The sequence below is a fragment of the Phascolarctos cinereus genome, unplaced genomic scaffold, assembly GCF_003287225.1.
Source record: "Phascolarctos cinereus isolate Bilbo 61053 unplaced genomic scaffold, phaCin_HiC Scaffold_3;HRSCAF=262, whole genome shotgun sequence".
NCBI classification, from domain to species: Eukaryota; Metazoa; Chordata; class Mammalia; order Diprotodontia; family Phascolarctidae; genus Phascolarctos; species Phascolarctos cinereus.
The window spans coordinates 82,591,661-82,735,839 of NW_027555736.1; the positions used below are offsets into that span (position 1 = coordinate 82,591,661).

At 39.8% G+C, this 144,179-nt stretch overlaps 1 protein-coding gene and 1 pseudogene across 4 annotated transcripts; both read left to right on the plus strand.

Moving 5' to 3' along the window:
* The first annotated feature begins 989 nt into the window (after positions 1–989).
* Positions 990–1,799, plus strand: LOC110192793 (riboflavin kinase pseudogene; annotated as a pseudogene).
* Positions 1,800–22,248: 20,449 nt separating this feature from the next.
* On the plus strand, positions 22,249–96,161 carry PANK1 (pantothenate kinase 1). 4 transcript variants are annotated; one of them, XM_020964130.2, is made up of 7 exons: positions 22,249–22,369; positions 61,551–61,903; positions 77,673–77,926; positions 82,122–82,298; positions 83,033–83,156; positions 88,937–89,062; positions 94,106–96,161. In XM_020964130.2, the coding sequence occupies exons 1-7, from the start codon at positions 22,300–22,302 to the stop codon at positions 94,166–94,168; spliced, it is 1,167 nt and encodes a 388-aa protein (XP_020819789.1). In that variant the 5' UTR covers positions 22,249–22,299; the 3' UTR covers positions 94,169–96,161. The 4 variants fall into 4 exon arrangements, with proteins under 4 accessions (XP_020819789.1, XP_020819785.1, XP_020819786.1 ...); XM_020964126.2 differs by lacking the exon at positions 22,249–22,369 and adding an exon at positions 28,968–29,434; XM_020964131.2 differs by lacking the exon at positions 22,249–22,369 and adding an exon at positions 30,036–30,243.
* The last annotated feature ends 48,018 nt before the right edge of the window (positions 96,162–144,179 follow it).

A 144,179-nucleotide genomic window follows, 5' to 3' on the forward strand; every position in this document is an offset into this window, starting at 1 on the left:
ATCTTAGGGTAGAGATTCCTTCTAAGGTTGGTGGGGTTGGATAGAGGAAGTTAGTGCAAACTTCAGAGACTGAGGTATTGAAATGAAGATAGAAAAAGGGGGAATCTCCCCAAATTATTAGTTATTAATAATCATTTCTTTCACAAAGAAAGGCAAAAACAATTCCTGCCCTCAAGGAACTTACATACTAATGGGGAAGACGACATGTAAATAAGTATGTATATATTATATATAATAGAATATTATTGTGTATTATATATATCATATATTATATTATGTATAATGTAATTGTATTATATTATTATGGTATATACATACCTATTTATTTACACTGTATTTGTATATATTTGTATGTGTATACATATGTATACATACATGCATATGTATATATCCATATGCAGAATAGAAGTGAAGTAACCTTGGAGGGGAAGGTTCAAAGGCCACCTGCAGAAGGTGGGATTTCAGCTAAGATGTGAAAGAAGCCAGGGATGTCAAGATGCAGTGATGAAAATGGAGAGCCTTCCAGACATGGGGGACATTCAGTACAAAAGCACAGAGATGGAGGTTGGATGGTCATGGGCAGGAACAGCAAGTTAGCCAATGCAGCTGGACTGAAGAATGTGTCAAGGGGAGGTGTAAGGTGCAAGAAGGCTCTAAAGGTAGGAAGGGGCTAGGTTATAAAGAGCTTTAAATGCTAAACAAGACTTTCATATTTGATTCTGTAGGTAATAGGGACTTACTTGAGCTCTTTGAGCAAGGAGGTGATATGGTCAGACCTACACTTCAGAAAAAAACAGCTTGAAAGCCAAGTGGAGGATGGGTTGGTGTGGGGAGAAAATTGAGGCAGAGATACTAGTTAGAAGACTCTGGCAGTGGTCCAAGGGAGAAGTGATGAGGGTCCGACTAGGGTTGTGGCTATATGAGCGTAAAGAAAAAGATATGTGGGGCCCGGGGGGACCGTTGCCCTGAGTTCCACGGCGGCTCCTCCGGACTCTTCGCCCGGGCCGTCTCCCGAGCCCGAAGCCGGCGGCATGATGAAGCACCTGCCTTATTTCTGCCGGGGTAAAGTAGTGAGGGGCTTCGGACGCGGCTCCAAGCAGCTCGGCATCCCCACAGCTGACTTTCCTGAGCAAGTAGTAGATGATCTCCCATGTGATTTCTCTACCAGAATTTACTATGGTTTGGGCCTCTGTTGGAAATGGATATGGATGGAACCCATACTACAAGAATACTAAAAAATCTGTGGAGACTCACATTATACATACCTTCAAAGAGGACTTCTATGGGGAAATCCTTAGTATAGTCATCACTGGCTACATCAGACCAGAGAGCAACTTTAGTTCAATTGATGCCCTCATTTCAGCAATTCAGGATGATATTGAAGAAGCTAAGTGACAACTGGATTTACCAGAACATTTGAAACTCAAAGAAGATAATTTCTTCCATATGCCAGAAAGCAAAATAATGAATGGCCACTGATCAAAAATCATTTTATTTACTTGTTTATTTTTTCCCTTGTATTCCACTACTCTTTATCATTGCTGCAGCTTTGTATTTGCTTAGATTAAGAAGTTTTCTGATAGCTGTGAATTAGTTTATACAATACAAAGTAGTTGCCATTTTATGCTTAATGTTACATTAAACCCATCATGTAGCGGTACCAAAAAGGTTCTTTTAAAAATCAAGATTTTTTTTAATGTTGAACTATACAAAAGCTTCATGAAACACACTACAGTAAAAGCAGAGAGCATAACAGGATCTTAAGGCTTTTTTTATGATGGAAATATATGTTTACAAGTAAAAACTGACTGGTTTAAGTTCTAAGTCATTTGCTGCAGGCGAGACTAGAGGTCATTCTAGTGGCTATGAATTCTCTGTAACACTTCTGACTTCCAACTAACTGCTGTTAGACCTGGATGCCCTGGAGAAGTAAAATGTGTATTGTGTGAAGCTTTGGCAGTCTAATGCCCTAAAAGGAAGAAATGGTAGAATTTGTGTTTTGACATGTGTAGCGTAATATGTTTTGTTAAAGATGAGATTTTGTGAAACTTCATTTTATTTGGAATTATTTATTAAAAGGAAGTTTCTGATTAGGGTCATTGTTGCACTGTTGTCCATTTTATATTTATTTTCATGCCCTGAATTCTAAGGGTTTTTGAATTTTAAATAGTTCAGAACTACACCTCTCAAATTTCCATGTTTTTCTGTTTCATCATAGATGGTATTGTTTGTATTCAAAATTATTTGAACCTTCTTTTATTCCTTAAACTTTGATTTCTTTCTGTTCATAATATTTCCAGTTTATGATATTTATAGTGAAGTATGCAGTCCTTTCCCTCCACAACCATTAACTCTGAACAATAATAGATATGCAAAGATTATTGGATTCCACTTCAGAAAAACAAAACTTTTGAATATTGCCACAACTCTAGTTTTTAAAGTAACTCATTAAAGGGGGGCAGGGGGAGATACTCAGAATTAACCACTTGGATAGAAAAAGCCTAAGTTCAGCTGATGTTTCCCAAAGGGAAAACATTTAAAGGCCAATTAAATTATAGAATATATTTTTAAAGTTATTTAACTTATTTTAAATGTAATTATGTATGTTAAGCATGTGTAAGCTCTGCTGTAATTGTGTAATTACAATGTTAATGCCAGTCTTACTGACACTTGTAACTTGAAAAAGGATTTGGAAGGTTTGTAGGTTAAAATTTTCTTTAAATCTTCCCCTTTTAATCCCATGTACTTTTCCACTTTCTAAATAAACACCTGAATTTTTTGACATTAAAAAAAAAGATATGTGCAAGAGATGTTTTGAAGGTAGAAAAAAAGAATAGCTGTGTGGGATGAGAGAGTGAGGAATTAAGGATGAGACTCAATGATGGGAAGCTGGAAGGATAAGATAGGAATTCTGGCCAGCCATCTGACTTGTAAATACTGGTGATCTAGCACTGGTTCCTTAGGTTTGTATCAAGATGGTGGGAGATGAGGTACAACCAGAAGGTACCCCACTCCTGGAGCAGGTACTTAGAGGCTCATGGTCTCTGATGTATGTGATTCCTCTTTAGTGTAGGCACACCTCAAACTCAATCCATCCAAAACTGAACTCATCTTGCCCCAAAAACCTTTTCCTCCCCTAACTTTCCTAATTCTGCCATCCTTCCTGTTACTCAGGTTCATTACCTTGAGTAATCATTTTTTGACTCCTCCCTCTCTCTCACCCACACATGGAATTATTTGTCCGGTCTTTTTGATTATACTTAGGCAATATCTTTCCAATCTACTTCTCTTCACTCCCACTGACACCACCCTACTTCAGGCTTTCATTACCTCTCACCTGGATTATCTTGATAACTGGTCTTTATCTGCTCTTCCAATTCATCTTTCACAAACAACTTTTCTAAATTGCATGTTTGATACTGTGATTCCTTCCTCTATTCAAAGCATCCCCATTGCCCACAAAAAAAAAGTATAAATGCCTGATTCTGACATGCAAGATCATCTATCATGTGGTTTCAACTTCCTTTTCAACTTTAGCTCATAATTCTCTTATACGTATAATCTATATTCTAGCCAAATAGATCTATTCTATGTGCTTCTTAGTTCTCCCTTGTAACATCTCTGCATTTATGTATTCAAATTTTTGTACATACAAGACCTGTGTATAAGTCCTACCCTCTACTCTCTCTATTCTTTTCCTCAAGTTGTCCACTGTTGCTGAAATGGATTCCCTATCACCCTGTGCATTTATCTTGAAGTTCTATTCCTTCAAAGCACAACCAGGTCACTACCATTCTAGGAAGACTTCTCTGACTAAGCCCCTCCCCCTCAACTGAAAATGATCTCTTCATCTTCTATCTCATAGCACTTTGCCCTCACCCTGGAAGTTCACTTCACCCCTGGACTTTTCACTTTGAAAGAATCCTTTTGGCTTCTTCTTATTACCTAGTTCCTCTTAGAACCTCCATTTTAAGGCTGATGCCCAGGCAATGCATATCTTCATACTTCTCCATATTCTTAATTCTATATACTTCCTCTTTCATCTTCCCCACCCCACCTTCAAAAACACCACCTCTCCCTTCTTCCCCACTCCTAATTTCAGCTTCCGTTTGTGGGTTGTGTTCCTCCATTAAAAGTAAATTCCTTAAGGGCAGGGATTATCTTTTTGTTGCTCCCTGTGTTTAGCCTATTCTCTAGTACAAATTTAGTGCAATGTTTGTTGACTGCTTTCTTTACAATCCTCACAAGTACCTTGTACTTGGGTACATCTTGTTTTCCTCCTAAGACAAATCTACTTAGCTACACTCAGACCCAGTCCTGCTCTAAGGCTCTGCGCTCTTGACTGCTGAAAGTTCACCCACCGTCATTCCCAGATCTGAAACTGAGCCCTTGAGGACTTAAGCTCATTGGCTACATTTGGTAGTGCCTAGGCTTGGAGTCAGAAAGATCCAAGTTCAGATCCTGCTTCAGACAGTTACTAGTTGTGTGACCCTGGGCAACTCACTTAACTGCACTGACCTCAAGTTGCCTCATATGTAAAATGGGGAGGTAGGAGTTGAGAGATGATAAATTAATTCCCTACTAAGTCCAAATCTATGATTCTCTGAACCTTTTATGCCCAGAACTCCTGCCCTGGAGAGTGATGGCTGAATGGTGGTTGCCTCAGTCACGAGCAGGTCTGGCCACATTTTACTTCACACCCTGTCACATAGAACACATTCTTGCACTGCCCTGCCCTGCCCTCCCCTCCCCTTTTTTCCAATTCTAGAACCAAAATATCTCTTCAAGGCCACCCTTAACTCTTTGAGGGCAAGGATTGTCTTTGCTTTTACATTTCTATCCCCAGTGCTCTGCAAATAGTAAACATTGGAGAAATGCTTTTTCCTTCATTCATTGTCTCCCTCCCCAATCCCCATTATCTTTCTTCCTCTACTTCTAGGGATAACAAATCAGTGCTACACCATTCCTGCAAAGTATTGACAATTTATACACCTCTATGACTGCTCAGAATCCCTATAACTTAGCAAACCAGAACACCTCTCCCTAGCCACCACCCCCATGTGTTGTCTTCCTCTATTAAAATGTAAGTCGGAAGACAGGAACTATATTGCTTTTTTTTTTAAGGCAACTATATTGCTTTTTGTATTTGTATCCTCACATCATCTATCCTGGCCTCAAAACCAGGAAGCCCTGACTTCTAACCCCTCTCTTGATAGCATACTGATTGTGTGATCCTGAGCAAGGCTCTAAACCTTCAATGCTCTAGGTGATGCTCTAAGACTGTAAGGTGTAGAAAAGATGCCTACCTGCATTGGTAGAGTGAGTTTCCTCCTTCAGGAGTTTCATTTATCAATGAAATCACCATTGCAGTCCCTATCTTTGTCCCCAAACCCCAACACTTAGGACAATGTCAGAGAAATCGTAAGGGCTTAATAAGTGTTCACGCAGTCATTCACTATTAGACTGTAAGTTTCTAAGAGTGAATCTATTTTTTTTTACCTCTTTTAGCATATTAGCAGTACTATCTAGTGGCTAGGGGTTTTCCTTGGAGTCAAGAAGACATAGATTGACAGAATCATTGACTCATAGAATTTGAGATTTGGATGGAATTTTAGAGGTCATCCAGAGAGTCCAAGTCATTGATGAAAGGAATTAACATTATAACATATTCTAATAGTTAATCTGGACTAGTCCTGCCTCTGATGCATATTGGCTATGCAACTCTAACCATTAGGCAACTCTCTAAGACTAAGTGACAGAATTCTAAATTACCAATCTGAGTCAGAGAAGTGAGTTTCCACACCAGGAGATAGATTAGATAGATAGATAGATAGATAGATAGATAGATAGATAGATAGATAGATAGATAGTTAGATATAAATAGATGTAGAGATATACACATATGTATGATGTTCATATATAATCCTACCTAGACATGTATGTATGTATGTGTATATGTATATGTATATGTATATGTATATGTATATGTATATGTATATGTATATGTATATGTATATGTATATGTATATGTATATGTATATGTATATGTATATGTATATGTATATGTATATGTATATGTATATGTATATATATCTTTATGAAATCACAAGTCTTAATAGGGGAAAAAATGTGCCCTGCACATAACTGCAGCATAATAAATGTTTTTTGAATTGAAGTTGAGTAAATAGGAATACATACCAAAGTGTGACATAAGCTGATCAGTTTTTTGGCAGGTGAAACCTGAAATTTAAGGAAATAAAGGTTTGAGCTTCCAAGCATACTGATTTATTAAGCCATGCATGTCAATGGCATAACAAATCCGGACCAGGCCTCTACAGCTTGGCACTGGATTTCAAATACAGGGGGAAACAGTTTTATATATTTAGATAAAACAATGAACAAGACATAAACCAGAATATAAAATTAGGTCATCTGATTTCTAATTGGAGGAAAGATTAGGGGCTTTCTGAGTTGAGAGGGAGATGAGTGAATTTTGAGAGTTGAGAGAGTGGAAAGCAAACAGGTACAATTCCCTGAAATCAGAAGAGATATGCTACTCACCTGCCTCCTCCACCCATGTGTCTGTATTCAGTCAAAGGAACAGGGAAACAGTAACTGATTGACCAGTACAGGGCCATTTCAATAAGACATATGGGTTGTTATGCCTATTATGAATATGTTTTGCATGACTGCATGTACATAATCGATATCGAATTGTTTGCCTTCTCAATGGGGGGAGGGAGAGGGGGAGGAAGGGAGAGAATTTAGAACTCAATGTTTTAAAAATAAATGCTTTACGTATAACAGGGGAAAAATAAAATACTAAATAAAAACAATCCTCTGACAAAAAAAAAAAGACGTATGGGTTGCTTGAGATGTGTAATTGTGAGAAAACTCCTTGCATCAATCCTCAGATCTGACTGGGTTTCTGGTCAGCAGAACCTAAGTCCATCGTTAAGGGTCTCTAAGCAGCAGGTCGACGTGGTTTGGCTTCCCAGCCACACAGAGCTAGGTTCAAACAATGCAAGAACGTTTTCTCACAATTCCCACAACTGAATAAAGTTTTCTCACAAGACAGAAACTGGACTAGAACCATAACTGAACAGAAAGGGAACTGAGCTAGCTCCAGAATCGAGTCACAAGATGGAGTCAGTGTGGTTCACTCCATTCCCACAATTTGACCAGTACCCCCCACTCACTTCAGAACCTCTGGAGACAGCCCTTGTTCGGTGTCTATGCGCCTCAGTTTCTGGTTCCTTCTCTCTATTGTTCTCTCTTTTTTCCCATTTCTCTGTCTCTCATACCCATCAACTTTTCCTTTCTCCCACCTCTTTCCGTATCTCTGCCTCTTTCATTAATTGGACATAATACAGACTTTTTTCATTGTTTTACTTTCTTTAAAAAAAAGCCTTCATATTATCTGTAACTTTAACAGTGGGTGACTGAACTGCTACATTATATTCTCAAAAGAAATCCTGAGACTCTTCACCTGTTTTGAACTTGGTTATTACCTTCAACTGAAGGGAAATATGGGGAGATGGGAAAGGTTCATTCACTGAGAAGTGTTTCAGTTGAAATTCCTTTTTTTTATTCTAAATTTTATTAGAAAAAAAATTAAACCTGTGTACTTGAATTTGAGGAATCCCAAACTATCTTTCAGAGGAAGATGTGAGTGCCAGAGAAGGTTTGTGGCTATGAGTTTCTATGATTATACTTGGCTAGGCAATTATTCTGAATCCTACAGGCAATTGGACTAGATAAATCATTCGGAACCAACAAGTCTAAGCTTCTGTAATTATGAATCTGGCTTTAACTTTTCCAGTTTCTGATGATGATTCACAACCTAGGCTCACCCGGCAAGGGCCTCAGGGACTGACTGAGTCCGTCAGAACCAAAAGCCTCGTTGCTGTACATTAAAAATATACTCCTTACTATCAGCTTCCCAGATCGTTGAAAACATGTTATGGATGCAGATTGACCATATTTCAGATGACCTAGCATAGGAGTAGGAGAGTGGAAGGGGACATATCAAGCTAGTCATCCCATTCTCACAATCATTCATTCATTCAGTATTTTTAAATGTCTAGTGGTTCAAAGTCCTATCAGTTTTTTCACCCACTGCCTCCCTCCTTTCTTCCCCCTGCCATGAAATTCCCGGAAAAACATGCAGAATCATGTCCAAATCAGCTTTCAGTACCTCTGTAGATGTGTCCTACTTTTGCCCCGGTTTTATCCCAGAAGTTACCAACCCACCAATCTCTGCCCACCCACATCATGTCAGTTACACTGTAGTTTCAGGTGCTCTTTCTGCTAACTGAATAATAAAAGCTCACTCAGGCCCTACATCAGGCTGGGGGTACCAAGGGAAAGAAGGCAACTGTAAATGGGATCCATTCTGGTAGACTTACACTTTATACCATATCACTAGGAAGAGTGGACTTTATATAGAAATAGCACACAGGAGTCTCAGGCATAGAAAACTTGTATCCAGGGCCCATGTACATAGGGAATATGGTTGACTAAAGCACAGATATGGAAGGGTGTTACATGCCTTTGATGTTACAGGGTCACTGATATATTCTGAAAATGTCATTGTGCACTGCTTTCTCTGGGCTTGCTCCCCAATGGACACTGAGGCCTACTACATCTCTTCTGCCTCCTGCCTCTGTGGGTACCACATCTCTGCTGCTGCTCTCTGTGTCTGTCTCTGTCTCTCTCTTCCTCTTTCCCTCCTATGGCTGCCTTCCAGGTCTCTCTCTCTCCTGGGCTATACTCAGTGCAACTATCTACTAGGCCTCCGGCAACTGTGGTGGTATTTCTTCCCCATAAGAGAAGATTGGTTAAGGAGACATTGGGGCAAATAGTCTTTTTGTGCCCCTTAAATCATAACATGTAGATGTCTGCCTTTATAATTTGTATGTGATTAGACCTCACCAAAATATCCAGATAACTTTTCCTAAACATGAACTACCTACTCAAAATCAGGGACTCAAGTCAGAAGACCATCACATCCAATGTATAACCCAGTCTGCAAGATACACAAGAATGTCTTCTAGAATATACCCCACAACTGGCCATTCAGCCTTCACTTGAAGACCTCTAGTGAGGATAAACCCACTAACCACTGGAGCAGAGAACAGAGTATTGGACTTGGGCTCAGGATGATCTGAATTCAAATCCTGCCTCTAACAGTTACTAGCTAGGTGATCCTCGGCAAATCACTTAACCTCTATCTGCCTCAGTTTCCTCATCTGTAAAACAGAGATAATAGCACCAAACAAGATAACATACACAAAGTGCTTTGCAAACCATGGAGTACTATATAAGTTCTATTATCGTTACTAATGTTGCTGCTGTTGTTATCCACTGAAAACACTTTTATATATCTCTAATTGCTAGAACAGTTATACTACATCAAAGCTGAATTTGTCTCTTTGTGACTTCTGTCATTGCTCCTGGTTCTGCCCTGGGGCCCAACAGAACAAATACAACTACCTGACAGCTATGTGGCAGCTGTCATGTCTCCTTAAGGTATCCCTTTTCCAGGATAAACATTTCCTCCAACTGATTCTCATACAGCATGATCTTGAAATCTTTCACGATCTTGATCGCCTTTTTCTAGATATGTTCACAGCTTGTCAAAGTCCTTCCTAAAATGTGGTGCCCAAAAGTAAATAATAACAACAATAATAATGATGAATAATATTGATAAATAATAATGATTATTATTATATAGCACTTTAAGATTTGTATTATCTACTACCCATGTTATCTCATTTGATCCTCACAGCAACCCTGGAATGTAGGTACTATTATTATCCATATTTTATTGATGAAGAAACTGAGACTGAGAAGTTACTTGACTTGTCCAGGATCACACAGCCATTAAGTGTCTGAGGAAGATTTGAACTTTCTGACTCCAAGTCTAATGTTCTATCTATTGAGCCACCTAGCTGTCTCCAAATGTGGTTAAGACAGGGCTCTCCTAAGTATTTTTTGTAATATCCAGCCTTCCCTGACCTCAGGTCCTATTCACAGCTCCTGTGCTGGGTCCTGAAATTCTATGGTGCCCCAACAAGAAAATAAAGTCAGTATTGGACTTTATTCCAGTTACTTGAATTTGGGAGCCTATGGGTGGTGAGGGGCACCCATGAAGAGTGGCAGTAGCAGCTGCAGATTATGGATCCTATCCAGCAAATCTGACATGTGACTTCATGTGGAGATGTCTTCTCATACTTTCCTGGGTTAGCACCTTTGACATCATCAGTCTACTCAGAACCAGTAATCCAAACCTGACATGGTCCCCTGACAACAGGACGCCTGACCATCTGACACCAGACAGAGATGCACAGTATATTCCATTAGCAAAGGACAGAATCCAAGCCATTCTTGTCCCTGAGGGATTGTAGAGCCTATTCCTAGGCAGGCCAGTACTCACTAGATACAGAATGATGAGAAGATTAAAGAGAATTTAAACAGGACTGATTCCAGCACCCTAGCAAGTGTAGCACACGCGTGACCTAACAGAGAGGACATGAATGACATGAACTTTTGGGATGGTTGCTACTCACTGCTTTCCAAGAGATTCCTGAATCCTTTCCATGGGTGTGTGTTTCCATTTAGAGGACTCTAATTTAATACTGTTTTAATTAGTAAGAATGCATGAAGCAGCTAGATAGCACAGCAAGTAGAGCGTGGAACTCAGGAAGAACTGAGCTCTGAATCGAGCCTCAGTTACTTCTAGCTGTGGGACCCAGGACAAGACATTTAACTTCATTGTGTCTCAATTCCCTTACCTGTAAAACGAGGATAATCATGGCACCTGCCTCACAGGGTTATAGGATCAAATCTAAGGAGCTCAATGCATGACATAAATGCTAGCTATTATTATTAATTTTTTTTCATTCTTGAATAATCACTTTTCCTAGGGGCAGCTAGGTGGCCCAGTGGATAGAGCACCTCCTGGAATCAGGAGGACCTGAGTTCAAATCTAGCCTCAGATACTTGACACTCACTAGCTGTGTGACCCTGGGCAGGTCACTTAACCCCATTGCCTAGCAAAATAAAAATAATAATAATCATAATCATAATAATCACTTTCCCCCTACATAACAAGGAGAAAGAGAACTTGTTACTCTGTAACTCCACACATGAGACAAATCAGACTTTGATTCAAGGCCTACATTATGATGGTTCTCTTGGTTTCAGTAGCAAATATGTTATTATTTTGAAAAACCTATGGATCTGAAAAAAAATCAGTTGCTTTACTGCCTTGATAATCCACACCTCCACATTTCAGTTTAAAAGGCTTAGGTTTAGCATTTTAGCAGTATATTCCAACCATACAAGAAGCACAAGGACCAGGTATATATATATATTTTCTTGGAGGAGAAGTTTCTTTTATTTTAATATGTGTTAATATAACTTAACATATGATGAGTGTTAATATAACTTCAGTCATACTAACTTATAATGAGTCAATTAACTTATAAGTTGCATGCCTTAATATAAATTAAGTTAGATTAAATTATAATGTTGATTAACTTATAAGTGTTAATTTAAATTAATATGTAAGTGTTACTATAACTTAATATATGTTTTAATATAAGGCTTCATTTTAATATGTGTTTAATAACAGTGTTCCTTGCCTAGGTTTTTGGTTTGAAGACTGGCATAGCTACTTACCATTCATGTAATTGTAGGCAAGGCATTAGGTGTCTTTGACTTCCATATTCTCATCTGTAGACTGAAGGAGCTGGATTAAGTGTCCTTTAAGGTCTCTTACAATGCTGTGATATGATTTAGTCTGGCTAAACTTCAGAAGTGAAATTTATTAAGGCTGCAAATGCAAGTAGCTGTCCTCCCTTCTTCCCCTCCCCCCATCTGCTTTAGTATTATTTGTATAACTCTGATGTTGTGGCTCCTGTATCAGAGGGTATGCCTATGGAGAGGAGAATCCCAAGCAGACCCTATTCTAGAGTTCACTTGTGTGGTGACATCTTTTGGACTTGGCTTCCAGGAAAGAGAAACCTGAAGAAGAGGGTTGGCTCTTTATCATGTGCTACTCAGGTGGGTAAAGTTGAGTGACATGTCTAAAATCTGGATGCCTATTCCCCTTCTCTCTCCTAGCTCTAGTTATACTACTAGGCAGGTTTGTCACCTTGGGTAACTTCCCTTCACTGGGTCTCAGTTTTTTTGATCTGTAAAATGGGGATGCTAAACTGGATGAACCACTAATGTTCATGATTTTATAATTTAAAGCTTTGTAATTAATTTTCTCACCTTGGGAGGGGAGGGTAATAGCTACTGGATAGAGGAAGGCACATTGACAATAGCAAGAGATAGATGACAGAAAGGCAGGAGACTTAAAATAAAAGTTAAAAAAACTTTTTAAAAGATTTTTTGAAAAAATCTCAAAAAAGTGTGAGCACTCTAGCCATTTAGTTGGGACAAATAGCTCAAACAGCAATAATAAATGTTAGAATGATTGCCATGAAAACTCAGAAAAAGCTAAATTTTTGTTGGTTCTCGGGTTGGCCTCACAATACAGTTACACACCAGCTGAAGGCTTTGGCTAAAATTGGGAATTGTTATCTATTCAAAACACCATGCTGAACCCTGGCATAGCCAAGTGGAGTGCTACTGTTCAAAGTCACCTACTGGGATAGAGTTAGTCTGAGTAATAACTCCTCCCTCCCAAGTTTTTACCTTGCTTAACCTTTGGGTAAAGTGATCAGCCAGCCCGCAGGAGAGGGGTTTGGTCCCCTTAGGACTACTCCCATCACCTGAGGGCTAATCCCATCTCCCAATGATGCTGTAATGGGGAGGAGCTGTTCAGTCATTTATCAGTCATGTCTGACTCTTCCCATTTGGGGTTTTCTTGACAAAGATACTGGAGTAGTTTGCCATATCTTCCTCCAGTTCATTTTACAGAAGAGGAAACTGAAGCAAATAGGGTTAAGTGATTTGCCCAGGGTCACACGGCTAGTGTCTGAGGCCAGATTTTAACTCATGTTGATAAGTCTTCTGACTCCAGGCCCAGGACTCCATCTACTATGCCATCTAGCTGCTAAGGAGACATTAATCCCACCTCCTCACTGAAAGGTCCACCAATTAGGATTGTCTTACCCTCATATGTAAGTTGTTTTACTCTCATCTAATAAAAGCAGTTAGAATTCATACCTGTTCCCACATCCCACTACAACTATCTGATCCTTTGTAGGCCAGCACCACTCCTGCTACTTGATGCCTGGGAGTGCTAGTAAACTCCTTTTGTCTTATTTCTTGACTTTGCTTTTAACTGATCTGGGCTAAACCCAAACCTAGATCATCTTTTAACACTACAATTCAAATTTGGAAGGGCTGTTGAATAGAGGAGATGTAAGAGGTGTTATAACATGCTCCAAGTGCTTTTAGAAATCTTTTTTTTTAGTCAATTTAGGTAAAGTGATGAGTAAATGCATCCAAATGGCTTTGATTATCACAGCTTCAAATATTGTTCATTGACTTCCTCTGTCTCCTACTTGCAGCTCTACTATTATTAGAGAAAATGGCAAGGCCACCCTCTTCTTTATCTGTCAGCTAAGAGGTTTCAGAAAGTTGATCTGTCACCCCATAAGTGTACCTACTGACCTAGCTTCCTCTGTAAGACACAAGAGCTTTGAGATTTAAGGAATCTTGAGAGATAGATCCCCCAAATCATAGTACCCTCTTGTTGAAAAACGGTTATTGAGTATATCATGCTACCTTTCTACTTGGCTCATGTTTACCTGTAGAATACTGTCCAGAGCAAGTGAGAGCCAAGGAGAGAGAGGGCACCAGTTACTTCTCCCCAACCTATATCTTCCTCGGACCTTTTGGAAATATTACCCACATAATCTATATTTACAGTGGTCTTGGAGATTCCCTTGTTTTACAGTTAGCAGAGGGTTAGAAGATTCTTTCTAGAGACCTCTTATAGATATTTAGCTGTCTTTAAATCACCAGCCTTTCCTATTCTCCACTCTGTCCCTATTTCTACTTTTCTCTCCAACAATTTCATTTGAAAAGGCTTATGGCAACAATTACTGGGTTTCTGTTGTTGTTGTCATTGTTGTTGTTTGGTTGTTTCAATCATGTCCAACTCTTTGTAGCCCCATTTGGGGTTTTCCTAGCAAAGATACTACTAGAGCGGTTTGCCATTTCCTTTTCCAATTCATTTTACAGATGAGGAAACTGAGGCAAACAGGATTAAGTGACTTGCCTAGGGTCACACAGCTAGTAAGCATCTGAGGCCAGATTTGAACTCAGATCTTCTGACTCCAGGCATGGTGCTTTATCCACTGTGCCACCTAGCTGCCCTGTTTACTGTATTTAGAGGTGCTCAATGTAATTGAAGTTTAGAAAGGAAAGATATTTCTCCTATTGCATATTCTAACTTATAGAGAGCTTTTCTTTTCTGCATGCCAAACAATCCAGATAAAGTCCAAAAGCCGTTCTGCTCTGAATGTGATCCCATGGCCCATTGCTAGCAAGGCTAATCAAAATCTTTTTATGGGAAGTAGGGCCTTACTTCATTTTACTCTAATTGGTCCCCATCCATTATCTGCAGCCATTCACTCCATGAGTATTTGGCATACAGCAGGCACTTAATGAAACCCTATTGAGTTGAATGATTATTATTTTAATGAAGAAGACTAACTACAAACTTTCAAACCTAGTATTCATTCAATAAAGGATATACTAAAGAAAAATGTGTCATTCTCAGAGAGAAACTAGAAATGTGGAAAATTTAAACCTTCTGCTTCAAGCAACTCAGGAGTAATCAGAAGAGCCTTATGTATCACAGATGTTCTAGACCTATTAAATGCATTATTTCAGCCATATGTATGTTGAAACCAGTTTCAGGATGCCAACTAGCATTTACACAGCACTTTAAGGTTTGCAAAGTGGTTTCTTGTTTTATCCTCACTACAATTCTCAGAGGTAGGTAGGTGCTATTATTATCCTTAATTTGTAGATAATCTAACTGAGACAGCTAGAAGTTAAATGACTTGCCCAGGGTCTTGTTGTTCAGTGGTGTCCAACTCTTTGTGACCCCATTTGAAGTTTTCTTGGCAAAGATACTGGAGTAGTTTGCCATTTCCTTCTCCAACTCATTTTACAGATGAGGAAACTGAGGCAAACAGGGTTGAGTGACTTGTCCAGGATCACATAGCTAGTAAGAGACTGGATTTGAACTCAGGTCTTCCTAATTCCAAGTCTGGCACTCTATCCATTGTGCCACCTAGATGCCCAAGGTCACACAGTTAAATATCTGAGGACACATTTGAACTCAGGTCTTCCTGAGTCCAAGTCCAATACCGCACCACCTAGTTGCCTCCAGTAGAGATCCTTTTTCAGTGGTTCAATGGATCTACAATTTCACTGAAGTATGTATAAGCCTCCAACAGTGTATACTGCAACCCATCCATGCATTCTTATGCTATGTAGCTGTTGTCCATAGCCTCCCATAAACCCTACACATATGTCTGCTGGTAGTCTGCCCATTTGATCTTTTGATATTACATGGATACCAATATCACTTGAGCTGTCCGTGTGTAGATCTTTCCTCTGGATCCACAATAGCCTCACCTAATTTACATATTCAAACATTTCTAATACTATTTCCTATACTTCTTTATGTACCTACTTTGTAATTTTTAATAACTTGTATCCTATTTATACCCCCCCTTGTGTCTCTCCACTGCTCTTTGGATGAACTATAATTTTGATGACAAAGTAAACTGTCAAAAATCTTCCAAACTATTTCCAGGCACCACTGAGGTCTCAATCATTGCAAATAAAATGGAACATTTTTGTAGAACTTGTTAAAAACTCATTGGATGTTTCCTTCTGTGGCAAATAAAGTCAAAGCTCTGATGTTAGGCTTAAAAGAGTGTTAACATCAGAGGTAATAGTCCATCAAAGCCCATTGGAGATGATAGCCCAGAATGTTGTTTCTTTCTTTTTTTAAGTAAGCCTGTAATACTTATCTTGATTTGAGGGCAGAGTGTCTTATCTTCACTCTAGATCCTTTAAGAGACTTCTGTGAGAGAAATTTCTATTTTGAGAGTTAAATATGGTATCTATACACTGCCTTCTAAAGTAAACCTGACAGAACATTTGAAAATGAACATGTATAACTGCCCTACCTGAAATATTTGTATTTCTTCAAATCTGTCTCCATGAGGTCCTTCACCCTCTTAATTTTGTCCTTGAGAGTCAAATACTGAAGGAGAGAGAGAAGGAAAAGGAGATAGAAGTGGGGGAGGGAGCAAACAGGGGAAGAGGGGGGAGGGAGGAAAAGAATGGAGAGGGGAGAGAGACAGACAGACAGACAGACAGAGACAGAGCGACAGAGAGAGAGACAGAGACAGAGACAGAGAGACAAACAGAGAGGGTAGGAGGGAGAGACAGACAAAGACACAGAGAGACAAAGACAGAATAAATATAGAATTTTTTTTAAGTTTCCAAAGACAGCTTGGAAGCAGTAAGGGAATTGAGAAACACATTAAAATGAGCTGCCCAGATTTTGAATTGGGGAACTTGGATTTGAGTCCTTCCCTTTTTTACATATTCCTTCTGTGATCTTGAGAAAGGCATCTAACTTCTCTGATCTTCTGTTTTTTCTTCTGTAAAATAAAGGAGTTGAACTAGATTATCTTTAAAGTCTCTTACAATTAAAAATGCTATGATACTATGACAACTTTTTAAAAATTGCTTTTTATTGATATCTTCTGCTTTTTACATTGCCCAGATTTCCCTCTCTATCTTCCCCTTCTCCCTCCCAAGGAGCCATCCCTTATCACTAAGAAATGTTGAAAAGAAATAAAAAAAAGGAAGGAAAGACCCTATTACTGCCACCCATCTACTCAATAAATTCTAGGGGTTCCCTGTCACCTCCAGTATCAAATATCAAATCCTCTGATGTTCAAAGTGCTGTATAACCTGTCCCCAACACACCTTGTTACACCTTATACCTTCCCTGGATTATCCCCAGCTACACACCTCCACCTCCATCTAGTGACACTGAATGGACTTCTGTTCCTGCTTAAATAAGACCCTCTTTCTCTAGACTCCCAGGCATTTTCCCTGGCTGTTCTCCACACTTAGAATGCCCTCCTTCCTCATCTCTATCCTCTAGCTTCCCTGGTCTCCTTCCAGTCCCAGTCAAAATTCCACCTTCCAGAAGTCTTTCCTAATCTGCTTCAATATTAGTGCCTTCACTCTGTCGATTATTTCCAATTTATCCTGTATATAGCTTGTATATAAATAGTTTTTTGCATGTTTTCTCTCATGAGTTCCTTGAGGGCGAGGTTTGTCTTTTACCTGCTTTTGACTCCCCAGCATTTTGGCATAATACCTGACACATAATAGGTGATTGTTTGTTGACTACCAGTCCCCAGGATAGACAATAAACAATGTATAACTGAAATAAAAAGAAATGGATAGAAGCTACCTTGGAATCCAGGAGAAAAGATAGGCCATGATGTAACAGGAGGTTGGTGAACATGTGCAGTGGACTGATGCAGGCTCCATGTGGACTTGGGAGCATGTGCAGACATTCTGTAACTGGTTCCATCCCCAAATCCCTTGGGGATGAGTAGCCTTTGGATTGACTGTGGAGCTTTGGGTTCATTCAAAAGTTAAGAAACAGCCAAAGAGAATGTCTTACTCTGGTTCTTTCTGGCCAGGCTGGCACTGGAGTCAGGCAAATTTCTGTGAGCCTCTAGGTGGTGGAGGGACCTGGCACCCTTTCTCAATCAGAGCCAGATCGATTGGACATGGTTAAAATCTTGTGAGCTTCCAAAGTTCAGAATATCATTCCAGTCAATCAGTTAATATTTATCAAGCACCTACTATGTGCCAGGCACTATGCTAAGTGCTCTGGGAGTCTATGCCAGGATTTGCTGGAAGCCAGATGGAAAAGAATGAAATTCCAAGGGACTTGTTTATCCAGCCGAGAGTAGTGCAGATATAGACATCCATCCTCCATGATACATTTGGAAGTGAAGTGGTTGGAGTGAATACTATGCAGAAAATGTATTATGTCTGAACCCACTCTCCCTAGGTCCCCCACACTTTACTCCGCCTGCCTGGGACACTTTAAATGGTAAAGAACAGTGAGAACTAAGATGAACCAGAGTCTGCTGGAGGCAGATGTTGGCTGAGGTTGAATATCTGGGACAGTTTGAGCTATTTGCTCTTCTGTTTGCTAGACTGATACAGGATCTTAGCTTAAAGTTCCCTAGCACAAATGTGGAGTGATTATTCTCTGTTTCCTTTTTGTGTAGTAAGGTAAAGAGGACAAAGAGGGAAAAAAATAATTGGTTTGTTCTTTCCAGGCTACTAGGCAAAAAAAGGTGTCCAGTATCTACATTTTGGGGCAGCTAAGTGGAGCAGTGGATAGAATGCCAAGCCTGGAGTCAGGAAGACCTGAGTTCAAATTTTGCCTCAGATACTTACTAGCTGTGTGACCCTGGGCCAGTTACTTAACCTTGTTTGCCCTAGTCCCCTCTTCAGTAAAATGAGCTGGAGAAGGAAATGGCAAACCACTCCAGTATCTCTGCCAAGAAAACCCCAAATGGGGTCACAAAGAGTCAGAAGTAACTGAACAACAACATTTATATACATATATAAATAATAATAACTATACTTGTATATGTAGATAAGTATTATATTTATATATGTATACATACATACCTGGTGTGTTTATATATATATATATATGTATATATATATATACACATATATATATACATATGTATATATATATATATACACACATATATATACATATGTATACACACACATATATAGAATATATGCATATATATAATCTCATTTGTTCTTCACTATATTATAAATAATGTATGTATACATATATAAAGCATTCTGCACACCGTGAAGCACTATAGTTTATTTATAAAAGCTGGCATTTGTCAACTTTTCTTAATATTATTGCAGTGAGTGGGATTTACTTCTCAGTGATAAGCTAGCACTTATATAGTGCCATAAGGTTTGCAAAGCATTATCCATATATTATCTCATCTGAACCTCACAACAATTCTGTGAAGTCAGTGCTATTTTTGTTCCCATTTTTCAGGTGAGGAAATTGCAGCTGAGCCAAACTCAGTAGCTTGCTCGGGTGACTCAGCTAGTCAGTGAATGAGATGAGATTTAAATTCAGGCCTTCTTAACTGCAAGTCTCATGCTCTTATCTACTGTGCCACTTCATTTCCACAAATATAAAGAAGTATACAGATTGGTGATCAATTTTTATTTCACTTATTTTTAAATAACAAAAACAATAAACATGTGCACTTCATATTTGCATCTTGGTAATTCTTGAAAATCAGTAGATCATTTCTAAAAAAAAAATTGTTACTACAGGTCAATGCCCCACTCTCAGGTAAAAGTTGATTATGGACAGATGAAGTATCTCTGGTAAAGACCACATGTAAATACCCATTTAAAAAAATCCAAAAGGGATCTATGTGTAAGAAGAAAAGGTACAAACTTAGAGCTTACTTTTGGATTTAGGCTGTAACTGGACTCTCTGTTTTCCAATGTCTTCCCTTTCCATGTCAGACTAATTTTATTGAAATATCTTTTGCTTGTTTGGATGTTTATGTACTGAAATCTATAGTATAAATATATTCATTTGTTTAAGATCTTCCACTAATTATTTAATCACTCATTGCAACTATTATGAACAGTATGAATTTTGCATCCCTAAAATACTGGTGCCTAGCATTTTGATTACAGCACACTGTGCTGACTGATAAATGGTCCTTTTTTTTCCCTCCCGTTTTTAAGTAGACCTATTTAAATTCCTTTTCTTATTGTGAGATCCTTGTGGATACAGGCCGATAGGTTAAGATTTGCTTGTTGGCCTAGAAACCTTTGGTAACCAATCCCAAGTGTTTAATTCCTTTTGAGAGCTCCACATGTGTTCAGGGCTTACCTGACCCAGTTTTCTTTTTTCTTTTTGATCTGGGTCTGTTTGTCATAGTGAGGGATGAGTTCAGGCTTCCAGCTGAAACTCCTAATGTGTTGCAAAGATCCCTAGAGATATCCTGGGGGCCCTATGTTGTTTCAGGAACACAGAGGATTTGGGTGTTCACCATGTATGATTTGACAGCTAGAGATGTGCCTGGATCTCCAGCTGAATTCTCTGTATCTTCCAGAGATCCCTAGAGAAATCTTGGTTGCCTTTATAGTGTTGCAGGAACCAAGAGGCATTTTATGTGATTAAATCAGGTATGTGATTTTGGGTCTAGACTTTAGAGCATGAGGGGGCCTCTTAGTAGAAAAGGGAGAGGAAAAGTACCCCAGCCCTTCCCTGGACCCAGTGCCAATAATCTATAGCACTTGCTACCCAACTAAGTTCAGGGACTTTCCCAATGGGTCATTGGCATCCTGCTACATAAGTACCAGACCAAATCAGTCTGGTTTCTCACCTGAAAGGTGAGAGGATGACTTCTAGCTGGTCCCAGGTCCTTAATCCCCGGAGGAGAGCCTCATATGTTCTGGGAGCTCTGTAGGGACAGAGTATTTAGGGAGCTTGATTTTCTTTTCCTTTTTCTTTTCTTTTTACCTTTGGGTCAGGTCTTTGCAAATGCCAAGACAGGGATTTCGTAAGTATTGGAAAAGCAGTTTAACCTCTGATTTATAAAATGTTCATTTTGGGTTAAATCTGCATAACTTTGTGTTTGAGAGCAAATTGTGATTTTTGCCAGTAGGAGTAAGATTTGTGCCAATGAAAAGGCATTAAAAAAAAAAAGATAATGATTGTGCCTCCCTGGGATTCCAGAGAACTGTCCTTTATTAAGGAGATGCAAAATGTGTTTCAATAGATTTCATGAAAACAGCAACATTTTAAAATGGGGATAAGGGTGGGGAGAGGTAGCGTAATAGGGAGGCCTGGCCAGTTAAGTCCCAGTCCTTAAAGCATGTGCAGATATACCTGACTGGTTTCAGACCTTAGCTCATGCACAGGCATCTTTGCCTGCTTGTAAGCCTATTTCTGGCCCTAGTGCTTAGGCTCCCTAATGGAAAAAAAATTATCTTCTAATTGGCTGAATGAACTAATGACTCAGGAGTTGTTCATCCAGAAACGAGTATGCATACAAAAGGGGTGATCTGTCCACCTGTTATTCTCTTTCCTTGGTGACTTTGAGTGATGAGGGTTACTTTGAGCTGTCTGACGGAGGAGGGGTAGCTGGAGAAATTCCCCTACCTGACTACCATATGTCCAGGAATGCATAGCACCTCTGGGTTTTTTGCATGCTTAATCCTTCCTGAGGGGAAGCTAGGTGGCAAAGTGGACAGAGCTGATTTGGAATGAAGAAGATTAATTTTCCTGAGTTCAAATCTGGCCTCTGATACTTATTAGCTGTGTGACCCTGGGCAAGTCACTTAACCCTGTTTACCTTGTTTTGTCATCTGTAAAACAAGCTAGAAAAGGAAATAGCAAACCATTCCAGTATCTTTGCCAAGAAAACCCCAACTGGGGTCATGAAATGGACAGCACTGGACAACAACAATAACAACAAATTTCTTCCTAATCTTACGCAAACAAGTATTCTGAGTGTGAGTATCTAGGTGGCCTGATGAGTTTGGGAGATGTAGAGGATCCGTCAGAGATCCCATCAGTGACTGGACATGAGACCATAGTCTAGTGGCATCAAACTCAAAGAGGAGAGGGTCCCTGGGGACTTTATATTGTCCAGAAAACAACACATTAACATTATCTATATTGTAGCAAGAGAATCCCACATGGGGTCACGAAGAATCAGAACAACTGAACAACAACAACATTGTTTCATGTGGTTATTTATTTTGTTAAACATTTCCCAATTACACTTTAATCTGGTTCTGGCCACACTTGGAAGTTTTACAGGCCATAGTCCTCCAGAGCCCGGAACTGCAGCCACGAGAGTCTGAAGGTGATTGGACAGAAACTTCAACTTGGATGGGCCTAGATTGACCTTTCCCAGCTGAGACACCATGCCCTGAGCGGAGCAAACTCAACTGAGCTACTTGCTCATGGAGACGGCACTCTCTTCTTTATGGCTTCGAGCATGGATGGATGTGGTTCTCTGAGCTGTTTAGAGGTTTAAGCATTAGGCAATCTTCTCCCCACCTGGCCACAAGATGTGACCAATGTGTGGCCTAGGCAAGCAGATGCCTGAGAGAGCAGCCTCCTTTTCCTGTCTTCAATTCTTTGTAGAGGTTCTTATGGTTTCTTAAACTGCCTGGAGACCTGCTCTAAGAATGACAACCTCTCCCACCAGCAAGAAAGCAGCTGTGGTGTCCTCTGGAGCAACAGTGGCTGATGGGAGGGGTGAGTATCTGCTTCTTTAGAAGGCTCCTTCATTGCTTGGAGAGAATGCCTCATTGTCCAGCCCCCTCTACTTGTATCTGCTATTTATAGTGTTAGAGACTTTACTGGGGTAATGAATGTGACTTGTGCAGTCACAAAGTCAGTATAAGTCAAAGGTAGACCTTACTGAATTGGAAGTCAATTCTCTCCTCCATGAAATACCTTTCCTTCATAAAGGTTTCATGAAACCCTGCTCCACCTTCCCCTCACCCCCCACCTAGAAATGGGCTTTGTGTAACACTTTATTTACAAATCTCTTGTATACTATGTTCTATATTGTAGCCCTTATTTATAGATCTCACCCTCTTATTAGAACATAAACTCTTTGAGGTTAGGGAGTATACTATGCCATCCTGTAGTAAGGTGTTTTTAAAATAGGAAGTGCTTATTAAATGGTTGTTTGAATTTGAATGTAAAGATATGGCTATGACCTTAAGATTGTTTCTCTTTGTGTCTTCAGGATTTCATTCTTGAAGGCATCTCTTTCCTCCTGGGTTTACATGCCTTATAGAAGTTTAGGACACGAACTTTCATTGTAGAATCATGGAGTCAGGGCTAGAAAGGATCTCAGAGCCCATCTTGTTAACATTTTCATTTTACAAAGAAAACTGAGCCCCAGGAAGGTAAAGTGAATTGCTCCAGGTCATACAGCTTAGTGGATGGAGCAAATGGAGACAGAAAGACCTGAGTTCAAATTCTGATTCAGATACTTACTAGCAGTGTAAGCTTGAGCAAGTTATTTAAACTTAATCTGCTTCAGTTTCCTCATCTGGAAAATCAGGAAAATTATAGTGCCTACCTTCCAAGGTTGTTGTAAGGATCCAATACCATTTATAAAAGTGCTTTATAAATCTGAAATGCTAGCAATTATCAAGGTGGTGATAGAGAGTCACACATCAGATATATTAGGTATGGAGAACATAATTCTACTGTTTTGTTTTTGTTTTTATTTTTATTGATTTCCATGTAAGAAAAACAAAGTGATAAAGAACGCATATTTTTCAGATTATGACATTTTACTGGATGATACTAAATTATATATAGTAGCCTATTGAATGATATATTAATATATATATATATATATATGAAAGTATTTGTTCATTTAAAGACTGTTAAATGTACTGTGCTCCCTGTTTTGTGCCACAGTGTATGTATGTATGTATGTATGTATATATATTTGTTCATATACATATATTTAGGTATAGTATAATAAATTATAGGTAGTGCAGTGAATAGCACCAGGCCTGGAAACAGGAAGACCTGAGTTATCTCTGGGCAAGTCAGTTCACCTTTGTTTGTCTGTTTCCTCATTTGTAAAACAAGGATACTCATAATACCTATCTCCCAGAATTATCGTGAGGATCAAATGAGACAATATTTGTAAAGTGCATAGCTCAGTGCCTGGAACACAGTAGGCACTATCAAAATGTTAGCTATGATATACATGCACACATAGATGTGTGTGCACATACACACACATACATACACAGATATGTATGCATGCATAGATGGCTGTATTGTATGTATACATATTCAGACACACTAATGGATAGTGAGGGATGAGACTTGGATGTGGGTTTATAGGAGGAGAAGAAATTGTTTAGTAATTCTGGGGCAGCTAGGTGGCAAAGTGGATAGAGCACTGGCCCTGAAGTCAAGTAGGACCTGAGTTCAAATCTGACCTCAGACCAAACACTTAACACTTACTAGCTGTGTGACCCTGGGCAAGTCACTTAACCCCAGTTGCCTAAATAAATAGAGTAGAAATTGTTTAGTAGTTTCAATGATCTGAATCTGCTTTTTGCTACAAAACTCATCTTTTTAATGCTAATATTTTCCTAGTTCATCATAGGAGCATATATTTGGTGGAACCTCAATACGATCCCTTCATTTTACAGATAGTTAACTTGAATCCCATAGAGGCTATGACCTACCCAAGGCCACACTGGTGGCAGAAGTGGGGTTTGAACAACCTTTCTACTTCACCAGGCTACTGATACTGTCTTATTATAGTTCTCTGTGTGTATACATGTGTGTATATGTGTGTGTATGCACACACACACACATACACACACACACACACACACACACACACACATATATATATATATATATATACACACACACATACACACATATAGATAGCCCCATATTGTATTAAGGAATAATAGCCAATAATAACTAACATTTATATAGCACTTACTCTGTGCCAGGTACTGTGCTGAGAGCTTTCTAATTACTACTCCATTTGATCTTCAAAACAACCCTGGGAAGTAGGTGCTTTTCTTATCCTTATTTTACAGATGAAGAAATTGGGGCAAGCAGAGGGGAAGTAACTTGCTCACAGTTACACAACCAGTATCTGAGGTTGAATTTGAACTCAGATCTTCCTGACTCCAGAATGACACCTAGCTGCCTATAAGTACCACATAAAAATGAAGACAGTCCTGTCCTCAAGAAGTTTATATTCTAATATGGAGAAACAGCAATTATAAGAGAGTAGTGATCAGGGCGGGAGTATTTTCTGTTCAGAAAGCCACAAAGCTTTTAAAAAAACTTTTCTTTTTAGGCAATTGAGGTTAAGTGACTTGCCCAGGGTCACACAGCTAGTAAGTGTCAAGTGTTTGCTCTGAGGCTGGATTTGAACTCAGGTACTCCTGATTTCAGGGCCAGTGCTCTATCCACTTCACCACCTAGCTGCCCCAGCAATGCAGCTTTCAGGCAGACAGGTAGAGAGTAAAGTAAAATTTGATGTGACCTTATTGCTATCATGAGCCAATGAAATCTGTGATGCCACTCCCTGCTCCAGCAGAAAGGGTTGCGCCCTCAATGGCATGGTCTGAGAGGCAAGGTACAGATGTTTCTCAGGATTTTTTTCCCTCTTCTATCCAAGGAGCTTCCACTTCTTTAGACTGGGAGCTCCCATTGGGTTTGTAAACTCTCTGTCTTTAGCAGACCACATTCCTATCATTCTCCGGTACTTCTGAGAAGGGTCTGGGTATCCCCACTCCTCCAACTACCTAGCCTTACCCTTGAATGTTAACTAATTCTTGGCAGACTAGGGCTGCTGTCAAGGGCATCCCCCTCCCCTACCCCTTGGAGAAGGAGAGAATTCTCAGAAGGTAGAGACTAAGAAAATCTAGATGCCATACATTTCAGTTTCACATCCTGTCCAGTCATTCACCTGGCTACCTGCCTGTAGTACCTCATTCCTCTCTGCTTATTTCACTTTCCACTTGCTCAGAACAAAACTGCCTTCCTTGGTCACCTCTGTCCTATAGGTGATCTCTTTCCTTATTAAATGTAAGCTCCTTAAGGGGCTAGGCCTATCTTTTTTTTAAACATTGTATCCTCAGTGCTTACTACAATGCCTAACAGTCTTTAATATATAGTCATTCATTCATGGAAGATTTAATATTGTTAATGAGATAAGATCCTCAATCAATCAAAATATTCATCCATTTAAGGACCATTAAACATAGACCACGTGCCCTATCTAGTGTCAGGCTGTGTTAATAGTGTGACATGGATACCTAGGTGGCTTCCTGAGAAAGTGAGTAATGAAGATAGGCAGGCATACATTGTAGCTAATGGCTAAGAGTTAGGCAAGCTGGGGGTCGGGCAGAACTGGAAAGTCTGAGCTGGAATAGGAATAAGACAGGTCAAAGGTTCAGACAGGATGACAGAAGGAGCAGACATTGCATGGCTGATGATTGCAGTTAAAATGAGAGAAACTAAAGGGGTAGTGAAGTAGGGGTTGGGTTGAAGATAATAACTAGAACTTTTCACAGGAGGGCAAGTTATAGAAACAGAAGCTTTCAATTTATGGCTATTTTTTTTTAATAGTTTAGGACTATCTAAACAGCTGTGCCTTAGGGATTGGGGTTGAGAAGGGAGAAATGACAGTCTCTTAAAAGGGCCTGGGCATTTGAAGTGACATTCTATCTGTGCTAGGACTTTAGCTTTTCCTTTCTAGGCCTAGGAATTTTGAATCAGATTTTGGAGGCAGCACAAAAGGAAGAGGGGTGTGTATGTGGGGGGATGGGCTAGGATGAATATAAACTGCTTTAGGCTTCAAGGTCATTGCTATAGTGCTGCCCTATTTGTCTTCAAGGGTTGTGACTAGCATCTGTATCACATTTTCTTGGGACCCTGGCAGACATCACCAGAGCTGTTATGTGTTCTGGGACCCTATTGTATAGGTTCTTTTGCCTCTGGCAAGAACTACTGGAGATGAGAAGGTAAAGTCTCACGGTTTATACTCTAAAAGACTCCTTCCCTTTCTGTACATTCCTTTGGTCAAGTTACACCCACAACACACCCTCTCTCACACCCCCTTGGTTAAGCCTGTGAGCTACAACCTGGCTCTTTTCCACCGGTCACTGGAGGCAGAGGGTGGCTGTAACAGAACCAGAAGACCCACAAGTAAAGAGGCATAAGAAATTAACAAGGTGGAGGACGTTCTGTCCCAAGGGCAGTCACTTTTGCCCTGGGTCTGTGCCATCTGGCTGTAAGTGAAGCACAAGGAAGGCTTGGGGGACGAATGAGGACGAGGAAAGAGATAATGTATCCTGGTAGATACTGTAATGCAAAAACTTTCTATTTGCATTCCAAATTTACCTTGCCAACTAAAGGCTGCATGGCTCACCCAGGCAGGATTTTGAAAACTGTAGGCATTTGCAAGCATAGATTTCATTTTTTTCCTCCCAGAAGATTTAAGCAAGAAAAAGTTGTAGAAAGTGAGAGGGCTCCTGAGAAAAGTATCACCCAGTAGATGATACTTTACCAAATGAAACAGCTTCATTACCCTTAGGAGTCTATCCACCACCCAGGCTCAGCACAGAGTACAGGCTCCATTTGTAGCATAACAATCTATTATTAAAATGATTAAATTGTAAAAGACAAATAGCAGCTTATGGCAGTGTGGCTCATCCACAAATAACACCAGGCTTTCAAAACAGAAACAAGGCTGTGTCTAGGTGTTCTGGAGCCACAATCAAGGCTGTATTTTAAACCCAAGGCTTTTTAGGGTTGTGCACACAGCCGGGAGGGAATTAAAGGGACCTTTGCCTTTTACTTCCACTTCTGGTGACCAGTACTGCTGGGTCTTCCAGATCAAGGTCACCTTATATTAGTGGTGTCCTCTGGGGATTAGACCAGTGTTTCTATAGTCCTGGCTGCCTTTGATGGGGTCCAGGGATGGAATTTCCCTAAATCCCCTGTATTTCTGCTTTTCCATTTTCAGGTAACCCTATCCCCCACCACGTCCTTTAATTCCCCTTTCACTGTGTTCCTAAGTTTTCTCTCTGGAAAGAAAACTCAGAGTGACCTCATGGTGTGTGACTGCCAGCCCAGAAACCTCCCTCTCTCTCTACCACGTCTGCCTACCTTACTATAAATAAATGTCCTTCTTCTTCACCACCCCCACTCCCACCCAGTCTGCCTCTTTACTGTCAGTCAGTCAGTCAACAAGCACTTATGAAGGCTAACTACAGTCACACACTGCACTAAGCGCTGGAGATATAAAAGAAAGGCAAAAAAGCCTTCATGTCACACTCCAATGGGGGTGGGGGGTGAAGAGAGATTAGAAGCAAACAATTACGTACCGAGTAAACTGTGAGGAGTCCAGGTGGAACAGTGGATAGAGTACCAGAGTTGGTGGAAGACCTGTGAGAAAATTCTGCCTCAGAGACCATCTATGTGACCTTGGGCAAGTCACTTAAACTATCTGCCTTGGTTTCCTCATATGTAAAATGGGGATAAGAATAGCACCTATCTCCCAGAGTTGTCGAGGGGATTGAATGAGTTATATGTAAAATGCTTTGCAAATCTTAAAGTCACATATTAAAGCTATTTAGTGCTATTATGGAGGAAATCTCAGAGGAAATTCAGATTAATCAGTTACTCCACAAATAAAAACTACTCTGAGAACGCAGGGGCCGGAGGGAGCGGCTTTGCAAAGGATTTATCGTGTTTTTGGTTGGGTGAAACTTTGTTTATGTGAAGAAAAGCTCAGGATCTCGTATTCGATATCTTACCAACCCGAGTTTGTGCGTACCTGTGTGATATTAGACAAGTCACTTCCCCACTCTCTGACTCAGTTGAACTAGATGAGTAAAAGAAGTGTCCTTTCCTGCTTTGAAATGAAAGGATTCTTCCCACCTTCCTTCCAGACCAGCTCCTTCCCCGCATCCACCCACCACAGTATCCCAGCTTGTGCCCCCAGGAATGCAGGGGGCAGGAACCCCGACCACTTAAGCCGCCAGTAGGGCAAATCTGAGAAGGCCCGGGCATGCTCAGTTTCGGGAACAGGTCTGGGGAGCCAGAGGAAGCTTTTGAACTCCGGCCGCCCGGGGTGTGGGGATCCCAGGGCACTGGCCGCCCCCGGCCTGCCAGAGTTCGAGTGCCCAGCCCGGGGGTGGGCTGGCATGTACGAAGCAGGCGCAGTGGGGCCGAGGGGCTGGGGGGAGGAGGAGGAGGAGGAGGAGAGGAAGAAGGAGGGAGAGAGCGAGGGAAGAGGGGGGAGGGGAGGGGAGGGGAGGAGCGGAGGGCTCGGCGGCGTCCTCCAGGGCCGGCTCTGCGGCGGCTGGATCGGAAGCCGCAGGGAGGAGGATACAGGGAAATAAAAACGACCGAGAATGACCTCCAGCAAGCGAGCCTGAGCTGGGCCCCGTCCTCCCGCGCTACCTCGTCCAGCCCCCGCCCTCTCCAGCTCCGGCATGGGAGACCGAGGGCAGCAGCCTGAGCGCTCGGCCCCGCGCCCGCACCCTCACCCTCCGGGGGGCCCTGGCGGTGCCGCGGCCTTGGTGAACGGCATCTTGCACAACGGCTTCAACCCCCCGGCGCCACCGGCGCCTCCGCAGCTGCAGCAGCGACCCTGTGGCAGCAGTAGCAGCAGCAGCGCGGATCCCCGGCCCCAGCCGCAGCCGCAGCCGCAGCCCGACGGGCCGCCGCCGCTCCACGACTCCCCGGCCAAGAAATGCAGGCTCCGGAGGAGAATGGACTCGGGGAGGAAGAACAGGCCGCGTAAGTGGTGCCGGGGGAGGGGAAGCCCAGGGCGGAGGAGCCCGGGCGGGGGGCTGGGGGTAGAGGGGGGTGTCATTCGGTCCGGCACTGCCCACCGGGCGCCCCCAACTCACACCCCCGGATTGCACGGGGCGGCCTCCGGTGTGGGTGCTACTCGTGACAGCCTGGCGCTTCTCCGGAGGGATGGGCTGTGAGGCATCTACCCTCGGTAGAGGCTTGCGCCGTCTTATTTGTGGCTGGGAAGAATGCATTGCGGGGGACCATGGCTGGGAGGAGGGGCCGCCTTCGGCCGGCTCCCTGGGCTCCCCGAGGCTGCAGCCTCTTACTCCCTTCGCTCCTCTGACGATTTTCTTGCCCTTTGAATTGCAGAGTAGCCTCCAACCTCACTGGTCTATTGGTGAACGTCTAGTCAGGAGGTGTGTAGTTTGACAATCCCCCAAATCACAGCCTATTAAATGGTGCTTCTATGTAACCAATCAGAGGGCCAACCCGGGGGGACACACCCACTGATACCATGTGGGCTGGGACAATACAGACCAATGAAAAGGCTCATTTTTTTTTTTGGTCTGGTTGGGAGCTTGTGGCTTGATTGTAATTTACAGTGTTCAGAAGGCTAAAATGAGTTATTTCACAATACACTGCCTGTGTTATATAATGTTAGGTTCTAAAGGGTGTCTCCAGACTAGACTTTCTGGGATGTAAATTTGCAGGTCGTATTTACAACTTGTATCCAAACTAAACCTTATTTATTCTGCTGGTGACCTGCTCCGCTGTATCTTTAATGAAGCTGATTAATGGAAAGAAACAGTGTAAGTAAACTGTAGTTTAATATCCAAATTAAACACTCTGGGAAGGTGGCGAGTAATGCATTCAAGAACCGCAAGACTTCCCTCAGTTTAAGTTTCTTCTCCCTTGATACTTTGCTTTCCCTCTCTTAATTGAAATTTTCTGTTGTTTCCTAAGTCTTTCGGAATCACATTGATACTGTTATCCTCGGCACTAAAGTACCCCACGACTTTAATTTCTGTGGGGCTGAAATTTTGGCACAAAAGTCTCTTGTCTCACCTAGAATTGTGAAATCGTTTTTGTTGCTGAAATCTCTTCAATGAATAGTTTAAAATTTTTTCTTTTACACTGGCTGGAAAGTTACGTTTATGCACTTGATGGTGACTAATTACACCAGTTCATTGCTAGCATGGTTGACCACTTCGGGAACTTTTAAAGATACAGTAGGTGTCCAGTTTGTATTTAGAAGTGTAATGTACTTATCATGAATTACTGTGTGTTATATTTACTTGTATGTTTTTTTGTCTTCCCATTTGACTACAAGCGTCATGAATTCAGGAATGTCAACCTGAATCTTTCTGCTGAAGCTTAGCAATGTGTTTTACACATCATATTGAAAACAAATGTTCGTTTAACTATAAGTGGTAGTATAGTCAAACACCTAGTCAATGCTGAAGTGTAGTGAATAATTGAACACATTAAAATATTTTTGTTCAGTGTTGGCAGTTTAAATGCTTGATGTTCAGTTAAGTGAAAGCTGTCTGGTGATACTTTTTTTTGATGAAAAGACACTTTGTAGCAATTTCTTTAACAACTTCGTGTATGCAGAAAAGGAGTGAAGTAATAATCTCCAGAAATGTCTTTTTAAAAAGATAAACAGTGATGTTTTGGGTTTCTTTTAAACCTGTCATCTTAATTTTAAAAAAATTAATGTTTCACCTTCTTAGGAAAAAATAAAACCCTCATGTTTTGTAAGGCATTAAATATGGCATTGACAGTCATTTGAACATAAAACTGCAAATAAGAATTGGGTGTTCGTTATTCAGCCAAATTTTCTTCTGTGAAGTTTGAATAGGCTACTTGGTATCCAGTTTGATGGAGGACCTGCCATTGTGTGATCTTGTGACACTTCTGTCTGAGCCTCAGTTTCCTCATTTGTGAAATGAAAGAATTGGACTAGAGGAACCTTGCAGCTCTAAATCTGCGATCCTATTATTTTTGCATAAATGTTGATAAATTAAACCTTCAGTGAAGGAAGTGGAGAATGGAAGAATAATCTTACTAAATAGAGTACAAAAGCCTTAGTGCAGTTAACCTTTGGGATACTTTTTACTGTATCCTTATGATCCTTGTATAAATGTTATAGAGTAAACTTTCAGTGAGGGAAGAGAAGAAGCTTCCTTATCAACAGATATTTAAAGAATAGAAGGGGAATCTTTTTGTTAAATAGTGTATTCCTGTTGTGTGTGTATACAGAATTTTAACTTATTAGAGAAGTATGAGTAACTGCTAAAATTGTGCACATTTCTTTCTTTGAAGGTAGGTAGAGGTCTTAGAGTCTCACAAATAATTATGCCATTTACTGGTTTTTACTTCCTACATTCTGCTGTTTGCTTACCTTCATTCTAAAAATGGGGGCAAGATAACACAGTACAGGTAGAGCCCTTCTATCTGCCTCAGTTCTGCTAGGCACCTGCAGTGAGGGTGTAGGCCAGTGTCTTTCTGCAGGGTTATCTTTATGTTCCTTGGTGTGTACCATTTGTTTGCTTGTTTATTTCATCAGAGTGCAGGGTGCTTAAAGGCATTTAATGTTCAAACCTGCTAGAGGTAAGTTAAAGTATCCTTTGGCTTAAAAATGAAGGAAAGAGAAGAATAGAATTTGTCTGCATTTCAGTGCCAGGAACTGCTGGAGGTGGGGTTGGTCTGATCTTTAGCAATTACAACAAATCGTTCTTCGTAGAGAGAACATACAATCCTTTCACCTGAAATGTCTTTACTTCTTTCCTACACTTGGCTCAGCCTCAGTTCCAGCTCTTTTAATGAAGCCTTCTCCACCTACCAGATTTGACCATACCACTAAAGAGCCATAGGATCTTGACCAAATTACTTTTTTGGAACTTAGTTCTCTCCTGAGTTCAGTGGCGTGTTAGGTGTACAGATCCTCCTCAGCTTGGACTAGATCTTGGAAAGCCCTTTTAACTCTTAAATTCTAGGATTCTCTGATATTCCATATTCCATTCACTCTTCCTTTGATAAACATCTATAGTACATAACCAAATCATCTAATTGTATCCCATCTTATATTGGGAATTAATTGTTTCATATGACCTCAATTAGACTATAAGGTCAGGAAAAGTGTCTATTGTCACAGTAGAATCATACAATCTTAGAACTGACACGAACCACAGAGGTTATCTAGTGTAACCTATACTTAAGCAGAAGTCCTGTGTACCAGCAGAGTGCTGAAAACATAAGTCTTTGCGGGCTTATTGATACAGCCAGCCAGCAGCAGGGAAAAAACAAAGAAACTCAAACAACTAGCTGGTATTATTTTTAGTGAATTTTCCAATTACAGGCTTGAGGAAAAACTGAGACAATGCTATGAATCCCTGATTGGGAGTTTCATTGGCAGAAATGGACTTTCTGCTTTGGAGTTTTTTGGTTTGGTCTCTCTTTGCTTGATTCCCAGAGATTCAGAAACTTCTTCAGGATATACCTTTAAACCCTAATATGATCATATGGGATCAGTCTAGAAATATGTAAACCTATTACTATTTGGACGTCATTCTTAGTTCACTGGTCCAAACAGTTGATTGGTAGGTATGGCCTAAGAAAAAAAATAGTAAAAGTAAATATTTATCCTGATATATCAATTTGTGTATATGTTGTCTGCCTATCAAGATATAAGCTCGTTGAAGATGGGGACTGCTTTTGCTTTGTATCCCCAGGGCCTAGAATAGTACCTGACACTTAGTAGGGGCTTAATAAATGATTAATTTATTTCATTGAACAGTACAGTTCATAAGAGCTGGAGAAGGGCAAATGGTCCAGTTGCTTCATTTTACAAATGAGGAAATTGAGGTCACAGAATTAAAGTGACTTGCCCAAGGTCACACATATGCAAGTGAGTAGCTGAGCCCGAGACATTTGCAGTGAAGACCTCAGATTCCAAATCTAATGCTCTTTCCACTACACTCTATATACCTTCCACTGAGACCTGGCCATTGAAATGCTTATCTGACTAGAAAGAGGTAAAACACTTAATAATGCTATGTACTCTTACACCCCCTCCCCCAAGTTATTGTTTTAAATGAAAATGATGAATATATACTTTTTAAAAAACAAGAAAAGGACACAATGTACTTTACAAGAGCTGCCTTGAAATTCTGAACTTTTAAACACTAAGGCTACTGTTACAGATGAACAGCAAAAGTAATTGGAAATACTGGAGAAATGCAAAATACAAAAACCATATCAAGTTGCAGAACACAACACACTGGGAAAAGGTTGAAGGGTTTCTGTCACCCTTTATTATCCTTTTTTTTTCTGAAATGTACTTGATTCTTGATGTCTGGGACTTGTCTACCAGCTCTCAGAATTGTAGAACTTGTTCCCAAATCCATCTGGGTAGAAAGCGCTTAAGAGAACTGGGAGAAAGTTCATGATGTCCAGACTTTCTTTACTTGAATGCTGGAATTGGAGATGCTGAAATCTGTGACCAATTTTGTAAACCACATTTTTAAAAATGAAAGGCTTTAACCTTTTCAAAAAGACACAGTTTAGACCTGGGCCAATTTTAGCATTCAGGATTTGGATTCTCCATTATTCCTGAATCAGGATAATTGGAGAGAAAGGAGGATTTGCAGTTGCTTGGTAGCTAGGGAAGCTATATAATGCCAATTCTGGAATCCCCCCAGAATTCCTGGCTGCCTTTGCATGGGAGAGATAGGTAGGCATTTTTTCCCAGCATACTTAGTAATTCAGAGAGGGAAAGCATCCTAGCTTAGTGGCCAGAGGATTTAAAATTAAAGACAAAGGAAATAAACATTTATTAAGCACCTACTAAGTGCCAGGCTTTGTGCTAAGATATTTACAAATATTATCTCACTTTGATCAAAGAACTGCTGAGGCCTCCCTCCCTGCTTAGTACTGTATGCTATGAACTGATTTACATTTCAAACATCCTAGCCTTAGTTTCTCCATTCATAACAGGGAACAAATCTTTTTTCCTCTCTCATTGGGATTGCAGGCACCAAGTACTGTGAACTTTTTGGATGATATGGTGATAGAATCCGAGAATTTCATAACTATTAGGGTCCTTAGAGAGAGCAGGATAACAAAATCTAGAGTTGGGAGGCTCCTTAGAGGCCACCTACTTTGACCTCTTTATTTCATAAATGAGGGTATCAAGGCCCAGAGGGCTTCACTGTCTTAGCTAGAGTCAGTTAATAAATGGAGACAAGATTCAAATTCATCCAAATCTAGCATTCTCTCTCCCATGCCACACTGTCTCTGGAATCATCTAATGCAATCCCTCTTCTTTACTTCGTGAGTCCTGAAGAGGGAAAGTGGCTTATTCAAGGTCTTCTTTTGTTGCAGTCATTAATACCCTTAGTTTTTATAATATCATCCTTGATGAAATCTATCTCCTTACCAACTGAACTCTTCCTTGTAATAGAGAAAAAAAAAATTAAAGGGACTACAGTATTCAATGTTTTACTACCCTACCCTTCTACTTTTCTACCAAGAGGAGGAAGCCATGTTTCGTCATCTGTTCTCTGAGACTGAAGTTGGATATTATAATTAATGTTTGTCCGCCTTTCAGTGTTATTTTCATTTGCATAATTTTAGTCATCGTGTTTGTTGTCCTAGTTGTGCTTACATCACTATTCATCATTTAGGTCTTCCCATGTTTCTCCGAGTTCATCATTTGTCATTGTTTATTGGTACAATAGTATGCCATCATATCCATCTATCAAAATTTGTTCAGCACCTTCCCAAACATTAGGTATTCACTTTGTTTCTAGCGTTTTACTATCACTAAATATACAGCTGGGTACTCATTAGGGTATGTGATGGATCTCCTGAAGTGATCATGTGTATTTGGATTTGTTATTCAATGATTATATAAAACATAGTAGTTGGTTCTGGCTCAATGGAAATATGCAATACAAATACAAATCATTCTACCTTTAGGTTGAGTACTGGCACTAATTGGGCCCTGGTTGTACATCTGTAGTCATGTCTGGGCACAATGTGAATCTTTGTTTTGGAGTTCAGGTTATATTATACAAGGACTTAACATACATTGCTTTGCATGTGGTAGGAACTCAAAATATACTTAATTAGATTTAATGAATGGATTGATTTTTGTTAGCTTTTGCTAACAAGAATTAGGGTATAATAGAAAGAGTGTTGAATTTAGAATCTGGAGACCCATCCCAGCTCTGATACTGGCTGTATTGCCTTGGACAGGTCACTTAAACTTTTATTTTTTTAACAGAAATTAACCTTTTATCATATCAGTTTCTTTAACTTTTTTTTTAACGACAAAGTGATGTGTGTGTGTGCAGAAAATCCTGGTCAGAACAGTACCTGTCTGTTTTAATCCTACCAATTGCTTAAAACTTTTGAGCCAAATTTCCCTTCCTATGAATTGAGCTTAGGAATATTTCACTGCTTACTTTTCAGGTTATTAAGAGGAATGTACTTTGCAAGCTTTAAGGTCCTATAATTAAATGTGAACTGTTGCTGTTCATGACAATTCCACTGAAACAACACATCACCCAACTGGATGGGGATTCATAATGTTTTAAGTCATTTAAGTGGTTAAGTTAGGAGCCTGCATCTCTGATAGACCTTCTCCTAAACACCCCATCTCTTGCAGTAGTAATCCTATCTGTAGGTATGATGAAATTCAGCAACTGGAACAAAGTATGTTTTGTTTCCTATGGCCACCAAATATGTGGAAATGGTGTTCGTTAGCACTGAACTTGCTGGACATGTGATAGAAGAGAGTAAAGTACATACAAGTATAAAATGAAACCTAGTTGTGCCTTGGGAACTAGATTGCCAAAGAGGGCTAGAGGGGTTCTGGTGGTACTTTTTGTTTTGTTTTCAAGGCACACATCTTTTTGCAAATAGCTAGATCTCATAAGAATGTCATTTTAGTTTAGATTGTCTATGAATGTAGTTTCATAGCTTGAATACCTAGGTCAGTTTTTCACCTTGGAATGACATGCTCTAAAGTCATATGTCAAAGGCATATGCCCTGAATTGGGCACAAGTGCACTGAGCTGCTTGGTGAACCTTTCCCCTACATCATTGAGCTGTCAGGGGAGGTATCTGGTTACTTGATTTATGACAACTTTTAGATGCTTATGTTGGCTTATCACATGGTGTGTATGTGTGTGTGTGTGTCTGTGTATGTGTGTGTGTGTTTAAAAAAATCAGATGATTTCAAGAGGAAAGGATTTTTATAGGGAGTCAGAGCAAAATAATGAAGAGTCAAATAGTTATGACAGAAAAATGTGTATGTATTGTTAGGGAAGAGACTGGAATGCCTAATGATACCAGTAGACTGACAAATGTTAGAGCTGGGAGAGACTTTTGAGATCATCTTATTCATCACCCTCATTTTACAGAAAAGTCTGAGATCCCGAAAGGGGAAATGACTTTCCTAATGTCATACACTCAGCAAGTGGCAGAGCTGGGACTTCAGCCAGTCTTTTAGGAGGGTGGTAGGTGAGGTCTTTCTCCATAGAGAATAGATGGAGCTAAAGCTAAGGGTCTTTTTCTTTATTGGAAAAGTAAAATACATCTGCAAAAACTTTAGAGGATATGTCTGCTATATAGGCTAAAGGCTAATTATGTACCAGGGCAGATCTCTGGAGCTTCTGTAAATAAATGTGCACTCCAAGGGATGATATGATTCAACACTACTATAGTAAACCTCTGGGACCTTTAGTCATTGGAGATATGCCAACCATGTGACTCCCAACTCTCATTCAAAGGAATGGACCACTAAGACATTCTCTCCCTTCTCCAATGCCCGGAATGCATCTGGCCAGGTAATCTGTTGACCTGATCTTAGTGGGCTTCCCAAGTTTTATAGAAGATAAGTCACTGTCAAGTACTTGGTAGGATTATGGAGTAAGCACAAGGTCTCCAGAAACTCCCTAAAACCATAGAGTTTTCCAGATCTACCAGATCTTACTGGAGAGCTTACCTACCCCATTCTGGCTGGAGTTAGGTCTCCATTTCCTAAAACTTCTGGAAGAGGGGACACATATACTCTGTCACCATGTCCTGAACCTACCAGGTCTCTATCACAGTTTGTCCTCATTTTAATACCTAATGGATAACAAGCCACTTGTGGCTAGAGGTATGATGTACTCTGAAAAATACTGGATCTGGGTTCAAATTCTGACCCTGTATGACTTACTAGCAGTGTGGCTTTGGGCAAGTAACTTCTTTTTGGGTGATGATTTCATCGTCTATAAGTAAGGAGGTTGCAGTAGCTATCTAAGAACTCTTCTAGCTCTAAAGAGAGGCACCCCAAGCTTAGTCTGCTACTCTCTGCACCACAGTGTGGATGATATTGTACAAAATGGAAGACTATAATCTGTTTCACTTTCAAGATAGTTATTTCTGAGTGAGGCAATATTTCTATTCCATTTTTTTCTATATTTGGACAGGTTATTGCAGTAACCTTCTGGTTGGTCTACCTGCTTCAAGTCTCTCCCCATTCAAGTCTACCTTCTGCTCAGCTGCTCAAGGGATTTTCCCAAAGTACAGGTGTGATCATGTTACCCTTCCACCTTTCTAGTCTTCTGACACTTTATTCCCCACCAAGAACTCTGCTATGCAATGATACTGGCCTGTTGGCTTTCCTCACACAAGAATGGACAATTGACAATTCATTTTTCGACTCCATGTCTTTTCCCTTGGCAAAGGGAATGCTCTCACTTCCTGCCTCCATTTCCTGACATTCCTGGCTTTCTTCAAGGCTCAGCTCAAAAATCCATCATCTTCAGGAGGACTTGCCTACTACCCCTCCCCACCTCTGCCTGCCACTGCTAGTGCCTTTCCTCTGAGATTACCTCCAATTAGCCGGATTTATATCTTGCCTCTGCACAGTTTGCATGTTATTTCCCCCATTGGACTGTGAGCCCCTTGACAAGAGAGACTCTTTTTTTCTTTCTTTGTATGTCTTGTACTTAGCACTGTGCCTGGCACATTGTAAGCATCCAGTAAATGACGGATCGCTGATAGTTCTGTTCTCAAGGGTTGTAAATTGGCAAATTTTACATAAAGAAAACATGAGGTACCGAAGAAGAAAGAGCTTTTATTTACTTTTTTAGGATTCTAGGTACTTGTATCCCCAGGATTTTTAGGTCATGGTTCTTTGGTAGTCTACTCTTACGCCTTGTAAAAGCACTGCCGTATTTTTTTTTCCCTCCTCAAGTTGAAATGAACACGTATGTGCCTTTTTGTTATGCCCTGGGATCTAGCATGCCTTAAACCATCCATCTAGCATTGGTCTGGAGGCTAAGAAAGGAGTTCTGGATGTAAGTACAGACAGTTATGAAGAAAGCATGGGCCCAGTTAACCAAAGTACCTTGGAATTGTGTTTGATGCCAATGACCATGGTTAGATGATCTTGATCACCCGCTGATCAAGAAGCCAATCTAGACCATTTTACTTAGTTCTAGCTTAGTCTAGGAGGTTACTTGGACTAGTGGATGCCTTACTTTGTGTAGGTAAAGATCCTACAAAAGGGATACTTTAGGCATCACAGAATCTATCAGGATGGAGACTTTGAGGGGAAAGGGAATATGAATTTAGTTAGTGTTTGCTATGTGCCAGTCACTGTGCCAAGTGCTAAGTGCAATCATTATTCAGATGCCTCTTTTGGTATGCAATATAGAGAGCCACATAAGTCTTCAGATAAGGGATATTCTGGTCACTGTCTGGGTGCTTGCTCTAGCTAAAATCAAGAAAGACCCTTTGTTCACCCTGTCTTCTTGTATAAAATTTTCCTTATATTCCTTGTCTTCTGCATCCTTCAGATATTTGAAGATAGCTGTCATGTCCCATCAGAGTCTTTCCTTCCCTAGGCTAATATATATCCCTAGTTTTTTAAATTATTCATTCTATGCAACAGTCTTGATTGCTGCCCTCCTACCCCCTTTCCAACCATCAATGGCCTTCTAAAACCTGAGTGTGTAGAACTGAATGTGGTTACCCCCCCCCCCCACTCCAATACTGAATAGCACAATTCTTCATCTGTAAAATGAGGGGATTGGTCTAGGTGACTTGTGATATCTCTTCCAACTCAAAGCTTACAATGAAGCATTTGAAGCATTTCTGGCAGGGCAAAGACCCACTTGGAGCTCTGGGGTTTCTTGGAAAGCAGCTCATTCTCAAGATCACAGAAGACTTCCCATTCTTCAATTCTCATCCATTTCCTCTAGAGCCTGTGGAAAGCCCCTTGGCCTGATCTGGTTCAGACACACTCTTTCAGCAGTCCCACAATGAGCTTATCTCTCAGGGTCTGTGTCAAGACCTTTGTGACTAGGTCAGGAAAGCCTAGTAAAGGTTTTATCCACCTCACTTCTGCCAATCTCACCAGAATGCTGGATCTCACCGATGGTTGGCAGAAAGGACATGTACTGGGATATTCTGGGCCCCATGGGAATAAAATGTCAACATGTTCTTGTGTCTTTCTGCATGGTATTGTGGATTCAAAATCAGTGGGACTGGTCTGTGTGTTTTTAAAAGTTTCATTAATGCCTTTTGTTTTTTTTACAACAGCTATTTCCCTGTTCACTGTATAAAATATAAATAGGATAAAATACAAATTCCTATTTGGCACTTAAAGCCATTCCCAATTTGGCTCCAGCCTACTTTTCCCAGGCATTAACTCTTCTTTTTGAGAACTTACTAACCTTACTAACCTTCACATGCTTCGCATTCCAGCAATATTAGCCTCTTTGGTGTTTTCCACACTTGATATGGCATTTTGATGCTTCTGCACAGGTGCCGCTAAGCCTAACTTGTCCCAAATAAAATTGACCAAAAAGCAACCACTAGTGACTGCACCTACCACATTCCAAACTCAGGCTCTGACCTCTCTACTGAGAAGACACCCAGAATACCTGGAATGAATTGCTATTGCCAAAGTGTTATGGGAACATTTGGGACTTTGGATGCTGAGAAGTGTATTCAACACCCTGCCCTCCTCCTCCTAACAGCCCATTCTCTTTGTTTTTGTTTCTTCCTCATATATATAATGTATATAAATAATATGTAATGTGTATATATGTGTGTGTGCATTATATATGTGTAATATCTATGTATTTATACATATTTACTTGTATGTGTACATGTACTTATAGATATTATTAAATATTTGGCACCTGCAATTCTCTGGTATGTAGTCTAGAATTCTTATATGTATATTTGCTTGTACTTATTCTTCTAGAGAAAGTTTATAGCAGAATGAGAATCTTTGCTATAGCAGGAAATCCATAAATCTTGGCTTCATGCTGAATGTGAAATCTTAGGCTGTTTGGCTCCATAACAGGAGGATCTGGGATTCCCTAGTTCTTGAGCCCTCTTCCCCTGAGCAATGAGTTCTATCTATGTGTCTCCTGGGACACTGGAAGGTCCTGCAGGAGGATTTGGAACCACCCACTTTGTGTTGTTTTAATAAAGGGAAATTAAATCACAGAACCAGTTATCCAGTCTTTATCAATGCTGTTACATATCTTGGATGTTTAGAAAAAGTTTTATGCCTCCATTACATGCTGTTGTTATCTGACTTTGCAGCCTCTATAAAGGACCAGTTTCCTGATTTTTACCAATACCAAAACAAGCTTTCTGTTTTGGCTTTTTCCATTCCTCCCCCTCCCCCCCACCCCCCTATCCCTGCCTGCTCCCTGAGCCGGGGTTGGAGATTTGCAACCTTAGGCCTGAAATGAAGTCATCCTATATAGTGCATCTGCAAGTGCACCCAAATGCTTGGACTTGAAATGAACACTCTATGACCCACAGGATCTGTTTGTAAATGAATTCAGATGATGTAAGGAGAGAGTTAGGTGTTCAAAGCCCTTCACCAGCTGGCCTCTCTCCGCCTTTGCTCACTTCTTATACCTTACTTCCCTCTACATACTCTGATATTGAGCAACCATGGCCTCCAGTGTCATGCCTGGAATACTCTCCTTCCTCCTATCTGCCTCCTGGCTTCCCTGGCTTTTTTCAAGGCTCAGGTCAAATCTCACCTTCTGCAAGAAGTCTTTCTTGGTTTCCTCTATATGCTCGTTCCTTCCTCCTCTTGATAATCTCCAGTTTCTCCTGTCTGTATCTTGTTTATCCTTGTTTCCAAGTTGTCTCCCCCATTAGATGGTGAGCTCCTTAAGGGCAGGTACTGTCTTTTGCCTTTCCTGATATTCCCAGCACTTAACACAGTGCCTGACACATACTGGATGCTTTATACATGTTTATAAACAGAGTATTGACTGACTTTGGAAGTACCACAGTAACCAATTTTGCTTCTGTCATTTACTCCCTTGCTTTCCCCTCAGCCTAGATTAGATTTTTTTAATGTCACCAAGACTGTGCCCTGAAGCTCATGCATTTTGGGGGTGGGGGAGGAAGGTGGAGCCGGGCTGAAAGCCACTCTTGTCCTCACTTAGATTTATTCTTATTTTGTATGGCATGTCTAGCCCAGGGCCATAGAATCTGCATATTAGAAGTGCCATCAAGGTACCTTACAGAGTACCCTTTCCCCCAGCTCCCTTAGCTAAGGACCATGTCCCATACTTCCCCACAAAAACTGAGACCATTCCCTGAAAGTATCCCCTTCTCATTTTATATGGCTCAGGCATGTCACTTCACCATCTCCTTCACTCCAGTTTCAGATGAAGAGGGGCCAAGGCAGCCTTTGATCCTCCACTCTTACCCTCATTCTCTTTTTTTAATTTAAAAAAAATTTAACATTCACTTTAAAAACTTTGATTTCCAAATTCTCTCCCTCTCTCCAACCTCTTTCCCCACCCATTGACAAGGCAGGCAACATGATACCCATTATACGTGTGAAGTCATGCAAAACATTTCTATATTAGTCATGTTGCACCAAAAAAAAAGCAAGAAAAATAAAGACAATGCTTCAGTCTGCACTCAGAGGTGGATAATTTTTTTTTCATAAAAAATCCTTTAGAATTGTTTGGAATCATTATATTGATAAAAGTAGCTCTTTCACAGTTGATCATTGTTTCTCCCATCCTCATTCTCACTTTTATCTTCTGTCTGTCTCTATCTACTGGCTCCTTTGCTGCTGCCTGCAAACATGGTCATGGGTTCCCCAGTAACAACTTTCTGGTTACACATCACTTTGTGCATTATTTCACTTAATCCTCACAAGAGCTCTTAAGGTAAGCAGTGCATATTGTGTAGGTGAGGAGACTGGAGCCCGGAGTGGGTGAGTAGCTTGTCCCAGGGTCACACAGTAAATTGGTCAGTGATGCCCCAAGTCTGCATCTCCTGACTTCAAGACTCATCTTACTATCTCTGTAGCTCAGTTGAATATTTGTTAATTGAGTTCATGAAAAAAAGTTTGCGCAGGACTAATAATACAGCTGATTTCACCCTTTGCAATTTTCTTCCTCCCACTAACCTATTTCAAACTTTTTCAAGCTGTTCCATGTAGACCTGTGGTTAACGTGGGAAGGTATTATAAGGATGTGTATACTGGACTGGCTTTTGTTCACATGTTGTACTTACTGTACAAAACGGTTTTTTGCCTCACCTCAGCTGACACCTGGCCTGCTTTAGAAGCTAGAACTTGATTGTCTAGGAGAAATGGAATGATTAAAGCCTGGTATGAAATGGAACAGGATGCTGGCAACACTGTTCAGCCCAGCATGCGTGGCTGTGTTGCTCCCTTGAGAGATGATTTAATGAGCCACTCCCAGGTAGTTAGATATCAATGGCTTCCCTGGAGTATGAAGGTTCTGGTATCCAGTCAAGATATAAAATTAAGCCCCTCCATTGTTGCTTAAACTGAGATTTGCTTAAGCAGGTAATGAGATTATACCTTTATGAGCTTGTGCTGGGTAACACCTTAGGAGCTATTTAGTGAAATGATTAAATCAGAACTTTCAGCTTTGCTTGTTAACTGAAGTCTTACCTTCCAAATGAAAACTTCAGACATAACAAAAAAACCCAATGTCCAGTCTTTTTGACTTTATGGGTCACAGTAGGAGATGCTTATAGGGTGTTACTCAGCTCATCATTCCCAATGCTATAATTTCATTACCTGCTTAAACTACCTATGTTTAAAATAGTCAAGTTTAATAAAAACAAAAACAGAAAACAACCACATTCTTTTTCTTTTCTTTTCTTTTCTTTTTTTTTTTTCACTGCATTGAGTTGTGATGGAGAATTTTGGGTTGACCACAAAATTGAGAATCCTAGGTCAGCTGTGGTAGAATAAAAACATGGGGGATTTGGGCTTAGAGCTATAAGATTGCCAAGTCCTTTAATTTCTTAGCTTCATTTTCCTCACTGGTAAAACAGGGCTAATAGTGCCTGCTTTGCCTACTTCACAGGAGATTGTGTGGTACAGTAGAAAGGGTAGTTGATTTGGAGTCAGGACCTGGGCTTAAATCCTGGCTCTGCCACTTACCTTATGACCTGGGGCAAGTCACTTAATATCTCTGTGCCTCTGTGTTCTCCTTCATAAAAAGAAGACGTTGGACTAAGTGACCTGCGAAGTCCTTTCTCCTCTGTCTCTTGCACAGGTCTGAATGGGCCAGGCCTTTGATTAAAAAGCTTTGGGGGCTCCCATTTGCCTCTAGAATAAATTACAGACTTCTTTGTTTTGCATTTAATGCTCATCACAAACTGACTTCACTGATTTTCCTCAACTGATGTCACTCACTCCCCATTAGGAACTATGTTTCAGCCCAACTGGCCTACTTACTCCCTATATAGGACATTCAGTCTCCCACTTGCAGACCTTTGCAGACTCTGCCTTCTATGTCTTGAATATTCTTCCCCCTCATCTCTGCCCTTTGGAATTCCTAATTTCCTTCAGTTCTCAGCTTGGGTCTTCTGTGGGTTGCCTTTTGTGAATGGCTCCCTTTTCCCCTTCAACTTTTGGTCTTTTCCTCTCTTCTCCCCTTCCTCTAGTTACACGTGTGTGTGTGTGTGTGTGTGTGTGCACGCGTGTGTGTGTGTGTGTGTATGCGAGTGCACCTTTGTGTGCAGTATTTACTAATGATAATTCACATCTTCGTAAATTTTAAGGTTTCCAAAATACTTGGTGCACATTTTCTTAGCATATCTCATTCAATCCTCACAACTCTGTGAGTTAAGTATAGTTATCATCACCATTTTATAGATGAGGAAAGTACCAAGAGGTTTAAAGTGACTTGCTCAGTTTTATGTCCTATAGCTGGTAAGAAAAAAAAAAGAGCAACTTTGATTTTGTTTTTGTCTTTTGCCTTTGGAGAGCTGAAGTGCATAGCAAAGAACTCCTCTCAAAGCCTCCAGCTAAAAAGGCCCTAAGCCAGCCATTTTTTTCATTTCCCACCTGGCTGTACTCCTTTGGAATGGACTCCCTCAGGCCCACAAGAACCTCATCATCAGGAAATTGCATCATCCTTTGAGACTGCATGGGCTTGGTACTCCCACCTCATCAATTTCTCTCTCCTTGTGTTGCGGTATGAGGGATTGAGAGGCTGTGACCCCTCAAAGACTGGAGTACATAATGGGTCATCTGGAATGAATTCACAGACTCAAGCATTCTTTAAGTCAAGGTGGCAAAGTTTATTGTTACGCTTTTCAGTGGGCAAGGATTCTTAAGGATCCTGCAATCTTAGAGTGGTACAGTTAAAGTTTATATAGGATAAAATACAATAAAACATGTGCCAAATATGCTAACTAGGTGATTCAGGGTGGGATTAGGGAATGGTTAAGGAGTAGTCAGTTCTTAAAAGAACATGCACTTCTTGTACCTACTCTGCAGGCATTTTACCCAGAGTTCATTAGGAAAAGCCCACAAGGGGGAGCCACATGGAGGTGTGGTTTTAGGCCTGCTATGTCACTAAGTTAATTAGAGTTTAGGGGTAACCCAGAGTTGTCCAGTCTGCCACCGATCAATGTCTTGTTTGACAAGATAGATGTAGGGAGTATACATATATCTTAAGTCTAGAATAGGATGTAGATAATAAGGTTGGGTGGTAGTATGTCTTTATGACCCAGTACAAAGCCAGTTCAAACTAATAATTCCTTTAGGTGCTGTTTGTAACTGCACCAGGGAAAGAGATAAAGGTCTTGCTGGGGCCCACTCATGAGTAATTGCTAAGCACAGTGTCCTTGGGCTGGGGAGAAACTGTCAGGGATAGTGTTTCTGAGACTAGGGAGAAATTGGGGTCCAAGCACAAGCACCGAAACGCAAGCACCCAAGCACCCCATCACTTGGAAGGTTGAGCACAACTCTTCCCAGAGCCTCCATTTAAAGAGGGCTCCTGGGCCAGCTTTCTTTTTGTGTTTTGTCTTCTCCCATTAGATTGCAAACTTGTTGAGGGCAGGGACCTTCTTTTTTTGTATTTGTATCTCCAGCACTTAGCACTGTGCCTGGTACATAGTAGGATCTTAATAAATGTTTCTTGATTGTTTATCCCTAGCATCTTTCACAGTATAGGTACTCAAATGCTCACAGTGAATTGAATTGAATTGTCAGGAATAAGTGAGAAGGTAGATGCCCAGTGCTCCAGACATGTGAATAAGATGATGGAATAATTCATCATCACTGAAGGATTTTCTCAATTCATTTTCAGATTTTTTTTCTTTTAAAAATGCAGTCTGAAGGTTGGAGTGGAAGAGGGTGGTTTTAACTTTCATAAATGCCCTGTGTGACTCTGGGCAAGTCACTTAACCTCAATTGCCTAAAACAAAAAAAACAAAAACAAAAACAAAAAAACAAGGGGCAGCTAGGTGACGCAGTGGATAGAGTACCGGCCCTGAAGTCAGGAGGACCTGAGTTCAAATCGGGCCTCAGACCAAACACTTGACACTTACTAGCTGTGTGACTCTGGGCAAGTCACTTAACCCCGATTGCCTAAAACCAAAACCAAAACCAAAACCAAAACCTTTCATAAATGCCATAAATATGTTACCTCTGCCTATCACAACCTCTTAGGGAAGACATAGGAAAATGGAGTGGTTTTTCCTCACAGTGCACAGCAGTGGCCTCTGACAGCTTCAAACTTAGCAGCCATGTGTATTTCTGATTTCATTTGCCAGGTGGAAGACCAGAAGGAGGCAGGGTAGGAAGGGGGTGGAAGCTGAAGAGCTGCCAGAAGGGTGGAGAGCCTTATCCATTGCCTATGGGACACAAAGCCTGGGAGCCAGTTGGGGAAAGTATGGAGGGGAAGAGGGAGGTGTATAGCCTGGGCAAGTAATGAATTCTGCAGGGTGACATATGCCTTAGGAAGCCAGGGTAATTAAGATGGCACATCCCTCTTCTGTTTGGGAGAAAATGCAGTCCAGCTAGGTAGCACTCTAGTTTTCTGAGAGAGGATCCTTGCTTTAAGAATAAGCTGAGAGGGCACTATTTCAAAATGACAGCATGAGCAATGATTCTGGTACCCCAGCCTTATTGTGAAAGGGCCATGAGAGCTTGCCTCTTTGGTGGGTTTCCCTTTCATCAGCTGTCTTTATTTTCTTATTGTCTCTCACCATTCCTTTACTAAGCACCTATTATTTGCCAGGAGTTTGGGAGATAAAGACAAAAAAAATCTAAAAAGTCCCTGTTCTCAAGGCGATTACAATCAGTGGGTGAAGTTGGGAATATTAGAGGGAGACAATATTTACATAAATAGGTTTGTGCCAAATAGAGACAAGATAATTTTGAGAGAAAGCAACCAGCAGTTGAGGGGAACAGAAAAGGTTCATGTAGAAGGTGGTCCTTGAAGGAAACTAGTTATTCTAAGAGGTGAGGAGAGGGTATTCCAAGCATGGGGCACAGCTAATGCAAAGGCACTGAAGATGGCAGGTGGCATTCTGTTTATGGAGAACAGTTAAGATCTCTCCCTGTTTCTCTTCCTATTTCTCACTGTCTCTGTTTCACATTCTTTGTCTCCTTAAAAAAGGGAGCAGAAAAGGTGACCCAAACCACTTAGTTCTGTGTTTGTCATCTTGGCCTTATGCACAGTTGTGTCTGGCTGTGTACAAGGCTTTACAGGGTGCCAACAGGACATAGATTCATGGACATGATTCCCAGAGGCTTTTTTTTTTAATGTAAGAATGCCTGCTTAAATTTAAAATAAAGTAAATATTAAAAATCAGTGAGGAGGAAAAAAAGATTCAGTTTGCTAACAGACCGCTTTAGGAATGCGTTTTTTCCCCTGAGCCACGAGTCACCTGTAACTTAAAAACTGTGATTTGAAAAGGATTCGTAAATGGTTTGGGGTACTTGCTTGATACATTGTTTGCCCATAGTTTTGCTAACATGTAATTGGATGCATTTCTGTACTCTTGGGTGGGGGTGGAGGATAGTAATGTGTATCAGAATAGATCATCTAATTGAAACAATGTTGGACCAAATTCCCTCCAAGCACTCCTAAAACTTTCTCCGTGCCCTGAGCTGGGATTAGAAGCCAGGCTAAGTGATTCTAAATTCAGACTTTCTATGGGGACACCTGGGTTTTAAACCTTGCTCTGCCACTAACTTAGAGAATCATTTCAACTTCTCAGGACCTCAGTGTCTTCAGTTGTAAAATGAGGGATTTGGACTGGATGAAGACCAAAGGGTGGATTGTGCAGTGGAAAGAAGCCTCCTCCAATCTGTGTGACCTTGGACAAGTTACTTAATCTCTCTGGGCCTCATTTTCCTGGGGCTCAGATTAGATGGCATCTGGTCTTCTTTCTAACTCTAGGACCATGACTTATGATCTCGCTATAGTTCTTGTCATCTTCGGTAGGACAATTAGACATTAAACTGAGAATCCTTCATTCCACGTGCCAATGAGCAGACTAGGAATATCCAATGCATTGAGCTGGTTATCCCTGGAAGATAATGTCTTTCTGCTGGGGGTAGTTAAACATACTTTCTGAGGTTTTTTTTTTTTTTTTGGTTACCTTTTTATCTTTTATGCATCTTGGATTGCATTCTATGCCAAGAGGGTTCGCCACAGGCTGCACTTTTGCCCCAGTGGTAGTCCTGGTGTGCCCCAAGGTCTTACAGGAATGGTACTATGTTTTGTAATTATCCAGTGATAATAAATCTGTTAAGTGCTTTTGCCTGTGTTGAATTTGGAATATTGCGATATTTCACAATTCTGGCTTCTGACAAATGTAGTTTGAATAAATTAGTTCAGGACAACATTCCTGACTTGCATTCGGTTCTAAAATTTTGTGCGTATGAGCAGAGCTCATAAAATTTTTAGATTTGAAGGTGAGGTTATCCGCTATCCATTGATAGGAGAATTCTCTGCATCTGCGCTTCAATCAAGGAGAAAAAGCCCTCGAACACTCAAGAGTTGGAGGACACAGGGAGCCAAAGTAGTTTTTATCTTCATGGCGTATTGGGTGACCTCTCTTTACATTAGCCATTGCTTTACTTTGAGAACTGTGACCCACCCTCACAGTTTGAGGTGCTAGGGATATATAACTTTCTGCCTTTAGAAGTGAGTCTAAATGATGGATTTAAGTCTGTTGTTATTGTTATTATTACTTAACATCTGCTGTGATTGCAAGAATTCTCATTTTGGGAATCTCCTTTAGTCTTTTTTTTTTTTGATTAGTCAATGGAGTTAAGTGACTTGCCCAGGGTCACACAGCTAGTTAAGTGTCATGTGTCTGAGGCCGGATTTGAACTCAGGTACTCCTGAATCCAGGGCTGGTGCTCTATCCACTGCGCCACCTAGCTGCTCCCCTCTCCTTTAGTCTTAAGGCTGAAAAGTAGAGCAGGGGATAGAGTGTTGGCCCTGGGGGCAGGAAGACCTGAATTAAAATCCTACCTCAGATACTTACTAGCTGGGTGACTCTGGGCAAATAATTTTTACCTGTCTCAGCCTCTATTTCCTCATCTATAAATGGGTATAGTAGTAGCACCTACCTCACAGGATTAATGGGAAGATCAAAGTCAAGTGAAGATAATATGTATAAAGAATTTTGCAAACCTTAAGTACTATATAAATATTCACTATTATTATCATTAAATAGTAGAAACGATCACATTAATTATGGTTTATTGTAATCCTTTTTTCTTACTTGTTAAGTGTTAATAGTTTTCTTGAAGTATAGCCACTTCTAGCTTTGTAAATTTATCAAATGTACGGCATTTTTTTTCCTTTTAACTTTCACAAAGATTTTGTGCCCCACACCTGTGAAGATAATAATAGTAGCTACAGTCAAAGCTGTTATCAGGATATTTATTAATAAACAAACTGAGCAGACTGTCAACCCTGAAATAACCCAAGCTCTCCGTGTCACTGACCTTATATCACCCTTAGGTTAATTATGCAAACCAGTCCATTTAAGGTTTTCCCCTAGAAAAAAAAAAGGCACCTACCTCCAAGAGCCCTGAGGAGTCTTCAGAGATTAGTCCTGATTACAGACAGCATTGTGCATTCCAGAAAGACCATCCTTAGCTTAGGCAGACACCTTCCCATCGGTGGAAGCTGGCAAATATTTGAGGTCACTTGCAAAAGGGTGGAGCCTCATTTGACAAGAACTACTTTTCCAAGAGTACCCTTGCTACTGTATGAGCAGAAGCAGTTCAAGTGTAAATGGAATTGTTGCCAGGGACATCCTAGGCCCTGAAATGGCACAGTTACTTGCATTGGTATGGAGATGGCTGGCACAGGATCAAGGGAAACATTCTGACCTGGACTTGTGTACCTGAGGAAGCTGTGAGTGGCCTTCCCATGCTGTCTTAGATTTCCATCCATGATCTGTCTGGTTATAAATCATCTCTCTCATAACTCACATATCCTTCAAGAATCTCAGTGGAATATATGGGAGTTGTGCTTTGGCTTCTGCTTTCACCTATTAGGGGGTCAGGAGTAATGTTTCGCACACAATTATTCTTTTAGAAGATACTGCTCCCCTTGCCTGTCTTTCTGACTCTTGGAACCTAGAGCATAGGGATGACAAGGCTGACACTTAGCAGTTAGGAAGTGGGTTGTTGTTGTCTGTCCTTTGTTCTTCAAGAGGACCGTGACATCAGGAAGGTGACGCCATGACTTGCAAGTGAACTGGATTTAAGTGAGAGAGGGCTGTGCAAAGTCACCAGCCTCATTCTCTCTTTTGGAGCCATCTGGGACCAGTGGGAAGATATAGATTAGGATGACTGGAGGTGGCCCCTGATGCAGTGGGAGACTGTGGCCTTTTTAAGTTAAGGTCTTCCCTAGGTCTCAGTTTGTCTGAGGCAAGGCCCATTCAGTGATTAAGGCTAGGTAAGAAATGAAGCAAAGGATGGCCTCTTTTACCTAGTTTAAAAAAAAAAGAAATCAATCTGAGAGGTGAAGACTTCAGGGTTTCTGTCCGTTAACAGAAATAATTGCTATTTATACTCACTCTGAGCCAACAGAATCCAAACAATACCAAGTGAGGCTTGGGCTAGGGCCTATTGTTGGCCAATCAATGAGAGCCAGAGTGATTTGGGTTTAAGGTATGGTCTGTATAAAAGAAATCTAGCCGGTAAACCCCAAGCTATCTTGCTAGGTTTCAACAATTGAAATTTATATTCCTTTGGGCAGAGCACTTGTAGGTAGGTGTATGATTCCCCATAGAAGAAGAGGGAGTAGAGAGAGAGAAGAGGGAGAAGGAAGGAAGGAAAGAAGGAAGGAGGTAGGAAATAGCAGGGTGAGGAGAAATTCCTGATGGAAATTGAGTGGAGGGTCTTAATTTGGCCTCTGTAAAAGGGGGATGGTAGAAATACAGATGAGATAGGTAGCTAGACAGAGTTAGTGATTTCCTGGTGGGATTACTCTGGGAAAAGGGAGCCTTCCCACCCCTCTCTCATAGCTTAAATTTTATTTCTCCTTCAAAGCCTAGCTCAGATGTTGCTTCTTCCATGAAGTGCTCTGGGATGCCTGTAATGGAACATGTTCCTCCTCAGAGCTCTCCTAGTAAAAGTCAGGCCTTTTGTGTTCATCTCTGCTATTTGTGTGCTTCTCATTTTGAGACATTTTTAGCTTCATGAACTGCTTAATCCTATTAATGAAATCTCTGCTATTATTTAGTTTCAGGAGTTATGAGGGTACTTTGAACAAGATGGTAACATAGACCTTATTCAAAAAAGCTGCAATAGCCTTGTTGTTCCTCTTGCTAGCTTCCTGAGTACCTCAAATGTCCCTAAGAGGTTCCGTAAATAAAGTGGCAGCCACGTTCACACTTCTTGTCTCAGGTGTGTGAATCACAACTCTGGCTTGTGAGGGAATTTTACCACCAAAAGCAATGCTTTCCATAGCAGAAATGCTCATAGTCACATGGATGTTTAAGGAAGAGAAATTTTGACAGCCTAGTGTGCACTGTATATAGTAAAGCAAAGTGTAGAGATATCCTGGAGCTTGTAGTCTGATGAATGGACCAAAATGAAAACTATAAAGTCAACCAAGCAGTTGTGTTTATTGGGTGCCCATTGTATGTATGAAACTAGGGAGATTCCAGGTTGGTCAGCTTCTTGGAAATAGGACACTTCCAATTGAGAGATAGGAGGATGCCTGTGGTTTTGAGGGGTTTAAAGCCTGGTTCAGGGAGGTGAATTTGATCAGAGCTTTCAAGGGGACAGCTACAGTTTGTGGAGAAGTAGGAGAATCTTGTTCTATAGCTTTTTTTTTTGAAACTGGGTCTTCCTATCTTGCCCAGGCTAGAAATGTAATGGCCATTTACAGGCCCAAGCCTGCTACTGATCATCGTGGGAGCTTTGACGTACGTATTACATTTCTGACCTGGGTTGGTTTGGTTTGCTCCTCCTTTGGATCCTTGTGGGCCTCCATCGCAGGGGCTGACGTTATTAGTGTTTGACACTCAAGCAGCTTAACTCATTGTAGCCCAGCACTGCCAAACATTCTACCAGCCTGAGCCTCCGCAGCTGTATACCACCAGGCTGTTCTTCAGTCATTCAGTCATGTCTGACTCTTCATGACCTCGTGGACCATAGCATGCCAATACTGTCCAGGGCATTTTCTTGGCAAGACACTAGAATGGTTTGCCATTACCTTCTCCAGTGGATTAAGGCAAACGGAGTTTAAGCAGCTTGCTCAGGGTCCTACAGTAAGTAAATGACTGAGATGGATTTGAACTCAGGTCTTCCTGACTCCAGAGCCAGCACTCTATCCACTGAGCCAAGTCTGTATGCCACGCATTCCCTTTTACCTCCCCCTTCTTCCCCTCCACTGTAAAAGCTTTTTCTTGCCTTTTTTATGTAAGATAACTTACCTCATTCTACCTCTCCCTTTCTCCTCCTCCCAGTACAATCCTTTCTCACCCCTTAATTTTATTTTTTACTTATCATCCCTTCATATTCAACTCACCCTGTGCCCTCTGTCTATATTTATATTCCCTCCAACTACCCTAATACTGAGAAAAGTCTCATGAGTTACAAATATCATCTTTCCAGGTAGGAATGTAAACAGTTCAACTTCAATAAAATCCTTTATGATTTCTCTTTCCTGTTTACCTTTTCATGCCACAAACTCTGCTATGCCAGTGCTCCTCCTTGCCCCAGGACCTCCACCCAGGACTTTGACGCAGATCCAAGCAGGGGCAGAGCAAGAGAATCCTGCCTCAGCACCAGCAAAGAGATCCCTGCAATCCCCCTCTCATCAGCTACTTGATTCCCTGTTGTCAGTAGGCTGAGATAGCTCGCAGGACTGTGCTCCTCTCTCGCCCAGGTCTGGCAGACCTTTCCTACTGATCTTCTAAGTTATCTTTGGTGTTTGTGGATTGAGAAGTCTGAAAACTGCCACAACTATCAGTAATTCAGTCCCCTGAGGCCTGCTCTGTTCTGGTCTTTGCCTGCTCCTCCCCACACCGATCCATGCTCCTCTCCCAGCCCAGCTCTGTTTCACTCTGTCTTTTTGTGGGTTCTGATGTTCTAGAATTTGTTTAGAAGCATCTTTTTACAGGTATTCGGAGGGGTTTGGGGGATGGCTCAACCAAGTCACTGCTTTTACTCTGCCATCTTGGCTCGCCCCCCTCCCCCCTTTCCCTCTTTTAATGCCTAGGGTTGCATTAGTATTTTTGGCTTCCATAGCACACTTGACTTACTGAGCTTGTAGTCTGCTAAAACTCTCAGGTTTGCAAATCCCTCAACTTGTTTATGGGAAGTTACCTTAGTCATTGAAAACATTAGCTCCTTTTTTATTTTCTTCATTTTTCTTGTTTTTCTTTATTTCTTATTGATGAAATGCACTACCCTACCTCCTGCTAGATAAGTGATGAACTTGAAATGCAAGATGAAACATACATTTCTTCAGATGTGGCCAATGTGGGAATTTCTTTTGCTTGACTATGTATATTTGTTATAAGGCTTTTTTTATTGTTGAATAGGAGAATGGGGAGAGTACAAATGGCTGGAGTAGAGCAGTTTGTGTCTTGTGTTTTTTTTTTTCATTTGCATGCAATCCATCGTGGGTGGTAGTGGTTCTGAACATGTAGGTGAGTTGACTCGTGTAATTGCACCTGGTGTCTGGCAGAAAAGTGTTCCCTTCTTTAGAAATTCAGAAACTGGATGAGGATTAAGGAAGGAGAATACCACTGTGGAACAGCATTCTGTTTCTAGAACCATCCATCTGGATGCCTTGAAAACACAGAATGGTGGTGCTTTCTGTGTGCTGACTAAGCTAGATTTCCTTTTTATTTTCTTGGGGAGAGTATTTTTTTAGGGATGACAAATTACATTTTCTTCCCCATAGTTTGTCTGCAAGAAAAACTAGGTTAGTTCCACACAGATGCTTAAAACTTGTAAAATCATAAATAGAAGGTTGTTTTATTAATAAAAATATTTAACAACCAGCTCTAGGGTACACCTTTAAAGTTTAATCTCCATTATTAACCTCTACCCCCTCCCAATGGCTTTAAGTCCAGACCATCAACAGAACAATAAAGCAGACCCTGGTTTTGTAGTGTTTGTTGATTTCCAAGACGTAAGTGCCTGCAGTGAAAATTTTACAGTGGGTGGGTGGTTTGAGCTGGCTCCAGCATCCCTGATGAAGGATAGTCTGTTGTGGATCCTGCCAGTCCCTTTGTTTCTCTGGGCCTCAGTTTCATTGTCCATAAAATAAGAGAGTTAGACAAGGGGACTCTAAAATCCAAAATTTTTCACGTGAGAACACAGGTTAAATTAAATCTGTGGATATTATGGTAGCTTGACTATAATGAATAGAAGAGGTTTCTGCTTTCATCTTCTTAACTTCAGGAGCTTTGATTAAGGTAAACATTTTCGAGTCTCAGATATTTAGTTACTTTGCCTTACTCTGCTTCCTGATTTGCTAATTGGGAGCTGTGAAATCACCCCCAAATTGGGTAGCAATGGAAAGAATCAGCCAGGGACCCAAGTGGCCCACAAATTGTGCAGACAGTCTGTGCAAAGTTGCTGATTGCAACATGTATTACACTTCGCAGGTGCGTGTTACATGATATTGAGATTGAGCTGCAAAGTAGAGCACAGCTCAGTCCATTGTATTAGAGGTGCTTAGCTTTCCTTTTGTTCCTCTCTAATAATTATAATAGCTAATATTTACATAGAGTTTTAAGGCTTTGCAAAGCTCTTTACCTATGTTATGTCATTTGATTCTTAAAACAATTTTATGAGGTAGTTCTATTATAATTGCCATTTTAAAGATGAGGACACTGAAGCTTAGAGGCTGTGGCTTGCTTGAAAATCACATAGCTAGTAAATATTTGAGATTGGATTTGATCTTTCTGCCTCTGAGTCTAGCACTAGATCCACTAGGTCATCTAGCAGACCCTAAACGAGAGTCCGTCAATAGATTTCAAGAGGTCCTTGAACTTGAATAGGGGAAAAATTACATCTTTATATCAATATAATTGTTTTCCTTGGTAATCCTTTGTATTTTATTTTATGCATTTAAAACAATAATCTGAGAAAGGGGTTCTTTATAGTTAAGGAACTTCATAAATGATAGCTATTATTATATCTTCTTAAGAAGCTACAAGAAAGATTATTAATGGGCAACAGTGAGAACAAATAATCCTTCAATGCTAGTATCTTCCCTCTGTGATTAAATCTTGTATATACAGACATCCTAAAGGGCCCATAACACGTGAAAAAAGGTTAAGAACCTCTGGACTAGACCTTCATAGAATCATAGATCTGGAAAGAACATGAAAATACTGTAAAGTCCAACTTGCTTCATTCTACAAGTGAGGAAACTGAGGTCCCAATGAGGGGAAGTGACTGACTGGAGATAACAACAGTGGGTAATAGAGATAGGATTAGAACCCTGGTCTCTTGAATCCTAATGGGGTAATATTACATGCCTAGCCACTGTAAGGACTGTTTGGCCTTTGCATGATGGTGGGTTTTTATTTGTATATACAGTGAAATGCAATGTGAAGGTACAATGGTGTATTGTTGGGTTTTAGAGAAGTGAAATATGATTTTAGGAAGAATGAAGGATCTTCAGTTTCCATTTTTTTCCCCGTAGAACAGGGCTATAGAGGGCCAAAGATCTAGAAAAATTGTGATTAGACTATCATAAGGACATGAACAAAAAGAGTGCTTATTAAAGGTGGGGGTGGGGGAGAAGGTTCTTTTGTAGCTATGTTTCTTCTATGTTGTGTGGGGTTTCCACCCTCCCCTCCCCCCATTTCAGAGTTATTCCTTAGCTGATCTTGAGCAGCTATTGAGGATCAGCATTAAATTACAGCAGGTTGTCTTGCAGCTGTTGGACAGGAGAGCATTATTTTAGTGGGACTTTTACTATTTTCTTAGAAATTGCTTGAAACAGATTGACATGCAGTGTTAACCTATAGCTCTGTGTGTGTGTATGCACATGTGCACATGTGTGCATGTGTATCTGTGTGCATGTGCATGTGTGTGTGCTAGCAGAGTAGAACAGGGAGGTAACAGTAGCTTCAGATGCTTCTTTCTGGTGGCCTCTCCATATATTATATTCATGACAAATGGAAAGCAGTCATGTGGAGACCCTGGTGTTAAATGAAATGGAACTTTTCTTGAGAAGGCCAATCTAGCATCATGAATTTTCTTCATTAATATAAGAGTTTGTACATTTTTTTTTTTACTGAGTCACAGAGTGGTGTAGGGAAATAAAATACTGGCCATGGAATCAGCTGTCTTATTTCCTAGCTGTAGGACCTAAGTCAAGTAGCTTAAACTCCCTGATCCTCATTTTCTTCTGTTCTAAAATGGGTGTTATAATACATATCCATCCCAGAGCCCAGTGGCTCTCTTGGTAATTGAGCTATGGCCTCCTTGGAGGACTTGAACTCCATCCCTCAGCAGCCCTTTCTTCTTTTCCTTCCCAGAGTTAAGGAGTTTAGAACCCCAATGATTGCTCCATCAATCTAAGAACTGAAGCAGACCTTAGGAGCAGGAACTAAGGCTAATTCTGTCTTCAGCTTTTGGTTTAACTGTGTAAATTAACTGTGTAAATCCTCTCTTCTACTGTGAGGAAGAAAGCCAAGGCAGTCTGGGCCTTTTATTATATCCGTTCTCCATTTTGGGCTCATGCCCTTAGGTCTAAGTGGCTTGTTCACATTACCTCCTCCCAAACCCCCCTCCCTCTTCTGATCACCCCTATACCTCCACAGTCCCACTCCATTGCTTTACCCATTGCTTAATCTGTTCCTCTGGGCCTTTTGGAATCACAGTGGTCCATAACCTGTCTTATGTATTTTGTGACTTCTTCCATTGGCAGCTGCTTCTTCTCTTACTCCTAACTCATAGTAAATCAAGATGGGGAGGGCACGTTTCTTGCTCTCTACTGCTAATTTTAGGTAATTTCTCTACCATCATCCCATCACCTTTGCTCTTTTGAGCATATCATCTTTCATCCCATCTGCCCATACCAACCTGTCTCCATCTTTGTTACTTTCATTTGCCATCCTGACATGACTGATGGTCTTCTTTTCAAGCCTATTCCTTGCCATCATCCCTGCAGACTTAAGTCTTCTGTTGCTAACCCTTCAGCAGAAGGTGTGTGACCACAGAATTCATTGAGGTTCTTCTTCATTCTAACATCCTTCCTCTGACCCCACTTCAGATGAACACCATGACCATACTTATACAATACCATCTCCAAGAATTGCACTACTTCTAAGAGCTGTAAGTTTTAAATTCCGTTCTTTGATTATCCCACCTATGCCCCTCTGTCAATCTCACTAAATCTCCTCTTTGCCCTTATTTTGACCTTTAGTCCCTCGACTCATTCCAGGTCTCTCTCTTCTACTCTGTTTTTGCTTTCTTCTAGTAACCTAGGAGGCTTCTTAGCCTGAAGTCTACAGATTTCAGGGGATCTGTGAACTTGGATGGGAAAAATTAAATTTTTATTTTCACTAACATCTAAAATTTAGCACTTCCCCCCATTATTTAAAAAGATTCTGAGAAGGGTCCACAGGCTTCACCAGACTGTTGAAAGTCAGTCAGTCAATAAACATTTATTAAATTCTTACTATTTGCCAGGCACTGTGCCAAGTACTGGGGATACAGAAAGAGGCAAAAGATAGTCTCTGCCCTTAAGGAGCTCACAGTCTAATGGAGGAGAGAACAAGTAAGCAAATATAGACAAACAAATTATATACAGGATAAATAGTAAAAAATTAAATGAAGGAAGGCACTAGAATTAAGAGGCATTGGGAAAGCCTTCCTATAGAAGGTGGGATTTTGGTTGGCGCTTAAAGGAAGCCAGTAGGTGGAAATGAGAAGGAAGGTCATTGTGCAGGCATGGGGGGGGGAGGTGCACATGCTATGAGATAGAGATGAAGTGTCTCGTTCATGGAACAGCAAGGAGGCCAGTGTCACTTGCTCAGAAAATATATGGTAGGGAATAAGGCGTAAAGAAGATTGGAAAGGTAGGAGGGGGCCAAGTTATGAAGGGTTTTGAATGCCAAAGAGAGGATTTTGTATTTTATCCTGGAGGTAATAGGGAGCCACTGGAGTTTATTGAGTGTGTGTGTGTGTGTGTGTGTGTGTGTGTGTGTGTGTGTCTGCATGTGTATAGAGGTGACATGGTCAGACCTGCATTTGAGGAAGATGACTCTGGTAGCTGAATGGAGGATGAGCTGGAGTGAGACTTGAGGACATGCAGACCAACCAAGAGGCTATTAAAATAGTTTAGTTGTAAGGCGATGAAGATCTCCACCAGGGTGGTGCAGTATCAGAGGAAAGAAGAGGGCATGTATGAGAGATGTTGCAAAAGTGAAGTTTACGGGCCTTGGGAGCTTGGACGTGGGAGGCTGAGAAATAGTGAGGAGACCAGGAAGACTTAGGTTGGGAGCCTGAGGGACGGGGAAGATGGTTTTACCCTCCACAGTAATAGGGAAAGTAGGAGGGTCCATGGCACAAAATAGGTTAAAATCAGCTTGGAAAATATACCCTCCCTTAAACTAGATGCTAATGGAAAGTCCCATGTGATGGGGCTCTTTGCAGGGGACTTGTGAATCCTCATGCCTGTATAACCTCTGTTCTTCAACTCATTACCCTGTTTCTTTTCCAGCAACTGACTTATTTTACCCACTACCAATTCATGGTACTTGGCTTCATTTGGGCCTCCTGCCTGCTCTGAACTTCTTCATATACTCCTCTTGCCTCTTCCAAACCTCTATTCCCCTACCATTAACATTTACTTACAAAACAGACTGTATTATTTATTGGATAGAATTCTAGACCTGGAATCAGGAGGAACTGGTTTCACATTCTGCCTCATGGTCAAGCCATGTCACCCTCAAATACAAGCCTTAATTTCCTTGTCTGTAAAATGATGGGGGGGGGAGCTAGGATTAAATGACCTCTAAAGCCCTTTCCATTTCTAAATCTGTAATCTTGTGACCTAGCTTTCTACTTCATGGAGTAAATTGAAGCCATCTGCCATGAACCCCCTTAGCTCTCCTCCAAGTCCTTAAAGTTTTTCACAATTATTATCCTTTCACCTCTTTTCCTGTGGTGACAGAAGAGAGATCTTTACTACTCACCAAGGCCCATGCTTCTACTTGCACCCTTGACCTATACCTTTAAGCTCCTTCTAGAGCATTATTCTATCCTTCATCTCTCTATCATGCATTTTAATCTGTCTTAAATCTTTTGCCATTGGCTTTTTCCTGTCTGCCTACAAACATGGCCTGGTGGCAGAGTATAGTGGATAGGGCATTAGACTTTCTGTCAAGGTGACTTGGGTTCAAATACTGCTTCTGATGCTCACTAGCTAAGTGACCCTGTGGGACCACTTAACCTTTCTGTGCCTCAGTTTCCCCAGAGGTAAAATGAGGGTGTTGTACTTGATGGTCTTCTGGTTCTAAATCTATCATCTTCAATCCTACAAAAGCCTTCCCTTTCCCCTTATATTTTCTCCAACTACTGCCCAGTCTTTCTCCTCCCTTTTGGTGCTATATTTCTTGTAAAATGTTGTTTATAGCGTCCTTGGTGTTTACTTTTTCTTCAGCCTCTTAAAGCTGGATTCTACCCACCACTCTACAATCTCTCTCTCTAAGCTTAGTAATGAGTCACTGATCCCATCTCATCATTGGCCTCTTGTTTTTCATCAGGAGTCTATCCCGTTAACCTACATAGAACTTTTGACTCTGTCCACCTCTTTTCTATTGGGTGGTCAGAGTCTATTTCTTTCTGTTCTTTTCAAAGACAGAGAATCTCCTAGTCCTCTCTCCCCCAACACTTAGAGAAGGGTTGGAAGTGCACACACAGTTCCTTTGTTGACTCCTCATCTTCTGCCTCACCTTGTAATGTGGGTGTTCTCAAGGGCCTGATCTTGACATTCTTATTTTCTTTGTTTACCTTGCCACACTTGGCAATCTTATTGATTCCATGGTTTAGATAACTACCTCCAGGTAAAAGAATCTCTAAGTTGTGTCCAACTCTCTGTGACCCCATTTTGGGGTTTTCTTGGTAGAGATACTAGTTTATCTTTTTCTATTCTAGCTCATTTTACAGATGAAGAACTGAGTTCTTAACTTAATAGAGTTAAATGACTTGCCCAGGGTCATACACCTAGTAAGTATCTGAGGATGGATTTGAACTTATAAAGATGAGTCTTCCTCATCCTAAGCCCAGTGTACTGTCTACTATGCTTACCTAGCTGCTGATAAAGACCCTCATTAGCAGCTGCTTCCAGGCCATATCTACCTAGATATCCTGCTGGCACCCCAAATTTAGTCGAAACTGGAACTCATTATCTCCACCCCAAACTGACTTCCTTTTTTTCTTTGTGGCACCACCGTTCCCCCTGCTCTCCCATGTTCAGAATCTTGAGGTTTTCTTTCACTCTCCCCTTTCCCTTGCTTCATATCCAATCAGTTACAAGATACCATAGATACTGTTTATATGACATCTTTCATTTTCATATCCATTTCCTCATTTTACCTTTTTTTGTAATTTTTTTTTAGGCAATTGGGGTTAAGTGACTTGCTCAGGGTCACACAGCTAGTAAGTGTCAAGTGTTTGGTCTGAGGCCAGATTTGAACTCAGGCACTCCTGACTTCAGGGCCAGTGCTCTATTCACTGCACCACCTAGCTGCCCTGAAGTGTTTTCCAAGTAGAGAAGTAAACCCCTAGTGTGCATGCTACCTCATCATAGTGATGTGTTCATTTTTAGTTTTCTTGTGATCTATGAACTTCCTCCTTTCTTCTACCTCTTAGACACTCTGATTTCCAACAGAACTCAGCTCAAACACTTCTCCTAACATATCCACCCCCATCCCCATCCCCGTTCCCCCAGCTAGTATTTCTCCTAAATTTTCCTTGGGTTTATTTTGTGTTTCTTTGGATGCTATATGTATACATGTCATCCTCCCCAATAGAATATGAACTCCTTTAGGATAGGCTGCTTCATTTTTGTCCTTGTATTGCTAAGACCTAGCACAATACTTGGAATATATAGTAGGGGCTTCATATATGCTTGTTGATTGAATGTAGCATTCAGCCTCAGGAATCTTAACTTCTGCCTTTTGAGACCTCCATGTGTCATTTTTGACCTTGGCTCTCCTGTATTTATACATTGTAATAACACGTTTATTGGGGGTGGTCAGAGTTCCATTTTGGGACATTTAGTACCTTATGAATTCTTTTTATCTATCCCCTCCTTGTCTCCTCTAGCCTTCCCATGGTTTGGCATGGACATTGGTGGAACACTGGTTAAATTGGTCTACTTTGAACCGAAAGACATTACAGCAGAAGAGGAGCAAGAGGAAGTAGAGAATTTGAAGAGCATAAGAAAGTACTTGACTTCTAACACAGCTTATGGGAAAACTGGAATCCGAGACGTGCACCTGGAGCTGAAGAACCTTACCATGTGTGGGCGGAAAGGCAACTTGCACTTCATCCGATTCCCCAGCTGCGCCATGCACAGTTTCATTCAGATGGGGAGTGAAAAGAACTTCTCCAGTCTTCATACTACTCTCTGTGCCACAGGAGGTGGGGCTTTCAAATTCGAAGAGGATTTTAGAATGGTATGTGGGGGTTGCTTTTTTTTTTGACCCTGAACTGTGATTTCACTAGTATAGGGAACTCTTGGGGAGGAAAAAAACAAAACAAAGACAAAATACTTTCTGCAAATGTAGATAGGCTTTTTTACTACTATTTTTATAACTACTTGGCAGCTTCTGGTCTTAGGGAATTGCCTAGAACATCCCAAAGAGGTGGGTGACTTGTTTTGGGTCACACAGGCAGTCTATATCTGAGGTAGAATTAAACTCATGTCTTTCTGTCTCTGAGGCCAGCTTTAATTACCACTTTTATTAATTCTTATTTTTAAAAAAAGGAAAAAGCATTAGTGATCTTGACACTTCACCTTTTCAAAATGTGAATGGTAGTTCAGTAAACTATACTACTAATCAAATTAATCTTTTGTCAAAAAAAGTTTGCTTTCAGAGTATATTTTAGTGTTTCATCTCACACATCATTGCACTTTATTAAAGGTAGATGTTGTGTGACTTTTATAGGTTGTGCAGCTGAGGTCCACAGGTCTTATGTGGACCTTATCCTATTACAAGCTGCTAGAAGAATGCCAAGTGGATTCCCATAATTTCTCATAGGCCCATAGCATTCTAGAAACTGAGAGCACTTTTTGAAATCATCTTATTCAGGGGTTCTTAACTTGGGGGTCATGAACTTGGTTTAAAAACTATTTTGTTAACTATATTTCAGTATGATTGGTTTCTTTTGTGTCCTTATATATCTTATTTCATGCATTTAGAAATGGTATTCTGAGAAGGGGTCCTTAGACTTCCCTGGAATACTCCCAAAAGAGTCCATGACCCCAAATAAGTTAAGAATCCCTGGTCTAGTCCAACTGTCTTCACTTTAAAGATGAGAAAACTGAGGCTCAGAAAAGAGTAAGGTCACATAGCTCATTATTGAAAAGAACCAAGACTAGAACCCAGGTCTTCTGACTTCCAGACTTGCTCTTATTCTCATTACGTTAAATTTCATTCCTGCATTAAAATGAAATGAGTTATTGACAGGTCTACTTCTCTGTTGTTGGGATTCTTGAATAATACCTGATTCACTGTAAATAGAAAATTCCATGTTCTGGTTAATAACCTAGACCAGGGATAGACATCTTTTTTTTTTAAACAGCCTGAGAGCTGTTATATTTTTAACTACAATAAAATTTTACCTAAAAAAATGTTAAAAAAAATTCTTAGCTCTAGAGACTGTACAAAACCAGTAGCAGGCAGGATTTGGCCCTCAGGCCTAGTTTGCTGACTCCTCATCCTGGACCAACACTTCTTTGCCTATCTGGATGCAAAATGTTATATCAAATGAGATGTCGTGAGGTAGAACAAAGATATCCATAAATCTCCACTGGTTTAGCAGTCAGTTTGTGCTTTTTTTTTCTTCAGGCAGTTGGCGTTAAGTGACTTGCCCAGGGTCCCAGAGCTAGTAAGTGTCAAGTGTTTGGTCTGAGGCTGGATTTGAACTTAGGTCCTCCTGACCTCAGGGTTGGTGCTCTATCCATTGTGCCACCTAGCTGCCTCAAAGCTATTTCAAGTCTTTTTTTTTTTTATGAGGCAGTTGGGGTTAAGTAACTTGCCCAGGGTCATACAGCTAGTTAAGTGTCAGGTCTGAGACTGGATTTGAACTCAGGTCCTCCTGACTCTAGGACCAGTGCTCTATCCTGTCAGTTTGCTTTTGAGGAACTATTATGGTATCCTGAAAAGAATGCTAGACTTGTAGATGGAGAATCTGGGTTTGAATTTCCACCATGCTACTTGCTCCCCATGGGATTTTGAGCAAGCTAGTTCATCTTTTTTGTTTGTTTTGTTTTGTTTTTTTGGGTGAGGTGATTGGGGTTAAGTGACTTGCCCAGAGTCACATAGCTAGGAAGTATTATGTGTCTGAGGCTGGATTTGAACTCAAGTACTCCTGACTCCAGAGCCAGTGCTCTATCTACTGCACCACTTAGCTGCCCCCTAGTTCATCTTTAAAGGTTTCTCACATCTTTTGGTGGAAGCAGATGATAAAAGTTGGAATTGAAGTCAGTTCCCTCACATATATAAAATGAAGTGTTTGTCCTAGATAACTTCTAAGGTGTCTTCTAGTACTAAATTTATGCTATGATGAGATAATTGTCCTCCTGCGAAGATATTTATATACTTCAGCCTTGTAGGCTGAAACCATTTTGTAATAGTTTGGGTTTCAAAACTTTGTAAATACATGTTTGGAACTCAATGTTACAAATGTTGGTTAAACTTCCAAGCCAGTCCATATCAGCATCTTTACCCCATAATATAGCTGATATGTAGCATTAATTCAATATGTAATTGGTTAAATGAACTTTAGTTGGGTCTAGTGGAAAGAATGCTGGGCTAAGAATCAAGGGACTGAGGCTTTAATCAAGGCTGTCTTATTAAACCAGTTGTGTTGCCTTGGGCAAGAGGAAATTGAACGTGTGTCCTAATTTCCTCATCTTCCTCATTGTTGCTGTCGCATTCTGTCTTGCCCTGTGCTGCCTCATCTCCAATGACTTTATCTAGGATAAGATGGAAATAAGAGCTAAGAAAGTGCTTTGAGGAGTAAAAGAACCATAGAAATGGACAAGATCAAGAGTTGGGAGAGGGGCTGGGAAAATTCTAGCTTATGTTGCATACCTTTTACTAGGAAACCTAAAGCAGTGATCTATGCCTAAAACTCAGTTTACAAGTTTAGTTTGAGACCACTGGAATAGATGATCTCTAAGACCCCTGTCAGTTCTAACAATCTGTCTTCAACTGTAGTATTCTAGTATACATGCTTATAATATGGCCAGAGTTCTACTTTTATTTGTAGCATGTCTTAATCATTTTATGGTGTTTAACACAGACCAGAAGTCCCTGCCTTGGCATCTTGTCAAATACAATTATCCTTCTTACTATTAATTCTAGCGAGCCTTTATTTGGAGGAAGGAGTGGAGAATGGACAGGTTAGTGGGGCAGGAAGTAAAAGCAAATGAGGGAGGTTGTCCAAGGCAACTTTTGATTGCTAAAAACAGTTCATGAACTTTATCAAGTCTGAGAACCACTTTGGAGGCAGGATGATGTAGAAGAAAGAGCATGGCATGGGATTTAGTCAGGTGACCTGGTTCTGCCATTTACTGTCTGTGAGACATTGGGTATGACACTTTACCTCCTCAGGCATCCATTCCATTTACTTGAGAGTAAAAGGAATGGGATGGACAGGATGATTTTGTAGGTCTCTCTCATCTCTTGGTGGAAGTAATAGTGATCAAAGTGGGTACTGAAGTCAGGAAGACCTTGGTTCAAATCTTGCCTCTGACATATCAACTAGCTGTATGACTTTGGGAAAGACACTTAATGCCTCAGTGGTCCAGGCAACACTAAGGCTTTAAGTTGTACAGGTGTCAACCTGCATTGGTAGAGGAACTTCCTCATGTGGGAGTCCTTATATCAATACAATCATAGATGCTTATCCCTTCTATTGTTAACATTCTGTGATTCCACTCAAGAAATTAAAATAAAAATGGAGAGCTATCTAGCACTTGTCTGTAGAGAAAGGCGGTAAGCAACTTCACCTTCATTTATAGGGAAATAATTCAATTTCATCGAGTTCCTTTTGTGAGAACTGATGGAGGCACAGGCTATTCTATTGATGTCTGTGGAAAAGGCTTCCTAGGCCATGCCTGAGGCAGTCATCTGAATTTAGATTATGGTCAGGATACGGGGTCAACTGGTATTTCCTTGGAACTTTGAGATGATTTAGCATAGACAGGGCTTCTTAGTCTTAATATCATTACTAGGGCATTGACTTAGGGCTAACTGAGAAGAAATGAGTCCCCTACTGACTAGGACTTAGGTCTTTCTTGGTTAATCTCCTCTGGTGAGTCAGAATCAAGTAGGAAGGTACCTTGGAGATCCTCTGCTCTAGTTCTTTACCTGAGCAGGAGTCTTAATCACAAAGTCCTTGACAAATATTTGTACAGCTGATCCTGAAGCCCTCCTACTATCTTCTGAAGAAGGCCATTGCTTTAAGAAAGTCCTAATTTTGGGGAAGTTTGCCCTCCCAGTGAGCTGACCTCTGCCTTTCCCATCTTGCACCTAGTTCTGCCTTCTGGGGGTAAGCAGAACCCATATCTGATCAGATACTTTTCCTGCCCAGAGACCTTCAGTAACTCCCCATAGAACTAAACACAAATGTCTGACAGTGAAGGCCTTTTCCAATATGGCTCACGGGTGCCCTTCTAGTCTTATTATGTTCCCTTTCATAACCTAGACATTCTAGGCCAGCTGGACTGCTAGCTGCTTGTCTTGCCCTCTCCTGCTTTTGGCTGTTTGCCCACACCATTCTTCATGCCTGGATCGCTATCCCTTTGCATGTATCTGCCTGTTGAAATCTCTCTCTTGGTGACATTAATGTAGTTTCCTAAAATGCCTAAGACATAATGCTCTCAGGACAATTTATATACTAGAAATATCTTATTATGTGTTAAGTGTGAATAATTCTGTTCAACATTTGAATGTTAAGGGGATTCACATACATAGAATACTTCGAAAAGAGAAACATAACTCTTTTCTCCTTGTAAAGTATTGGAATGAGCAGATTTGGATGGGAATTGACCTAACACATTTGCAAAATAGTCTTTTGAAGGCTACTTGTGCATTGCCAGTGATCATTAGACCCCTTTGGTTTCTGGGTGTTCAATCCTGGCCAATGTGAATGTCGACAGAGAGAGATTGGAGCCTCCTGTAGCTTCTTTCTCTGCTTATCAAGTGAAGCTTGTATTTGTGAAGGTTTCAGAATGTTGGCTGGGTAGCCAGTATCATTCTTCCTGCCCACACATTCAGCCACAACTACAGATATTTTCCCTTTGATTCCTCTTCCCCTTTCCCTTTTACCTCCAAAAAGATCAACACTAAAGTCCAACAGGATCGATAGTACGTTGCAACACTGATGATACTAGTTAGGAGGTCTTAAGAACTCCCCACTGAGCAAACAAAGGAGCGGCCAAAACATGGTGGGGGAGTGAGTACTAAAGACTATGCTCACTTACAGTAAATAGTTTTTTTAAAAAAATAGTTTTGATACTTTCACATAGCACCACAGTTATTTCCTGATATTTCCTTCTTTCTCTCTCTCCAGTGAATCTTCTCATGTAATAAAGATAAACAATCAGCTAAGCAGAATTAATCAACCCAAGGACCCTTCAGACAGTGTAAACAATATTTCAGAGTCATCATTCCTCCCTTCACTCCCCTCCCTCACATACACACACACACACACACACACACACACACACACACACACACATCCCTACAGTGAAAAGAGGCCAGTGGAGTATCAGGAAATTATTTTTCTTTTTTTTTTTAATTTATTTTTTTAATTAACTTATTTTTAGTTTTCAACATTCACTTCCACAAGATTTTGAGTTTGAAATTTTCTTTCCATCTCATCCCTCCCCCTACCCCAATGTGCATTCTGAATACCCCTTCCCCTAATCTGCCCTCCATTCTATCTCCCCCCACTTTCTCTCATCCCCTTCCCCTTCTATTTTCCTACAGGGAAGGAAAGATTTCTATACCCCATTGTCTGTATATATTATTTACCAGTTGCATGTGAAAACAATTTTTAACATTTGTGGAAATTATTTCTTAAGGGGATTCTAGTCACTGTCATTTCTGAACTCATACTTTCCTAATTAAAGAATGAAAGCCAAAACTTCTTAATAAGAAAAAAAATTTAGAAGGGGTAGGGAACTGTAGACCTGTGGCTGTTTAAAGTCAGAAAGCCATAATAGCTGGGCATCTACACGGGCCTTTAAAATTTCCAGCAACCTCTGCACACACATGTTCTTTGTTGACCTTTATAACAAGCCTGGGAGGTAGGTAGACTGTGTTTATCTGTATTTTCTAGGCAAGAAAGCCGAAACTGAGTACAGTTTAGTGACTTATCCAGTGTCACACAGCTATTATGTATCCAAGGCAGAATTCAGAAGAGCTAGACTCCAAGGCCCACCTTCTTTCTGTTGTGCCTTACTGCCTCCCAGAATGTGAATAAGCTTGAGTCTCTGATATTTTCAAGGAAATGTGATTGACCCTGGAAGTTGTGTTGATCTGAGGGATGAATAACATCAATACTTCCTGCTGATTTCTAATGTCATATGCTTGAATTTAAGTACTTCTCAAGCATGCTCTGCCCAAAGGGAAGGGATGTTCTTCTGAGGGTTGCTTTTATAATCATTCTCAATTTATGAGCAGTTTGGCAAATTTTTTTCATCCTTGGGGGAAGAAAGAATTCTTTCCTTTTCTATCAGCAAGAAGGAAGGAACCATGGTTATGATTTTTAGTTGTTAAAAAGAAAAACCCAACTTTTTATTGGTGCACTTTTATTTTAACATGACTATCGATTCCAACAATTTCCCTACCTTTTGTAACAAGTATAGCTAAGCAAAACATGTTAGAAAATATATGCCTTAATCCACACCTATAGTTCACTACCTCTCTGTCAAGAGACCTGTGGCACACTTCACCATCAGTCCTCTGGAGTCATCACTGATCACTTCATTGGTCAGAGTTCTAATGTCTTTCAGAGTTCTTTTCATGGTTATAATTTATAATCAGTGTCTGTGTACCATTTTACACATCACAGGATTTACCTTTTTAAACCTAGGCTGCTAGGTGATGCCATAATGCACAGAGTGCTGGGCCAGAGTCAGGAAGATCTGAGTTCAACTCCAGCTTCAGACACTTAACTAGCTGTGTGACCCTGGGCAAGTCACTTAACCTCTATCTCAGTTTCCTTATCTGTAAAGTAGGGACAATAATAGCACCTACCTCCTAAGGTTATTGTGAAGAGCAAGTGAAATGATATTTGTAAAGCATTTGCACAGAGCCTGGCACATGGTAAATACTTAATAAATACTTGTTCCCTTCACCCTTTTCCTTTTGATTTAGCAAGACAGACTTTTCTGTTGCTTGCAATTTGGCTTGAGATCAACTCCTTCCTGAGCAGTTAACTCATCTCTGAAGTATGGAGGACCTGAGGTTCCAGTCTCATTGTACTGGGTAGGTGACCTGGACAGGTTATTTAACCTCTTGGTGCCCCCAGGCAACCCATTGAGACTCTAAATTGTACTACAGTTGCCGATTTGTATTGGTAGCATTTTCTCACTTCAGCTGAGGAGATTTCCTCCTTGGGAGCTCCCTATGCTGATGAAATAGCAGATCCAGACCAAAGGGGGACAGGAGTGGGCAGTGACAGCACATGATGGTAGCCTGGGCTAGTGGAGAGAGAGCCAAGGTGAGCCTAGGCATCAGGGGGCTGAGGTTGAGGCTTCCGTTCATTGACTGCGTTGCCTTGGGTAAGTCAGTTACCTTTCCTGGATCTCACTTCCCTCAGGCAAAATAAGGGCTTGGACAAAGTCTTTAATCCCCCAAGATTCTCTCAAGCTCTCTTGTGATCCAGCACTCCTGCTACTGGCTTGGCATTTGGCTGTTTTTTCTTCTCTGATATTAGATTTGAAAGCTTTTGGGGTTATTTTTGTTAGATTTCCTTTCTTATCAGTCTGCTTTTAATAGGCAGCCTAGCCTGCTTAGACATTGTATGAGTGTATCTTATGTTCCAAGGCTTTGATTTTTAGTATTAATGTTATCATTAAATTAGAAATTAGAAATAGAAATGCCCAAATCTCCTGTTTAGAAATAGTGATTCCAAAGAAAACCCGATTGAAGAAAGCTTTAAGTGACTAGAATTTTTCATCCTTCTTTCCCTTTCCCTAACGTCATGTCAAACAGAACAGTTTTTCACAAGTCATAGTTTAGAAATTTCCCCAATTCACTCACCTCCCTTCTATAGACTTATTAGCTGTGTGATCTTGTCACAGATAATAATAACCTCTCTCCCCTTCTCTTCCCTCCCCCACTTAATTCTCTTCCAAGAGAGAACACTGAGCCAGGATTTGAGGGGCCTGACACACCTTCCAAGGATATCTTACAGGGGCATGGATAGACTTACCTTACTCAGTATCATCTGAGTTTTCATTGGAACTGGGATTTCAGATATGTCATAATTTGATGATTCCCATTGTTTATATAGGTATCAAGATTATTTATAGGAAGCTAAGCCCAGAGAAGGAAAGTAAAGAATAAGTAAAATAAAAAGAAAGATAAAATATTTTCCCATCTTTCAAGTGAGAACCAAATCATGGCATCTTAATTGATGGTCCATCTCATGCCTGAGAAACTACAATGGAGAGATAGACTAACTGAAAAGTATGAATGAAGACCCTCAAAGGAAAGACTTGGTAGAATATCTCTTCTTTCTTCTGATTACTTTTCCCTTGTTGATTATTTCAGAATGCAATATTCTTCCTCTATCCCGCCTGTCCCCCCACCCCACAGTTAAAGAAACAAACAAACCATAGATAATACATGCTTATCATCTAGTACATGTTCATTTCCAGGCCCAAGATAAGGTAGCAGTGGCCAAGGGAGGGAAGCAGCTAATTTAGATTGAAGTGTAGCAGGTCTTTAACTTAGGAGCCAAGAGAGGGCCAGGACACCTTCAACTGGGATGGAAGACTCAATTGAGGTTTAGAAAGTGGTGAAAGGCCAAAGGCGATATTTCCTGGACTGGTTCCAAGCAGAGGATTTGGTGCTCCAGGATGCTGAACATAAGTTGCTAAGGCCCAAGGCCCAAGTCCTAGGACTGGACCATCATAACTCTATCCTCAGAGCTGAAGAAATGGAAGCCCAGGTAATAGATGTCAGAGATTGGGTTTGAACCTTGTTCCTCCGGCAACATAGTGACGGTTTTTTTCTGCCGCTATGCCAACAAATTATTTTTTTGGTAGGGAGGAGGGGAGGTCAACCCATGAAATGGACAATAATATTTGTGATCATGGAAATAAATCAGATCATATTGGTTATTCTGGTGAACAAAGCAATTCTATTAGGACCATAGGATTTGGAGCTGAATAACACCTGAAAGGTAACCCAGTCCAGTGCCTTATTTTTATAGATGAAGAAACTGAGGCATAGACGGGTAAAATGACTCACCCCACATAACTGGTCAGTTATTTCACCCATGAGACTATTCATAATGTTAATTATTATAATAGCTGGCAGTTATGTAACGCTTTAAGATTTGCAATGTGCTATACAAATATTAACTAATCTTCACAACAATCCTGGAAGATAGATGCTATTTTTTTATCACTCCCATTTTACAGATGAGGAAACTGAGGCAGAGGTTAAGTGATTTGTCCGGAGTCATACAACTTGTAAATAAATTGTCTTGAGGTCACATTTGAAGCTGATTCCAGGTCCAGCACTCTTTGCATTGTATTATTATGATGAGTTGTCTGGGTTTTTTTTTTTAATTACTTTGTGTGAGGGAATCGCTTTCCTAATTTCCTTGAAGGCAGGGACTGTTTTTGCTCTTTTTTTGTATCCCTAGTGCTTCTTTAGTGCAATGCCTGGCATATACCAAACACTAAAATGCTTGATGACTAACTGAATGTTGATTATGTTTTTACTCAATACCTGTTTACTGATTCTTCTGATACACAGTTAATGCTTCTGATACTTTTCTAATATTTGATACAACACTTTGTATCATATGAAAGACACCAAAGTCCTATCTCATTGATTTTGCATTTTTTGCTAAGAAGTACAGAAACCAACTTGATACACTTCTAAAGTATTATCAGCAAAATGTTTCTGAACTTATTTTCCTTTGAAACACATTAATTAGCCAGCAGTTCATGGTTGATTCTTAAGTGCATAATTCTGCAGTCCCAAGTTTTCCAGTGTTCACTGAGGCAGAGATGGGCTGCCGATTGATTTTTCCTCCAAATAGTGGGGTGGGAATACACTCTCTTCCTCATCTCCCCCCCTTCAGAGTCCCCCTTTTACATGAAGACTCAGTGTGAGTGCCTGCTCCTCCATGGTGCCTTGACCTTCTTAGCTAAAAGTGTTGTCTTCTTTCCAGAGAGCATTTTTTCTGGATCTGTGATAGTCCATCATATCCTATACATTCAGACAGAGTGTACTGGTACTCTGTGTATTATATTTAGCTTTGTACATAAGAACTCTTTATACACCCACCCACACACTGTATACTGTAAGCTGCCTGAGAGCAAGGGCTATCATTTTTCATCTTGGTATCTTCATTAACTAGCACAACTAAAGTCTGTTGAAGTGACTAAGGGAAAGGTATTTTTAAGCCTAGGGGATACACACTCACATAAAAAGAAATAAAGACTTTAGTCACTTCTATAAAGCCTCCTTCAAAGAACTAGACTACCCAAGAGGTACAGGGGCTTTTTCAAATTAAGATAATTACTTAGCAAAAGGGATAGAGCACCAAATGACCCACTATTCAGACAGAAAGCATGCAAACAACTATGTGCATAACCAATGTATCTTTACAGTGTAAATAGGAGGTCATCTCAGAGGGAAGACCCTAGCATTGAGGGAAAGGAAAGTCCTTTTATAGAATGTAAATTTGGGCTGGGTCTTGAAGGAAGCCAGGAGATTGAGACTAGGAGGAAGAGAGAGTAGTACAGGCATTGGAGATGGCCAGGCAGAAGTGGGCCAGGAGAGGGAGTGTTTATGAGGGACAGCAAGTAAACATGGAGATTTTAAAGTAGTAAATGAGAAAAGTGAATTACTTTAAAAATTATTCAACATTCTAAATTCTATACTAGATTGACCAGGTTTCTGTGCTTTGTGAACAAAGATGGATTTATCCCATATCACTTATGCGAAACAAATAATTAGGTTGCCAGTTGGAGCTGAGATGGAGAGATGTGGACTTAGCAAAGGTACCCTCAGAACTGGTTGAATGACTGGATATAGAGAATTTTCATTAGAGACTTGTTACCATAGAGAAAGATTTCTAGCACCTTGCTGCACAGATCTGTTCTTGGCTCTTTGCTGTTCAGCATTTTGATCAATGACTTTGGATGAAGGCAGATATAGCATGTTTTGTCTTTTTTTATATCCAATTTTAAAATTAATTAATTTATTTTTAGTTTTCAATAATCACTTCCATAAGATGTTGAGTTTTAAATTGTCTTCCCCTCCCTCTCTGCCTCCTCCCCAAAATGGCCTGCAATCTGATATAGGCTCTACATATACATGCCTATTAAACATATTTTCACATTAGTCATGTTGTAAAGAAAAATTTGAACCAATAGGAGGAACCACAAGAAAGAAGAAACAAAACAAAACAAGAAGAAAAAAAAGAGCAAATAGTATGCTTTAATCTGCTTCTTTCTCTGGATGTGGGTAGCATTTTTCATCATGAGGCTTTTGGAGATGTGTTAGATCCTTGCATTGCTGAAAAAAGCTAAGTCTGTCAAAGTTAGTCATCACACAACGTGGCTATTACTGTGTACAACGTTCTCCTGGTTCTGCTCACTTCACTCAGCATCAGTCCATACGAGTCTTTCCAGGCTTTTCCGAAATCTGCCTGCTCATTATTTCTTATAGCACAATAGTATTACATTACATTTATATACTACAACTTGCTCAGCCATTCTCCAATTGATGGGCATCCCCTCAATTTCCAATTCTTTGCCATCACAGAAAGAGCTACTATAAATATTTTTGTACGTGTGAGACCTTTTCCTGTTTTTATGATCTCTTTGGGATACAGCCCTAGAAGTGCTATTGCTGGGTCAAAGGTGGCATGTTTTATCTTTCACTGTAGTTATGTGTTGGATAAATGCTTGTTGAATGAATGAATGAATGAATGAATCCTTCAGTCAATGATCCAAAGCTGGAAGGGGCAGCTCACACTTTGGATAAAAAGTTGGGATTGAGAAAGATCTTGATAGACTAAAACATGGCAACAAATTTAACAAGATGAAATTTAACTGAGATAAATAGAAATTTCTACATTTTGGGTAAAAAACAATCATCTTCACATGTATAAGGAGGGGTGAGATATGGATAGAGAGCAGTTTGTCTGGGAGGAAAAGAAGCCGTTGGAGCATTTATTGTTCTTGAATCTGTGTGGGTCTGTAATGTAATATAGCTATCAACAAAAGCTAATGTGGTCTTAGGCTAGTCAGTTATGTCTAGGTGGTATCACTTTGCCCTGCCCTGGCCAAATCTGAAGTTCTGGATTTACCCAGTAGGCATCAAATTTTAAGAAGGACATTGACAAGCTGGAACGTGTACAGAGTAGGTTAACCAAGACGGTGAAGGTCCTCAAGACTGTGCCATCCAATGATTGGTGGAAGGAACTGGAGACATTTACCTAGGAAAGCAGAACACTTCAGGTTGTCCCTTGAAAGAGGGAAGAGACCTGTCCTGCTTTGGCCCCAGAGGGCAGACCTGGAACAATAGATAGCCGTTTCTGAGAAGCAGGTTTAGGTTTAATGTAAGAAAAAAGCTTCCCAGAATTTGAACTCTCCAAAAATGGAACAGGCTGCCTCTAGGAGGAAGAATCAAATGCGGTCTGGGTGATTTCTTGTTGGAGATCTTACTACAGAGGGGATTTTTGCTTACATATGAATCGAAGTCCTTTTGAACTCAGATTCTGTGATTTATTTTTAGAACAGTTTGGGAGAAAGTGATGAGATGCCCATTCCTTTAGAATCAGTGTGTGTGTGTGTGTGTGTGTGTGTGTGTGTGTGTGTGTGTATGTGTGTGTGTATACTCACATACACTGTGTATTGTTGTTTTAAATTTCTATGCTTTGGCTTTTATTTTCCAGTTTGTGTTCAGGACATTCACCTGTCAGCCTCGTGGCCTATCTTTTGTTGACAGTGCTTGTCTGGGTATAGCCTTGAGTATTATTTATTATCCCAGATTAATTTTTAAGCAGGTTAACCTATGATACCAGGAAAGGTTGATGAAACTGCTGTCCATTCAGTTAGATCATGGACAAGATGAGTTTCTAAAAGTGCTAACTCTTTACCACTTGAGTCCTTTACATACTGGCCTTTGTACCCTTTTGTTCATCATCCTCCTTGGCCTGGTTCCCCCACTCTCCATATGTATTCTCCATAAAGATGAGCTCTGTCTGTTACTTGTTTGCATGTGTGAGTCCTGTATTGATTTCTCATGATCTCACTTGATTTTCACAAAAACCTTGAGAGGTAGTAATAGTATCAGGTATTATTATTCTGATGAACAAATTATGGCTTGGTGAGCTTATGACTAGTTTAAGGTCACACTTACAGTTAAGTATGTGTAAGGGGAAGAACAATGGATTTGGAGTTTGGGGATTTGGGGACCCGAGTTTGGGTCCTATCCCTGCTGCCTACTAGCTTTATGATTGTGGGCCATTTTTCTCATCATTGTGAACTGTCCTTTATCTATCAGGTGACTTGAGTAGATGATGTCTTAAGTGCCCTTCAAGGTCTAGCATTTCATGTATCTGAGGTAATAGCTGGTTTTTGACTGGGTAAAACAAAACAAAACAAAACAAATTCCTTCAGGGGAGCATTTTCCCTGATCTTCCTTGTCAAAGACCTTACAAGGTCTCTGAAGGCCTTTCCTCTCTCCACAGGTAGGGAGCAACAGGTCAGGGGTTTTGAGTTGGCTCTTTGCATGATCTTACTGGAGGCCTTCTTGAAACAATAGGCTGTGTTTGCAAAGGGAGTAATTTTTTTTCTTTTTGGTAGGCAATGGAGTTAAGTGACTTGCCCAAGGTCACACAACTAGTAAGTGTCAAGTGTCTTGAGGTCAGATTTGAACTCAGTTCCTCCTGACTCCAGGGCCAGTGCTCTATCCACTGCACCACCTAGTTGTCCCCTAAGGAAGTATTTTCACAGAATCGTAGAATTCATAAAAATTTTGCACTCATTCCATGGGTCCTTAGAGTTCATCTAGGCCAACACTCACACTTCACTGAGTCCACAGGGGTAACAGAACTTGATTTGTGTGACAGAGCTAGAAAGGAGTGAAACTGGACAACTCAGGTCATCTGTCTCCAGTGACTCCTGTGTTCTTTCCACTTATCTCCCTGCTTTTGTACAGAGCTGTATTTATGTCTTGTTGGGGGGGATTTTTGGTGGGACCAAGAGGTCTGCAGTTTTTCCCCTTCAGCTTTTTGTCTGAAATGAGTACTGCTTGATGTTATGGAGGGTACTAAGCCTACGTTTTGGAAATATGATGAACTTAGGAGACAGAAATACCTGGATTCAAATCCTGCCCCAGATACTTAGTAGCTGTATGAGACCAGAAGTTACTTAACCTCTTTGTAACTAAATTTCCTCATTGGTAAAATGAGGAGATGTTGGACTCAAGAACCTCTGAGGTCCCTTCTAATAAATCTATGAGCTTGTGTTTATGGTAAGAGTAACATAATATAGATAAATAAACTCTTTTTGAATGTTACATGATAGTCTAAAAATATGAATTTAATCATATTTGATCTGACTTTGGAGGCTGCTATGAATATTTTCTCATGTTTCTTTCTCTCTTACTTCCTTTCTAAACCTCAGATATCAGGGCTTCCTCCAAGGTAAGAGAGAAACAGTTTTCTAGCTCAGCACCACTAAATTTAATAGTAGGTTGTGCCTTCAGTATGTAGGCCTAATATCCAAACCTCCAATGCCTCCACTTCCAAAATGCATCAGATTTCCCATGAAAGGCAGTATGGTCTACTGGAAAGAACCTTGGATTTAGGATCAGGAGTACTGGATTCAAATCCTTCCTCTAGCCTTAACTAGTTGTACAATTTAAGCAAATTTCTCAGTGTCTCCAAGCCTCAATTTCTTCATCTACAAAATGGGGATAATGACATATATACTACCTATGTCTCAGGGTTATTATGAGAAAAGTGGCAGTGAGGTACAGTGGAAAGATTCCAGGATGTGGGATCAAAGGATCTGTGTTCAAATCCTGACTCTACTTTAAACCTGGGGCAGTCACTTTAAACCTCTCCAGGATTCAATTTCTTCATGTTTAAAAGGAGGAAGTTAGACAAGATAATTTCTAAGATCCCTTCTAGCTCTAAATCCACAAAGCTCTAAATGATCCCAAGCTCTATCCACATGTGAGTAGGAATCGTTAATAATAAAAATACTAATTTTGTGTTTGTTTCTGAGGCTGAGCAATACATGTAGAGTTTTGTGTTGCTGCTTTGTCACTCTGTTCTGACTTCCCCCCAGAAGAGCCCTCTTTTTGCCACATGCTAATGAATAGTTTCGTGTATATATATAAAAATGTGCTTGTCTGTGGATAAGTGCAAACTCACAGTCAGAGGTCCCCCTTCTCACAAAATGCAAGCCTTCCACAGTCAGCAGCATTCCTAGCCCAGCATGATCTGGCCCTTGCTTAGGACCCACTGACTCGGCTCAGGGCCCAGGGCAAACCCCTGCTGGCCTGCCACTGCCCTCCTTAAGGGCTCATTGTGAAGAAAGTGTTGTGTGAATTGCAAAGTGCTACATTTAAATGTGCCATTGTGATTATCATTATTATCTGCAATGATCATGAACTTGAGAGAAGAAAAGGGAGTTAACCCCCACTCCCCAACGGACTATTCTGTATCATTCAGCTACATCTGTTATTAGAGAACTAGAGTTAAGAGAATCTTTTCTCACATTGAACTAAAAAAAATCTGCCTTCTTTCAACTTCTGCCTTTCTAGATCCTTTTTTTCCTTTCCTCTAAATGTCCTTGGAAGTGCCTGTTATAGAATGGTAGCTGCACTCCTTTAATCCTGGTCAGCTCTGCTGATAGATCTAAGGGCCACCTTTGAGCCTCTTGGGTCTGCTTTTATGCCCTAACCATCCCTTTCTCCTTGATTTCTTGTTCTCTTTCAGATCGCCGATCTGCAGCTCCACAAGCTGGATGAATTGGACTGTTTGATACAAGGGCTGCTCTATGTTGATTCCATCGGCTTCAATGGCAAACCCGAGTGTTACTATTTTGAAAAACCCACAGATCCTGAACAGTGTCAAAAAAAGCCTTACTGCCTTGATAATCCATACCCCATGTTGCTGGTTAACATGGGCTCAGGTGTTAGCATCCTAGCAGTATATTCCAAGGACAACTATAAAAGAGTTACAGGGACCAGGTAAATAGATCTTCCTTAAGGAGAACCTTCTGCTGCAGTATAACAATCTTCCTTCCCTAGGGTTTTAAAGAAGTCGGAGGACCTCACACTGCTACTTAGTACAGATATGATCTTGGGCAAGTTATTTCCTGTCTCTCTCTGGTCCTCAGCTTCCTCATCTGTAAAATGAGCGATCAGACTATCTGATCTCTTTAAGATTTCTTCTAGCTCTAAATTCTGATTCTGTTTACAGTATGAGTAATATTAGAATCAGTAATATTCAGGCTGGATTCCTGATGCATTGATTTTTACATAACATTGTTCTATTTAATCCAAGCAACATTAATTACCTACCAACTATTTCAGTGTACTGTTAGGAGCCAAGGAATAGAGAAAATTTAGATAAATCTTGTCTTCATAGAGCTTATAGTCTACTGTAGAAACAAAATATCCCATACAGATTTCATTAGTAAATAGGATTATAAAATAACTACATTAGCTAAAAGCTAAATTACTATGAGAACTCTGAGGGAGAGGGTCATTCATGATGATATTGGGGGTGACTTCGCAGAGAGGTGGCATTTGAGTTGGTGCAAATTAAGTATGTGTGTTTTGATTGGGGGGTAGGTGGGGGAGAGTGGGGTGATTAGAGAAACTATTCTAGGACTAGGGTGTATCAGTCTTTGCTAAGGTATTAGCACAAGAGGACTCAGGTCCTGTTCAGTGGGTAGAAGGGTCTGCTTAGAATGTACTCTGAGACTTGCTGCAATGTATGATGTCAGTCTTCACGCCATAACTCTTTAGAACTGTTGGGAGGAGCTTTGCAGTTTAACTTTGAACTTTGCAGTTTAATGAAAAGTTTGTGAGCATATTAAATTGTTTCAAAACTTGGTTTTTCTGTTAAAGGTGCAGTGACTGAGAAAAGAGAAATCTTCTCTGAGGGATCACTAATAGAGATATTGGAGGGGGTCCCCAAGTTAAAAGTGAATTGCAAATTCAAATTAGGGAACTTGAAAATTATTTCCTGTTCTTCCTTCTATCCCTTTCCATCCCTATGCATCTTACCTCTCGACATACTTGTCTAAAAACTTAGTCAATCTCTGGATTCTTCGGGGCCTGTTGATTCCTTTAAAAGACAGTGAGAATGATGCTTGTATTGCCACAATTTGTGCTGCTTTATACTACACTGTATTGTGATGGGTGTGTTTTTTATTTTCTTTGAGTAGACAAACAATACTATAGGAAGTTCTCATTTCCCTTGAAAATTTTTTTTAAAGGTTTGCATTTGCTTAAATGGGATTTTTTAAAATGGGGACCAAGAATTTTTCTGGCAAAATGTCTCTAAGTTAATCATGGAAGTCAATTGAAAAACAGGATTCACTTAGATAAATTAACTTCACAAGTAAACTTTGTCGGAATGCATCTAGTCTTAAATGAGGGGCTTACCTTTTTGAGGAACTCTTTTTAAGAGAGAGAAAATATTTTTTTGAAGAAAGTTTAGAATCCTGGACAGGGGTAATACTGGTGGGTTTTTTTTTTTTGGAATCAATTCATTTCCACCAGCATTTGTCACATGTGGTCACATACTGTGGTAGGTATGGGAGGTTCAAAGAAACAAACATGAAATCAATTCCTGCTCTTGAGGAGCTTGCATCCTGCTAGGTGGAAATAATATGTATACTGATGAGTAAACATAAAAAAGGCACCGAGTAAATGCAAAATAATTTGGGGGTAGGGGTGTATCAGAGGCGGGAAGAGGAAGACAATTTTACTGTGGAGATCAAGAGAGACCTGTGTCAAGACAGCACTTGAGTTGGGGCTTTGAATGGAGCTAGGAGTCCTAAGAGGTGGAAGGAGCACAAAAAATCAAGGCAAGAGACGGAGAATTCCTTCTCTTTCCCTTGTGAGCTTGAGTTTCTTAAGGGTCCCTCTTAAATAAAGACTTCCTTTTTTTAAAAAAACACCTAGCACCATAAAATTTTAGTAACGAATAGTGTAGGCCCTTGGGGATGGGCATGTGTCTAGCTTTATGAAGAATAGCTTATCTAAGTTCCAGAGGAATCTACTACCAGAAAGTTGACTACCAGGGGCTGAATATTTTTAGGTAGAGCCCACCTCACAAAAGACCACCAGCTAAGGCCTAGAGGGCTTGCCATCTGCCATGAGAATTTTCAGTGAGATGTTTTGACTCTGACAATTTACTGAGAAACTAATACACTTTTAGTCACATCCTAAATATGTGCCCAGTTAATCAGATCTTGAGAGAAAGTGTTATTATTTGCATATAGTACCCTCCATTTCCTGCATAAGCAAGGAACCTTTTGTTTCTAGTGTGTTCATGCATTGTTTTTCTGTATCCCCCATTTTCCAGCTTTGTGAATGTGTGATTTCCCCCCTGTTCAATTTATGTTTCTCTGTTTGAAATCACTTACCTCTTCAGCCATGCATGTTATCTAATAATGAATGGCCTTCATTCTAAGACAGTCAGTTTACCAAGACTGTGCTATCTTATAAATGCCATTATTATATTTGTTGTCACTGTATAGCTTTAGGTTTACAAATAGATGTATATGATGGTATTTCTCTACTGTTGTACCCATAGTTTAGATTGCTACCACTAGCTGAAGGGTGATGCCTAGTTTATGGCCTTGGAGTCCAAATGGCCAGTCTTTTCATAGACAGTGGGCAACTGAAGAATACAGATTATGTGATTCCTGCCCAATAGGATTTGAAAAAACCCTTCTTATTAAAATATAAACTGTTGGTACTTAAACGTTACCTAATATTTAAAGACGGATTTAAATAAATGCAAATGGTATAATAGGTATAATATGGTTTCCTTCTCATCGACTTTTTGCTACTAGGGATCAGTATTTAATCTGCCTCTGTTTCTTCCTCCCGGTCCAATGTGGAAAACAACATCTTTTGTTAATCTTTAAAGCTCATTGTGCCATATGCATTGCTCCTGTTTTCAGCACTTTGGGGTTTCTTGGTGTAAGAAGCCCTTATAAAGCTCTACTATTTGTATTGACCTTTGACTATCCACTTCAAATTCCTCCCCACAAAGGATTGTTTTTGCCCTTTCAAGATCCAACCTCACTGCTTCTGCATTCTGTTTTCTTTCTTTTAAGCAAAAGGAATCATGACACTGTGCAGACGTCTGCACCATGTGATGACCTTGGCCCTGCCGGGGGCTTCTCTAGCTGTTGTCTTTATTCTTAACTTAACCTGACTCCTCTTCTCTCAGGTAATTTCCATGCAGCTGACTTCCTTAGTATCAGACTTCTAGCTTCTTTTCCTTTTGCTCCCAAATGTTTTTTAAAGGAGCCATTACCTCTTTTCCAGGACAATTTAAATGTACTTAAACAGATGGCAAGACAAAAACAAATTTTAAATGGAGACATTCAGGTGGTTTCTCTCTCTCCGTGTATCAAAGACATTTGTCCGAAGGGTCAGAGGATATGTCCAGCTCAAATAAGAAGTCAAACATCCTTGCCATTTTATGCTGTTGAGGGATTGCAGAATGTTAATCATCTTTTCTCAGACGCTATTGGCCAGGATCTCAGATGAGCTGCTTCCTTTCAGATATCTCAGTTAAGAAATACACATAGGTAAATGGGATTGTCTCCCTGAGAGGAGGAAAGAAGGAAGAATTCTCCAGGAAGGAGAAACCAAAGTCAGTATTTTTGTTGGAGAGTTGAAGACTCCATTTATGATTTCCATATTTACTGCATGCAAAATCTATTTCTAGCTGCGTATCAACTACACATACTTTTTATGTTTATTATATGGCTTTATTATTATATATATGGCTATATATTATATTTCCCACATACAAACTGTCCAGAGAGCAAAGTTACCTTCAGCCTCCTATAACATGTTCAGCATCTGAGGCTGTCTAGTTAATGGACTAGCCCAAGGTCTCACAACTGTAACTCATGGAAACATTCTGGTTGGTATGGCTTTCATCCCAAGGCCAAGGGCTTGACATTTTCCTAAAGAGTTTGTTTTTAATCCCAGCCAACTCTGCTCCTACTTCCTGGTCCAGCCTTAACCCTGAGCTGCTCTGAGCCCTAGTCCATTGATGTGAACCTTCTATTGTTTTTCTCCTCCTGCCTCATTGCTGTGCTAATGTTCTGAATGTACCTCTTTGGGTACCTCGGTGGGCACTTTTTAAAGCAAGTCTTAAAAAAAATAAACCTTATTGTTCCTTTAGTCTTGGAGGTGGAACATTCCTAGGCCTGTGCTGTTTGCTGACTGGTTGTGAGACCTTTGAAGAAGCTCTGGAAATGGCAGCTAAAGGAGACAGCACCAATGTTGATAAGCTGGTGAAGGATATTTATGGAGGAGACTATGAACGATTTGGCCTTCAAGGATCTGCTGTAGCATCAAGGTAGAGACTAAGTAGAGAGTGGTGTAGTGGAAAGAGTGCACTGGATTTGGAGTCAGAGGTCTTGGGTTTGAATCCCAACTCTGCTACTTTGTGACCTTGGGCAAGTCACCTAAGCTCTTTGGGCCTCAGTTTCCTCATCTGCAAAATGAGAGGGTTGGACTAGATGATCTCTAAGGCCCCTTCCAGCTCCAAAGCCTATGGTACTCTTGTCCTAGGCAGGTACAGTAACAATGGAAAACATGGCTTCCAGTGCCCTGAATGTTTTCTGATGTGGCCGTGCCCCTGCTGACATAGATTAGCATAGTACATATTGTAGAAGAGCTCAGACCTGATTTTGACATCTTAGCAAGCACAGAAACATTCATGCTATTGAAGCATGTCTTCTAAATAGGGCGACTTTGGAAGGTTTTTACAATTACCACCATTTCCCCTTGTTAAGTACTTAGCTGGGGGCATTTTTACCACCACCACCACCACCACCACCACCACCAACACCAACCCCTTCCTCATCAGTGGTCCGTCTCAAAAAGAAAAGAGAAAAGAAAAATGAAACCAACCATTGCTATCAAAATATTTTCTGAGTACAAACCACTGTAGCAAAATTAGGGCTTGTAAACCACAGGGCAAAGTTGTCCAGACAAAAGTTATGGAAGAGTTTTGCCACAGTTATGTGGCTAAAATGTGGTCCTTCTTGCGGGATGATTTGAACCTCTTTGCTAATATTTCCAACATAGCTTTGGCAACATGATGAGTAAAGAAAAACGAGATGCCATCAGCAAAGAGGACCTAGCCAGAGCAACTTTGGTCACCATTACAAATAACATTGGTTCCATTGCTCGGATGTGTGCCCAGAACGAGGTAAGGTTATAAACTCACCATCTGTCTATCCAATGCATGCTCATTTCTTCTTGCATTTTGGCCTTTTCTGTTCAATAGCTTTTTTGATCTTTTGTTAATGTTTCAGTAAAATTCCCACCTTTTTCAGTGTGTACGCATCTCATAAAATGTGGACTCCTAAAGGAGACCAGGTGTTGTAATAGGAGAAGACCAGTATTCTTTAAGGAGGAAAAAGAAAAAAAACATTTTCAATTAATCTAGGATAGGAGGGTGGAGAGTCCTGCCTCTGACCCTCCCTGGCTGTCTGACTTGGGAGAAGTCACTTCATTTCCATGGGCCTCAGTCATCTCATTTTTAAGTGTGTTTGGACTACATGATTGTAGGAAGCAGTGTGGTATAGTGGAAAACAGCATTATTGGCTTTGGAGTCAGAGCTCCTGGGTTCAAAATCCACCTCTGACAACTATCTAAGTGGCTTCTCCCTGGGTGACCTTGGGCAAATCACTTAACCTACCTAGGCCTCAGGCTTCTGAGGTTCCTTCTAAATCCATGACCCTATGAAACAAGTCTGTCTTCTTCTCAGGCCACTTCCAGTTTTAGCAGTTGGTGGTTATAGGGTCTTTTAGCAATAGTAGTAATAAAGATAGTATCCATCTTTAGAGTACATTATGGATTACAAAGTACTGGATATACACAGCCTCACCTGATCCTTTAAAGACCCTTGAGTTGTGTAAGTGGAAGTATCATTCTTACCAATAGGAAATCCTAAGAAGGCTCAAAAAACTTCATTGACTTAATCAAGGCTTCATAGCCAAGAAGTGGCAGAGATAAGGCTCGAACCCAGTTCTCCCGAGTCCAAAGCCTGTGCTCTTTGCACTACACCACAGCCCTCTTTGGCTCTGTATGGTCCCCAATGCCAAGTCAGTTCATTTGGAAATGGCAGCATTGTAAATTTCAAATCTGTGCTAAACCCGCAATAAACCATCATCCTTCATCACATGCCTAATGAAATGGGACATGGACTTCTCTGCACATTTTCTTTTGTTTGTTTCCTTGTATCTGCATGCAAAGAGTTATTGGTAGAATGAGATGCTAAAGCAATCCAGCCCAGTTTCACTGCCAGAAACTCAATGGGAATCCTTGCTTCCTCTTCACCCTTTCTTCTTTCTGCTTTCGGCTTCTCTACAGTGTTGCCTTGTGGCGTGGAGTTCAAGCAGCATTGTACAGGGCTATCAAAGCACAGAGAGCTACAGCGGAGGCCAGCAGGACCCCCTTCCCACCCCCTCCCTCCCCCAGTTACAGGAAATTGGAAAGTTGCTGTGATGCCTCATTTGAACTTTTGCAAAGATGACCTTTTGACAAATCATTGCTTTCTGAAATGCAAAGTGTCTGACTTACTTGATGAGGGAGAAGAAGGCTTGGAAAGGGGAGGAGGGGAGAGGGAGAGTTGGAGTATATGATTTTCTAAGGTTCTTCCAAGCTCTGAGCTTCTATGATCTCTAATCCTTGAGCAGGAGAGATAATAGAGGGAGTGAAGTTAGCTGCTCAGCAAAGCATACAATTGCTGTCGAAACTGATCGCAACTTGGCTTATTATTAGAAAGGCAAGAAGGGACAGGGGACAAACCACATTGAATTTAGGAAACCTGGATTCAGATCCTGGCTGGTTCAACTTCAAGCAAGTCACTTAACTGTTTTGTACTTCAGTTTCCTCATCTGTAAAACAGAGGGGTTGGACCAGATGACCTCTTGAAAGCCTTTGCAGAACTAACACCATATTATGCAAGTCACATCACCCCAAAACATGCCTGCAATACAGCTGAGGTCTAGTATGAGATCAACACATGAAGGCATTAGTCCCATCTACAAATTCTAGGATTCCAATGGCCTTCCATTGTATTTTATTTCACATAGGAAAGTGTATTTGTGAGCCTTGATAATATGTATGCAAATATGAATTTGAAAATCAGGTTGAAACCTAGTCTTTAACCTTGGAGCTGTTTTAACAGAAAATAAATGAACACATTCCAGAGATGCGCCTTTTCAAAGTCTGTCCTCTCCTGCCTTCAGAACACCCTGTGCTAGAAGGCTTTGGTTAGGTTTTTTTTTGTTTGTTTTTAAACATTATCTTCCAAAGGATCCTCTCCACCCCTCACCCCCAGCTGCCAAATATGTCCTTAGACTAATATGTTTGGAGTGGACCACTTTCATGATCTCCCAAAGGTCAGTCGACAGATAACACCTGCCCCCTCTCCCCAGAGCATTGATTGCCTTCCCTTTCCTCTTATTGCTAACTTATTAAAGTGTTCCTTGCTATTTATGGCCCGAGGGTTTGGTTGGCATTTTGGTTGGGTTGGTATCCCAAGGTGTTTTCTCTTTTGATTTCCATTTCCTTGCTATGGCTGCACTGCAGTGGGATGCCCATCAGAGGTTTAACCATACTAAACATGTCTTAAATGATACTATAGCCATGGGAAGAACTGTAAGACTTATATAATTGGTTTTACTGCCTCAGGGCTGAGGGTATCTCTGGCAGTAGTAGAAGAAAAAGACTATTAAAATATTGCAGGTTGGATTCCACGACCTTGTGTATTTGCCAGCTTGTGGGAGTGTTCTCTCCCCACCCTACCCCCAAGTGTTTCAGAGAGTAGGATTTTCCTGTGAGCCCCATTGGATAAGTTCCCGAGACACTTTTCTAGAGAGGGAAAGTTGTTTAGATGGAAGGTTGTTTGGGTTTGGTTTTGTTTTTGTTTTGTTTTTGTTTTTTGCTTATCCTTTCAATCTTTGATTTTACATTGTTACTGAGAGGTTCTATCCCTTTAGAGGTCTGGCTTCCATGACAGTCAGATTACTTCATTTAATGCCTTTTAATGTCCTCTTGTCCTGGGCTCTCCACCACTCCTGTCCCAAGGCTATTGAGATTGATACTTTTCCTCAGTGCAAGGAGAAGCTTCATTCTCTGGCAACATTGTGTTGGGAAGGAGGGAGAGGGAAAAGCCCTCCTGTAAACTTAATTGGTCTCTTTCCAGGCCTCCTCTTCCTTTTTAATATTCACTGCCACCTCCTTCTCTGTTGAAGGCAGTTTGCCTGTTCCCACATGGCCTTTCTCTTTCAAAATCCCATGGGTCATGGTGGTTGCTGCTCTATTCTAAGAAGCAAGACTCTTTGAAATCCAGGGTCAGAATAGGATTGCCCATATAAATTAGATCCTCAGGGTTTTATGTGGTTAAAAGTTGAAGCCTTTGGAAATGGAGGTTCCCACTGGGTTCTACTCACTCTTGACATATTGGACAGGGAAAGCAATGCTGTTTTCCAAGGCTAGTCTCCCCTTCTCTGAAATGTTTCCATAGCAACAGAGCCATTCTTTGGAGGGCAAGATCTGTCAGTAGCTCAGGTTGGTTGGTGATGGCTGAGCTGGACTCCAAGCAACCTGGGAGGTCTGGGGAATGGGAAAAGCAGTTAGCTTGTTTCTATTTCCAAGTGTGTGGGACTTGGAGTTAGTCTACATGTATAGCATAGTAATACAAGTAGGGATAGCATAGTAATACAAATGTGAATAGGGAACCTGTAGGGTAGAATAATAGCTGGGGGATGGACTTGAAGACAAGGAAACCTGGCTTTAAATCCTACCTCTGAAGCTTACTAGCTGTGCGACCTTGGACAATTCATTTAACTTCTGAGCCTTAGTTTCCTCATCTGTAAAATGGGGATAAAAATACCTGTAGTATTTATTGTATAGGTTGTGAGAAATATAGGGTCATCGTTCAAAGACCATCTTAGTCCAACCTATTCATTTGACAGACAAGGAACCTGAGAGCTGGGGTGGGGGGGCGGGGAATGGACTTGACCAAGGTCCTATGGGTAGTAAGCATTAGAGGATCTGAATCTAGGTTATTTGACTACAGAACACATGGCTTTCCCATTCTACCACATAGAGGTCATGCTTGTAAAACAACACCATCCAGGCTGTTACAGAAGTCTTAGTGCAATTTAAACCAATTAAAGCCCAAACTACATTAAGTCTTTGGGAATGTCCTGCATAAATTATAGTTATTATTTCAAGTGGAAGTTTATTCCCCAAGGATGTCAGATTTTAAATTGCTGGTCTAGCTATAGGATCATAGTTTGATCCTATAGAAAGAGACCTTAGAGGCCAGTTAATCTGACCTTTATGTTAAAGAGAAAGTTCTGATGTCTAGGGTGTTTAATTGACTTGCCTGTCATGTAGGTAGTTAAGTAGTACAACTGGGATTTGAACCCAAGGCCTTTGATGCCGCTTCTAGCACACCTTTCAGCACACCATGCTGTCTTCTCAGGATTTAAAACATTGGGTGGTAGAAGCATGAGTTTTCCCCTTTTGTTCCCAGTTATTTCTAGATAGAACTGCTAAGTAGTATAATAGCCTTGAACCATCTGAGTTGAACTGGTGGTTTTTTTAATTATCTCTTGGTTTGACAGCCATGCTTGGGCCCCTTCATTGCATTTCTAGAGGCTTGGGATGAAATGAAACTAGAGCTTATTTTGGCAAGTGTCATTTTCAAGTTAAACCAGTAACTCCTTCCCTCACCCCAACCTTCCAATTCAGAGTGCTGCTATGCAGGTAAGGTTTACCTTGAGAACCTGATTTGCTTTTCTCCTTACTATCCCCTTGGAAGTCTTCTATAAGTCAGAGGTATGGCCGACATGCAGGTCTTGGGTCCCCAGCAACATTTGGGCTGTGAAAGTGGTACCAATTATCGTTCATTTGTGCCCATTTTTTAATTACCCATAGACATGTCTAGAAACCCTAAGCTGGCTTGTTGCTGCTACCCCTTTGTGCTTTGGGACTCCCTTCACACACTATTGGTTACTGTGTGCTCAGGGAATACAGAACAATTCAGATTCAACAAACAAACAAACAAGCATTAATTACCAACTGTATACAAGGCATTCTCACTAGGGATTGAAAGACAGGAAAATGGCCCCGTCTCTGCTGTTAAGGAGCCTACGTCTAATAATGGAGATATAACAAGGCTACACATGAGTATATTACAAAGGTAAAACATGTTTGGGGGGCAAAGGTGAGTCAGGTAAATTGTTACCTGAAATTTAAGGAGGGAGACATCCTTTTCATCTGGGGGACCTGGGGATAACCTGTATAGAAGGGAGGGGCTTCTGAGAGTCTTTATATAAGGTAGTGGCTAGAATGCTGGTCTTAGAATTAGGAAGAGACCTGCCTTGGACATTACCTGGGTGATGGTGGGCAAGCCTGTTCACCTCTTTGAGTCTCAGTTTCCTCATCTGTAAAATGGGAGCAAGAATACCTTCATGCCTACTTTACAAGATTGTTTTGAAGATTGAATTAATGTGTATAAAGCGCTCTGTGAAGGTGACGGGGCTGAAGAAATGCCGCTTGTTATCGGTCATTCTCGATGGTGCGTCAGCAAGGGGGGGGAAGGGGACTCTCTCCTAAGCATGAGGAACGGTTTGAGCAAAGACACATGATCAGGAGTCGACTGCAGTCTTCTGATGCGTGGGCAGGAGCGAGTAGTGCTGGGAGCTGCAGTCAGACTGTCAGGGGGCACCTAGATTCCAAGTTGCCTCCATCTTCAGACTGCCACAAAAATGAGTCTCTCAGAGCTGGGGCAGATAATGACTTCTGTTCTGCCCATGTACCTTCCAGTACCCCTGTGCTACTCTTAGCGTAAGCCAAAGAATGCTGAGAAACTGACATTTAAAAGAAAAATTGCAGAATAAATGTGTTCTCCTTATTGTTTCTATAGCTCTAACGTAAAATACAAAAACAATTTTTTTCCCCTGGCAGAACATTGACAGAGTGGTGTTTGTTGGGAATTTCCTTAGAATCAATATGGTCTCTATGAAGCTGCTAGCATATGCCATGGATTTTTGGTCCAAAGGACAGCTAAAAGCTCTGTTCTTGGAACATGAGGTAGGTATGACATGTATGGAATCATTTGCCTAAAATAAACACCCACATTTATATAGGGATGAAGGGATAGAAATTGGATTCATGATTTAATTGATATAGGGAATTTTCACATGAGGAAGCCCTGTCTCCCAATACAGATCATCACCCTTTCTGCAACCTGTAGTCTGCAGTCTTAAGGAGTTATCTAGAGCAGTGGTGTCAAATTCAGATAGAAATGGAGGCCACTGTACCATACACAAGGATCCCTGCTGGCTGCATATTGACTTAGAATACCACATATTAAGATTATCTCTGTTCTACTGTATTTGCATCAGTTTTGTTAAATATTTCCCAATTATATTTTCATCTGTTTTAGGCTCCAAGGGGGTAAGTAACTTGGCCATGATCACATAACTGGATCTTCTTGGCTGTCAGGCCAGATCTCCACTAGCCCACAGCTTCCTCTCACACGTGTGAGATTTTGTAATTTAAAAAGTGATTTCGTTTCAGCAGCCTTATGGAGAGTCCGTGGCTTAACTGTGATCATGAGGAAACCTGGTATCAGAGAAATTAAATGATTTACCTATGGTTACATACACTTGGGAATCATCAGAGTTAGGTTATAGACTTTCCTCTTGTCATCCCCCTCCGTTTGTCTGTCTTTCTGTCTGTCTGTCTCTACCACAATGTACTCCCTCTCTAAATAAAGAATACTTTACAGAACTGTTTGTTTTCTTTATCAATTGATGAATTTGTCTCCTTAGTCCAACAATCTGGAAGGCAGAGGAAGATGCTGGGTTATACTTGGCATTCAGCTCAAGAGTAATTGAAGTCTTTTTTTTTCTCTTTGGAATTTATTTAGTATGAATATGATAATGGGTAGCTATTGTGGGGCCCCTTGCTCTATCTTTAAGGCAAACTCAGTCATGTGTGGAAGAAGCTAGGTGGCAGAGTGGATAGAATGCCAGCCCTGAAGTCAGGAGGACCTAAATTCAAATGCAGCCTTAGATGCTTATTAGCTGTGTGACCCTGGGCAAGTTGCTTAACCCTGCTTGCCTCAGTTCCTCATCTTAAAATGAGCTGGAGAAGGAAATGGAAAACCACTCCAGTATCTTTGCCAAGAAAACCCCAAATGGAGTCACAAAGAGTCAGACATGATTGGAAAAACAACTGAACGACAACAACAAATCATGTGTGGAATGATTTACTTGAGTTTTTTTTTTAAAGAATAAAGAGAGATAAATCACATTTGATTTTCTTCAAGTACGTGAAAGCTTGTGATCTAGTTCATTAGGACCTCTCTGGTTCTCATCTGTAGGGGCATTACCTTGGCTAGTAGTAATCACAATTCATCCGTGATACCCATTGATGAAAATGAATGCTGAAAATAGGGCAGTACTTTTTTTCCTGCTTGGTAGCAGTCCAAAGTCATGCACTCAGAATTTAGTGATGTAAAGGACCCAGTCCAGTGACCTCATTTTACAGATGAGCAAACTGAGGCACAGAGAGGGAAACTCTTTAGCTTGGCATTTAAAGACCTTCACTATCTGGCTTTAGCCTCCTTTGCAGGGTCATTTCATATCATTCCCCTTCTTAAACTCTTTGTTCCAGAGAAACTGGCCTACTTGCTGTTCCCTGAACTTGGTATTCCATCTTCTGCCTTCATCTCTTTGCAGAGGTCATCCTTACATATTTTTGCACGCATCTTCCACCTCTTAGATACCCTGGCTTCTTTCAAGGAAGCTCATGTGCCGACTCCTGTAGGAAACCCCTTTTGATCCCTGCAGTTTTTTATGTCTCTCTTTCTGTCCTCAAATAAATCATGTCACTGTCTGTGTCTGTTTGTGTGTGTATGTGTATCTTTTTATATGATGTAGCCCACCAAGTAGAATGTAAACTCCTTGAGGGCAGATTTTGTTTTTGTTTGCTTTCTCTTTATGTCTTTATAGGATCACAGATTTAGAGTTTGAAGGGACCTTAAAGGTTACCTAATGCAACCCCTTCATTTTAGGGAGGAGGAAACTGAGGACTAGAAAGGTTAAGTGACTTGTTTAGGGTGACGCTCAGGATTTGAACCCAGGCTCTTTTGACTCTAAATGCAGGACATTTTCCACTCTACCATGCTGCTCATTGGATTGAGTTGGGAGGTGACTTGCCTATGGTCACACGGCAAGTTAGTGACAGACCTGGAATTAAAAAAAAAACATTAAGGGACTCTTCCCCTAGCTAACATTCAGTATAATGTATTACTCTGTAGAACACCAGGGTGTTTTCTTAGAGTACCAGGCACTGTTTTCTTATGTCCAGTTGTACCCATTGGGCAGAAGAACTTTCATTCAGTTACCAGAAGAATCAAGGCCTTTCCCTCAATTTCCAGGCCTTTTCTGGGTGTAGAGACGGCAGCAGGTCTCTTCTCATCCATGGATTTCCATGACCTTTGATGTTTCTTGTCTTTGGAGTCAGAGGATCTAGGCTCAGATGACTGCTCTACTACCCTGTGGCTATGGAAAAGCTACTTCACTTCTGCCTTGGTTATCAAATGAGGCTCCCTTCTAGCTCTATCTCCTATGACTGTGACTATAATCAACCAATAGATGAGACCCTTGGGACTTGTCACACTGAATCACAGTCTCAGATTTGGAAGAAATTCCAGAGGCCACCTAGTCACATTGGCATTTAAACAAGTTTCTCATATGCATAACTAACCCAAATGGTCATGAAACCTGAAGGTATGCAGGGTTGGGGAAGTTGTTACCTTCCAAGGCAGCCCATTCCATTTTTAGATGGCTCTGGACTTTTAGGAAGTTTCTCATTACATCAAACTTAAAATGGCTCTCTGTACCTTCCTTCCCTTACTACTTTTCCTGCCTTCTGGGACCCTTCAGAACAAGTGTGATTGCTCTTCCACTTGACAGCCTTCAAATATTTGAAGACCAGTGGCATGTACTCTTTGGGGCCTCTTCTCTCCAGGCTAAACATCCCAACCACTTCTCATGTGGTATGAACTCAAGGCCCTTCACCTTCCTCATTGACCTTGTCTGGACACACTCCTGCTTATCTATATCTATTCTAAAGTGTCACCAAGAACTGAACATATTATTCTGGATGTGATCTGATCAGGAGCAAAATACTATCATTTCCCGAGTCCCACTGACTGCCTCTCTTGATGCAGCCTAAAATTGCATTCGTTATTTACTCATTGAGTTTGTGGACCACTGAAACTCCTAGGTCTTCTTGAGGTTAATTGCTGTCAAAGCACATGCCTCCTACCTTGTATGCATGAAGCTGATTTTAAAAATTCATAGGATCATAAATCTAATGCTGGAAGGGATCTCAAAGGCCATGGAGTACAACTCCTTAATGTTACTGATAAGGAAACTGAGGCTCCAAAGAGATAAATGACTTGCCCAAGATCACACAGCAAGTGGCTAAGGCAGGATTTACATTCAGGTCTTCACAGCTCCAAGCCCAACGTTGTCCACAGTGCCAACTAGATGCCAATGAAGTAAAAGACTTTACATTTCCAATGTAAAGCTTTTTAAATTTTATGTTAAGTTCCATTGCTATAGATTCAGCTTAGCACCCTTGCCTATTAAGGTCTTTAGGAATCCTGATTCTGCCATCTAATGTGTTGGTTATCCCCAGCAGCTGTGTCATCTGCAAATTTAATAAATATGCCATTTATGCTTTTACCCACATCATTGAAAGTGGGGTGGGAATAAGTATTTATTCTGTTTTATTTTATTTTTATCGAAATGTTGTACCTATTTGACCTTAAATTTATTTGGGGCAAAATGTAACACTCTTTTGCCCGGGAATGAGCATTTATTAAATACTTACTTACTACGTGTCAGGCACTGTGCTAAGCGCTTTACAAATATTATCTCATTTTGTCCTCCCAACAACCCTGGGAGGTAGGTGCTGTTATTATCCCAATTTTACAATTAAGGAAACTGAGGCAAACAGAGTTTAAGTGATTTGCCCAGGGCCACACAGCTAGTAAGTATTTGAGGCAGGATTTGAACTCAGGTCTTTCTGAGTTTACTATGCCACCAGCTGCCTGAACCAGGCCATGCTGGCTCCTTGATCACTGCTTCAGAGCTGAAGGAAGAGATGGACTCTAAGGGAAGGAGGAGACAGATTGTCTGAATAACTAAGAGCAGAAGATAAAGGGTCACTGGAAGAAGTTGACAGGTTATCCAGGAGAATGAAATACGCTTTTTAAAACAACAACCACAACAACAAAGGGAGAAGAAAGGCCTGAGTGGGGGGAGGATCAAATAGAAAAGTGTGAGGAAATCCTGGCCTGCCTGAAAAAGAAGTTGAGGGAGCTGCATACTCTGAAGAGTCCCTTACTCAAAAACCCACAGTGGCTCCCTCTTGCCTTTGGGGTATTCAAATTTATTAGCTTGGCTTTTAAAGCCCCCCATAGTCTGGCTCTTACAGACTTTCTCAGATTTATTCCTATGACTCGGCTTCGCATATTTTACCTATTGACTAAATAGGATATTTCTCTATTCCCAGTTCCTCTCCCCTGATATATCCCTTCTCCCCAACCTCAACAACTTGGAATTCATTCCCCCCTACCTCTTATCTTCCTTTTAGGCTCAGACTAAGTATCCCCATCTTCTTGAAGCCTTACTGGATCTCCCCTAGTTGACATGTTAAATTACCTTGTGTTTACTTGTAAGCTCTTTGGGTGAGGTGACTAGTCGATATTTTTTTGTTCCTATCTGCCTATTTCCAGGGCCTGTTTATTATGTGCTTATCTATGTGGTATCTTATATATGTGCTGTCTCCCCTGAGTTCACTGAAGGCAAGGATCATCTAATTTTTGTTTTCTCCCTAGTAGCTACCTCAGTTCCCAGAACATAGTAGGTACTTAATAAGGACTTGATTGATTAATTGCATGCAGTAAGCACTTAATGATGTTTGAATGGAATTAGAATTTAACTATCACCACCCCAAACATTAGGGATTTAACATTCCAAGAAGTTTTCGGGTCATTGGCTATTTTAACATTTTTCTAAATAATTTCTTATCATGTTTTCTCTTATTTTGAAGGGCTACTTTGGCGCTGTTGGGGCCCTACTGGAATTGTTTAAGATGACTGATGATCAACAATGATGTCACCTGGACAAAAGATGGGAAAGATGCCCCTGCTGAGGCTGCTGCTGGGGAAAGTGAAAGCCACGATCGAAGCCATTTTGGCGGGTCGTACCTGCTGGATTTGTAAATAATCTGAAATCCTTCTAGCTGATCTTTTACTCTTGGGGTTTTGAGCATAGAATTCAAACTTCACATGGGGAATACAAGAGGTTTTTTTTTTCTTCCTGTATACTGTATTTTTTTTTAAAAAGGACAAAATGTGCAACGTGGCCAAATGTCCCAGTTTTATGCATTCATTTTAAAAAGCTGAAAAATGTTTCAGAAGGACCTGAAATGTATTAGCTGTGTTTTTCTTCTGGGGTTTACTGATCAGTGTGGTAATTTTAACTTCATTTAGTAATCACTCTAGGAGATTTTTATCTTGACTTATATTTTTCATGACGTTTCATGATTTGCTGTTGGTTTCAAATGAAACTACAAAGCTAGCATGTTTTACTGTGAATGCTTTTTTCCCTTTTGAGTTTATTGTTTTTGTTTTTGTTTTTTTTTGTCTCATATTTCTGTCTGTGAGTAAATGTCCCATGGAAGGAGAGCTATCTCCCAAGCTCAATTTCTGTCCTCTTCCTCCACAATGATTTTTTCTGTAAACATACATTCACATTACCCAAGGAGCTGACCACTCCACTGGTTTAGCTTTATGAAGTACCCATGCAGTGAAGACTCCAAACATCACAGAGTCAGAGGCCTAGAAGGAACCTTAGACCATAGAGTGTCATAACTAGAAGGGACCTAAGTCTAGTCTCCCTCATTTTACAGGGAAGGAAACATAGACCCAGAGAGGAAAATGAATTGTCTAGTTTTGCATTCTAGTGACAGAAGTGGGATTATAATACAGTGGTATATACAACAATTATTAAATGCCTGCTAGGTGCAGAGTACTTTTCTAGGCTCTGGGAAGGATAAACTTTTGATAAGATAGGATTGGTCTAGAATGTGGACAACCAAGTCATCCCATTCCCAGACTAAGGCTTCTTCTCTTCCATATTATATTAAAAGACTGTGGCAGTAAGGAATAGATGGAACATTTTTGCCTTGCCCCCCTCCCCCCAAATCTGCAGTATTAAGTGAGAATACACCAAAGATCTTGGATTCTATCCAGAGTAGGAATTCTCACTGGTGGTGCAGATGACAGCCAATCCATGACTTAGTTTAAGTAAGTCCTAGGGAGTTGTCTCAGACACACAGAAGTTACAGCTGGTAAGTGTCTAAGTTAGGATTTGAACCCCGGTCTTTCTGATTCCAAGCTCAACACTCTAGCCACTAGGTCATGCTGCCTCTTGGCTTATTTTATATCAGCAATTCAGTACTAAATGAAACCTGGAACCCTTTATGAAGATAACTTTCTAACCCCCACAAAGTAAATGATATTAAATCCTAATATAATGTTTGGTATTTGAAGGGAGTTCTTCAATAGAATTCTGACCTCATGAAAATTCTGGTGCAAATTGGAACACCAGAGAAAGAAATAAAATTATGGCATGAGATACTGGATGATAATCTGTCAACAAACTATATATCTTTTTTGTACATGTGCCCTGGAGTACTGTAACGAGATCTTATGAGTAGAAATTTTAAAATGTTTTTACTTTTAATATTTAAGAAAGATCATATTTCTAAAAACAAACATTTTTATTTTAGTGATTTTTTTTTGGTCAAAAATAGTTTTTATTTCAAAAAGATGTCCTGATGATTACTGACTTTAGTTTTGTTCTGTCCCCTTTTGCCTTTGTCTTGATGACCCTGGACAAAATATCAGAAAGAACTGATCTTTTTGCTTTGGCTTATTAAAGAAAGTTAGGAAAGACAGTCTGAATCAAAAGAGAGATTGGTTGGCTTCCCTCTTTGTCTTTTGAATGCAGTCATTAATTTTTACATCTTCAGGTTGTGAAGAAGTGGATACTAATTAAAGTGTTGACTTGTCTGGTTGAAATAAAGCCCATTCCTGTTGTGATGTGTTTTGGTGTATATGTGGCTTTCATTTCTGAACTTCCTTGTCTTGATTAGATATCATTTGAATAATTTAAATTTTTATTAAATTTGAAAACAAAAACATTATCATTAACACTTTTCCCACCAAGCATTATGTCATCTGAGCCTTTTGTATTAGTCTCTTAGAGACATGTGATATATACTCTTCTCAATAGAAACTGAATTTTATGGGATTTTTTTTTCTTTTCTAGCTTCACCAGCTTTTGATAACTTCTGAAATGGAGGGCTTTTTTTTTCAACATTACAAATACTCAGAATAATTCTTTCAGTATTTCCTCATTCTGAAAGAATGACATCACCATATCTGTTATTATGAATGCCTCAGTTGTATTGAAACGCTCTTTGTTGGCATTGTTATTGTTGTTGTTGTGGACCTGTGATTTGACTACAAACCAACTTAAAAGTACAGGGACCCTGATCAGTTTTATATGCAAGGGTACAAATCCACACCAGCTAACTGCCTTACCAGTTATGGTTCCTATACTCATTGGACCAAGTTGGGTGAGGAGGGGGGGCTCATGGGATGATAGTATTAGTGTTGCATTGACTATTCATCTAGTTCAATGCCCTCATTTTACAAGTGAACAAAATGATGTTTGTAGTCAAGCTGGCTGTAAGGAGCAGAGCTGAGATTTGAATTCAATTCTTCTCACTCTAAATTCAATGTTCTTCCCACTACACCATGCTGCCTTCAGTCTCTCTCTGGAACCAATCAGAAAGCTCAAATAAGGTGCAATGACCTGCCTCAGTTGTGCTATTTTTGTTGTAAACCATAGGATGGTACATCTAAAGATAGAAGGGACCTCCGAGGTCATCTAGTGTAACCCCCTTATTTTTTCCTTTTACAGATGAGTGAACTGAGGCCCAGAGAAGTTAAGTGACTTGTTCAAGGTCACACAAGTAATATCAGTTAGGATTTGAACCCAGGATCTCTGAATCCAGAGCCAGTGCTTTTTCTATTGCAAAACGTCTATCATGTGAAATCATCTAGTCAAGTTTGCATCCCATACAGAAATGTTCTTGCTTATTCAGAGGATGTGTTGAAATTACTTGATTACTCTTCTTGAGCCCTTTTAAGTTGATTAGGTCTGACTAATGGGAGATATTATGAAATAATAAAAATATTGCCAATGAGATTTTGACTGTATGTGGTCAGCCTTTTTTGTTGAGATGAAAAGCAACATGACAGTCTCTATATGTCGCCTGACCTGAGACAGAAGTCATGTCCACATCAGACAAGCACTGGGTTTTGCATCTGTCTTAGAGTTAATAGGCAAAGTGTTTGCTTTCAGGTGACTCCTAGATTTCTACTGTGATCATATGTTTGAATGGTCAGATTACCAACTCTTAGTCTTAGAGGGTGAAACCAGAATTGATCTTCCTTTTCAGCACTGAAGATAACAGAGCTTATGATTGTATCTCTTGGATAAGAAACATCCCATCATCATAGATCCCACTTCTTTTATGTCAAACCTTGCAGAGTATCTATCTAATCCCAGTTCAAGGCTTTTTAGTTTTTCAGTCATTTCTATTGTGTCTGACTCTTCATGACACCATTTTGGGGTTTTCTTGACAAAAATACTAGAGTGGTTTGCCATTTCCTTCTCCAGCTCATTTTATAGATGAGGAAACTGAGGCAAACAGGGTTAAATGACTTGCCCAGAGTCATGCAGCAAGTAAGTATCTGATTCCAGGCCTGGCACTCTATCCAGTGCACCATTACTTATCCATCCCATTAAAAGTTAAGCTCCCTTCTGTCTGTCCTTCCCCAGTCCATAGCAAACCCAGCCAAGTGTTGCATTCATACCCATGAAGTATGAAAAGACCTGAAGGAAGGTTTCTCATACGTTAGTTCAAGGATATATGGGAAAATATGGACCATAATGGTATTGGTTGGGAAGTGATGGATGGGTTGAAGGGAATGCTATACTCATATTGATGAGATTATGGATCTATTGAAGTGGATTATTATTGTCTGCCTTATTCCTTAAAACTTGCAGGTTGATAGTTAGCTAATAAGGTAAACTCATTTGTGTTAATGTTTTCCCTCCTTCCTTCTCTCTCTCTCTCTCTCTCTCTCTCTCTCTCGCACACACACACACACACACACACACACACACACACACACACACACCCCACACAATCTTTTGTCCTTCAACCCTGCAAGATAGCTGCTAGTCCCAATTTACATATGTGGAAAACAGGCTGAAAGAATTTAGGTGACTTGCCTGCATTTGTTAGGCACTACAAATGGACAATGAGTAGATCCCAGAATTTAATAGGAGGAAGACTGCCAAGTGAATTACATTTAGCAAATTACAGAATGCTTTTAATGATCCTAAGATGTTCCTGTGTGTGTGTGTGTGTGTGCGCGCATGCACGCGCGGGCATGCACCCGTATGCACAAATATTCTCTCCATGATGCTGTATCTTGGAACACTTTATTTTTCAGAGAATCAAAGTTGTGAATTACCCAGTGGATGGCAGTAGGCATAAGTAAGCTGCAGAATGTTTCCAAAGCTGACCTACACATAAAAAAGTGGTACAGGGGATATAATGAAGAAAATGCATGAATGAAAAGGGAGGTGAGTTAGTGATGTAGTAAGACAAAGGAGAGGTTATAGATGAATAGCTTGGGTGAGTGATGAACTGATTATGAAGTATAAGAAAGATCAAGCCCTCTAATAGGTCAGGCAGCGCCTGGGGCATCTGTGGGAGAATATGGACAATAATTGAGAAGTCAGATGCCTTGTTATCAACACACCAATGGAGGGAATAACCAAATTGATGGAGTCACAAATCTATTGAAGCATTGCCGAATACCTCTTTTTCAGGTGTGGCAACTGAGGTAGAGAACGGTTAACAACTTTTCCAAGATCACACAATTAAGCTGCAGAGCTGGAACTGAAGTTTCAGATATTACATAAAGAAATTCTGCTTTATTCTTTTTTAGTGTTTACCAAAACTTGAGCCAGTCTAAGAGTGTCACCTAGTAGATACTTCTTGATAGAGTTCTTAACTTGAAGTCCATGGAGAGGGATTTGGGTATAAATTTTGAGGGAATCTGAGAACTTGGATGGGGAGAAAATACATGTTTATTTATTATTATTTCAACACCCTCTGACTAAAATATAGCATTTCCTTTAAATATTTAAAAACCTTATTCTGAGTAGTGGCCCATAGAAGCAGTTAAACAGATTGATTATCAGAGGAATCAGTGACATATAAAAAGGTTAAGAACCCCTGCCCTCTAAGGTCTGCTTGACAAAGAGATAAGAATGTGCTGTAGCCATTGTTAAGTAAATTATTGCTTCTACTATACTTGAAAAATTCTCTACTTGTTTAGTTTTCTTATTATAATGAATTCAGCTTTTACTCTAACAGATGGGGAGAATTTTTTAAAAAAAAATTTCCAACCTATAGATGCTCGTGAAAAACTGGACTTCTTATTGGCTTAAGAAATTTACAAACATAATTCTCACCGCTCCCAGATCCCCTTTATGTATTGTTTCCTCCTCATTAAAGAATGTAAACTCTTTAAGAGCAATGACTATTTTGCTGACCTACACTCTCTTTCTGTCTCTCAGAGAGATCTTTGTGTCTGTCTCTCTCTGTCTCTGCCGTCTCTAATCTCTCTTTAGTCATCTCTCTCTAATTTCTGTTATCTCTAAGTTCTTTGAGGGTGAGAATTATCTTTTGCCTCTTTTTGTATCCCTAGGTTTAGCATGGTACCTGTCACATAATAGAGGCTTAATAATGTTTATTGAGCTGGGCATTTAGGTGGTTCAGTGGATAGAGTGCCAGGCCTGGAGTCAGGAAGACCTGAGTTCCAATCTGGTTTCAGACACTTAATAGCTGTGTGATCCTGGACAAGTCACTTAACTCTATTTGCTTTAGTTTCCTCATCTGTAAAATGAGCTGGAGAAGGAAATGACAAAATACTCCAGTGTCTTTGCCAAGAAAACTCCAAATAGTGCCACAAAGAGTCAGACACGATTCAATAACAACAAATGTTTATTGAATTGAATTATTAAATCTGTCTAATCTGTAACCAATTTAGTACACAGAGCTCTCATTCATAGAATTTTTGGGCTGGAAATAATGCATAGGGCAGGGGCATTTTTAAAATTAATTAATTAATTTTTAGTATTCAACATTTATTTCCACAAGATTTTGAGTTCCAAATTCTCTCTCCATTTCTCCTCTCCCCACCCCAAGACAGCTTGGATTCTGAATACCCCTTCCCCCAGTCTGCCCTCCTTTCTATCACCACCCCCACCCTTCTCTTACCCCCTTCCCTTTCTATTTTCCTGTAGGGCAGGATAGATTTCTATACCCTATTGCCTGTATATCTTACTTCCTAGTTGCATGTAAAAAAAAAACCAACTTTTTTTTTTGCTTTTTGGTGAAGTAATTGGAGTTAAGTGACTTGCCCAGGGTCACACAGCTAGTAAGTGTCAAGTGTCTGAGGCTGGATTTGAATTCAGGTCCTCCTGACTCTAGGGCCAGAGCTCTATCCACTGTGCCTCATAGCTGCCCCTAAAACAAATTTTAGCATTAGTTTTTAAAATTGAGTTCCAAATTCTTTCCTTTCCTCCCTCCCCACCCACTCTCATTGAGAAGGCAAAGTTTTTGATATAGGTTATACATATGTAGTCATGCAAAACACTTACATAATAGTCATGTTGTGAAAGAGGAACTATAATTCCTTCTATCCTATCCTGTTCTATTGTTTATTCTATTCTCTCCTTTGACCCTGTCCCTCTTCAAAAGTTTGCTTCTGATTACCCCCTTCCCCAATATTCCCTTCTATCATCACCCCTCTCTTATTCCTTTCCCCTCTATTTTCCTGTAGGGTAAGATAGATTTCCATACCTAATTGACTATATATGTTATTCCCTCCTTAAGCCAAATCCAATGACAGTAAGATTCACTCATTCCCTTTCACCCCCCCCCCCCGCTTTCCTTCCACTGTAAAAGCTTTTTGTTGCCTCTTTTATGTGAGATAATTTACCCCATTCTACCTCTCCCTTTCTCCTCCCAGTATAATTCTCTCTCACCCCTTAATTTTGTTTTTTAGATATCATCCCTTCATATTCAACTCACCCTGGACCCTCTGTCTGTATATGTATGTTCCTTCCAACTACCCTAATACTGACAAAGGTCTCATGAGTTACAAATATCATCTTTCCATGTAGGAATATGAACAATAATAAGTCTTTATTATTTCTCTTTCCTGTTTACCTTTTCATGCTTCTCTTGAGTCTTATATTTGAAAGTCAAATTTTCTATTCACCTCTGGTCTTTTCATCAAGAATGCTTGAAAGTCCTCTATTTCATTGAATGTATATTTTTCCCCTGAAAGATTATGCTCGTTTTGCTGGGTAGGTGATTCTTGGTTTTAATTCTAGCTCCTTTGACCTCCTGAATATCATATTCCAAGCCCTCCAATCCCCTTAATGTAGAAGCTGCTAAATCTTATGTTATCCTGATTGTGTTTCCACTATACTTGAATTGTTTCTTTGTGGCTGCTTGCAATATTTTTCCTTGACCTGGGAACTCTGGAATTTGGCTACAATATTCCTAGGAGCTTTCTTTTGGGATCTCTTTCAGGAGGTGATTGGTGGATTCTTTCCATTTCTATTTTGCCCTCTGGTTCTAGAATGTCAGGGCAGTTTTCCTTGATAATTTCTTGAAAGATGATGTGTAGGCTCTTTTTTTGATCATGGCTTTCAGAGAGTCCAATAATTTTTAAATTATCTCTCCTGGATCTATTTTCCAGGTCAGTTGTTTTTACAGTGAGATGTTTCACTAGATCTTAATTTTTGCCAAGCTCCTAATGTAATGCAATTTAAATGATCCCAACTATAACTTGATTTGTTTTTTATAATTTCAAATTTATTATTACTTAACAAATCATAAACCTATTTAGTCACTGCCTGCTTTTGTAGGTGATTGGAATACACAGTTACCTAATTATACAGTAATGGGCACTGTGACCTAATGGCTACTGTTTCTTTTAGAGCCAGCTGCTCTAAACTTTTTGCCTTGAAAAAACCTTAGAAATCTGTATCTCAACCCCACCTGCTCTCCCCTACCTTTTAAAAAACTGTAGAAGAGATTTTGGTTTTGATTTGCATAGTTTAGAAACTCAGAAGAGACTTAATTTATTTTAAAGTTGTGAGAAACTGATCAAAACTAACCTGGCATTTTGTTCCCCTCTCTCGCTATTCTCATTTGATCTAATTTGCTATTTCTACTTTAAGTTGACTCAGCGTCTAAGGAATCTATGCCATATGGAGACAATGACATGTCTATAGATATCTGGCTATTTCTGTATGTTATAAAGAATGTTCCCCAAAAAATCCCACCTACAGGACTTCTTCCATAACACCTTTTAATTCAGTGCTTTCTCTTTCTTATTTCCTACTTATGTGTGTGTGTGTGTGTGTGTGTGTGTGTGTGTGTGTGTGTGTATGTATCTTTGTATATATTTATTTGCATGTTATCTCCCCCATTAGATTGTGAGCTCCTTGAGGGCGGGATCTGTCTTTTGTTTCTTTTTGTGTACTCAGATCTTAGGGCAGTGCCTAGCACTAGTAGTAGGTACTAATTAAATATTTGTTGAATTTGAATTGAATTGAAAGAGAGACAAGTGGTCTGGCTGTGATCTAAACAATTCAATTCAACATTCTGAAACCATGATTTTCCACTGATTTCCCATTTACTAAAGCTTGAAGGGAAACTTCAGTTAACTTACTACAACGGGTTAGACATCCCACTAGTAATTTTTTTTACTGGTGTTCTATGTTTTGTGTATATGACCAAGTTATTATTCAATATAGATCATTAGTGGAAACAATGGAACCATACCCTATATGTACCTAACATGAAAATAAGTTTGATGAAAATTGATTCACTACTTTAAGATTTGACTATGCAAACAGCATATGCTTTGAAATATTCGTCTTGAGTGTTTGTCTATAAATAATTACTTGCTGTTACAACCATAGATATATTGGTTTAAACTATTATGTTGGTCCAAACCTAAGTATTGGTGGCACTCCTAGTATGATATGTATTTTTTTAATGGATACCTTTTTGTCTTTATGGCACCTGCATATCCCAATATATCTCTTCCTTCTCTACCCAAAGATTTATCCTTTTTAGTAAAAAAAAAAAAAGAAAAAAAGAATGAGGCAGTTCAGAAAAACCCATCAACATAACAAATGTTGTATTATTCTAGGATCTTGGGAATAACTCAGGCTGGGGACCTAAAACTTTCAGTGCTCCCAGAGTGGTATGATCCAGGGCAAAGGCTGATCAATGCTGTCTTGGCCTACAAGCTCTACAAATTCCTTAACTGGGTTTAGGTCTGCGCAACACTTCAGTTGGTTTGCCCCTGGTAGGAAATTCCAATAAACTTCTCCTAGACTCGGCTGTTACCAGCAGGCTAGAAAGCTTTGCAGATTCAGAAAGAAAATTGCAAGGTCCCCTTTGGTCTGGAATTCCTGCCCTGGTTTATTTTGTTATAGGTTTTAGACTGGACTGGAGTCTGGAACTAAGACCTTGGGGTCAGAGCCATATAGCAGCTGTTTACTTCTGATCCTGTTCCTAGGTAATTTAATGACTACTCTTCAACCTGGAATCCCACCCCTAGGCACAGGTCCCCTTTAAGTTCACTCTCAATGTGTTCCAGAATTGGATAATGTATGACAGAGCTACCAATTCACCTGGTCCCACATCCTGAACAAGGTCGAGATCCTCCTGTATAAGTCTGAGACCTCTTTCTTTGGTGCACAGCCTTGCTCCTCTTTCAATTCCTATGTGCTTGAATACTCCTTGTGAAGTATACAACTGACCAGACCCTTTCCCCAGTGCCCACTGGCCAACTTCTACTGACCTCAGCTAGACACATAATTCACTGGGTTTTTTTTTTCTGTTGGGGTGGGGGAAGCTTCTTCGAAGTATCTAAGTGATACTTCTTCCTGTTACTCCATCACTAACCAACATGTCAGACAAATTCAACAGTATATTAGATGTTCCTTACCCATCGACCCTAGTCTTGCAAAGAAGGCAGAGAGGTATCTCACATCTCTTCTTCCAGACCAAGCTTGGTCATCATAATTATACAGCTTTCAGTTCTGATATGTTCTATTCTTTCCATTTACATTGTTGTAGTTGTTGTAGTTCTTATGTATCTTGTTTTCCTACTTTCTGCTTCATTTTGCATTAATGCATGCAATACTTCCCATGTTTCTCTGTATTGTTTTCTTGCTACTCTGTACTGCTTGATAATATTCCATGATATTCATGTACTATAATTTGTACAAACACTTCCCAGTAGATGGACATCTGCTTTGTTTCCTTATTGCTCTCTTGATGCCTTTTTCCATTTTTACAAATCAACAAAAAGCTTATATTTTAATGTATATGAGTATACCCTGAAAAATAGCATTGATTACATTAACCTTTTTCCTGATGGATGCATTTGGGAGTCCGATGAAGCCCATGGACCTTTTTTCATAATAATGTTTTTTTTTTAAATTTGGCTAGGCAATGGGGTTAAGTGACTTGCCTAGGGTCACACAGCTAGTAAGCGTTATGTGTCTGAGGCTGGATTTGAGCTCAGGTCCTCTTGAATCCAGGGCCAGTGCTCTATCCACTGTGCTACCTAGCTGCCCCTCATAATAATGTTTTTGAATGCATAAAATAAAATATGTGGGATCACAAAGGAAACCAGTTATACTGAAATACAGCTATCACAATGTTTAAAAAACAAGTTTATGACTCTCAGGCTAAGAACTTCTGGGTCTTAGGCTGTATTTAAGATTTTATATAAGCTGAATCTAGAGAGAAATCACAACTTTTATTCACACCAATTTAGTCAATGAGTTAGTCAAATGACCACATGAATTTTTTTAATATAGGATTTTTGACATAGAAAACACTGGATAGTTGTCATTTTTTCCATTGGATTGGTATTTATAATCTTTAATTTTCAAATTAAATTTTAAATTAATTTGAATTACTTTTATGACTCAGATTTTATTTTTAATGGGAAAAGCCAGTTTTCTGTCAGGCTTCTCATGAAGTAATTTGATTCTGCAAACATCTTTCTTAAGTACTTGTTTGTAGAATACTTCCTTAGGTTCTGTGGGAAATTAAGAAATGTAGCCAAGACATTATCCAAACCTTTTATAGTTTGCCTCCTTACTTTCTTAGTATCTCAGATGCTATTCTTCCTTTTTTGTGGCTATTATCTACAGTATCCAACTTTAGGGATATATAGGTAGTCTTTCTCCTCTGTCATTGTTTTTAGTTTAAAACCTTTTTGATTAGATTTTCTAGACACCTGGCAAATACATTTTCTTCTTCTTCTTCTTCTTCTTCTTCTTCTTCTTCTTCTTCTTCTTCTTCTTCTTCTTCTTCTTCTCCTTCTCCTTCTCCTTCTCCTTCTCCTCTCCTCCTCCTCCTCCTCCTCCTCCTCCTCCTCCTCCTCCTCCTTCTCCTTCTCTTCTTCTTCTTCTTCTGCAAATATTATTTTATTTTTTCTAATTACATGTAAAGATAGTTTTCAACAGTCATTTTTTATAAGATTTTTCAGTTCCAAATTTTTCTCCCTCCCTATCTTCCCTCCCCCTTACCCAAGATGGCAAGCAATCTGATATACACATGCAAACATGTAAAACATATTTCCACATTAGTCATGTTGTGAAGAAGAAATAGAACAAAAGGGAAAAACTACAAAAAAAACCCCCAAAATGAAAATAGTATGCTTCAATCTGCATTCAGACTCCATAGTTCTTTCTCTGGATGTGGATAACATTTTCCATGAGTCTTTTGGAATTGCCTTGGATCATTGTGTTGCTGAGAAGAGTTAAGTCTATCATAGCTGATCATCACACAATGTTGCTGTTACTGTGCATAATGTTCTCCTGGTTCTGCTCACTTCACTCAACATCAGTCAATGTAAGACTTTCCAGGTTTTTCTGAAGTCTGCCTGTCCATCATTTCTTATAGTACAATAGTGTTTTGTTCCATTCATGTGTCACAACTTGTTCAGCCACTCCCCAATTGATGGACATTTCCTCAATTTCCAATTCTTTGGCAAATACATTCTTACCAGCTTTTGTTAAGTGTACTCCATCTTTGTCCATGTATCTGTCAATGTTGCATTATATCCAGAAATCTGAATCCTATTTAGCTAGGTATTTACTTTACAAGTTAATTTTTTTCTCTGCCTCCCTGACTTTCAATGGGAAACTGAGGAAAACATAACTTATGCCTTTGTGGTCTTCAGTTTCTTGCTTAAGACTTCATAATCATTGGCAATACTTTTTAGGGCTCCTACTAGGTCATTTGTGCCCATGTAAATCAGTAGAAGAAGGTAGAAGAGGGTAGTTGTCTTCCATTTTGATAAGTCTTGGGAGATTCTCTCTTATGCATTAGTTTTGTGCCCCAGAAAGACAACAAATCTCTTTCATATTGTCAAGCCAATGAACAGCTGACTCAGTAAGCTTTTACATGGAATCACCAACTAAAGTATTCTTCTTCTTCTACCCATTATTAGATGATCTGTAATATGATAGCTTCTATGGCTTACTTGGGATCATTCTTGAGAGAACTAGATGTTTCTTTTCCTTTAGAGCATCCAACATTCTTCTCTTCAGGAAGATGATCAAATCTGTTTTTAGTCTTTGATTGTACATATATCCTTTTTCTTCCCTCTCTACTCTATATAACACTTTTCTGTTCTGCATTATCCTGAAAAGAGTCAAGCATCCCCTCCTTCTCCTCAGATCCTTTTTCATAAGGAATTTATAGAGTTGTGAAAGTAGGCATATGGATTCTGATATCCTTTTAGTCACCTTTTGTTTTCAGTTGTTTGTAATATTGTCTGTTCTTGCCTCTTCCAGATATTGTGGAATTCAGTCCCTACATAATTTCAAAATTCTGTCACCTGTAGCATGGATTTTTTCAGTGTATAGTTGTTCTAGTTCAACTTTACTCAGCAATATATTCTTTTAGTGTAATTTCTACTTTCTCATATGACACACTGGTCACTGAAATATTGGAGTTTAAATATTATGGCTCTATTCTCATCAATGATGGAAATGATTCATTTTATAAATTCTGACAGAGCTGCTGTATTATGTTGTCCTTTTGTGATCCTCCTTCCAGTTTTTTCTGTTACTGTTCTTGGGAAAACATAGATTAATTTTCTAGCCATGCTTTCTGCAGACACCTTTTTCCTATTCTATTTATCAGCTGTTTTAGAAGGCAATATTTTTCATCATCTTCCATAATGTTTTGCTTATATTCTAAAGGGCTATGCTCTAGGCAGCCATATTTCCCTTCTTAGCTTGATTCAAGGATATGCTGCTGAGGTGTCTCTTGGCCTCCTTGTTATGGTGACTATATTATAGCAGTCATACTTCCATTTGAAATAGTGATAATCCATGTCAATGCCCTTTCTTTTTGTCTACTTCTCATTTTTCAGATTCAACAGCTTATTTAAATAGGTTTGCTTAGAATTGTGTTCTCATGCAGTATCTTTTTATCTTATATGTTCCTCTACTTCAGTATTGACTTTGATCTACTAGCTTCTGATCTGATTGCACATAGGTCACCAATTTAGAAATGCATTCCATATCAGTATCCATTTCCCCCCATCTATTAAAATAGTCAATTTCATTTTTTTTTTTGGTAATGACGTTGTTGTCTTTTTAACATCACTAAGTATGTTACTGTATGATCGAATCATAGAACACTACAATCTCTGGAGAATCAAAACTGTGACTGGGCCAAAGAAGAGATGTATAGCAGTTTAAGTAAGCTGTAGTATTTTTGCTGCAACCAAAGACTACTTTCATGTAAGGAGTGGTGTAGTAGATATTCAGGAAATTTTAATCTGAAAAGGAAGAAAACCAGTAATATAGTAAGAACAAGGGATAACTGATGGATATTCCAATATCCTTCGTTGGTATCCATGGTATGTTGAAAGACTTAGACAAAGCCCTTGAGATAGATCCTCTGTGGGAACATAGATACAAATTGCACAGGATAAGAAGGTGTGGTTGCATCTGACATCTGTATCACTGAAGGGAGTGCCCATGTGGAAGAGATTACAGGTCCATTAAAGTGTTGAAGAAATCCTGTGGTCATCATCCTCAGTCCTTTCTAACTTCCTCTTAGAAGGTCATATACAAGAAAGATGGTTTGAGAATTTTGAGGCTAAATACCTTAGGCTTCTTTCATGTTTTAATGCTGAGCTGTGTTTATTATGTATTTTTTGTCATCTTTCCCAGGACAATCTTTATACTGAAGTCTCTCATTTTCAAATTATTGTTGACTTAGTTCATCATAAAATTTCTCTACGTCTTCATCCTCTATGGAAGAATCTGAGTTTGAAAGAGTCTTATAGGTCACATAATACAACCATAGCTGACCTTTCTACAACATCTCCAAAGCAGCTGTCATCCAGTCTGTTTGAAAATCTCCAGAGAGAGAAAACTTATGACTTCTTGCAATAGTCCACTGCAGTCTTGAACAGCTCTAATGGCTGGGGAGCTTTTTCTTATACAGTTATGGGGTGATCCTCTCTTTGTCTGAGTCAGGGACACCAGCAGAGGGAGCAGGTACCAGCAGCTGTTGGCTTCATCCCTTTGTTCATCCTTCCTGTGCTCATCAAGAAGCAGTCCAGGGCAATTTGCACAACCTAGGTCTGCTTTCCCAGAAGAAGGACCAGAGACAGAATGAAGAATAAGAGTGGTGGTGCCTGTTCAAACCCCCCAAAACTCAGAAATTCTATTATTAGTAGGAGGCCTACAATCTTGGCACTGGCAGCAGAAAAGAGATAAACAGCTATGGGTTCACTGTGGGACAATCTGGAGTGGGAAACAAGGACCCATTTGAGTGATCCAAGAAAGGCATTCTTACAGTCATCTGAACCTTTTGTATGGAGGATAAGGACTGTCAGATCCAGATGTAAAACAAGAAGAAGGTTTAAGTAGTCCAGAAATACTCACCCTAGAGTGGTGAAAGACCCATTTAAATGTCAGCTATCAGGACAATGTAGTCATTGTGAAAAAAAATCCAGCGGCTTAGCACCATCTTCTGGAAGAATGCTGATAGAAGAGAGTAGTAGAACAGAATTGCATATCAGGTAGAGAGCACTGTCATGGAGGAATGGACCTTCTTTCCTTATTGTGGCCCCACCAGGGTAATACTGTAAGTCTTGGAAAAAGTAGAAATCTTTGAGTAAGGCTGTCCCACTAGGTGGGAAGTAACTCTCTCTGTAGGCTCCTTTGTGAATGCTCTGTATCCTTTCCTGTATCAAGAAAACTTGAATGGAGCTTGGTGTAGGGGATAGAGTACTAGGCTTGTTGTCAGGTAGTCCTTGGTTCAGATGTAGCTTTTATCACATGTTAGCTGGGCGACTATGGGGCAGTCACTTAACCTTTCTTCTCCTGTAAAATAAAGATGATAATAACAGTGTACTTATCTCACAGGTTTGTTGTAGAGCCTAAATGTGATGTATGCAAAGTCCTTTTTAAACTGTAAAGCACTATGTAAATGGCAGTGGTAATTATTATTTTGAAACCTTGTAAGATTAAGTGCTTGTGAGAGGAGCTAGTGGATACTCATGGGGATGGTGATACATAAGAAGTTTCCAGGTTTCACTTGCACAGAGGCAAGGAACCAGAGAAATGAGAGATCCCCAAAGTTTACCCAAATCTTTTATATCAAGAGTGAATCTCTGATTCAAGGCTTATATTAACATCAAGCCCAAGTCTACCTCTCTGCAACTTCTATCCACTGATCCTCATTCTCCTCCCTGGAGCTATGCCAAAGTCTAATTCACCTTCCCCATGACAGTCTTTCTCATAGTTAAGACAGCTACCATTCCCTGCTAAGTCTTCTTTTCTTCTTCAAGCTAAACACCCTTAGTCTCAAGGCATCAGCAGAAGGTAGTGTAGAAGTTGTAATTATCTTGACACTGGTCTTTTTGCTCTTCAAGAGCACAACAGTATGAGATGACTAAGCATCCCATGAAATTATTTTTATTTTATTTTACTTTATTTTATTTTATTTTTAAATTTTTTTTTCATATGCTTTTGAGTTGAAAATTTTTTCTCCCTTTTTCTCCCCCCCCCCAAGACGGCACACAATCTGACATAGGCTTTACATTTACATACCCATTAAACATATTTTCACATTAGTGAAGTTGTAAGTAAAAATTAAAACCAATAGGAGGAACCATCAGAAAGATGAAACAAAATCAACAAGGTAAAATTAAGTGAGAGCGATTTGACTTCCATAGTTCTTTCTTTGGATGTGGACAGCATTTTCCATCCCGAGACCTCTGGAGATGTCTTAGATCCTCGTAATGCTGAGAAGGGTTCAGTTTAACATTCTTAGTCATTGCATAATGTGACTGCTGTTGTATACAAAGTCCTCTGGGTTCTGCTCACTTCACTCAGCATCAGACCATATAAGTCTTTCCAGGTTTTTCTGAAGTCAGCCTGTTCATCATTTCTTATAGAAATAGTATTCCATTACATTCATATACCACAACTTGCTCAGCCATTCCCCAATTGATGGGCATCCTCTCAATTTCCAATTCTTTGCCACCACAAAAAAGAGCTGCTATGAATATTTTTGTACATGTGGGTCCTTTTCCCATTTGTTTGATCTCTTTGGGATATAGCCTAGAAGTGCTATTGCTGGATCAAAGGGTATGCACATTTTTGTAGCCCTTTGGGCATAGTTCCAAATTGTTCTCCAAAATGGTTGGATCATTTCACAACTCCACCAACAATGTATTAGTGTTCCAATTTTCCCACATCCTCTCCAACATTTATCATTTTCCTGTTTTGTCATGTTGGCCAATCTGATAGGTGTGATGTGGTACCTCAGAGTTGTTTTGATTTGCATTTCTCTAATCAATAATGATTCAGAGCATTTTTTCATATGACTATAGATGGCTTTAATTTCTTCATCTGAGAACTGCCTGTTCATATCCTTTGACCATTTATCAATTGGGGAATGGCTTGTGTTCTTATAAATTTGTCTTAATTCTCTATATATTTTAGAAATGAGGCCTTTATCAGAAAGACTGGTTGTAAAAATTCTTTCCCAATTTTCTACCTTCCTTCTAATCTTAGTTGCGTTGGCTTTGTTTGTGCAAAAACTTTTCAATTTAATGTAATCAAAATTATCCATTTTGCTTTTCATAATGTTCTCTATCTCCTGTTTGGTCATGAATTCTTCTGTTCTCCATAGATCTGATAGGTAAACTATTCCTTGTTCTCCAGATCCCAGATGAAGAGTTTGTTACTGCATCAAAACTCAAAGCTTTTCCAATGTGGTAGACTCTGTCAGAATTGTATTTTGAGACATCAGCACCATTTCCACACCACAATAAGGCATCTAGCTTTCATGACCAAATCAAATCCCAAGCAGATCCCAGCACCACTGTCCAAATTAATTCCCAGGAGCAATTCAGTTGCAAAAAATTTGATGTTCAGATATATCAATCAATCAACATGTATTAAGCAGGTACTGGAAATATGATTTAAAAAAAAAGAAATAACTCTTGCTCTCATGGAGGTTACATTCAATCAGGGGTTGCAGAGTAGAGTGGGGAATAGCATGTAACAAGCAGGAGCATTTATCTTCTTCCTTTCCTACTAAGACTCTCCATTGTCTGCACCCACATGGATAGAGCAGGCTCAATCTGGTTCTCTCTCAAACCTTCTGACTCTTTATAGCCTCACCTAGGATCCCCAGGAAAAATCGTTTGAAACTTAGGTTTGACTTATATCTAGATTCTCCCTCAAAGAGAACAGAAAGTATATTATAGATCAAGTATAGGACAGCTATTTATTTTACCCACACAAAAGAAATGCTTAGCACAAAAGACTTACCAGCTGCTTAGATAAAGATTTCAACAGACATTAGTAACTTAAAATGACTGTTGTTCCATTCTGGGAGAGTGTAGAAACATGAAGCATCTGTGGGACTACTGAATCAGCATTTCATCTTTTCCTCAAGGTCCATGTCTTCTAGCAAGCCCAGTCAGAGATTGTTCCTCTTCCTACCAGTTGTCATCATCTCTAACACAGAAACTCGTGCTGATAGTCCACTGAGGGGCCAAGTTGCTCAGACTTCTTGAACTCACAAATTTGTTTATAAGGCTGGAAACGTCAATTTCAGGATTGAAGTTGTCACCTATATTCAGGAAAATAAAAAAAAATTGTAGAAAAGGCAGTCAGGGACCCAAGGCCCAGTCCTGCTTGCCTAGCCCCAGGAGTTCTAGATGCTGTGCAGGAGCAGGGCATTTTTGTTGGGGTGGAAGCATTCCCTTACCCCTCATGGGAAATCCTAGAGTGGGAATCTTATATGCTACACATTCAGAGAGTGGAAGGAAGGGAGGAGAACCCTGAGCTGTCTTTCTTTTTAAACTGGCTTACTCTTTTGTTCCTGCTGCTTTTGGTTAGTGCTGGGGACAGAGAACTCCCAGGCTTTGCTGCATCATCCCCAAACGCCAAGTCTTTTAGCACTGAGCGTGGTCTATTGGAAAGAACAAGGGGATTGGTTTTTGGGTCACTGGAAAGGACCCAGCTCCAGGTATGGTCAATGGGCTTTAATCTAGCTAGAGCCAATCAGGGTGAGGCACCCCTATTTTCACTCATTATACCAAGTATACGCAGAATAGGGGAATCAATGAATAAACATGTATTAAACATTTACTATATGCCAGGCACTGTGCTAATTGTTGGGGATACAAAAAGAAGTAAAAAACAGTCCCTGCCCTCAAGAATCTAATGGAGGAGACAACATGAAAACAAATATATACAAAGCAAGCTCTATACAGGATAAATAGGAAATAATTAACAGAGGGAAGGTACTAGAATTAAGAGGGCTTGGAGATACTTTCAGTAAAAGAAGGAATTTTAGTTGGAACTTAAAGCCAGGGAGGTTGGTAGTTGGAGTGAAGGAAGGAGAACATTCCAGGGATGGCGGACAGACAGAGAAAATTCCCTGAGCTGAGAGATGGAGTATCTTGTTTGTGAAATAGCCGGTAGGCCGATGTCATTGGATTGAAGGAGAAAGGTATAAGAAGACTGGAAAGGTAGAAGATGACTAGGTTATAAAGAGCTTTGAAAGCCAAATAGCATTTTGTATTTGCTCTTGGAGGTAACAGGGAGCAACTGAGGTTTATTGAGTAGGGGGGGAATAAACATTTATATAATGCCTAGTATGTGTCAGGCACTGTGTGTGCTAAGCGCATTTTACAAATATCTCATTTCATCTTCACAACAACCCTGATAAGGTAGGTGTTCTCATTAATCTCATTTTATAGTTGAGGACCCTGAGGTAGATAGAGGTTGAGTGAGGTAAGGGATACTACAAGATAGAGGTGAAGGGCAGTGCGTTTATCCCTGAAGGATGGTCAGTACAAAAGCAAGAGAGGTAGTGTTGAAGGCCAGCACTGAAGAAGTCTAAATATGGGCATATTTATTCAGAATCTTTTGGCTCACCAATTTCTTGTGCCTGAATACTCTGACCAATCCTTGAACTGTGATAGCAAGCAGGTGTGTATAATTAAAGTAACACCTTAGGGGTGGGATTAGTCATGTAAATTGATAGCAAACAGGTGTGAAAGTAACACCTGAGGGCTGGGAGGGCGGTGATTGTTAGCTTCCACTATTTAAACTGGACCCTCAGAATAATAAACGACTCAGTCTTTCACTGATCTCGTCATTTCACACTTCTCCGTTTGATGCAACACTTAGTTGCGGGAGACAAGTGGTGCCACGAGCAGGGACCCAAAGAGGTACTAGAGAAGTGGCTCTCTTGGAAACTCCGGAGAAAAAACCCTTGGCAGCTCTGCGCTGTGGAAACAAGGTCCTTGGTGGCTCAATGCTGCGGAATCAAGGTAAAGAGAGCAACAGTCACAACACCCCATCTTTTAGCAGTTTTTGGGCTAAAAGAACACCAAGCTAAAGTGGGGATATAGGGAAAACAAACAAACCAAGGGGAAAAAAAGCTCGGTAATAGGAGCATAAGAAAAGAAAAGGGCTCGAGCACAAGAATAGTATCACTTTGGAAGGCCACACACACTTACTTTTGGTTTTGGGAGGAGCACCTGGGATCAAAAGTATGGGTCAAACACAAAGCAGAAGCAAAGATAGAGAATAGTATCTACAACTTTTCAAGGAAATAGTGAAAGAAAGAGGTTTATTCATTATAGATGGTCAGTTACAGGAATTTTTGGAATGTATAGAAACATGCTGCCGGTGGTTCTTTCAAGAAGGAAAAATAGACTTAGAAATATGGGAAACGGTGGGCAGACAAATGAGTGAGTACTATAGAGAAGCAGGTCCAGGTGCTTTCTCCATAGCTACATTCTCAATTTGGACCGTGCTAAAAATATGTCTCACTCCTCCAGAGGATGTATTATTAACAACAAAAGTACTTAAGGCAGATGTGGGGGCAGGAACTGAGGAAGAAGAAGAGATGAATAGAGTATTTGAAGAAAAGCTTAGAATTGTAGACGATGTTATCTATGCAAAATCTATTACACCTTCAGCACCACCACATCCCTCACCTTCACATAGATCAAGCTCATACAGAGAAGATAGTGCCATAAAATACATTGTGAAGGGTTATTAGAAAAAGCAATTATAAAAGCAGAGGAAAAGATAGAGGAAGTACCCATGGAATTAAAATTAGCTGTGCCCAAAACCATGCTATTTCCAGTACATGAGGAGGAAGATGTAAATAATCCAGGTACAAACATTAGAGTTCATAGACAGTTTGAATTTAAATTGTTAAAGGAATTAAAACAAGCTTCAGTTAATTACGGATCCAATACAGCATTAGCTCCATATGACTGGTATTCTATAGTAAAGATATGTCTTGATCCTGGAGATTATTTCACTTGGAAGTCAGAATATTTTGAACAATGTCAAGAACAAGTAAAATACAACATCAGAACAGGGGTTAACAGGGAGATACACAGAATTACAGGAACAACTGCAATTTCCCCTTTAAATTCCTCAGAATAACAATAATAATAGCCAAGTCATGTTAAGGCTTTCTAATTTTTTCTCTGTGTCATTAAGTGCACACTATGTGGTGTATTTGTCAATTTGTTGTGTGTGTTGGTGTGTGTCTCTGTATGTAACTGTACTTTATAGGATTTTAAATGCAGCCAGAGACTTCTGGGGGCTGAAGCTAGGGAAGCAACAAATTGTAAAACTCCTTTCCTTGTGGGTCTAGGCCTGGCCAGCCTGGACTTACAGTGAAAAGTTTTATGTAGGTAAAAACATCTCAAAAAGATTCTGAGATTTTGAGATTAATCATTAAGAAATTGGGAAATTGTTCATTTTGGGACTGTTAAGGGCATCCCATGTGGGTGGGCCAGTGACCGCTCAATCTAGGAAAAAATCAGGGCTCTTCAACAGACAGCAGAGGAACAATTAGCTGCAGGACACATAGAGTCATCCACGAGTCCGTAGAACTCCCCAATATTTGCCATCAAAAAGAGGTCAGGAAAGTGGAGGATATTAAAGATCTCAAACAGAAAAACATGTTAAGAAACCCTTGGAACTTAAAGTATTAACCAGTTATAGATACGTGGTTTAAGCAGCCAGAAGGTGCATCTTTGTAAAGAATTGATTAAAGTAGATCAACTAAAAACATCTGGAAAAAGAGAATTGTTATTGGATACCACATACAGAGACTTTTAAATAATACTAGAAGATATAATAAAGTCCAGAATAGGGATTCCTATTACTATGGAACACTTGACAGGAACAGAGATCAAAAACTTTTAACAACAAAACAAGAGGTACAGGCAGCTTAGGTTTTTGCTTAAAAACATGATTTTCAAAAGGCAATTCACTTGTACATAGGATATTTTTCCTTCTTTTTAATGAGAGGGAAAACAGTAGAAAAAGACTTTAATATACGCTTCATATCATCACTGTCCCAAGTAGAAGGGAAAATCAGTTTTCAAAACTTTATTACTAACAAATAGTGGAGGTATAAGCACAAAAATTAGGAGCTGGTCATGGTTCTTATAGTGTGTACCTTGTCATGAGGTGGAAAAAATAGTTTGAGTTATCTGTCCACTCTTATAGACTTATTTCACCCCTCCAAGAAAGCAAGATCACATGCAATTGCCAATCTCAGCTAATTAAGATGCTTTACATTGGAGTAACATGAGTGGCACAACTTAAGATTGAGGGGTGTTGGGAAGGCTGTATAGGAAACCTCATGCTTTCTCCTACTCCTGAATTTGTTTGAGTTTTGACTTTTCAGAAGCATCTAAGTTTTTCAAAAGGAAAAAAGCCTTATTTTTATAGGCTGCAAGAACAATTACCATTGATTTACCCAAGAGGGAAAGAATGAGTGTTTCAGATGCTGTCTTTAATTCTGCAAACAGCCAGGGCCCCACACCCATTTATTCACCAACATTTTTAGAAAGAAGGAAAGCTCACGCAGCTGAAATGAATGATGATAAAGTAGATAATGAAATTGTACTTAAACTACCACCAATTGTTAACAAGAAAGTAACACCATTGACTCAGACTCCACCAAGTTCAAGAAGAAAGGCAAAGAACAATAAAGAATTATCCTGAATATGGCATCTGCTCAGGGAGTTTGGGTTTTGTTATTAGAACCTATTCGTGTATGTGATGGCAGTTCTGAGTAGTTCTTCTTAACCATTTGTTAATTGTTAATTTTGAATGGGTGTTCTTATCAGCACAACCAAAGTACACTCTGCAAACATATCAAAGAGTAGGTAGTAGACAAATGGCCAACAAAGAATTCTTTGCACATACTTCAAGGCATTTAAATAATACAATGACACTATGAGTGACATGTCCTACTGTGAATTTAGAGAAATTGAATTTCATTACACTGAGTCTTTAGGATATTTGGAAACTTTTCAGGTTGGATTTTTTTTTCCTGGTTAAAAGCACTTGTTTATTGGTTAAAATATCAACTCATGGCAACCTGTTTCACTGAGCCACTGTACAAATACAAAGATCAAATCCTTTGGAAAAAGTTATAAACGGAAGTTCGTAGTGAGTGACCATTTCACAGGGAAGTCATTGATGTGTGCACTATTGGAGAATAACAAGTCCCTGGTTTTTATTAGCTTAAATTAAAGCTGTTAAAACTTTATCTGGATACAGACACACTCCAAAGGCAGTGTGGAATCGATTCATCTTTTGTAATATTTACTGACTTATCTGGTCCAAGTCAGCACAGAGTGTGTAAAACAAATATTTTAAGATGAGAAGAAATATAGTGGAAATTTGACTAGTATACAGTGACTGCAGAGCAAAAGTTTTTAGAAAAACCAGTTGCATTTGGACTCCTTTGGATGTAATATGTAATACAAGTGTTCAAATGCCTCTTGGAAAGGAGAAAAAACACAAATTTGAGCACCATTGTGTAAGCAAAACAAAGGCTTGAAATATCTAAAGACTATTCTACTGAAGTCCATAATAGTAAAAAACCTAACATACTGTGTGTGGTACAAGATTTTGTCAGGCACATTTAATCTGTTATCAGTTATGTCAATCAGCAACACTTTACACATTTTACCATTACAACACTGCATTAACATTCTGCATGTATTTTATATAACCAGTAACTGGATGAAAAGGCCTGTGGTGCCTCCAAAATGTAGGAAGAAATTTTGCCAGCGTGCATGCCAGATCACTAAATATAAAGTGCACCAGCAGCCCATGCTTGCTTAACTTACACATGAAACGCGATCTTAAAATCAGTCATTAAAAAAAAAATAATGGAATGTTTTTCATGCTTTTCAAAATAAAATATCACTGGGATCCCATATAACCTTACAAGTAATTGTGGAAAGAAAAAAATAGATCCCTGAAAATGCTTCTTCAAAAGCAAAAAGGGGGAGAAGCAAGGGGAAGGCCACAAAGACAATTGGCACAAGCGGTATATGCTCTAAATTTTCTTATACCTGATAGAGAAGGCTATACCCTGGCTGAAAAACACTTTAAGGTTTATGGGAAAGAGAATAATGAAGAACAAAAGACTCAAAAAAGGGTCATGTGGAAGGACCCGAAAACCAATCATTGGTTTGGGCCAGATTGGTTGTTAACCTGGGGGTGAGGGTATGCTTCTGTCTTTCCAGATGGCACAGAAAGACCAATATGGGTTCCTGAACGGAACATCCAGATCTGTGCTCAAAGTGACCCAGAAACTTCAGACACTCAGACTGCAGAACAAGCGCAGAGACAAAAGAACAAGAAGAGAATATCCGAGACGACGGAGGAGGACAACAAAGACATTATTACAAATGATGATCATGCTGCAATTGACCACCCTGAAGTCTGGTAAAAGCATTGACTCTCATTTTCCCCTGCAGCCTTGAGGAGTTGTTTTTCTTCAAATGACTGTACAATGTGCTCTTTCATTTTACAAGGACAAGCTGGTTAGAATTAAGTCTTCTCTCCACCTTGTGATGTGACTTTTTAAGGAAGAGTCAACCTCAGGACACATTGCTAAAGTGACTAACATCATACAAGGAGAGTCATGTTTGCATTGCTTACTACCTTGCAGGGGGCATTATACAGTTTCAAAGGGAAAGCCAGTATTCCTCTAATGTGTTTCAGGATAAATATAACTTTTGATCATTGTGTTATCTGGGAGGATGTAGCCCTTGTATCACTTATAGTCTCATCAATATCATTTGGTAACAGCTTCATTGTGCTATGTGGGATATTGCATCCTCTGTATCACTTATTGTATATAGCAGAGCATTGGCTTGGAAGGTATCATTGGCATAATGTTGAATTTATTGGAGATCTTTGATTCTGATTTGTTTTTTTGCTAACAGTCATTTCCCGGGGACTCAACCCCAGAACCTAGCCCGAGAAATTCTGGAACATTGGGTGAAACCAATATATTTGAAAAGGTTGTTCAATGTGTAAATCATGGTTCAAGTCTTTGGGTACAGATGTTCATCACCTTAAGTCAATTAAAAAAAGAAATGGGGAATTGTTGAGGGCCAGAACTGAAGAAGTCTAAATATGGGCTTGTTTATTCAGAATCTTTTGGCTCACCAATTTCTCCTGCCTGGATGCTCTGACCAATCCTTGAACGTGATAGTAAGCAGGTGTGTATAATTAAAGTAACACCTTAGGGGTGGGATTAGTCATGTAAATTGATAGCAAACAGGTGTGAAAGTAACACCTGAGGGCTGGGATTAGCCATGAGGGCCTGAGGAGGGGGGTGTGATTGTTAGCTTTCACTATTTAAACTGGACCCTCAGAATAATGAATGGCTTAGTCTTTCACTGATCTCGTCTGGCCCACGTCTCGTCTCGTCATTTCACCCTTCTTCGTTTGATGCAATACTTAGTCACGGGTGACAGGTAGAAGATGGAATATCATGTGTGAGAAACGGAGAGAAGACCAGTTTGGCTGCACCATAGAGCCAGTCAGTCAATAAGCATTTATTGTCTACTGTGTTCCAGGAGCTTTGCTCAGTGTGGGCAGGGAAGCAATATAGAACTAATCTGTAAAATCTAGGTTGTGAAAAGGCTGTGAAAGCCACACAAATATCACCAGAGTTTATTGACTAGAGAAGTGACATGATCAGACCTGAATATAAACAAAGTCACATTGGCAGCTATTTGGAGGATGAATGGGAGTGGGGCAGTTAGGTAGCTGCAGAATCTGGAGTAGAACCCATATCACTTGGCTCTTTGTACCACAAAACATAGCTTGATTGTTCCAAAGAGAAAGGGGAAATAAACTGTCTTAAGTTCACTACCTAGGGGATGGAGGTGAGGGGAGAATCAGGGAAACCTTCATTGAAGGTGGAGGTGGTAGCTGGGAAAAATTTAAATAGTTATCAGTTATTCATGTTACATCCAGATGTGCAAAATGAAATATTTAATGAAGCCTTCTGGTTCTAAAGGAAAAAATGGTTTTTGGTTGTTCTGAATGATCTAGCTTGATTGTTGAGAATCATCTGAGGAGAAATTGCCTGATTCTTCATTTCTCTTTACCCAGTCCTAGGAACATAAATGGAAATTAACCTTGGTGGGGGTGGGTGGGGGTGTTAGTTAAGCTAATAATAGCTCATATTTCTATAGCTTTAAGATTGACCGAGTGGCTAACAGAAATTTCACAAAAGATTCAGACAGACCATAAACAGATCTTTGTAATAACCTGTTTTAATTCACATAAGGTGACTAACTCTGAACTACATCTGTTCCTTAGTCGTTACAGCATTCAACTGTCCATTCAGAGGAAGCTCAAGGTCTAAAGCAAGAAACCCAGGGGACAGGAGTGAAGGGAATGGGAATGATACAACCAGAGTGGTCCTCAGAACCTCTCATGCATTGCTGGAAAAATTTGCTTCTCAGTAGTTCTTATTATATAGGTTTTTTTTTTAAAGTAAACAATGTGAAATGTAAATTCATAGTTTTTATAGGGAATTCTCTTTTATGTTGTGCTGTGTACATGGAAACTTTTTTTTTGTCTTTATGTATTTCAGTTCAAAATGATTTTTTTTTTGTTTAAAGGAAAGGTTTGCCTCTCAACTTGGCTTGACAGATTTTTCTCTCAACCAGTATTGCCTCTCAACTGCATGGCTCACTTGACTATCTCTCATTAAGACTGAGTAGAGGTGAAGGTAGGGGTTCCACCTTTTGTCATAGAACATAGAACATTAAATTGTTCCATGTCCTCAGCAACTCTGCTTTTGCTTTTTGGGGATTTTAGCCTCCGTGGGGAAATTGTATTGCCCTTAAGGGTAAGACAACCAAAGTCATAAACCTTAGACTAGTCAGCATATCTTCAGCTCAGTCATAAGTAGCCCTATTGTCTCTTGCCTGCTGGTATCAAAAGGAGCTACTCCCACATCTATGTGACTTCACTGGCATGTCCCTGTTTAATAGTGGAGAAAAAAAAGTTAAGCAATGCCAATCAACACATTGATTTGTATTTAATGGGATGTGCAACATTTCATACCTGTACTGTCTCATCTCTTTCCTGCAGTAAGTAGGGGCAAATTTCATCTGTTCCCTGGGATCAAGGCTGATCATGACAAATTAAACAGAGTTTGACTTTGTTTTAGTATTCATTTAGTATAGTGCCTGGCACGTAAGTATGGTGCCTGGCACATGTAAATGCTTTCCCCCCATTTCATTTACATTATGGTAGTTGTCATATATGTTGTTCTCTTGGCTGTGCTTTGTTCATTATCATTTCATAAAAGTCTTTTCCATGTTTTTCTGAATTCTTCATATTATAGCACAATAATATTTCATTATATTCATATGCCAGTTTGTTCAGCCATTCCATAGTTTATAAGTATCTACTTTATCCATTTTTTTCCTTTACAACAAAAGTACTGTCATGAATATTTTGCTAAATGTGGTAACTTTTTTTCTGCCTTTGACAATTTCTTTGAGGGGGAGGGGATATATATTTAGTAATGAGATCATTGGGGTCAAGTAGTATGAAAAGTTTAGTTAAATTATACATTTTTTCAGAATAATTGAACCAATATGCCATTCTACCAACAATATACTGGGGTGCTTATCTGCTCACAGCCCCTCTAACAGTGGCTATTTATATCTTCCATTTATGTTAAAAACACTAAAGAGCGTAGGAATAAGAAGACAATATGGTCACAACTATCTATCTAAAATCGAGACTGGATTTATCTGTAATGGAGAAGCACTAGAAATTTTCTCAATAAGATCAAGGCTAAAAAAAAGAAAAAAGGATGTCTATTAGCTCCACTATTATTTGACATGATGCTCTAAATATTAAATATAAGCATAAGACAAGAAAAAGAAATTGAGAGAATAAGTATGAGCTTAAGAGGCAAAATTATTTCTGTCTATTGATGCTACTAGGGCTGTTAGCTAAAATACTTTTCAAGCCTTCACTTAGTACATTCTCTTTCTAGCTGAAATATCTATTTTAATATCTAATATCTAAAGAGATCTAATATCTTTTTCTCGGTTTTCTTAGTGATATTGTAGAAAGGTAATGATTTTCCTTATCTTACAAGGCTTAATTTTATATCTTGCTACTGTACTAAAATATTAATTTGATTTTTTTCATTAAATCTCTAGGGATTGCCAAGATTTTTAGTCTGGAATACAGCCTCAGGAATTGAGTTTCCCAGACCAATATGTTCAATCTTCCCCTGGTAGCATGGGAACCTTTGGGGCAGTACCTTGGTGTGTGTATGATTTTCTTTTTTTTTTTTCTCTCCCATTACTCTGGGATGATTTACATGGATTCACAGAGAAGAGACAGCTTGTAGAATTCAAGTTGTACTGGGATGTATAGGTTAGGAAATGAAACTATATGGAAAGGTAGGTGGAATCTAGAATAAATTTCAGATTAAAGGGTGTATGTTTTGTTCTGTCTTTTCTACAAGCTATTAAAATAGATTTTCTGAGTAGGAGAATTAAATGGTAAGATTTAGTCAATAGGAAGATTAGTTTGGCAGCTATGTGAAGGTTTATTGGAAATCTCATAAAGGAATTGTTAAACCCATAAACTCTGATCCCTCAAATTGAAATATCCCATTGGTAAGACATAAGCTACTTCTTTCTGTCCAAAAAGATGCTAAGATGAAAAAGGAAAAACTACTAACTTGTAGAATTTATTTTATAAAATATTTACTACTAATTATGAAGAAATTCATTTATGCCACAATACAAATGAAAAAATATAGTTTCTGTCTAATCATTTAAAAGTATATTTAAAATCAATGCCAAATAATTTTTGAAAGGAAAAGTTTTTAATTACTATATGAATTTGCTTCATGTTGATTTGAAATAAATGTATTATACTTTCCATGATGTGCTATTTTTTCTAAGAGCTGATGTAGCTACATGATTATTTGTATCTGATGAAACTTTTAAACTCTGATTTAATTTTTTTTCCCATTGATAGACACTGGGATAATTTTTCAAAGGTTAGACTACAGTGAATATTTCTCATTATAATTTTAGGGAAGTTTGAATTTTTGATTTTACTAAATAACATTTAGCTCTCTTAATAGCTGCTTAAATAGTAACAAAATAAAAATTAAATAACAATGAAAAGTGATCCATTAGAGACAGTGTGGTAATACTGAAGGATGCTGGAGATCTGCCATTAACTCACTAAGTGCCTGGACAAATCACATCACCTTTTGGGGTCTCAGTTTCTTCCTCTGTCAAATGGACTAGATGGATTCTAAAGGTCCCATTTAGCCTTCACATTCAACATTATCAAGTCCCTTCCGGATCTTAAAATGAAAAAAAAAAACCAATAAAAAGGTAATCTGATATTTTCTATGTCCCTTTAGCTCTAACACACTATGTTGCTATGATTAGTTTTTTTTTCTATTAAAATATTTGCTGCACAAAGTTAGCAAAATTTCATGTGGAGTCCTCTTATTCCTGAGAAGAAAAACTTGTTTTTGAAGAATTATGTTGGGTTACATGTTCTTTCACAGAATAATTCTATATGTTCCAATACCTTATGATAGGCAAAATTACTTAAGCCATTTTACTATTATTCGACATGGTAAGACTGTCTTATGGGTTAGGTTGTTAGCAGCATTAAAAAGCATAACCATACTTAAAAGAAACCTTAGTGATTATTGGCAGACTGCCTCTGAATTTCAGGGGAGTGGAACCACGTGAGATGGGGCTGCTGACAGAACAAATGCAGATCGCCATCCATATGTTCCAAGAGCCTCCACTTCCTTGAGACCCTCTCTCCAACAGGCAGAGTGGGTCCTATTCAGCAGTCACAGAGAAGCTTCGAAGGTGATGGAAACTGTAGGACTTGAGGGGCTTTGTTTTGTATTTACAGTTGGAAGCTGATGCTCTTTTTTTGCCATCTCACTCTCAGTTTCTCTGTTTTTGGCATGTTTTTCTCACATCTCCCTTGGGGTGGGGAACAGAATGTTTGCAGGGAAGAAGGAATCTATGAACTCTACCGAAACTTAGCTTGGGGCTATCTTGAGTTCAGCCAGGGCGTCATTACCCATTCCTAAGTTAGGGACAGATAAGGATGCTTTCAGGAGGTCATCAAGCACTTCTTTATGTGGTTTTGGTTGGAGATTGTAGTAAACACTTAACCTTTTTGAAATGTTCTAAAGGTATATGAGGAGGGGAATCTTTCACGGATATTTGTATGAATACTTGAAATTTGAGTTTCATCTGAAAAAGAGTCTTTGTGAGCTTTTCTGTTATGGATTTCATGAGGACTAGAGGATCCCGTATATTCTGGACCTATCCTGAAGCACTGTAACAAAATTTTGGAATAATCATTTTTGCTATTATTGTTTAGTTGAGTCCAACTCTTCGTGACCCCACTTGGGGTTTTCTTGGAAAAATACTGGAGTGGTTTGCCATTTCCTTCTCCAGCTCATTTTACAGATAAGGAAACTGAGGCAAATGTAGTTATGTGACCTGCTCAGGGTCACAAGCTAGTAAGTGTCGGAGGCAGGATTTGAACTCAGGTGTTCCTAATACCAGGCCTGGTACTCTTATCTACTGTGTTACCTAGCTGCCCTGGAATAATCGTAGAATAGGAATAATCACAGAGGTCATTTAGTCCAACATCCTCATTTTATAGAGGAGGACACTTGTGCCTAGAGAGGTTAAATATGGCTTGCCAAAAGTCATATAGGGAGTAAGGGTAAATTTGGGATATGAAATCAGGACCTCTAACTCCAAATCCATCACTCTACCACACCATGCTCACTCACTTCTCAGCCTGTTCAGGCTAAGATCAAGTGAAGCATTCATATAATGATATATATACATTTGGCATGCCTTATAGGGGTACTCCTCCAACCTTCAGTGCCTCTCATTGGGTCCCCAGAGCGTGGCTGACGACTTTCTTAAGGTCACTATGTTCTACCTTTCCCCTCCATCTCTATTCCATGATGGGGCCTGCACCAAAGAGTATTGACCACTGAATAGTAAGAACTGGCCCCTCAGTAGACCTCAAAGGATAAGACAGACTTCTACTCTCCTCTCTTCTTCCTCTTTTCTAAATGAGATTTTGGATTGGACAACAGTGTTGTGGTGGTAACCTGTGGGATATTGTATGTTATGTGAGCATGGGGAAAAACTTTTCTTGTCACTTAATTTACTATGCTTTTTAATGGATTAAAAAAACAGACAAACCAAAAACCTAATATGTACTTTGGCTAGCAAGTAAAAATACATTGGTGGAGTCTTGTGAGCTATGGTTTGGAGTTGGTCACAAAATGCCTTTAACCGGGGGTAGCTATTCTGGAATTCTGGAAGCCAATGTATCAAGGGGTACCTCAGGTGCTACATGTATGTGCTGCATGTATGTGCTGTGTGCAGCTGATCAGAAATGAGAGATACTGAAGAAAAGAAAAATGGTTGATTGTTGGGGCATGTTCCTAGAGGTGATAGGAGATGAAATCAAGGTTGGGGGGAGTAGTAAGAATGGAACTGGCAAAAAAGAAGGGATAATCCCCTCCCCCTCCCCTTCCTAATTGGGGTTAAGTGACTTGCCCAAGGTCACTTAGTAAGTTCGAATGTCTAGGGATTTGAATTAAGCTTCTCTTGACTCCAAGACTGATGCTCTATCCACTGTGCCACCTACCTGCCCCGGGACAATACTTTCATAGATATTGGTGTAAAGAGAGAGAGGATGGATTAAGATGTAGAAGAGTTTTAAGATACAGAGTAGGAGAAAGAGGGAGGCTGTGGTGAATGGCTTCTATTATGTCTGTAAAGTAGGAAACAGGGTCCTATGGTGAATGAAGTGTTATATAGGGGGCTTAAAAATAGAATATAAAGTCTGGAATGGCCATCATTGGAAACACGATAGAGAGCCAATTAGAAAATGATAAAAAAAAAGATTACTGTTTAGCAGCGAATGTTAAATGAAGATTAGATAACTTAATTTTGTAATGGATTCAGTCATATAGTTTCTCGACTTTCTCCAGCAGTATCCAAAAGCTTAGAAGTAGAAATGGGGATGACTCAGGGTCAAGGACAGGTGGAATAAGTGATAGGATCAGAAGAAAAGATTCAAGGGTAGAAGATAATGTATGGCTGAAATGGTTAAATACAGGGTCAAGAGTCTGAAGGGAAAAAAATGGAGCCCAGAGGAGCAATGATAATATGGGAGAGAAGGGAGGAATGGTCAGGCTGGTGCTTGAAGTGAAGATGAAGAATAGTTTGAAGAGGAATGAGAAGGGGGGAGAGATTGAAAGGTAGGAGAAGTGAATCAGAGAAGTGGATTTCAGAGTCCAAAATCATGGAGGTGGGGTTTAGATGATGAAATATAAATTCTGACCATCCTTGTCGATGACTGAGGTAGAACAGAGATCATAATAGGATCAGAGATCAATGACTTAGAGCAGTGATTCTCAAAGTATGATCAGGGGACCCCCAGGGGTCCCTGATACCATTTCAGGAAGTCCAAAATATTTTCATAATAATGCTAAGATGTTATAAGTTCTATTGTCATAATTATCAATAGATACAACCCACATAAACAAAAGCTCTTTGGGGGAGTCTTCAATAAATTTTTGAGTGTGAAGGAATCCTGAGACAAAATGTCTGAGAACCTCTGAGCCTATAAGTTAGAAGGAGCCTGAGAAAATATCTAATCTACCTCTCTCATTTTACAGTTGAGGAAACTGAGACCCAGTGAGGTTAAGTGATTTAGTATTACTACATTTCCTCATCCATAAAATGAAGGGGGTTGAATTTATTTACCTCTAAGACCATATTTCTAAATCTATGATCCTAGAGGTAAAAGTAAGCTTTTCATGAATGAATGAAAAAGCATTTATGAAGTGCCAGATACTGTGCCAGGTTCCGGGGATACAAATAGAAAAACTGAGTCAGTCTCTGTTCTTTAGGAGCTCTAACTCTAATTTGGTGAGACAACACATAAAAGAGTGTTCAGCTGCCAGAAGTCCTTAGGTCACATTAGTAGGCAAGAGAACAGTGCAACAGGTGGGTACAGAGGCAGTATAGATGGTAAGAGTAGTGGTCTCTCTCACTGGATGAGAATGTGGTTGCTGACTTATTTCTTCCAAGTGATGGGAACATTTAAACAGCCTGGATGAGTTCTGGAAAGTGAGGCTCAGAAGGGGTGAAGGGAAGGCAAAGGAAGAAGACTTGGTGGACATATTGGACCTCTTAAAAGGGTCTCATACAGCTTGGACGGTCCTGGGTTCAACCCCCTCATCTTAAAGATGAGGAAACTGAGGACCCTAGAAGTTAAATAACTTGTCTAAGGTCACATAAGTAGTAAGTAAGAGAGTTGAGACTTGAATTCATATCCTGCCCAAGGTCATATGGGTCCTGGTAACAAAGTCAAGATTTGAATCTACTTCAAAGGCAATGCTCCCTCCTTACCACACACTTCCCCTTAGGTTGAACAGATGAAGAGAGTGGTGAACAAGGAGGTCTGCTAGGTTATTTGAAAAGATAGCAACATAAATGTTGATGCCACCACGGAAGAACAATGATCAGGGTGAAGAGGAAGACTGTGAGTAAGACACTAAACTCCTTGAAACAAGAAAAACAGTGCCTTAGAGACTGGTAGATGCCTAAGATAAGGATTGGGTTACAGACAGATGAAGTAGAAGTCAAAGAAAGAGATTTTGAATAATGATAGGAGAGGAAGTATTTGGGCACAGCAGTGGTAAGCAAGGAGTATTCCAACTTGTCTTCTTGGCCCAATGTGTTGGGGAGACATGAGGGAAGAATAGCCAGCATTTGAGAAGCTAATAAGGGATGAGGTGAAGAATCAGAGAATGCTAAATCTGAAAGGAAATGTTGAGATTATTCAGTCCAACCCCTTCCTTTAACAGGTGAGGTAACTGGCTTCCAAAGGAGTTGAATGACTTGACTAAGGTCATTCAGTTACCTAACAACAGAATTAGGTCTTCAGTTTCTGAGTTCTGTGCTATTTCCACCAAACTTTAGTTCAAAAACAAAACAGAACATACACTATATAGTGCTTTAAGTTAGGAATAAAGGAGGACAGAGTCACTTAGTATGTCTTGAAATTTTTTGGACAGAGTAGAAATTAGGAATGAAAACATGATAATAATATTTTCATTCTCCTAGGGTCAGTTTACACTTCTTCAAAAATTCATATTTAAACCTAATATTTCCTGAAAGCACATTACCCAGCCAAATCTGTAATCATGTTAAAATTCAGGTTATTAAAAATACATTCTGTTTATTTTGCTTAACATTCCCTCCCCCCCCCCCAACTTGGTCATATTTTCCTTAATTATTTCCAGAATGAGAAACAGGTTTCTGTGCCTTAGGGAGGTAGATGAAAATGAAAGCCAAAAAAAAAAAAATCCCAAGAAAAAAGGTATTCTTTCTGGGCCCCCTCACATACAATGTTATTTAGAAAAGACCCAGATACATTTTGCCAGCTTAGATTCAAACAAACAAATGAATGAATGGATGAATGAATGTGGTTACATAAATAAAAACAGCTAAGGCTCCAGCTTTTACATAAAGCCTTTCATGATCTCACCATTTACTAGTGCCTTCCTTTGCCAAACTGCCTTGTATAGACATACCTCATTTTACTGTGCTTTGCAGATATATATATATTTTTTTTTTAAATTTTTTTTTTTACAAATTGAAGGTTTGTGGCAAGCTGACAAAGTCAAGCAAGTCTATCTGGGCCATTTCTCCAACAGCATGTGCTCCCATGTTGCCTCTGTGTCACATTTTAGTCATTCTCCCAATATTTCAAACTTTTTCATTATTTTTATATCTGTTATGGTGACTGATGATCAGTGATCTTTAATGTTACTACTGTAATTGTTTGGGGGAGTCATGAACTGCACCCATATGACATGATGAACTTAATTGATAAATGTCATGTGTGTTCTGACTTCTCCATAGATTGGCCATTTCCCACCTCTCTCCCTCTCCTCAGGCCTCTCTATTACCTGAAACAGGACAATATTGAGGAATGTTACATTAACTTAGTTGACAAAGCATTGGCAGGGTTTGAGATGATTGACTCCAATTTTGAAAGTTTTACTGTGGATAAAAGGCTATTAAACACCATCGCTTGCTACTGAGAAATCTTTCATGAAAAAAAGAATCAATTGTTACAGTAAACTTCACTGTTATCTTATTTTTAAGAAATTGCCGCAATGGCTCCAAAGTGCAGCAACCACCACCTTGATCAGTCAGCAGCCATCAACATTAAGGCAAAACCCTTCACCAGCAAAAAAGTTACCATCAGATGATGGTTAGCATTTTTAGCAATAAAGTATTTTTAATTAAAGTTTGTATGTTATTTTTTATAGACATATACTATTGCACACTTAACACATTACAGTGTAGTGTAAACATAACTTTTATATGCATTGGGAAACCAAAGAATTTTTGTGACTTGCTTTATTGTGATGGTCTGGAACTGAACCTGCAATATCTCTGAGGTATACCTATATTCATTTTGAAAAAAAAAAAAAATATATATATATATATATATATATATATATATATATATATATATATATTTTTTTTTTTTTTTTAAATTTTTAGGCAGTTGGGGTTAAGTGACTTCCCCAGGGTCACACAGCTAGTAAGCGTCAAGTATTTGGTCTGAGGCTGGATTTGAACTCAGGTCCTCCTGATTTCAGGGCCAGTTCTCTATCCATTATGATACCTACCTGCCCCCAATTTGCATATATTTTGTAAATACTTGTCTCTCCGGTTAGGTAGTAAGCTCCTTGGGGACAGGGATTACATTACAATACAAAGAATGAAATAAACCTTGGTGGCAAGATACTTCCCTTGTAATGGAGGAGATAGGTAAATGTAAAAATACATGTAGCATAAATAGAAAATTAATAAATACAAATATATGCAAAAAAGCTAAATGCAAGGTAGTTTGGGAGGAAGGACACAAGGAAGTTTGAGAGGGGGAATGAGCTTCGTGTTAAAGAACAGTGGGACCCAATGAAATGGGGTCAAGATGGGAGTATATTCCAGGCTTATGGGACAGCTAGTTCAAAGGCATGGGAGCAGAAGGTGAAGTGTCATGTGTGAGAAAAAGACCAGTTTGAATGGATCACAGAGTATGGTAGGGAAAGTCATATTCAATGAGGCTGGAAAGTTAGGTTAGAGCCTAGTTATTTAGGGCTTTTAAAAGCTAAGCAGAAGAGTTCATACTTGATCTTAGAGGTAATAGGAAGTCACTGGGTTTGATTGAGTAGCACAGTCACATGGTCAGATCTATGCTTAAGGAATATTTCTTTGGCAGCAATGTATAGATAGACATTAGTAATGAGAGATTTGAGACAGGGAGACCAAGTGAGAGGCAAAAAATCTAGTTAAGAGGTGACAAAGGCCTGAATTAAGGTGGTAGCCATTTGATTGGAGAAAAGGAGTCAGATGCCAGAGATATTGTGAAGGAAGAAATGGCAAGATTTGACAACTGATCAGATTTGTGAGATGGGGGAGAATAAGGAGTCCAATATAATGCCAAAATTACAATGCTGGTTCACTGGAAATATGGTGGGACTTTAAATAGAAACAGAGAAGGTTGGAAGATTGGAAAGTTTAAAAGGAAAGATAATGAGTTCAGTTTTAGACATATTGAGCTTAAGGTGCCTCTGGGACATCCAGTTTGAAAAACCCAATAAGTGATTGGTGATATAGGATCTATAGATCTGGTAGTCATCTGCATAGAGATGATAGGTAAATGTATGGGAGTTGATGAGGTTACTAAGACAGGATATGAATAGAGGAGAGGATTAAGAATAGAATCTTGGGGAATACCAACAGTTAGGGGGCATGACAGATGAAGAGCCAGCAAAGGAGACTGAGAAAGAATGGTAGGATAAATAGGAGAGGAAAAAGGAGAGAGCAATGTCATAAGAACACAGAGGAGAAAGTATCCAAAGGAGAGGCTATTCAAAAGTGTCAGATGCAGTAGATATGTTAAGAAGGAAGAGGACTGAGAAAAAACCATCAGCTCTTTCAATTAAGACATAATTAGTAACTTTGGAGAGAGAAGTTTCTTTTGCACAGGTAGTCAGATTATAAAGGGCTGAGGAGAGGAAATGCAAACAGGCTGAGAAAAGAGCAGAAATGTAGAACTATAGCTTTAGGGGTTATTAGAAGCTAGTGAAAAAATTTTAAGGATGAGGGAGATAGACATGTTGAAAGCAGTAGGGACAGAAACAGTTGATAGTTAAGGTTGAAGATCTTACAGAGAGGGCAAATGATTGAGGATGCAATCTATTAGAATCTTCCCTTAGACTGTTCTGGGTCCTTTTCTTCTCTCTTGCTATGATGTCTTGCTTGGTGATCTCATCAGCTTTCGTGGGTTCAGTTTATCATCTCTCTGGAGAAAATGCTCAAATCTATATGTCCAGCTCTCATCTTTCTCCTGACATATGGTCCATATCACAATTGCCTTTCAAAAATTTCAAAATAGGTATCTTAAACACAATATATCTAAAACAAATGATTATCTTTCCCTTCAATTGCTCCCTTCAGATTTTTCCTCTTACTATCAAGGATACCACCATCCTCCCAGTCACTCAGACTCTCAATCTTAGGGTCATTCCTTCTCAGTTCATTACTTGCACTCACCCCACATATCCAATCTGTTGCAGATATCATTGTTTTTACCTTCAAAACTTTTTTTCGCATATTTCCCCTTTCATCTAATGGTATAGTCACGAGTCCAACAAAACCCCTCACCATTTTTTGCCTGGCCTATTGCAATATCCTTCTAACTTGTTTTTCTGCTTCAAGTCTCCTCCTCACCCCAATTTATTTATTTATTTTTGACTAGGCAATGGGGTTAAGCGACTTGCCTAGGGTCACACAGCTTGTAAGTGTTATGTGTGTGAGGCCGGATTTGAACTCAGGTTCTCCTGAAACCAGTGCTGGTGCTCTATCCTCTGTGTCACTTAGCTGCCCTAACCCAATTTATCCTACACACTGCTACCAAATTGATTTCACAAAACCATGGTTTTGTGACATCGCACACAAACACACACATGCATACACACATGCACGCATACATGCACATGCCCCTCTCCTTCCTCACCTCTGCCTCTTAGCTTTCATGGCTTCCTTCAGGACATCTCAAATCCCTCCTCCTGCAATGAAGCTTTTTGCATTTCCTCCTGCTGCTAGTACATTCTCACTGAGCTTATTTTTCATTTACTCTGTATATCTCTTTTACTTAGATGCTTTACACATTGCGTCTTCCACTAGAATGTGAGTTCCTTTGAAGCAGAGATGGTAGTTTTGCATTTTGATGTGTCTTCAGCCACACAGTAAGCACTTAATAAATGCTTGATGACTCATTGACTGACTTCTCCCTCATTTAGCTTCAGATTCCCCTTTTATAAAATGAAGAAGTTGGACCAGATGATATCCAAGTTCCCTTGCAGCCATAAAAAATAATCACAAATGTATGTGTGTTTATGTATATACACATAACACATGTATGTAACCTTGGTTCATGTCTACAAGGAGATTTATGATATATGCCCCCTCATCATAATAATTTTGACCTTGGAATTATAGTTATGTAATAACTAGCTTATGCCCCCACTTAGAGAGCAAAGCTCTGAATAATAAAAATTCCAGCCCTATACTCAGAAAGGTATCAATTTCATGTGTGGCCCCCTTCTCGTCCTCATGCTCAAAGGGATTCCAGGCAACACAAGAAAAGAGTTAACCATAGATATTTATGAGAAATAAGATTAAATCTGGCAAGCAGAAGGAAGGCTGGGGCAGAGTAGGGCATACTGTTCCTCTCAACTTGTTTCTTTCATCACTCTTGCTACTGGAGTAATTGCTGCCATAAAAATACATACAGACAATTCTCACTTTGTGTAAGTTTTGCAGACCTCTACATCAAGTGATTTTTACATACCATAGATTTGCCCCTACCCACCCACTTCACTTAGCCTATATAACAAAGGCATACACAAAATAATACCTTTATGCAAGTAACAAAATGCACTTACCATGATAATAAATGGAATTGTGAGATGAAAGGTAAAGTTAAGATAAAGTGTGCACAGTATTGTTTAACAGTAAAATTAACATATGTGTGCAGTATATGGTCTTCCCCACCCATTGTTCCTAAGCTTTTATCACTGGTGGTTGGCTATGCAACATCTTTTATGAAGCTATCAAGACACGTTTGGACAATGGCTTTCTTTTTTCCCTCATATATCTGATTAGAGCAAGCAATATTGCCCTCAACTAGTCTTTGAACTTTAAAAAATCTTGAAGTATTTGGATTCATCTTTTCAATACAAGAAAAAAATTTACTCAAATGGTGAAACTTTTTGGTTTGACCTTGTGTTCCAAAGCTTCCCTTTCTTCTGTAATCTTTGCAGGGAGCAGCTCAGTCAAATCTTCATTCAGTAGTTCTTCTCTGTGAGATTCAATCAGCTCCTCCACATCATTCTCATCTACTTCTAGCTCCAATTCTTGTGCTAATTTTATGATCTTGTTACTTCTCCTAAGGTTTCATCTTTGTCAAATCCATAAAAACTGGGAATGAACTGAGGGCACACTTTTTTTCCCCCAACTCTATTCATATATGTTTTTGTTACATCTTCCCACACCTTAGCAATATTTCAGATTGCATGGTAAATACTATAGGATTTCCAGAAATCTCTCAATGTCAAGTCCTTTTCTATATCTAAGGCTGCAATTGCCTGGGCAAATGTAATGCATAAATAGTATGCCTTGAAATTTGCAATCATTCTCTGATCCATAGGTTCCAATTATGAAGTAGTGTTAGGAGAAAGATAGATCATTTTTACATTTTCATCATATCATCCAGATGACCTAGGGAATTATCCACAATCAGTAGAATCTTGAAAGGAATGCCATTATCATTACAGAACTTCACAACTTCCTGAATGAAGCAGTACATGATAAGGGTTATCCACATCTCAGAGTTGAGGTATTATTGCCTTGCTGATTCCTTTCAATGAGCTGGGATTTTCTGTGTGGTGCACAAGAACAGGTTTTAATTTACAAGTCCCTTTAATTTGCAACTCTTTCCAAGTAGAAGAATAACCTTTTTTTTGAAGTTTTATGCCCTATTGGAGTTTTTTCCTCCACTGAGATATGGGTTCAAGATGGCATTCTTTGATAAAATAAGACAGTTTTGTCTACATTAAAGATTTGCTCCAGCAAGTAGAGACCTTCATCTATTATTTTTTGGGAACTTCTTTGCTGCTTCAATATCTGTACTAGTAGCAGCCTCTCCTGACACTTATACATTACAAAATCCTGCATGTTTTTTAAATCCAAACTAACCACTGCTTGCTGTAAATATTTGTGTTCCTTCAGGATACTTTACTTTTAAATCTTCAAAGAGGCTTTGAGCCTTGGCTTGAATAATCATCAAGCTTAAAGGAATATTTTTCTGAGTCTGGTCTCCTATCTACATAGTTAGTAGTTTCTCCATCTCTAGAACAGAATCTTTTCTTTGTTTCTATAGATAAGTCAGCTTGATGCAAGCACTGCCTTTTGCATGCTCCATTATTTGGGCAGCATCCTTCATTATGGTATTCACCATCTATATAGCAAGACTAAGTTCATGTGCTATAGATGACAATTTTGATCTCCTTCACATTTTCTAATTATTTTCATTTTTATTTCCAACTCTATTGGCTTATGCTTACGAGATGGTTCACTTTTCCCCTCAAGAGCACGTTTGCCACCAGCAATGGTGAAAATGTAAGTATCGTTAGTGAATACAGGGAGAGGAGCAGTATCACTCACTGTCTGCAGATGGGTAGGAACTGACTTAGAGATGTTTCTCAGCTTCTCACCACTATTTATGCTGCCTGTACCACACAGTCATACAGCTGTCTGCTTTGCATAATTTTTTTGGAAGTGGATTTCTTTCAGAATTCTTTACTGAAGTTGAATTTTCATAATGAAAATTTACATATAATGAAAACTGTCTGTATGGCCAGTTCTCATTTAATGTATGTCCACCATTTCACAGACTTCCTCTTCCCGTCTGGGGCCCTACCTACTCTGAAGCTCCATGCCCCATAGTTGGAGCAGCTTCAATGCCTGGGGTCCTGGCAGCAGCCTGAGTAGCTTCAGTGCTTGGAGCAGAGGACCCCTGGCACCTGCACTGTTGCTGCCCCTGCCACCACCTGCCAGAACTGTAATGTGAATTTATATAAAGTGAGAACTGCCTGTGGTTATCACCTTGTCCATCTAGATAGAGGCCATCTCTCATGGTCAACTTCAGATATGGCAGACAATGGAGCTGCTGTCATGAGACAACTGCTACCTGTGTGTGTGCGTGTGTGGTTGTGTGATGATTCCACAAAGGAAAAACATAGCTTCCAATAATTAGGAGCTGTGAATTACCTTTCTGCCACATGAACTCTCCAAGCTTGAAATCTTTTACTCCTAGATTATGTATGTTCTTGTGGGAGAGTGTATTCTAGATTTTTATTTTGGGGGAGGGATTTGTTTTGTGCCAACTTTTCTTATTACCTTAGTAAATACTCAAAAAGTTAACTCTGACTAGCTAACTGGTAATCACTGGGGACACAATGATTGGGGGCTCAGAACTATAAACTCTCAGGGTTACACCTAGAAAACTCAGAGGAGAGTTTTCTCTTTTGTGAAGCTGGCCTAGCAGTTTTACCGGGAGGCAGGCAAGTAATCCCAGAGGGGGTGCTGCACATACATACACACACACATACACAAACATAAATACATACTTAATATAGCTTTGGGGTGACTGCCACTGCATGGAATTTTCTTCAGGTATGTATGAAACAAAAAATATTCCAGTACGTGTAGGAAAATGAACTATGTTTTTCAAATTGTTTTAATTACTGTGTTTCATATTTTAAATTCCTTTGCAACTTCAGTGCTTCTATATTCTCTTTAAAACAGAAGCCAGCAGGAGATATACAAAATCCTGAAACGATTTTGACATTTGAGCCAATCATATCATTTAGGCCAAGATTGTTTTTTTATTGCTGTCCATTAAAAATTCATTTTCATGGAAACTGTTTTAATGGCTGCTTACTCTCACCTCCAGCTGAGGTAAGGTTTAAGTTAAGATATTTGGGATTCACATTTCTTCTTTCATGGATAATTTTTGTAGCAATTATTGTTAGCATTTTTCTTTTCATTTTATTCACAATGTATTTTCCTCTTGATACTAAAAGAGCAGGAAGAAAAAGGAAAATCCTATTGTCAAATAAAGTTGACAATGTTGTTTCAATCAGCAAAAGAGAGAGAGTAAGAAGTACAAACTACCAATCAGGCCAAACCATTTCTTATGTACAAAATCAGAGTATGGTGATGATTAAGAACAGACTAGCCAAACCAAATAATAATGATGATGATAAAAAATAATATAGCATGCTTCTGAAGGACAGACTTTTTTTTTGGTTTTAAGAGTGACATGAAATAAGGATGTATCACACCTATTTTGCTTAGAAAATATTCATTATATTCAAAGTTAACTTTCTGCTTCAGAGCGTCTTTAAAATTATAGCCCTTTTAAACTAAATTTCCAACCATTTCACTGGTTGGAATAGCTGAAGAAGAATACTTTGCCATTCCTCTAGTACCAGTGATTTAAAACTGATGCACTGTTACACTCATCCTATGGACAAGGCTACAATATTAGCTGTTGAGGTTTCTTACTGCTTTGTTGCTTTGCTATTACAGTCTATTGGGTACCATTTGTTCTTCTTTTATTCCCATCTGCCCTCCCTAGCCCTCTCCCTCCCACCTCTCTCCTAAGGGCAACAGGGGAGCAGATGCAGCTTTTGGAATGTGACCTGGAACTCCAAAATTGGAATGCATCGTGAGGAAGTTAAACATCTTAGCAGAAACTGAGTTTTATGAGCTGCGCAAGACCCTGGAGATCATCTAGTCCAACCGTGGCATTTTATAACTGTGGAAACTGAAGCTCAGAGAAACCAAAGGTATCACAGATAGTTGGCAGCATGTCTAGACTACAGCCTCCTTCTGCTTGCTGGGCCAGGCTCTTTGCCTCCTCAGGATGCATTAGAATCTCAAGAGCAGTGGAGCGGAATCACTACGCTTCCAACTAGGACTGGAATGCACACGCCAGAATAAGGGGCCCCCTGCTCCGTTATTTGTACCCTCTGTTATAGACACACTTGCTTTTCTGGCACTTTATGGGCTCAGACCTGGCACTTTTCCAAATTTCTAAGCCCATTACTATTTCCCCCTTCAGAAAAGAAAAGAAAAGAGTATTATTTGACTTAAAGGAGACTTGCTGTGGCCCTGCTGCTGCCAGTGTGCTCTTGGTCTGCAATGATTACATATGGAAAACTTTACTGTGACTTTAAAACAGGAGTTCTTAAGCGTGTGTGTGTGTGTGTGTGTGTGTGTGTGTGTGTGTGTGTGTGTGTGTGTGTGTATGAGATAAGATTCCTGTGGCAGTCAGGTGAGACCTTGGATCCCTTCTCAGAATCATTCTTTTAAATGCATGAAAGAAAATACATAGGGTTACAAAGGAAACAATCACATCAAAATACCATTACATTACATTACAGGTGAGACCCAAGTTAACAACCCCTGCCCTGCTGGCATTTGGTTAATAATTTTCTAGTTAGTTTTCACTAGATTCTCTGTAACACAAGTTACTGATTTATGCAGGTGTAGAAAAGTTCCATCTCAAACAAAAGTTCCATCTATATGTTGTTATATTGAGAAGAAAAAAAATCGAACATTACCACTTAGCATGAGTTACCACCTTCTTCAAACATTCATTGAGCATCTACCTACTCTAAGTGGCCACTGTGCTTCATGCTATGAGGGATGCACAGGTATGGTAAGGTTCCTGTCCTCAAGGCTCTTCCCATCTAGCAGAAGAGACAGGTCATATATATGACAACAGAGTATAACTATTACATAAGTAATTGCAGAAGGTAGTGTATTCTAAGTGTCAAGTCAGTGGGGTAGTAATTTAGAAGATAGTGTGATCCCAGAGGGCTGGGGCAGTCAGGGAAGTTTACGTGAAAGAGGTGACATTTGACTTAACCCTTAGAGATGGAAAGCACTTTCCTGAGTTGAGATGAGAGGGTATTCCAGAAAGGGGGAGATTGTGGGGAGAATATTCTCTGAGGAGACAAGAATTGGAATGGACCAGGGAGTGGTTTGTATAGGAGAGTAATGGAAGATAAGGTTAGAGATAAAGGTTATAGAGAATCTTGAGTAGTAAGCTAAGAAGGCAGGTGGTTAAAAGATTTTTTTTTGCTATTTTGGGAGAAAAAGGGGGATCAAAGTAGGGATAGGATCTTTGCTTAAGATATCTGAGCAACAGTAATTGACAACAGAAAGAAGGCAGAACTCAATTCTTATGTTGTTTCTGTGTTCTGAATGACAGAATGAAATGACTAAAAAGGAGCTGATACCCTAGATAAACAAGGAGAGCACTCAGCTTCCCCTGATGAATTCAAGTCACCTGGTCGTGTTGGGTCCTGAAAGAACTGGCAGATAGGATTGTTGAATCTCTGTCAGTAACATTTGAAAGATCATGGCGAAAGTACCATTGGAGAAGGGCAAATTTCTCCCTGTTTTCGAAAAGGGGAAACAAATGGTCTGCAAACTATAACCCTGACTTCGATTTTTGGGAAAATTCTGGAACAGCTCATTAAAGAGGTGGTTGGTGAATATCTAGAAAGGAAAGCAATGATTACAAAGAGCCAGCCAGCATGGCTTCATCAAGAATAGGCCATGCCAGATTAACCCTGTTTCCCTTTTTTGATAGGATTACTAAACTACCAGATGAAGTCATGCTGTGAGTATAGTTTGCCTAGATTTTGGCAAAGCTTAACATTTAAAAAAAATCTGAACTTAAAAAACATCAAATAAAATGGGCATTTTCACATGCAAAGAAGATTGCACATAACACTGTGAATCTCTCTTATGTACATTAGAACACCTTTTGATAACAAAGTATTTCATCCTATTTTGATGGAAAATGAGATGATAATGTAGTCCGATAGATTCAGAACTGGTTGCATGGCCAGATACAAAGAGTAGCAAGAGGTTTGATGTCTATGTGGCAGGAGGTCTCCAGCGGAATGCCCCAGGGATCTGTACTCACTCTGTGTGTTTCACATTTTTATCAGTGACTTGGATAAAGGAAAGATACTCTGCTTACCAAATTTTCATAGGACACAAAGCTGAGAGGGATAGTTCATCCACTGAACAATGAGCCAAGACCCAAAAGGATCTGACAGACTGTACTTGAGTTGGGCTGGATCTAATAAAATCAATTCAATAGAGATAAATGTAAAACTCTGCACTTGGATTAAAAAAAACCAACAAACTTCCCATGCATAATCATAACATCTAATATTTATATAGCACTTAATGGTTTGCAAAGCACTTTACAAGTACTAGCATTTATACTATCTTATCCTCATGTTGTAAATGCTATTATGATCCTCATTTTTATAGATAGGGAAATGTAGGCAGGCAGAGGTTATGTGACTTGCCCAAGGTTACATTGCTAGTAAGTATCTGAGGTCCGATTTGAGCTCAGGTCTTTCTGACTCTATCCACTGTACCACCAGGTGCCTCTTGGGTTGCCTTATGAAGGTCATGGCTTCCAGGAATAGGGAATTGATAGTCCCCTCTGTATTCTGCCTTTGTGTTCAGCTCCTGGCCAAAAGTTTTAAGAAGGACATTGATAAATTGGAGAACTCTAAGAGGAGAGCATCCAGGATGGCCAATGGCCTTAAATCCATGGATGTTTGAGGAGTGGTTGAAGGAATTGGGCATGTTTAGCCTGGAAAAGAGAATGCTCAGGGGGCCCCTGAAAGTTTTGAAGGGCTATTTTGAAGAAAGAATTAGAGTAGTTCTGCATGACCCCAGAAGATAGATCTAGGAGCAGTGGGTGGAAGTTGTCAAGTTGCCAATTTAGGCTTGATAGCAGCAAAAACTTCCCAATATTTTTGTTGTTGTTGTTATTTCAGTTGTGTGTAACTCTCTGTGACCTCATTGGAGGTTTTCTTGGCAAAGATACTGGAGTGGTTTGCCATTTCCTTTGCCAGCCCATTTTACAGATGAAAAAAAAAAAAACTGAAGCAAACAGGGTTAAGTGACTTGTCCAGGGTCACACAGCTAGTAAAGCTTCTGAGGCAGAATTTGAACTTAGGTCCACCTGATTCAAGAGCCAGCACTCTGTCCATCCACTCTGCCACCTACCTGCCCCAAAAGTTGTTGTTCAATCATTTCAGTCATGTCTAACTCTTCATGACCCCATTTGGAGTTTTCTTGGCAAAGATACTGGAGTGGTTTGCCATTTCCTTCTCCAACTCATTTAATGTTTAATAACTGTGGCTATTGCTAAAAGGAAGTTTTAAAGGAATAAAAACTATTCTCCAGAGGTCATTTAAAGTAAATGTTACCCAGGGGGTCTATTGCACTCAGAGCAGGGATGGAGGTGGGAGTGAGCAGGATGTTTAAGCTCACATTATTCTTCTTAATGACTGAATTAGGATTTTAAAAGGTTCTGACAGGCTAGGACATTGGGCTGAATCTACCAAGATGAACTTCAGTAAATACGAATACTAAGTCTAGATATTGAGTTTATCATCCTGTTTGCTCTAGTTTATACCACTAGATGGCTGTACGATGCAGCATTTTACTTGGTTGCCTATGTTGGCATGTGATACCAATAGATTGCATTGAATGTCAGAACTTTGAGAAAACTTAAAGACCTTACAGACCATCTTGTCCAACCCTCACATTTTGCAGATGAGAAAATGAGGCTGGGAGAGACAGCATGACTTCTCCAGATCTTGGCTTTCATTAATCATTGAGCCAGAATCAAAAACCATCCCCAACTCCAAGATCAGTGTTTTCCCCATTTCTTAGTAGTAATAATAATTCAAGGACTATTTTCACAGCCTCAGATTGTTATTTGTAGTAATTACTGTGTTGACATCATAGCAGGCAATTTTGCTGGGAAGAATCCAGTGTGTATGGTTGTAGAGTGGCAATGTGTCCATATTTTTCTTTTCACTTTTGCTTCTAAATGTTTCTTTCGAATGTTTTTGAAACAGAAACTGCATTAACAGCATAGTTTTATGCTAAGTCTGAGGTGATAAAACCCCTGCTATGATCTTCAAAATTTGAAAACTAAGCATGCATTGTCCATAAAATTGTCTGTCAAACCTTAGGTTTAAATTCTAGCTCTGCTACTTTCTACCTGCATGACCTTGAACAAGCCAATTCCCAGCCTAGGGAAGTGTCTTTTTTTTTTTTTTTGTAAAATGAGGTCAGATTTGATGACCTCTAAGGTTCTTTCCAGTTTTAAAGCTCTGAATCTGTCATTGGTTACTCTAAATGCCTCATCTGAGCGTAAGTAATTGGGTTCCAGGGCAGTGGAAAACATGTTGGAAAAGCTTGAAATATATAGGGCAGTAACAAATTGTTGTTCAAGAACCAACACAGTTAAATTTAGAGAGACTCCTCACTGGGAGGCTGGGAACTGGGAAATGAATGGTTTTGTTTGTTTGTTTGATTTTTGGCCACACAGACTCATTAAACTGTCTAGGTGTTGAGAGGTTGTTATCCACTTTCACAGAAATATCCACAGAAATAAAATCACTGCTCCTCCAAGTATTATACTGAAGTGTAAGTACATATAAAATATATAGATCTACTACATGCTCTGAATAGATGCCATGACCTTTAAGGCTAGAACCTTTAAGGGTTTTAGCAGTTGAGAATTTAACTGCTTTATATGACAGAGAAAGTATATGTTTGTTTGTTTGTTTTTTCTGACAGTGATGGCAGCTGCAAATGGGTCTATGAAGGAAGAGTCAGTAATATCAGTGTGGAGGAGAAGCAGAACAGTGATAGTAGGATCCTAGACTTGGAGTCAGGAAGGCCTAGGTTCAAATACCCCTTTTGACAATTCTTATTTGTGTGTGTGTGTGTGTGTGTGTGTGTGTGTGTGTGTGTGTGCGTGCGTGTTGTACTGTGTTTTATCCATGTAGATTATGTGTTTCTACATGAGTTGATCTAGATGTAGCTTGCATGAGGCATGAATACATAATCCCTAGTCTCCTCCATACACCCCTCTCAAGGGAGATTGATTCCCTCCAGGAGGGGAAGAGGAGATGGATGTTTGAGGCTGGCCATTCTACTCTCCTCAGAGAAAGAGTGTGGGTCAGGCTAGAATTATATCTGTTTTCCCCACTAAATATTGTTAGAGGAGACGATTTTTTGTTTCAAACTGAACTCCTGATAACTATCTCTTAATGGGAAAGGAGTGTCCAAAACTATAAACCCAGTGCTTGATTCCTTTGCCATCAAATGCCAGTTCCACAATGAACCCAGGTAGCAAATAGCAAACAAGCCCATCTATCCAAGCTAGTAGCAAACAGAAATCAGAGAAAGTACACAGATAAGAATATAACAGATCATAGACAAGACTGAATGAGCTCTCCCACTGTGAGTGAGATAATTCAATTCAACCAAGAGAAAGGGAAAACTCAGTTGAAAAATTCCCAGAAGACTCTAGTGTTGTAAGCTGAGGATTAGAATATTATTGAAATGCTGACTCCTTTATGTGCCACCTTCTTCCCAGAGTCTTTCTCTCCCTTTAGGAACTTAAAGAGAATCTGGAATCATGTGTCCTCTCTTTCAAAGCTGGAAGCTAGAAGATGAAGAAAGTTCTCACCAACTCCACCCTTTGAGTAATATGATCTCTACCAATGGGGAGAATCTTATGCATATTAGCAGTGGAGTAAAATCTCATGACCATGGGCAAGTTACTTAACCCTCTGAGCCTGAGGCCATTTTCTAAGACTATTAATTTTAGACCGGTTGTTTTCAAGTAGGAGAGAGTTCACACACAGACAAAATTATAGGTCCTTTATGCATTGACATATCAGAGTCTTGATGGTTTAGAGTAGAGGCTAATATTTTCAGTATCATTGAACTAATATAATCTTTTAAAATTAACTGATTAATTGATTTTTTGGTGAGGCAATTGGGGTTAAATGACTTGCCCAGAGTCACACAGCTAGTGAGTGTTATGTATCTGAGGCTGGATTTGAACTCAGGTCCTCCTGAGTTCCGGGCTGGTACTCTACCCACTGTACCACCTAGCTGCCCCCCTAATATAATCTTTGTTAAAAAAAATAACTTATTTTTAGTTTTTCAACATTCACTTCCACAAGATTTTGAGTTTTAAATTTTCTCTCCCTCCCTCTACTTCCCCCCTCCCTAAGGTGGCATGTAATCTGATATAGGCTCTACTTATAAATTCATATTAAGCATATTTTCACATTAGTCATGACACATAGAAGAATTACAACTAATAGGAGGAACCACAAGAAAGAAGTAATAAAACAAAACAACAAAAGAAAAGGAGAGCAAACAGAATGCTTCAATTTGCATTCAGACTCCATGTTTCTTTTTCTGGATGCAGATAGTATTTTCCATCATGAGTCTTTTGGAGTTATCTTAGATCCTTGCATTGCTGAGAAGAGTTACATCTATCAAAGTCAATCATTGCACAATGTGGCTGTTACTGTGTACAGTTTTCTCCTGGTTCTGCTCATTTCACTCAGCATCAGTTCATATAAGTCTTTCCAGGTTTTTCTGAAGTCCTCCAGACCATCATTTCTTATAGCATAATAGTATTCCATTACATTCATACACCACGAGTTGTTCAGCCATTCCCCAATTGATGGGCATTCCTTCATTTTCCAATTCTTTGCCACCACACAAAGAACTGCTATAAATATTTTTGTACATGTGGGTCCTTTTCCCATTTTTATGATCTCTTTGCGATACAGACCTAGAAGTGCTGGGCCAAAAAGTATAGTATGGCAGAAACTAGGCATAGACCAACATCTAGATAAAGTCAAAATG

Coding starts and splice junctions, on each gene's coding strand:
- PANK1 (XM_020964126.2), top strand. CDS start 29,128: ATGGGAGACCGAGGGCAGCAGCCTGAGCGCTCGGCCCCGCGCCCGCAC. Junction 77,927..82,121: donor AAAAGAGTTACAGGGACCAG/GTAAATAGATCT, acceptor TTGTTCCTTTAG/TCTTGGAGGTGGAACATTCC. Junction 82,299..83,032: donor GGATCTGCTGTAGCATCAAG/GTAGAGACTAAG, acceptor TTTCCAACATAG/CTTTGGCAACATGATGAGTA.